The sequence below is a fragment of the Stenella coeruleoalba genome (assembly GCF_951394435.1).
Source record: "Stenella coeruleoalba genome assembly, chromosome: 15".
Classification (NCBI taxonomy): Eukaryota; Metazoa; Chordata; class Mammalia; order Artiodactyla; family Delphinidae; genus Stenella; species Stenella coeruleoalba.
The window spans coordinates 48,178,562-48,321,884 of NC_137161.1; the positions used below are offsets into that span (position 1 = coordinate 48,178,562).

The 143,323-nt window shown below is 51.8% G+C and overlaps 1 protein-coding gene across 1 annotated transcript; it reads right to left on the minus strand.

Annotated features, from left to right (window-relative positions):
* Positions 1-42,938: 42,938 nt before the first annotated feature.
* BANF2 (BANF family member 2) lies at positions 42,939-120,299 on the minus strand (the record flags this gene model as incomplete). Its single annotated transcript, XM_079945441.1, has 3 exons — positions 42,939-42,987; positions 111,927-112,099; positions 120,174-120,299. The coding sequence occupies 3 exons, from the start codon at positions 120,297-120,299 to the stop codon at positions 42,939-42,941; spliced, it is 348 nt and encodes a 115-aa protein (XP_079801567.1).
* Between the last annotated feature and the right edge of the window lie 23,024 nt (positions 120,300-143,323).

The following is a 143,323-nucleotide window of genomic DNA, read 5'->3' on the forward strand; positions in this document are numbered from 1 at the left end:
ACTGAGGGAGGGAGGAGTGAGGGGTGTGATCAAGGCTCTGAGCCCTCCCCCAGTCTCCTGCCAGGGTCTCCCCCCCAGGGCTGGATCCAACAGGAAGAGGGGACTAGAGCCCCAGGCAATGCAAGACCCAGGGTTCAGCTTTCCAGGGTGCGGGGCAGGGTGGGTCCTGAGCCTGCAGGACCGTGGGGCCACCCGTGGATGGAGGGGTTTTCTGGAGAAGCCAGAGAGGGTGCCCAGACCCCGGACTGACCCGAGGGAGGAACCCTCCCAGTTCTCGCCCGGGACGTGGTGCCCAGGTGCCCACCGCAAGGGGGGCAGGCAAGGGCTACAGAACTTTCTCCTCACCCCGTCACCACTGCCTGATGCCAGCAGACACGGGACAAAAGTTTGTCGCGTGTGAAGGAAGCGGGAGGTGAGACCGAGGTCTGAATGAAGTTCCACACCAGAGCAGACCCTGCGCAAGCCCAGGTGCAGGTAGTGCACAGGCAGGGACGAGAGAGGAGACAGGAAGGGGGAGGTGATGGTGCGATAGTGGGTGGTTACCTGCGACGGCACCTGGGACTCCATCCTCCCGGGACCATTTGAAGAACCGGGTAGGAGGCACCCCAGAACTGTCCCACCGGGAAGGGGAAGCTGAGGGATGTACCGGCCAGCTCCTAACCCTCGTGGGTGGAGGTGGCTCTGGGCGGCATAAGATACCCCGCGCCCCGCGCCCGGCTGTCTGAGTGCCTTCAGCTGGAGGAGCGAAGCCCTGCTGGCGCTCGAGGCGGGAGCCGGGCCTCGGGAGCTGCCCGCGAAGCGCAGGTGAGTTCGGAGGAGGGCGGGGCGCGGCCGCCACAGCCGCTCCGGGTCCACGGAGGAGACGCGGTCCTTCCGGTGGAGACCAGTCTACCGAGCGTCTGCTGTGTGCCCCGGGGCGGCCGGGGAGGCCCATCTACCGAGCACCTGCTGTGTGCACCAGGGCGGGCGGGCAAGGCACCCGCTGAGCGCCGCGCCCGGCCTGGAGGTGCTGCCGTGGACGCGCGCCCAATAAAGCCTTGGGGTCCTGCGGTGGGGGGAGTCGAGGGGACAGTGGAGGAGACGGGTTTTAAGGATTGAGATAGCCTCTGCGGGGGCCTGGGAGGGTTTCTGGTTTAGCAGAAGCACAGGCTTCCGAGCTTGGAGGGAGTGGAGCGGGGCGGGGATGGGGTCAGCCGGGAGGACGGCGGGTGCCCGCCCGACGGGTCGGCTGTGTCCACAGACCGCGGGGCCTCCGCAGGTCTTCGTTCTCATCGCCGGGGTCCCATTCAGCTGGGCTAGAGGGTGTGGGACGGCTGGTGGCTGGGACGCGATTAGGGGAGGACTCGGTGGAGCCCTTCGGCTGGACCTCAGCCCGAAGACCGTGTGGGAGCCCTGCCCGTGCCCCGGGCACTCGGCCAGCGTGTCCCCGGTGCTCGCCGCGCCCGGTGCCTGGCGGAGGAGGGGTGGCGGGTCCTCCCCGCACAGAGCGGCCTTTGTGCCACCGGCCCCACACAGGCTCTCTTTGTGGCCGGTGCCGGCGCAGGTTTTCCGTGAGCGGGGGATGCGGTGGTCGCAGGGCCCTGCGGGGAGCGCTGGGGGGATGGCAGGCCGGGCTGGGGGCTCCCAGGGTGTGTGTGGGGTCCCTGGAGGAGGTTCCCTCGGGTAGCCAGGGATGCCGAAGAGTGGGTGGCTGCCACCTCCAAGGGGCCCACACAGTCCCAGGGCAGGAGGCCCTCCTGACCGCCCCTTACTAATTAAAGCAGCTCCACGCACCTGCCCCCCACTCCCGCTGTGTGCCTTCCACACCCACACCCGGAATGTTTCTCACGCTGGCCCTGGGGAGACTCCTGGTTAGCTGATGGTCCGTGTGGGTCTCCCTCTCAGCCTCCCAAGGCCATGCTCAGCTCCTCCTGGACGGTTTTTCCTGGCCGCCTCTCTGGCTGTTTCTCAGATGGTCTCGCCAGGCAGGGCCTCACAGGCGTGCAGTGCGTGCGATCACACAGGCCCTGTACTCACGAGGGCCTCACGCTTGGCTGAAGGCTCTGCTGTCACCATCTTGAAATTCTTAATGATTTTTGAACAAGGGCCCTACCTTTTGCTTTTGCGCTGAGCCCCACAAATGCTGTCACTGTTCCTGTCTTGGGGCTCAGGAGGGGTAGGAGTGCACTGAGTCATGGGCGGGGAGGGTGCTCAGCTCACCTCCCCTCTCAGAAGTTCTTCCTGCTCTGGGACTCAGGGTGGGACTAGAGGACACGGCTGTGAACAGTCGGGGCTACACGGCAGCCTCATAAGCACTTTGCAAGTGGCCATTTACTCTAAGAATTAGCTTTAAAAATAATTGCTTCATTAATTATACATGCTTATCGTGAAAACGTTAAACAATACAGAAAAAGACGAAGAAGAAAGCAGAGGGAAAATTTTAATTCCGTCATGGAGAAGTGACCATTATTAGCATTTTGGTGAACATTTTTACAGTGCTCTGTGTGTGTGTACATTTATATACTGTCTTAGCTCAAACTGCTGTAATAAAAATAGCACAGACTGTGGCTTAAACAATAAATGTCTATTTCTCACAGTTGTGGAGGCTAGAAAGTCCAAGATCAGAGTGCTGGCAGATTTGGTGTCTGGTGAGGACCCACTTCCTGGCTGTATATCCCACCTTCTCACTGTTTCTCTTCACGTGGCAGAGAGTGAGCTCCATATAAGGGCTCTAACCCCATGCTGCGTGCCCCACCCTCATGACCTCATCTAAACCCAATTACCTCCCAAAGGCCCCACCTCCTTATACTACCACATTGGGGGCTATGGCTTCAAAATATGAATTTGGGGGGACACAAACATGCAGGACATAATATAAAGAGTTATATATATTTATATTCATATCCATTTATATGTATATCCATAGACATTTACCTACATATAATTTTATATAAATAAGATCATTTATATATATATTTATTATTATTTTTTTACATTAAGATTTCAGCTGTTAAAGTCTAGGACATATAGATCTACCTCATTCATTTTTAACAGCTGCATAGAATTTCACTGCATTTCTAAACCACCGTGAATAACTTAACCAGCACTCTACCTGGACAACACACATGTCAGCTGTTGCCAAACTTTCACTCTTAAAACGGGCAATGATGAACTTCCCTGAGGATACATCCTGCAGGGGGTGGGTCTGGGTTTCCTAGTCTATTGTATAGACAGAGGGACCTGGAGCATTATTCAAAAACCCTACCAGTGGGCAAATTAGAAGGGGCATATTTCAACCTCTGGAGTTTAAGCAGTTGTTCGCAAACCTGACTGTCTTTAGCATGTGTTGAATAACCCAATCCAAATGGCCAGGGGCCAGGCCACCTGGCTGTCCACCCACCCCACTGGCTCCAGCGACTTGTTTCTTTAAATCAGTTCCTGGCAGGCCTGTGTGTGCTTTTCTTGACCTCTGGTGTCCCCTGTGAGAAGCAACAGTGACAGTTTTCTGCTCTAAGGAGAACCCACTTGGAGGGCGCCTCACGCCATGGCGCTGGGATCGCCATCAGCACCACTCCTGTCTCGCAGCACCTCATGTACAGCTAGCGCTCAAAAAGCATCTTGGGACTGGGTGAAAAGTGTTCTCACATCCTCTTTTCTTTATCCGCTCCCACAACATTTTATTACAGAAATTTCATACATACAGAAAAGTGGAGTGAATCGTGAAAAAAGTTGAGTGAACACTCAAATACCTACCACCTGGATGACATTTTGCTCTATTTGCTTCATTATATGTCCATCCAACTCTCTACCCATCAATCCAGCTTATTTTTTCATACCTTTTAAGGAGAGTTGCAAACTATGGCACACGTCACCCCTAAACAGTTCAGCACATATATCATTAAGTACAGTTGAATAATTACTTTATAGTTCATTTTTCTCAGGTGAAATTTACATGCAATGAAATGTTCAAATCTTAAGTGTACCATTTGCCGAGTTTTGACAAATGCATTGTCCTGTGTGAATCAGAGCCCTGTCCAGGTTCAGACCATTGCCATCACCCAGATGGTTCCCTCAAGCCCCTTCCCCGTCCAGTCCATCCATCCCCGCTCTACCCCAGAGGCAGCCATGGTTTTCATCTTTATTTCATCATCGATTAGTTTTGCCTGTTCTAGACCTTCTTAGAAATGGACTCCTACCTCACATGCTCTTTGGAGGCTGGCTTCTTTCACATTCCGTAACGGTTCTGAAATCCATCCATGTCGTTGTGTGTGTTCATCCCTCCCACTCTTTTACGTCACTTAACACACTTTCGAAGGCCCTTGTTTTCAGTTCCCATTTGACTTGATTTGTCCAGGGACCCACTGCCAGCTGGAGGATGGTCAAGATTTGTCTCCATGCCTCCAGGCAGGAACGTGCCCCAAGGGTTATGGATGGAAAACTGCCCAGACCCCACTGCCCTCTGGTTCCCTCTGCCTCCAGCCCCGCCCGCACGGCAGGATTTCGTTCTTATTTTATTTTATTTTATAAATTTATTTATTTATTTTTGGCTGCGTTGGGTCTTTGTCGTTGGGTCTTCGTTGCTGCGCGTGGGCTTTCTCTAGTTGCGGCCAGCGGGGGCTACTCTTCATCGCGGTGCGCAGGCCTCTTATTGTGGTGGCTTATCTTGTTGCAGAGCGTGGGCTCTAGGTGCATGGGCTTCAGTAGCTGCAGCACGCGGGCTTCAGTAGCTGTGGCTCCCGGGCTCTAGAGCGCACGCTCAGTAGCTGTGGTGCACGGTCTCAGTTGCTCCGCGGCATGTGGGATTTTTCCGGACCAGGGCTCGAACCCATGTCTCCTGCATTGGCAGGCGGATCCTTTTTTTTTTTTTTTGTGGTACGCTCGCCTCTCACCGCTGCGGCCTCTCCCGTTGCGGAGCACAGGCTCCGGACGCCCAGTCCCAGCAGCCATGGCTCACGGGCCCAGCCGCTTCGCAGCACGCGGGATCCCCCCAGACTGGGGCACAAACCCGCGTCCCCTGCATCGGCAGGCGGACTCTCAACCACTGCGCCACCAGGGAAGCCCCTGCAGGCGGATTCTTAACCACTGCACCACCAGGGAAGTCCACGACAGGATTTCTTCATGGATGTGGTGCCTCTGCACCCTCCCCTCTAATTCTGCCTCCAGTCCACCGCAGGCCGGCCCTCGCTTCCACTCCCCAGACCTCCCTGCAGCATCCACCACGGTCAGCCCCGGCCTTCTGGAGACTTGCTCCTCTGTTGCCCTGTTGCCCACCCACTGTGGACTTTCCTCCTGCCTCCCTGGCTGCTCTGACTCCGTTTCCTTGGACGCCCCTCCTTCTCTGGATGACCTGCAAATATGGAGAGTCTTCAAGGCCAAGTTCTGGACCATTGTCCCTGCTCTCAGAACTCTCCCCAGGTGGCTGCATCCAGAACCATGGCTGCAAATACCATCCACATGCTGGTAGGTCCCCAGCAGGGCTGTCCTTAAGCCCCAGACTTGCACAACCTCCACTTGGGGCTCAAACAGGCAGCCTCAATTTAACACACCAGAAGCAGATCCCACGGTTCCCCTCGCTGATCTGATATCGCTCCATCCCCCTTGCTGGCTCAGTGGCTCCACTAACTACACAGTTGCTGCAGCCTGGAGCCTGGGGGGGGGCGTCCCTGATTTCTCCCATGTCTTCAACTCCTACATCCAGCTCACGGCCAATCCCCGCAGAGCCTCTCTCCAAATTAAAGCTTAAATCTGCCCCTGTCTCTTCATCCCCATTCCAACAGCCCTAGTCCACGGAACACCTTATAGTACACCTTATTTCTAGTTCACCTGAAATTCAAATGTAACTGGGTGTCCTGCGATTTTATTTGGTACGTCTGGCCGCCCTGCCTGCAAGGGGCCAAAGCTGGCCAGGGCCTCCTGCTTGGTCTCACCTCACCCTGCCAAGGAGGTCCCTGTGCCTGCTGCCTGGCCCGTGTGGGCTCCAAGTGAACAGGGAGAGCCCCCTGCCTCCACTGAGGAGGGTGGGTCAAATCCCAACCACCCCACCCGAGATGTCTGCATGGCTCCATCAGAGCCAGATTTTGGTCCTCTCATCCCAGGCTGCTTGCTGTCCATGATGCTTGCCCCGGGGTTCTGATTTGAAGGATGGAGGGAATTGATATTTGTGAGGTCCCAGCAGAGGGCCTGGCTCACCCAGTGCCCAATAAATGAAAGCACCCCCTCATCCTGCTCGTGCCTGTGTGGACACAACAAAGGCCCAGGCAGGTGAGGAAACAATTCTTGGTGGGAATGGCCCCTGCTCCCCTTTAAATCATGCGTCGTGGTAAGGAGCCCTGTTTCAGGGCAGTTCTGGGAGTCGCGAGCACGAAGTTTGGCCTTGGGGCTGGCCGAGCAACGTGGGGGTGTGGATACTTCTGTGCAGACTCACCGCACCCACACAGGACAAAGTCCAGACCTGGTGCCAGGCCCGTGGCCGGCCAGCCTGGCTTATCTGCGCAGGCTCTCTCCTCCCCCTCGTCTCTGGTCTGCCGGCGAACTCCTGGCAAGTGTGGAAGCAGAAAGAGCTGGCCACTTAGGATCGGACAGAACATCCTTTTACTAGAGGTCTGCTCTTGGGGAAGATGTCACTTACTCTCCGGGCCTTTACTTTTCCATCAGCTGAATGGGGCTAAGGAATTCTTCCCGCTTCCCTGGCAGAGCAAACGGGACCTACTACGCATCTGAGAGCTCAGGAAGAGGGTGCCCTCTGTCCATGGGGGTCGTCCTCCTTGGAGACCCAGCTCCCTGACACCCCAGGAAGGTTTCTAGCTGCTCCCTTGGCCTTGGGGCTGGTTCCTGGTCTCCTGTTTCTGTAGCACCTTCTATACTCTTCAGCATTGTGCTGCTTGGTGCCTCTGGATTCTGAGAGCTCCTCGATCTGCAGGTGCTGTGGTTTCCCCGCTCAGGGCCTGGCACACAGATGGTGCTCGATAAGTGCTTGGTAAGCAAACAGAGACCATGGAATTCGACTGCCTTTGTGATATCAAGAATACAGAGGGGGCCCCTCCATCTCCTACCTCGTGCCTATTCTAAAGCAAAACCTTAATTCCTGTCCTGGAAGCAGGGCCCTCCTTTGGCCAACCCTAAGTCTCCTTGGGAAGACAAGGCTCTGTATTCTAATTAGCCTTTGTCATGCTATGGGAGAACAGCACTGATTTAAAGCCAGGCCCTTTATTTGTGTTATTTAAGCTCCACAATAACCCTATGGAGTGAGTACTTGTCACTATCATCCCCATTTTACAAATGGAGAAACTGGGGCCCAGAGAGATTAAGTAACTTGCCCAAAGTCACAGAGCCAGCAAGCAGGGATTTGAACCCAGCCAATGTGTTGGTGGACCACAGGCCCTTGAACCTCTGGGGGTTCTGAGGGCTCTAACTGGATAAGGAAGAAAGCCTAGAGGGACCTGGTGCCGGGTGTTGTGTGAGTGTGAGCGTGCAGGCAGAGGCCACTGCAGGGGGACTGGGCGCCGCAGAGGGAGGACCTGGGGATGTGAAGACAGGAGCCCGGGAGAGGCCAGCCCCCCTGGGGGGCGGGGCTGGGGTGGGAGCCGACGCTGGGGAGGCGGGGCCTGGTGAGCAGGCCTCCCCCCCAGCCCCGCCCTCCTCGAGCCCCGCCCTTCCCCGAGCCCTGACGGAGTCCGCGTCCCCTCGAGAGGCTGATGGGCAGCGGCTTGCGGGGTGGGCTGGGCCGGCTCGGGCGTGGACCGGAAGGCTGGCTCCTCTACGTGGCGGCCCTGGGGCAGGCTTCGCGCTCGCGGCCACCAAGCCCGGGGCGGCAGGGCCTCCGTCGCAGCCCGACCGCGTCTCCCTCCGGGTTTACTCCAGCTCGGACTGTACTTTTTAAAAAGCTGGACTGAAGCGTTGCCAGCTTCAGTGAGCGCTGCAGCTGGCGCCCTCAGGGACGCCCGCCACCCCCGAGAGGGTGTTCCCCCGGCGATGGGTTTCCCCTCCCTTCCCGACACGTGAACGGCCCAGCCCGCAAGCCTGAGTCGTCTGAGGGCGATGGGCATCCCTGCGGCTGCTGGGGCTGCTAGGGACGGGGAGTGGGGGTGGGCAGCCAGGTCAGCCTCCAGCGAGGGCGTGGGGCTGGGTGTGTTCTGGTGACAGCCGTATCCCCAGCACCTTGCACTGTGTACCTCTTAGGTGCACACTGAGTATTTAAGCTACATGACATAACCTGCAAACAGGTTCGGGAATCGGTTTGAACCCCAGCCCCACTACTTACCAGCTCAGGAAAGGGCTCTAAGCATCAGTTTACCATCTCTGAAATGGGGGTAATACGTGTATTTACCTTCTGAAGGGCGTTTTGAAGATTAGATCTAATATTTGTTGAGCATTTACTTTGTGTCAGGCATCATTTTTAGGGCTTTGCCTGTTTTCACTCACCGAAATCCCCATAACTTACGGAGGCACGAAAGTTATTGTTCCCATTCTGTGAGTGAGGAAATGGACACTCAGAAAGGTTGGTTAAGTAACTTTCCCAAGGTCACACAGCTGGTAAGAGGCAGAGCGGGGCGTCAGGCTGAGACTCAGGCAGTTGGCTCAGAGCTGCCTCTGAAATGTGCAGGGGTCAGCACGGTGCCCGGCATACGGTGGGTGTCCAGTGAAAGGGAGCCATGGGCGTTTAATTAATACATGAGGGATGGAGTGGAATGTCCTCCTGGGCCTTTCTGAAAGAAGTGAAATGATGGGATTTCGTACCATTCATTCATTTGTGCAATCCGTATTCAACAGTTCTCCTGCAAACCTTGCCCAGGTGCAGGGAGAGTGGGTGCTAGGGAAGAAATGTGTCAGGGCTCATCAGGCTCCCTGAAGCCTGTTTGGGGGCAAGGAGTGGAGAGCTATTCATGTGAATTCAAGGGACAAAGTGTTCCCTGGAGGGACCTGGACTGCGGCCTCGTGGACCAGAGGTTGCCAGGCACCCGGGCCTGTGGTCACTTCTCTGCCAGCCTGCTCGCATTTCCCTGCAGACTGACTATGTCCTAGAGGCTCTGCCCGTCTGCTCCTCCAGATACAGTGGGCAACAGACTCTAGATTGCCATAGTAGTAACCTAGGCCCCAATTTTCCACATTCTCACCACTCCAGAATCAGCATCCCCTGACTATGGTTGGGTCTGAGTGTAAACCCTACCCCTCCCCACTCCCGCCAAGGGCTGGGGTCATCTGGTTTCAAACCTGGTTGCCTGCTGCTTCGTCCTCAGCAAGGAGGCGGGACACTTCCAAAAGAGAGTCCCTAGGAAAGCACCCCAGCCTTGCCTACTGTGAGCAGACTAAATCAAGCAGCCCTTTCAGGTGACTCTTTCTACACTATTTTTATTTGGCCATCTTACCTCCCTTTCCCCTCTCCCTTTAATAAGCTCTGAGAGTTGCAATAAGAAGCCACAAGGATGCTCCAATTTACATTTCCAATCTTGTCATTGCCAGTTGCCGTCACAAGCCAGCCTTTCTGGGCAGATGCGTCCAACCTGCCAGTGGATCCTGCCAGCCTCCTTACTGCCCCCAAGCTTCTGCTCACACTTTCCAGAAAACCCTCCTCTTCAGCTCTGACTTAGGCCTTAAAACCCAGCTCAAGTTGCCCCGAGGACTTTCCACATGATTCCGTCTTGGACTGGTTACACTGAGTGTAGCCTGTTCAAGATGAGTGTAATCTTGAGTTCAAGATGAGTGTACAATCTTCTGAGTGTTGCCTGTGTTGTCTCTTCCGTCCATTTGATCATCTCCTATATTACCGTCAGGAAAAATTAGTGACAGACTTGCAAATGGACAAGAAAAATAAAAAGATCCCTGATGTCCTGTCTAGGGCATCCTTCCAGGCCATCTCTGCCTCTCACACTCTTTGAGCTGTTTTACAACTCTGTAAGTCACGGAAAACCCCACAATAATGCTAGTGATTTATGTTCATAGAAATGCAAATTAATTTGGTCCCGTGGAATTCAATCGATTATCACCCTGTGGGACAGACTTCCTCTGCACCCATTTGTTTTTTTTTTTTTTTTGCAGTACGCAGGCCTCTCACTGTTGTGGCCTCTCCCGTTGCGGAGCACAGGCTCCAGACGCGCAGGTTCAGTGGCCGTGGCTCACGGCCCAGCCGCTCCGCGGCATGTGGGATCTTCCCGGACCGGGGCACGAACCCGTGTCCCCTGCATCGGCAGGCGGACTCTCAACCACTGCGCCACCAGGGAAGCCCCTCTGCACCCATTTGTGAGGTGATTTTGGCATTCTGACTACCTCTATGTGTGTGGTCCTTGGAAATTCTCCTCTGAACCACTTGGAACACCTTAATTGGGTCCCTCATTAATGAATGAGTTAAACAGAACCTTTATATTTTGATGAGAGTCATAATTTTACCTTTTTACTCCTCAAATTATTCTTTGACATTATTTAACTCTTGAAGTAAGAAAGAATGGTTTGAGGACTTTCCTGGTGGCACAGTGGTTAAGAATCCGCCTGCTAATGCAGGGGACACGGGTTCAATCCCTGGTCCGGGAAGATCCCACATGCCACGGAGCAACTAAGCCCGAGCGCCACAACTGCTGAGCCTGTGCTCTAGAGCCCATGAGTCACAACTACTGAGCCTGTGCACCATAACTACTGAAGCCCGCAAGCCTAGAGCCTGTGCTCCGCAACAAGAGAAGCCACCACCACGAGAAGCCTGCACAAAGGCCGCATGCAGCAGGGAAGACACGATACAGCCAAAAAAAAAAAAAAAAAGTAAGAATGGTTTGGCTTACTATCAGTCAGTGTTTCGGGGGAACAAGCCACAAAAATCAACTGTAGCTAAACTTGAAGCAAGAAACAAATCTATTGAGATTCTTGGGCAGCCTGCAGGATCTACAAAGAGCACGAAGTTGTGGGCTTGGCAAGTGGACTGGAGCCATGGGTGGTTTGGTGGCAGGGCTGCAGCCAAAGGCATGGGATGGGCTGGCTTGGCAACCACGGCTGGACACTGGCACTGCTGGATGTCGCTGCTGATAGCCTCTGGCTTCTGCCTGGGCCACCAGCTGCTGCTGCTGCCCCGAAACGAACGCTAACTGGTTCCTGCATGTTTTCACCTCTTGCTCCACATTTGGAGTCCTGGGCAGGGTTGTCCCATTGTCTGGGCCAAGGCCTATGTCCTTCCCCAGCCTCTGGACTAGGAGGTGGGGCCTCCCATCCACCAAGGTCCACACAGTGGGTGCACCCCCCCATAAGAAAAGGGCTGCCCAAAATGACAGCTGTCTTCCAGTCTCTTCTTGAGACTAAATTGTGAGGTCTGTAAGTGCTCTCACCACAAAGTACACACGTTCCTTTTTTAAACAGTTGGGGGACCACGCAGGGGCCCAGTGGAGCCATTAGAAGGCGGCTGGGAGACTATGGAATTGGAGCATGTCCCAGCTAGACGGGTCACAGAAGCCACCTCGCACAGGCCCCTCTGGCCCCTCCTGAGGTCACTGGGCTGCCTGAGACAGAGGTTCCGTGTGACCGTGGAGATCTCAGCCTCAAGCTTTGGGATTGTCTGTCAAATGTTCATGAACTGGGGCACACCTGCTGCCCCCCACCCCAAACCTGGTCATTGTCACCGGTGGGAGGGGACAGCCGTTGGCTAATTTAAAACAGCATCCTGAGTCGCCTTTGGCCCCATGGCCGCAGACTTCTCTTCCGCGGTGTGTTTTGCTGACGTGGCTGCTGCGGGCAGCCGGGAGGCACGATTTTCTGAGGATCCACTTGTGAACCTGAACCCTGCCCTTGAGAACTCTCTGCACATCGCGGCTGTGAGGAGATGTGAGAGCAAGGCCGAGGGAGGCCTTCCTGCGGGCTCGCCAGCATCCCCGGGGGGCCCCAGCTTTGTCCAGGAACCAGCGGCTGTGGCTGCACCGTGTCCCCCTTTGGGGGAAAGCGGGTCCCTGTCTTCTCTTCGCTGGGGCTCCGTTCTGCCGCTCCCGTTTCTTCCTCTTCTGTTTTTTCATCCTGATTTCTAGAAGGGAAGAAACACACCTGGGACTCAGGGGTGCACGTGCGGCCACTGGGCTTCCTCGACCCCCCTGCTTGGGGAGATGGTGCCCACACACGGCCGTCGGCTCCAGGCCTAGACTGGGGTAGTCTCCAGCGGGCTCGGGGGGTCCTGGGAGACAAGGAGCCCTTGGGGTTCAGCGGAGGTGCCCCTGATGGGCGAGGGAAAGTGTCTGGGTCCATTAGTGTCAAGGCAGCTTTCTCCTCTCCATCCAGGCACCCTCCCAACTCCAGAGGGACCCAGCCCCCCGGCAGCCCTCCCCCACTCCTGTCTTCAGTCAGACCTGGTTCAAATCACCCCTCTGCCACTTCCTATGTGACCTCGGGCAACTCCCTCCCGTCTCTGAGCCTTAGTTACTCCATCTGTAGAATGGGGACGATCCCAGAACCCACCTCATGGTGCATGGTTGTGAGGATTAGCTGAGTTTATGCCTAGAACCACCAAAACTCTACTCTATTTGGATACACTGTGAATTTCTCCTCTCCCCAAGTGATTCTCGGAACAAGAGGCTGTTTATTTTCAAGGAAGACTGCACACATTCTTTCTTGTAGTGGAAGGCTCTCAGTTATTATTTTTTGAACCACCATGTGCTGTTTGGGTGAGATTCATTGCCTGAAACATTTATGCCCATTTACTGAGGTCATCTGAGGAGCTGCTTAAAAGGAGGCGAGGAAGTTTAATCCAGATTTGGAACCGATTCTGTGGCGTCATAGTTTGCAGTGTGAGTGTGAACAGATCTTTTGAGGACACTTAAGAACTCATAGTCAGTGGTTACAGGATGAGGATCCGGCACAGACACCTCTGGATGAATGGGACCACCAGCTGCCCTAATGTTATGTAAATAGGTGCTGGAGGCTTGGGATAAAAATGCCAGTGAAAGCGTCCTACAGATTCCAAAAATGCTGCATCGCTGAGAACCAAGAGGGGAGGGAAGATGTGCTTAGCAAACTCAGATGACTCAAAAGGTGCCTTTGATGATGGCAGAGACCCTGAGCCCACAGATGCGTTGGAAGGGGTGGCAAGAAACTGAGTCACGGACTGAGGGTGAGAGGAATCTTCTAAAGTAACATCGTTACATGTAACCTGTGATCGTGGGCATGGATGGCAAGTAAGTTACTTGTTATAAATAGATGATTAAATATTTCATCTATTTAAAAAGAAAGATTATATATTCAATTATGTCACACATCCTTTGGATCTTTTGAGTGGGGAAATAGGGACTCATCATACTTTGGGGTTTGTTATTTGGGTGCTATTGGTGCCCCTTCACCCCACACATTCCCTTTCCAGAAAGCTCCCCTCTGTCTCTTGTGACTTTTTGCCCAGGGCTTCCTCTGGCTGCCTGCACTGGGGGAGGCTGCAAGTGCCAGGGAATTTATACCCCAGCCGTGACTGATGGACTGGGGTATAAATTCCCCAGCTCCCTCGTCCCATGATTCCCGGGGAGAGTAAGTGCCCGGCGCCCCAGTGATAACGTGCTTGATAACACACCCTTTATTGGCTGACTTCCAATCTCTGACTCACTTTCCCTATCTTCTCCTGGTGCCTCCAGGATTCCCTCCAAATAAAGCAGGTTGACTAGATACTTGTCTCAGGGTCTGTTTCTGGGGAAATTCAACACACGGCAAGCACATATGATGAAGGAGAGCAGTTGTTATTTATCACACATCATTATTTAGATAAATATCAAGAAAACGCAGTTCCTGCTTTGTGCCCTCCTTCCCCAGAGCTGGGGGAGACAGGAGAGCTGTCTGTCTTAGGTCTGATCAGGAAGGGGGAGGTCTGACTATATACTTATCTCAAAGTAATCTCAAAGTGATTCATTCTCTCTCTTTCTCTCTGTCTCTCCCTCAATTATACGCTTGAGCAGCTAAGCCAGAAATCGGTCCATCCAGAGCAATTAAAAGCTTCCTTTGCCAAACCTTGGGGATTTCTCTCTGACCAATGAGAAGAACACCGCAGCTGGAAAACAGCCAAAACCAAGAACAGGGCGATTGTGTCCTGTTCAGATGAGCTAGACCACCATTAAAATTTGTTTTTAAAAGATCCTTTTATTTTCCAATATGGGGTGGGGGGAGGGATGTCATACAAATGACCAGAAATTTCTCATTAGTTTTCCAGCCCGTCTGTCCCCAAATGGAATTTATTTGTGAAAACCTGTATTGGGCCCATGAGCCATGGTATTATTATACTTATTATAATATATATGAAATTTATATAATTATATTTATAAACATTATATTCATACTTATATTTATAATGAATCATACAGTAATAGCAGCAGGAATCATTTCACTCGTAGTTACAATGTGCTGGTCACCATGCTAAGAATGTCACGTGTTTTATCTCAGCTGACTCTAATGATACTATGAAGCCAACACTGTTATTGCCATTTATTGACGCAGCAACTCAGGCTCAGAGAGGTTGAGTAACTTGCCTGAGACCACACAGCCAGGAAGTAGCAGAGTGGAGTTACAAACCCAGGCAGTCCAGCTTCAAAGCCTGGGTTCTTCACCATGAAAAAAGCAACCTGGTTTTCACACCGGAAGGAGAGAAGGGACCAGCTGGCTTGGCTGACTTCATTGCCAAGGCCAGGCTCACTCTGACTTGCCTTCCCCAGGGAGCTGAAACAAGGTGAGGTTTGATTCTCATGCCATTCCTCCCTGCTGCTCTCTATCAATGAAAAGTCAGAGAGTTTTGTAAACCAGCTTTCCCCAGGTCCCAGCTGCCTGTGGCTGCAGAATGAGTCCCTAGGAGACAACTCTGTGTCCACAAACAAGCCGGTTCACGCTGGAGCCCATGCTGTGCCAGGAACAGCAGAGCGATTGCTCATCTAGAAAGACAGGGTGACTGCGGAAAACACACGCACTAGCCATGCACTATCTTAGGTGGTCCACTTTCAAGAGGGCATCCCAGGAGACTCTGGGGTGCCCGTGGAACAGGGAGTGGATGAGGGACAAGGAAAGCCTCCGAGGGACGTCTCGGGATGCTACAGGGAATAGAGTGGTCCCAGTGTCACTGGTCATCATACACTGTGTGACTTTGGCCACATCACCTCTCTGCTCTGTTTCCTCCTCGGTGAAACGGGTGAATGGTTCAGAGGAGCCCCGAGACCCCTCTTACTCTCTGTGAGCATCAGTTCCCACGGGCAGCTGGGACCCCACTCTTTGCTCCATGCGCTTCTGCTCTCTCCACGTCCTTGTGCCAGTTTGCGTGGTTATGCGTCCACCTGAGGGTCCAGCTGGACCACTGCAGATTTGTGAGGTCAGTGGAAATTCTTTGTGTTTGGATTTGCAGAGGTTTGGCACAGTGGTTCCCAACCAGAGGTGATTTTGCCCCTTGCCACCCTCCCCCAGGACATTTGGGAATATATTTGGTTGTCACAGTGAAAGGGAGGATGCTCCTGGCATCAGGTGGGCAGAAGCCAGGGATGTCGCTAAACATCCTACAGTGCACAGGATGGCCTCCCACAGGAAAGAATGATCTGGTCCATAGTGTCAGTGGGGCGAGGTTGAGGAGTCCTGGACCAGAGGAGGCTGGATGGCCCATGGGCTGCGGGCACCATGGACTGTGAACGCGTTGGTTTTCCCTCTTTTTCAAATTCCTTTCTGCCAACAACCAGCAGGAGGCCACCAAATAAGTCTGGCTACGACAAGTCATAGTTATTCCTTTTAGAAAATAAGTAATACACGCAGGTGGTAAGAAATCCTACAAAATGGTTCAAAACAGCACAGGATGAAGAATAATCATCTCACACGTCTGTGTATCCTGGTCTCCCAGTTCCCCTGCCCCACAGGTAACAACTGCTCACCTGTTTCTTGTGTTATGCTCATCCTTCCAGGCCAGAGTTTCTCAATCTCAGCCCTAGTGGCATTTCAGACCAAACGATTCTCTGTTGTGGGTACAGTCCTGTGCATTGTAGGACACGTAGCAGCATCCTGGCCTCTACCCCCTAGATGCCAAAAATATCTCCAGACATTAACAAATGTTCCCAGGGACCCTAATTGAGGACCGCTGTTCTGGAAATAGCCTTTGCAAATTCTCACATATATTGATAAGTATTCCTGAAAACACGCCTTTTTCTTTTGGTGCTGGGCGCATACTAGATGCTCCCTGGATATTTACCAAAAGACTGGATGCCTGAGAATAAAGCAACTTAAATAATAAATCAAATCCTATCTTAAATGGCAGGTTACATGTATCCTATCACAAGTACAGGATATGAAACAATTTTTTCCTGATTTTCACTTATCGGTTTTGCTCTAAGGAGGACCATCTCGTGAGGCTCCCTAAACTCTATTTATCTCACTGCTAAAGGCTGGGATTTGGGGGATGAGTCCCGGATGCCTTAGCAGCCCGTTCTCAGAAGCAGCTGGGCTGCCCTCAATAACGAGGACGACTTACTACCTGTACGTGAGGGCCGCCTTCCGCTCCTCCGACTGACAGGCTGGGGAGGCCCCGGGGAGGTGCCTCGTCTACCCCAGGGGCCCCTCCCACCCATCTGTCCTGCTTTGCCAACATTTGGCTTTCGTGACAAGGTGTGGCCTTGGTTCCGAAAAGAGTGCCCTTTCTAAGCAGGTGGGGGCATCAGTCCAGCTTGGGCACTCAGCCCAAAGTCCATTTTGTGTAATTCTGGGCAGCCTGCCCAGTCTCTTCGTGGAGTGCAGCTGGGCCCGGGATGGTCTCTGGATTTTCCATGTTTCCTGGAGTGGAGTAGGTGGGGGTCTGGGAGCTGGCAGGTGACCTGTGCCCACGACCACTGGGACCTGCTCAGGGGGGGTACCCTGCCAAGGGCCTGCTTATCACTTACTCTGGGCCCCAGATGGCGGAATAAAGCCAGCCTTCCCAGGGAATGCTCGGTGGGGAAGGGGAACGGGCAGGACATTGTGCTCCACCCCAGGAACAAGGGAGATGACAGTCAAGAGCCTTGGCGAGAGGCGCGGCATGGCTGTGTTGGCTGGGAGTTCAGCTGAGGCTGGGCCGAGTGTCTCTCTCTGTGGTGGTTTTGGGTTAATCAGACTTATTATATGGTGATCCAGGGCTTCAAAGACACATGTCTCCAGAGACAGAAACCTTCGGAAGCTGCATGGCCCTGTCCAACCGTGAGGTCCAACCCCGAGGATGAGGTCACCTGCCGTGGTTGATGCCAGGCTCCACTAGTTGAGTCACGAAGGCCACCAGGTTCAGGGTGGAGGGACACAGGCCTCACCTCTCGATGGCAGTATGTCAAGGTCCCATCGTGGAAGAGCACATGGGATGGGAGATGATGTGTGGCCATTTTTAGAAAATGCCGTCTGCCACAGGGCTGTAACGGGTTCCAACCCCAGAGGAAAGGGTGAGAGCAGGACGCTCCACGTGTAACCAGGCACCCTCAGCTCCTGAGCTCCCGCGAGGATTCCATTTTAAGCTTCTCTCAACAGCTAGTTCAAGGCCAAGGACCTGCGTGTGTTCTCCACCCAAGTCCCTGCTTTCCTCACCTTCTCCTGTGCCTGCCCACGTTCTGCCGAGGGGAGGGTTGGGACAGGCAGGGCGGGGAATGTTCCGGTGAGTTCCCTGGGTCTGTGCTTTTAGGCCATCCCAGAATCTCCTCCGCCCACTCTGGGACCCGCCCTCTTTTCCCCCTCCTCCCTTCCTCGCCATCATGTCTGTTCTCAGCATCGCCCCAGGTTCCTCCTTGAAGGGTGGTTGGTACCCACATGCAGACTCTCAGTGACTTGGAATCCGCAACGACTCTGAGATTGCGCTCACGTGGTCATCAGCGGCCCCCTCATCGCCACAGACTTTCGGTCCTTGTCTTGTTTGCTTGGCCTGCCTTCCTTCCAGAACTCTTTCTCTGGCACCCCTTCCCCTCTCTTCTCTTACCTCTCAGAGGGGCTCCTTCTTTCCAGGTGCATCCTTGGTTCTCGTCCGTCATTCACCCTCATGACTTCGTCTGCCCTCTATTAGCACTGACTGCAGAGTCTATTCCCTTGTTCTCTATTCATCTCATGAGCTCTGAATCTCACAATTCCAACTGCCCACTAGATATCCCGACCTAGCTGATCGTAACCATCTCAGATCCACTCGATCAAAGCTAACCTCAGTGACTACTTCCCATCTTGACCTACCCCTTCCCAAGGAGATGCTGAGCATCACCACGAAATCTATCAAGACCAACCTCAGCATATCAGCAATGCAGCCTTCTTCTGCTGCTACATATATATATATATATATATATATATATTTTTTTTTTTTTTTGCGGTACGCGGGCCTCTCACTGTTGTGGCCTCTCCCATTGAGGAGCACAGGCTCTGGACGCACAGGCTCAGCGGCCATGGCTCATGGGCTCAGCCGCTCTGTGGCATGTGGGATCTTCCCAGACCGGGGCACGAACCCACATCCCCTGCATCGGCAGGCAGACTCTCAACCACCGCGCCACTAGGGAAGCCCCTGCTGCTACATTTTAATTGTATGGAGTTCAAACAAGTCTATTGCCAGAATTTCTTAAACGCATTCATTCATCCATTCATTCTTGTAGTTAGAAAATATTTATTGAGCATGTACTATACTCCAGGCACTGTTTTAGTGGCTGGAGATACAGCAGTAAGCCAAACAAAGTCCTTACATTCTGTGAGGGAGAGAAAGACAATTATGTTTGCCAATAAACAGGCAAACACAGAGCATGACCAATGGTGGTCAGGGCTGTGAGACAATAAGGCTGGGTGCGGAGTTGGGAGAAGAGACAGGTGGTCATTTTATGTCAGGTGGACAGGGAGAGGCTTACTGATCAGGTGACACTTGAGTAGACAGCCAGGTGGCTATCGGGTCTTTCTTCTCCATCCGCATGGCCACAGCCCCTCATCCTCTCCCCTGGAACCATGGCTACCACCTTCCCAAAGGGCAATGACCTGTGCCTCTGCTCTCGTTCTTTCCTCCCATCCCCTTTCAGTGGCGTTCTGTCTCCCACAGAACCAAGGGCCTTCTCAACTGGGCTGTAACCCTGTTTTCTAGCTAAGTCTTACCGTGGTCGGCAGAATTCTACGATGGCCCCATGATTTCCACTCCCTATTTTTAATCCACGCCCACCCCCCCCGGCCCCATATAATCCCCTCCCCCAGTGTGGACAAACTGAGGGATGTTGCCCCTGATTAGGTTACCTCATACAAGATTAGATTCTCTCTTGGCCAATTTATGGAGTGAGAAGGCCATGGGGAGGGGGCCGGGGGCAGCCTCTGGGAACTGCGGAGGCCTCTAGGAGCCCACGGCAGCCTCCAGCCCACAGGCAGTAGGAGTTGCAAGGCAGGGAATTCTGCCAATCCCCTGGATGACCTGGGAGGAAGATTTCCTGCCTTGAAGCCTCAGGGCTGGGGTCGGGGGGTGTCACAGCCCCAGCTGAGAACCCAGTTCGTGAGAGGAAAACCCCGCAGAGCTGTGCTCGCTCCCGACTCACGGAAACTGTGAGATAATTAGCGTGTGTTGCTTGTTACACAGCAATGGAAAACCAGCACACTCGCCATTCATACGTTGTACAATTCTTCTGGCCACCCCTGCTCCCAAACAAGGCTGCTTTTTCACGCCCTGCTAGGAACACAAGTTCTCTGAGCCTGCATTTTCTCTCTGGTTAAATCCTGTCTGTCCTTCAAAACCCCATTCTAACGCACCCTCTTCCCCTCCACACCCGCAGTCCCATAGCCCTTGGTGCTCACCCCACCGCCCCGCACTCGCGCCATTGGCTGGTATTCGTCTGCGCGCCACTCCGCCATCTTCCATGTCAGCGTGTAGCTCAGGGCCCGGCTTCCAGCCCATGGAGGGCTCCTCACTTGGGGGTGTTTGTGGGGAGTCCTGGCTGGGGTTCAGGCCTCGAATTGCTTGGTGAATGTTGCCCTGGAGCTGGAGCTCTCATCAGATTCTCACAGAGGCTTGAGGTCCTGAGAAGATGCAGATGGACTGAGGCAAGTTGTCTTGAATTTAAGCCACTGGGTTATCACCCACTAAGGGAATTTCCATTTGAAGCCTGGGTGCTAACTGCGGCTTTGCTAGAGGAATGTGAGGCTTCCAGGGCGTTCTGCAGGAGAGCTGCTGTTCTGACACGTGTCAGAGCACAGTCGTGTAGGCAACTCCAGGCTCCGGCCAGACGGGGATGGAGGTGGTCCAGCCTGGGGAAGGAGAAAGGAAGCAGGGGCACAGCAGGGGTGCAGGGAGGCTTCCCTTGCAGACCAAGTGGGCAGGGGGTGGGGCGCCCAGGAGGCTGGCTTATTCTGAGCTGAAGGAGTGACTGGTTTCTCCTTTTAATTGTGCCAGGTGCTGGATCACCGCTCCCACTGCCGGCTCCCCTGGGCTCTCAAGGGCTGCCTTGGCAGTGCCAGGGTATTTTTAGCCTCCAGGAAGTGGAACAAAGCACCCAGAGAGGCAGTGCTGCGCTCTTGGCTGGGGCCACGCTCAGTAGCTTTCTGAGAAAGCGCAGGATGCCCTCTCCAGCCGCAGGGGACGCAGGGGGTGTGGGTGCAGCTCCCTCGCCTCCCTCCGAGGCCGTCTCCCTCAGGGGTTTGCAGAGGGAATCCTCACCAGCTGGAGGGGCCGGGGGTGGGTTGGTGGGTGGGGTGGCTGGGAAGATGGGTGGGCCCCTGCCCCCAGCTAGAAATACCTATCCCTGTACGGGGGGAGGCGTGGGGGAGAGCAGCCTGATACCACTTCCGAGGACGCAGTGATGGACTGTCAAGGTCAGCCTTGAGCACTGATATGCCAAATATTTGCTTGGATCGCTGACCTGGCCGACCTGGCGCCCTCATGTGCTGCCCGCTTGTTCCTGGGCCCCGCCCCAACCAGACACCCCGCCCCTTGTCCCTGGAGGGGTTGGCGCTGTTTCCTGAAGAGGTCTCTCCAGGCAGGTGTGGCTGGCACAGTCCCCTCATGGGGGGCCTGGGCTGCGGGCAAAGACGGACAGGCTGGGGGCTGGGGCCAGGCGTCCCCACGGACCCTTTGTCTGAAGTGGCTACATCAGCGAAGCTGGATTGAAGTGGCCAAGGTTCAGTGCAGCTGCCCACCTAGAACCAACCAACACACGGCCAGGCCACCCAGGCCTTCGCCCCACCCATCCAAGCCTGGGAAGGAGAGCGGCCTCCCCTCCCAGAGCAGATGGAGGAGGCCAAGAGGGGGTTGGCCAGGGCCTAGAAAGAAGGAAAAAACTAATCTGTCTGTCTGTCTCTCTCTCTCTCTCTCTCACACACACACACACACACACACACACACACACACACACTCCCCACCCCGAGTGTCCACACCTGGGGGTCAGCCACCGTGCTACACAGGCACCACCCCCCGAATCCTGGTGACCCTGCAGTTACTTTCGCTCCGTTTTACTGACATGGAAACCAGGACTCAGAAAGATGAAGCAACTTGTCTGAGTGCACACAGCCAGGTGTCAGATCCGGGGTGGTGGAGAGACCACCTGCTGCTGCTGCCGAGAAGGGGAGGGAGAGTGAGAAGGTCTTGCAGCTGTTCTCCGAGATTCTAGAACAGGGTGGGGGAAGGGCAGGTAGGGGGCAGGGCCATGTGCCTGCCTGGACCACTTACTTCCCAAGATGGAGATGGGGATAATTAAACTTCTGACCTCACTGGAAGCCAAATTCAGACTAAACACTACGGCGTGATCTCAGCCCCGCTCTCTGCCTTTGCCTGTGCTGCCCCCTCAGGCTGCAGACTCGCTTCTGCTTACTTATTCTTCCAGGCCCAGCTAAAAGGCCACCTCCTCTGCGATGACTTAGCTAATCCCCGCCTCTCGGGAACTGAGTTCCTTTCTCTCTGAGTCTCTGGTCTCTCCCTTTCTTTCCCGTACTGCACTCATCATGTTCTGATTAGTGTGTTATCCTCTTTGGCTGTGTATCTGTCCATCTTACTCATTAGATTGGAAGAGAAAGTGTTTGTTTTGGCCTAAGGGCAGTGGTGCCCTGCTAAGCCAGCTCTCTGATTTGTAGTGCTTGCCAATTCTCAGGGTGTAAATACTCCCACCGTGGCCAATTTCAAGCAATGGTGGTTTAACAAGGGGCTCACAAAATTCCGGAGTATTTAACAGTTGGCTGTCGTGCACCAGCGTTCACGGGCTCTAGCTCACCACTGCTAAGGCTTAAGGTTTGCACTTAGCAGGGGCACATCAGGCTGGTGCCGCAGAACCCTTGCTTGGATGGACTGTTCTGTTCCACATGTTTGTTTCCGTCTGGAGCCCCTACTTTGTTCCTAGAAGAATTTAGAAAGGACATCCGGGAACATGGTGACAGTCCTTCTCTCCTCCTTGTATCTGTGCCCCTTTGTGATGTGACCTTGCAGCTTCTCCCATGAACAGCTAGGGCCAGTTTCTCCATCCTCAATTCAGGCCCGGCCTTGGGACTTGACTTAGCCATTGGAATCTGGTCAAAGTGACTTTATGACCTTGAGTACTCCTGCTCTTGTCTTGGGATCCTGCCAGCTACCAGGTATAAAGCCCAGGCTTCCCTGCTGAGGATGAGGCCACACAGAGCAGGGGCACACCACCTTGGCCAAGCCCTCCTAGATCAGCCAGGCCCGGCAAACCCTGCCACTGGCCAAAGATGTAGGAGTGAGCCCAGCTGGGGCCAAAGTTGAGCCCACCCCATATTGCTAACCTGCAGAATCATGAGCTAAATAAATGGTTGTTGTTTTAAACCACCGAGTTTGGGGGTGGTTTGTTATGCAGCAAAAGCTCACTGATATAATACCATCCTTGATATCTTACCATCCTTCAGAAGTAGCTTAGCTTCCAACTGGACTGTCCATCTCTGAGTGAGGTAGAAATGGCCTCCTGCTCTCTGCAGCTCGTTAGCCATGAACTCAGGTATCAGCACTGCTGACCCCACAGCTCCTGAGTTCTGGCAGACTATTGATCCTCCTAGAGGGACCTGGAAGATGTGGACCCCTGGGTCCCAGATGGAACGATTGGACGAGAGGCCTGGATTCTGTGGCCTTGGACCTGAGCTTTCTTCCCGTTTGCCTTTGTCTCAGGCAGCCACGGGGCCGGGAGCTGCCCTCTTCCTATTGAGCAGTGAAGGTTTAATTGTCTTTTTTTGGGGAAACGTCCCACTAGGAATGGGAGAACTCACAAATTCCTCTTTTCTGCCCTGTAGAATAATTTTGGGGGTGGAGTGGGTGGGGAAAAAAGATCCTAATGTGTTTGGAGTGGAGAGGAGGGAGAGAGCTGTGCCTTAAACCATACTTCATAAATTCCTACTTTCTGTTCAAGAGTGAAATCTTGTCTGTAACCTGTGAAGGAGTTTGTGAAAAACCCAACCCACCCAACCCATTCTGCCCTCTAGGTTTGAACCACTGAAACTCTAGCAGCAAAGGGGCATTCCAAAGGAGAGAGGAAGCAGACCATGAAGCGGGTTTGCAGCTGCATGTGTGGTCCACGGTTCTCCTCCAGCCAGCTGTGTGACCTTGGGCAAGTCAACCAACGCCTCTGGGCCTGCCTAGGGTAAGGGAGACTGGAACGCTCCACAGCCCCTTCTTATCGGCTTAAAGGGAAAAGCCAGGGAGGGCCAGAGAGGCTTCCGAGAGTTGACTGTCCATTCTACCAGCGGGACAGCGTACTGACCACGTTCTGTTTGCACACAATGTTCTCACTGTGATGACATGGAGGCGGTGGTGGCATCACACTCTGGTGCCTCCCCCAGTTTGTATTTGGCCTTGGGATGCTGTCAGAATGTACACCCCTTCCCTGCCCACCTCGGCTCAGTGCCAGGAGCCTTGATCCTGACTTGACAGGTGGGGAAATGTCAGTAGTGGGGGGTTAACTAGCAGCTACTCCATCACGGAGTCTCTCATTGATAAGCTGTGTGACCCTGGGCAGGTTATTCCACCTCTCTGATCCTTCATTTTTTCCTCTAAAGTATGATGTCACGTGAAACATTTACAATGTTGAATCACAATAAATACTGAATGAAAACAGAGGTGGTGCTGATGCAGGCTTTGTTACACAGAACATATGCAGAAGTGAACATTTTTCTATCTACTTAACAGAAAACTATGTTGACCCCAAGGTCTAGTTTGGGGGTCACACCAAGCAGTCACACCACATGTGCTCAGATCTTCTGGGAGGTTCCCCTTTTTCAGTTTCAGGACTTTGACTTTGCTCAGTTATTTGTGAACATGTGGGACTCACTTTTAAATTTTTTTTTTTTGATTATAATAATTTTTTCCCTGGGTTTTATGGGGACACACTTGGTGTGTATTAGAGGTTGTTAAAAGAATGAAATGATACAGCCCACCTAGAGCATGAAGCTTAGCGCCTAGACTCCTAATTGCTTCACCAACAGCAACTGCTGCTCTTATCCGCCCCCCCACCCCCGCACCGTCCCGCCCCCAATGCTGCCGGCGCTCCGCTAAGGAGGAGTCAGATGCCCAGCTCTGGCCGGCAGGGCCGCTCAGGAGCCACCGTGCAGGAAGGTCAAGGGTTGGGATCCAGCGCGCTGGCTCCCCAGACCCTGGGTCAAGGGACCTGAAGTGCCCACAAGGTCATTCTCCCACTCTCCCTCCGGATGGTGCAGGGTGACAGCGGCTTCTCCCGCAAAACTCACCCTCCACCGCAGGGTGGATCAGAGGAGCCCCGAAGGTGTCAGCAGAGGCCACCTCCTGCCTTCAGGCAGGCACAGCAACCCTTCTCCGCCCCACCGTACAGCTGAGGTATCAGCTACAGCCATCCGGACCCCCCTCACCCTTCCCTGCTCCGCGGCGCTGCGGGGCTCGACCCCATGGACCACATTTCCCAGGGTCCCTTGCACGCCGGCTTCCTGTAGGTGCAGCCAATGGGAAGCGGGGAGGGAGGGGGTGCCGGGGGGGAGTGGAGAAGCGGGTGGGGCTCCTTCCCATTCCCCTACTCTGAGTGGTGTCTCCAGAGCGGGCTGTGTTTCCTTCGTGGTTCCAGCTCCTGAGAGCACCCTCTCTTCTTCTGTCCCTCCAGCCCTAGGGAAGCAGCAATTTCTTGCCGCTTCTAATTTAGGTTGCTTCGCTGCCCTTATTAGGGTTTCAGTTACCCCTTCCTTACATTAATTCACGATTAATCACTTGGCCTGGGCTCTATTTTCCGGTTGGGACCCTGGCCGCTGCAACTACCCGGGTAGACATCTTGCAGACAGCGGCCCCGGCCCACCCCTGGAGTCTGGGGATGCTACCCTAGAAGAAGGGGTTGTGTGGGATCGTCTAGCTGGGCATGTCCCCTTGGCCTTACCAACTTCTAACCCTGTAGGGAGGAACGTGGCCCAGAAGAGCCAGGGTTGGGGCTCTCACCAGGGTCAAAGGACAGCACTGCTCTGGGCACCCTGAGTTACCCCCTTCCCTCTGGGCCCAGTCCCTACTCCTTGGACCGTCGGGGGCTCATCCCCTTTTCCAAGGGATGCCAAGTTCAGGTCAATTCAAGCTAATGTCCAGTCTTCACCCATCTTACAATGTAATGGGCAAGGTCTTTCTCTAAAGAAGAAAAAGCTCTGAATTCCGTCCCTGCGGGGCACCCTCTTTGGAAGGTTACCTCGCTGCAGAGGGGAATCTTTGCCCGCCCTGAGCAGGTCCCCTGCCTTGGTGCTCAAAAGGCACAGGCTTGCCCATAAGCCCATGTCCTCACACCTGCAGGTACAGTGCCTGCCACCCCCTTCCTGTTCTAGACCTCTTGGAGGCCCTCAGCTCCCAGCGGGCCCCTCCCATCCCTGGCCCTTTGCTGCGCCACTGTCATCCAGGATACATGCCGGCAGATGTTTCTGGCAAGCCGCGGGGCTGCGGTTAACCTGAAGGGGCCAGGAGTGGGTGAATGCACCGCTTGGCTTGGGGGGGTCCGTCCCCCAGCCTCCCCTGGGCCACCTGGGCTCTCTGGTGAGTGAGCTACATGTATATTTATAGTGGCAGTGACTGTGGTGGGTGCACTTCAGCCTCTGAATTAAATTTCTCTCCAGCTGCTCGTAAGATCAGGAGCTCAATCTGCAGCACGAGCTACAAGGCCCTGATGCAGCAGGTGAGGGACGCACTGAGCTGGGTCTAGAGCTGAGAGGCCCCTTCGTTACAGATGAGGAAACAGAGGCCCACAGACAGGCAGGCGCTTGGCTCAAGCCTTCTGATGGCAAGGGCCTTTCTTTTTCATATTCTTTTCCATTATATTTTATTACAGGATATTGAATATAGCTCCCTGTGCTGTACAGTAGGACCTTGTTGTTTATCTATTCTGTATATAATAGTTTGCATCTACTAACCCCAAACTCCCACTCCATCCCTCTCCCACCCCCGGCAACCACTAGTCTGTTCTCTATTGTCTGTGAGTCTGTTTCTGTTTCTAAGTTCATTTGTGTCATATTTTAGATTCCACATATAAGTGATATCATATGGCACTTGTCTTTCTCTTTCTGACTTGCTTCATTTAGTATGAGAGTCTCTAGGTCCATCCATGTAGCTGCAAATGACATTATTTCATTCTTTTTTTGTGGCTGAGTAATATTCCTTGTATATATGTACCACATCTTTATCCATTCATCTGTCGATGGTCATTTAGATTGTTTCCTTGTCTTGGCTGTTGTAAATGGTGCTGCTATGAACATAAGGGTGCAGGTATCTTTTCGAATTAGAGTTTTCTCTGGATATATGCCCAGGAGTGGGATTGCTGGATCATACGGCAACTCTATTTTTAGGTTTTTGAGGAATCTTCGTACTGTTCTCCATACTGTTTTCTGCACTAATTTACATTCCTGCCAACAGTGAAGGAGGATTCCCTTTTCTCCACACCCTCTCCAGCATTTGTTATTTTATTTTTTGTATGATCAATATATTTACTGAGGAAGATATCGCAAAAGGTTTCTGAGAATATGAAGTACTTAAAATGTTAATAACCATAAAAATACAAATTAAAACAAAAATGATAAATCACTATATGTCTTAGAATGGTAAACCTTAATAAGCTGAAAAAAAATTTTTTTATTGAGGAGAAGAGGGAATACTGACACTAGCATGGATTGCAGGTGGGAGTATAGGCTGGTCATCTGGAGAGCCATCTAGTATCATTTTCTAAGATAGCCTGTGACTCAGCATTTTGGATTTTAAGTATACAGCATTTGTTATTTGTACACATTTTAATGATGGCCATTTTGACCGTAAGGTGATATCTCATTGCAGTTTTGATTTGCATTTCTCCAATAATTAGTGATGTTGAGCATTTTTTCATGTGCCTGTTGGCCATCTGTATGTCTTCTTTGGAGAAATGTCTATTTAGGTCTTCTGCCCATTTTTTGAATGGGTTGTTTGTTTGTTGTTGTTGAGTTGTATGAGCTGTTTGTATATTTTGGAAATTAAGCCCTTGTCAGTCGCATCATTTGCAAATAATTTCTCCCAGTCCATAGGTTGTCTTTTTGTTTTGTTTATGGTTTCCTTTTCAAAAGCTTATAAGTTTGATTAGGTCCCATTTGTTTATTTTTGCTTCTATTTCTATTGCCTTGGGAAGACTGACCTAAGAAAACATTGGTATGATTTATGTCAGAGAATGTTGTACCTGTGTTCTCTTCTAGGCGTTTTATGGTGTCTTGTCTTACATTTAAGCTGTGTTCTCTTCTAGGCGTTTTATGGTGTCTTGTCTTACATTTGTCTTTAAGCCATTTTGAGTTTCTTTTTGTGCATGGTGTGAGAGCGTGTTCTAACTTCATTGACTCGCACGCGGCTGTCCAGCTTTCCCAGCACCACTCGCGGAAGAGACTCCACGGGCCTTTCTGTGAGCCCAGCAGGTCTGGCCTCGTGGCTTCCCCTGGGCACATGTGGACTCTGCCAGCTGCACCCACTCCTGAGAGTGGTGGCTGGCTCATCGGGGTGTGGGTCCCCAGGGAGCTCATGGGCCGCCCTTCTGGGTGCTCAAGGGGACGTGCTGGGCCTCCAGCTGCTGTCACAGGGGAGTTGCTCTCTGGAGCTCACACCTGAGATGGCACCTGTGGCTGGTGCTCTGGGGCTGAAAGGCGAAGGCCTCCCTGCTCCTGGGAGGTGTCACTGGGAGCTTCTCCGAGGAGGCCAGATACTACCTTGGGAGATGCTATGACAGGAAAATTTTGCCAAGTCCCATTTTAAAAGTGAAGCAGAATGAGCCTGTGTGTGTGTGTGTGTGATGTGTGTGTGTGTGCCTGCCCGTGTACATGGGTGTGATGTGTGCATGTGTACAAGAGACTTCTGTTTGGCATGTGTAAATATACACTTGTGTGTTAGTATATACGCATGTGTGGATATGTGTATGGGAATGTGTGTTTATATGTATTTCATGTGTACATGTTAGCAAATATGTGTGCATATGTGTTGTGGCTGGGCCTGCTTATAAGAGCACACATGTGGACTTCCCTGGTGGCGCAGTGGTTAAGAATCCGCCTGCCAATGCAGGGGACATGGGTTTGAGACCTGGTCTGGGAAGATCCCACACGCTGCGGAGCAACGAAGCCCGTGTGCTACATACAGCTACTGAGCCTGCGCTCTACAGCCCGCAGGCCACAACTGTTGAGCCCGCGAGCCACAACTACTGAAGCCCACGCGCCTAAAGCCTGTGCTCCTCAACAAGAGAAGACACCGCGATGGGAAGCCCACGCACCACAACGAAGAGTAGCCCCCGCTCGCCACAACTAGAGAAAGCCTGCGCACAGCAACGAAGACCCAACGCAGCTAAAAAAAAATGAAAAAAAAAAAGCACACGTGTGTTTGTACATCTGTGTGTGTCGTGTGTGTGTTTGTGCATATAAGGGGTGTGTGTGTGTATGTGTGTGTGTGTGTGTGTGTGTGTGTGTGTGTGTGTGTGTGAAGAGCAACCGGTGGCATGGCATGCTTTTGCCTCCTGGTTGTGTCCCCTCCCAGGGGAGGAGGCCAGTGACGAGCCATCTGTGTTGGCCAGTCTTCCCTCCTGTCACCATCTTTGGCCCCAACTTTTTTTCTGCTAAAGGCTTCGTCTGGAGACTTCTACCTTTTTAGTGATGCCTGGAGATGATTTGTCCTTCCCATTAATGATGGTGTGCATGTTCCTCCGGGAAAATTTGGAAAGTACAGAGGAGCACAAAGGTAAAAATGTCCCTGGAGCCCCAACACCCAGAATCCTGGCTGTGGCTTCATGTAACGTTCCTCTCTGGGCTACAGCTGGGACTTGGTGGGATAGAAGAGGAGAGAAACGTGGGCACCATTGTCACCCCTTGATCCCTGACCCCATACTAGTCAAGTGTTTGGAAACTGAAGCCTCCTAGATTGTCTTCTTTTGTTGTTGTTAAGGTCTTCATGGATCACACAGTTCCTGAGGTGACTGGTTTGGCCAGAGCATGAAGACAGACACTCTGACCTGGGTTTAGATCAGGGCTTCACTGACCTCTGTCTTGGTTGGGTCAGTCACTTAAGTCTCAGTTTCCTCATTTCTAAAATGGGGTAAAAATAACTACCTTGGAGGGTAAGTTGCTAGGGTTAGAAATCTTCCCACCCCACCCCGTGCTTCTGGTGTCTTCTGTGGCAGTGGCTACATCTCTGCTGTGGTTCCAGCTCCTGCCAGGTGGCCTGAACTGTGGGCTCTGGTAACCCCAGCTTCTCCCCTCCTGTCCTGACCCTAGTGGTGGCAGCAGTGACTTCCCGCTGTTACTAAGCTCTCTGGTCACCCTGCCATCCCGTTTGGCTCTTCAGAAAGTCCAAGCTGCAAAACAAACCTCCTGTATTAAATTCTCTTGGTTGAAAGACCTTGTGTGGTTTTTGTGGGTTTTGTGCTGGGACCCAACAGATAGAGACACGACATGCAGGGCAGTGTCTGGAGCATAGAGGACACTCACCATGTGGCACTCAGGTCTGTGGCTCTGCCCCTGTTGGCTGGTGACAACCTTACCAGCTAACCCACTCTCCACTTGAAGAGGTCAGGAGCCCCGCCTTCTCCCTGCTAGTGATCAAAGCCCTAACTAGGCATGTTCAGCTTTTTCAATAGATGGTCCGGTGGTAAGGGGATGGACTCTGCAGTAAGGCAGCCCTGGGTTTGAATCTCAGATCTACCATTACTAGCTGGGTGGCTTTGAGATCTCATCAACTCAGTTGCATATCTGAAGCCAGGGGAATAAGGCTAGTAAGTCACACAGATGGTGTCGGCACAGTGCTTGATGGAGAGGAAGCTACCATGTTTGTTAGGTATTATGATCAGTATCACCACCACAGTCCCTTCTTTCAAGAGCTTGGGATCTTTTCACTTGGATTTGGGTCAATGGCCATAAAAATGGCTCATCCCTGCTCCTCCTCCACGTCTCTTGGTATGAAGAGCTCAAAGGTTGCTGGGAAAGGGTGGGCAGATTTGCCTAGGGGCCGAGAATCATTGTGGGAAGAAAAAGATAAAGACCCGGAACCTTTCCTTTTGATGTCGGCCTCAAAGTGTCTTGAGTGGTTTGGGGTGGTCACTAAAAGGATGGGGACCTCACCGTGATGGAGGCTGTGCCTGGTGGGGTCTGGAGCACAGAGCCAAGGCCTAGACGGTCACAGAGGGAGGGCCGGCTTGGCACACGTGCAGCTGAGGGCAGATGCACATAAGGGAAGAGCTGCAACCCTGGACACTAATCTGCTTCTCCTGGAGACAGTTGGCAGCCGTTCTTGGAATTCACCCTGCCCCTTCTCTCCTCCTCCCTGGCTCGCATGTTTGCTTCTACCTGCAATGCCTTTCCATTTCTTGTCCATCCAGCAAACTTCACACCCTTCAAGATCCAGCTGAGCCATCACCTGCGGGGGCCTTGGTGACATCCCGGGGCGGAATGAAAGACACCATTCTCTATGTTCAGGGCTTGCACATTCTCCTGTTCTTTGCTTAGCACACTCTCTTCTGTGTCCTCCTAGTAGCTTCTGTGCCCTTTACCATGGTACTTAGCCCATCGCTCTCTGGGCCTGCATCCTAGTTTGTCCATGCTTCTGTTACGACACCGATCACATGCCTACAGTAATAGTAACAGCAATAATGACAGTTGGTAACTGTTGGGCGCCTTATGTAGTGCCAGGCACCGTGCCAAGCCCCTTGCTGGCAGAACCTCACTGAACCCTCCCCCACTTCCCTCTGAGGTCCGCATCTCACAGATGGGGAGATAGACCCCTGTTCAAGCCCACCTAGCTACCTGGTTCTGGAGTCTGTGCTCTTAACAGCCATGGTTTTGCTTGTGACCACCCCCCCCCCCCCAGGGGAAAGAGCCAGGCTTATCCCCACCTTCGTGTACCCACGAGCTGGCAGGATGCCTGGAACCAAGTGGGCAGCTAACGAACGCCAGAAGATATAAAATCACATTCCATTGTGCTGATGTACCAAGATGTATTAAACCGTTTCCCTTTTGCCGCGGTGACTGCTTCCGGACATCTCTCCTCGGTCTGCCTTATTTTCTTTGGGTCGGATCCTGGGAGCGGGAAGTCTGGGCCCGAGGATGTGGCGCTTCCTCGCGCCGCCACGTCATCCTCCCCGTCCTGCCGCCGCCAGCGCGGGGCCGGCTAGGTTCTGGGAGGCCCGCAGGCCCTTCTCACCTGGACTGGGCTCTAGCGCCGTGCCCGCCGCGGGCCTCCGACCCCGACCTCGGCCCGCGAGGCCGCTTCTAGCTGCGGCCCCTCCCTCCCGGCCGCGCGGGCAGCGGGATCCCTTCTCGGGGAGGGGACCAGACCCCCGGCATCCCCGTCCGACCGCTCCTCAGCTCCGGCTTCCTTATTTGGAGGGACGCGAGGTGGGAAGAGAGGAGGGTGGAGGGAGGCAGCTCCGGGAGAAAAATGTAGGGCTCAGGGGGGCGGGGAGACGGGGCAGGGGTGGCCCTGAGGGTGGGGGGGTGTGGATAAGCCTTCAGTCCCCCTTCCCATCTCTGCGGGGCTGGGGCGCAGCAGCTCCCGGGTGCGGACCTTCCCGCCGCATCCTCGGCTTACAGAGGGAGAGGCAAACTCTGCCCTAGCCTGGGGATGCAGCTCTTCCGGCCTGAGCAGCGAGGGCTGGGTGGGGTGGGGGTGAGGAGGGCTGGCAGGGGGAGGCTGGGCCCCTCACCCTCCCAGCTGGACCCCTTCCTGCCTTCTCCCCTCCCCTTTCATCTCCTTCCACATCTTCTTCTGGCATTTCCGCTCCACCTGCAAATCGAAGGCCAGAGGCACCTCCTGGGCCACAGCCGCCCAGGTGAGACCAGAGACATTTAGGTAAGCGCAAGAGACACCCAGTTTAACTCACACGCCTAGTTAAGCGTGTCCTAACCAGCTGAGACCAATCTCATTGCCTGTGTGTTTTCGGGTTGCCAGATAAAATCCAGGATGCCCAGTTAAGTCTGAATTTCAGATGGGCAATGCATAATATTTTTAGTACAGACTTACCCCATGCAATAGTTAATGTAAGTGTGCCCCCAATATTGCATGGGACACACTTATACACTAAAAAATTATTCATTGTTCACCTGAAATTCAAATTGAACTAGGCGTCTAGTTTTTGACTGAACTAGGTTTTTATCTGCTGAATCTGGCAACCCTCGTGTTTTTTCCTTTTCCTGAATTTTAACCCTCAGAATTCTGCCCACTTCCCCCACCCCAAACAGCCTCTTTTTTCACCTTCTCTGGAGGTTCGGCTTCTCCTAGACCCAGGCGCTTTCTAGTTTCCCTCCTCCCCTGGTTTTTATTTACTTTAGCAAAGTCACACTGGGTCTCAATTTCAAAGACTTTGATGTTATTACCAGAGACTCGGGTTGAGGCAGCCTAAGCTTTAGGAGGGTTTCTTCAGGACACTGGGAGGAAATTAAACCTCGGAAAATATGCTTGACATTTTTTTTTCCTTCTATAAAGAACGTCTGAGGGTCGGGCTCCTTTATGGTCACGGGAGCATGAACAGTGGAGTTGAGGCCAAAACCCTTATTTCTCAAGCCTCCACCAGCTGCAGCCCCAGCCAATGAGTGATTTATCTCCAGCTGCACTGGCGGCTTTCTCAGGGTTTCCATCCTCAGCTGAAGTCGTTCAGGGAGGCCCCAAACTTGCAGGCTCACAGGGATCTGAGAAATCAGCTAGACCGGGGCTTCCCAAACAGTTCTGTGCACATGAATTTCCTAGGGGGGCTTTCACCAGACCCAGCACCCAGGCTCGTTAACTCAGGATCTCTGGAGGTGGACCCACACATCATGATTTAGAAAAAACTCCCAGAGAATTCTATTTTGGGACCCAGTGAACCGGAGCAGTGCTTCTCTGGCTGGCGGGAGCTGATGTGTAAATACCCCAGCTCCTCTTCCCTCAGTTGGGGTAAGTCTGAGGCACCTGCCCCTCTGCTGTTGGTCACCTCCTTCCTGAGTGGCCCAGTTGCCCACAGCAGTAGCTGGCTCTGTAAAACGCCCTTTACTGGCTTCTTCACTTCCAGGTGCTTTTGGTCGCCACCAACAGAAACGAGGCTCTGCCTTCCGTTTCTCTTCAGTTCTCTGATCTGCCCTCTTTTGTAGGTCAACTGCATTCTCGGCTGGCTTCCCTCGTTTTCCGAGCCTGCACCCTCTAGATTGCCTCTGCATTCCCGGATTTCCATCTTCAAGATATGGGGAGGGGGAAGGGTAAGCTGTGACAAAGCGAGAGAGAGGCATGGACATATATACACTACCAAACGTAAGGTAGATAGCTAGTGGGAAGCAGCCGCATAGCACAGGGAGATCAGCTCGGTGCTTTGTGACCGCCTGGAGGGGTGGGATAGGGAGGGTGGGAGGGAGGGAGACGCAAGAGGGAAGTGATATGGGAACATATGTATAACTGATTCACTTTGTTATAAAGCAGAAATTAACACACCATTGTAAAGCAATTATACTCCAATAAAGATGTAAAAAAAGCAAACAAACAGATAACTAGATCACCTCTGCACTGCTCTGCACAGCATTCCCTGGGAATTCTTTTGCTAAGTGACTTCAGTGTGGGTTATTTGTACCAGCTGCTACGCAACGGGGCTGGGACTTGCTGAAATTGGCTTTTACCCCAGGGTGGGGTCAGACACACTATCTGCGTGGCTGCCATGCGGTTGGGGGGCGGGGGCTGGGGGAAGGGGATGTTTGGGAGCAATCACAAGGCTGAAAGGAGGGTGACATGCACAGGAAGGGGTGGGGTGTGATGGCCGGGCAGAGGGTGTGTAGGAGCCCCAAGCCTCCTAAGTTGATGGTCAGACAAGGTTTACAGCTCTGAGGCTCTCAAACTGTTGTATCAGCTCCTGGAAAAGTTATTCTTTCCACCGTGGGAGGAGTTGTCTGTTGGCTTGGCTGTGTCTACGGGAGGGTCCTTCAGAACAGATCCTGGGACAAGGACTCGTGTGCCTGTGATTTATTAAGGAAATTCTCCCAGGAGGAACTTCGAAGGGAGTGAAGAAAGCAGGTCAGGATAGGGGGAAGGCCAAGCCAGGGGTGATCTCAGGCAAAGTCCCAAGGGAGGGCGGTGTCAGCCTGGTCCTTGGGAGCTCTGGAGTGTGAGGGCTACTCAGGGTGATCTTGATTCAAAGCAAGAGGGCAGGACTTCCATACTCCTCTTCCCATTACTCCTTCACCAAGAATGACAGGCGTGGGGCGAGTGTGGCAGCAGAAGGCAAAGTTCTAGGTGTTTCAGGCTCGCTGTCTCCAGGCAAGGAAGCTCCAGTTGCCTGAGCGTAGCCCTCCAAAGGCGAGCCCCAGGTGCCCTCTTGGGAAAGCAAAAGCACTTTCGAGCTGGAAGGGGTCAGGGACACACAGTGCTAAGAGGAGACCTGAGGGGATGGGTGGAGCCCCGGCATTGCCCACTCCAGGCCGAGGTGGCCCAGTCAGCCGGGTCCACACGTCAGCTCTCACCCATAAACCGGGGTCTCAAGCTCTGACCCGCAGGCCCAGCTCTCAGGTGCATTTTGTTTAGCCCACACTGCGCTGACCTGCCAGTGCCTTAAAGCTCCCGGATTAGGTGCCACCATTTAACTCTCAGGCGATTTTTACACAAAAATCCAGATCTCTAGGTCAGATTTGTTAACGGAGGCCCACACTCCACGTGCCACAATTGGTGGATGGCACAGAGTCTGCCCATCCTGAGCAATTTTACCTGGTGGCCCTGATGCCACAGCCCCCACTGCTCTCTATTGTGCCCCAAACACACGCACTATAATTTTTCTTAATAGGAGAGTGAAGAGGAAAGATATTGTACTCACATCTCTAAAGTGGAGGAAAATACACGGCCAAAGGATGGTTAATGTGGACACAAGATGTGTCTGCGTCTGAAGACTACAGCCCAAGATGCCATTAGGAAGCCCCCATCATGGTGTCCGCTGGGCCCACGGGGCACGTGAGTTTGCCCCTCCTGCCATGAGCTTTGTGCTCCCACCAGACTCTTCCTTTTCCACCAAGATCCAGCTGCTCGGCTGCCCCTCCCCCCGAGCTCACTGTGTTAAAAGCAGCTGTTTTTCCCCTTCCAGTGCTCCAAGTGCTGATTTCATTTCTTTCCCGACAGAAGTTTGGAGCCAGGAGGGAAATGGTTTGGCAGGAAATCAACAAGCAATGGGAGGAAGAAGACAGCATGGGGAAAGCAGATGCCGGGCAGAGGTCTGGGCTGAGGGGTCTGAGCGGGGAGACTGGACCAGGCTCGGAAGACCCCCAGTGGCAGGAAGCCCCCGGAGTCCCGGTGGGACGGTGGTCTCTGTGGAATCTGCTTGGTGTCCTCAGAGTTGCTCTCAACAACTTCAGCTGGGGTGGATCCCCGAGAGTTCTTTTTCCCCATAACTTTTTTCTCCAGTGTAGCTGGACAGAGGGTAAGACAAGCCGCGGGGAGAAGCAGGGGGACCCCGGGGGGCCCACGGCAGACGGGGGACGTTTGAGCACGTGTGTTGTACGTCAGCAGTGCTGGGTGGGCGAGGAGACTTGAGGGGTGATGAGATGCACAGGATGACCAGAGGCTAGAAAGCTGTAGTCTCTGTAGGCAGTCGAGGCTCAGGACCAGTGGCCCCTGGGAAGGGTGGCCCAGGCCTGGAGGAGCCCAGTCCCACTCCCCAGGGCCTCACATTGTCCCCTCACCACCACCCCAGCCCCAGCCGACCCCTAGTTCTTCTTCCCGAAGTCGCCCTCCCCTCCCAACCCAGCTAAGCCAACGTCTTTGACTGAGTTCTGGAAACATTCCTTTCCCCTTAACTATGCCATAAAAGGGCTGAAAATTTCCAAAAGGAACACTTAGCTGAGATGTAGAGGGGAAACCTGGGCACAGAGAAGCGGGTGAGGTTACAGAGTGCAGACCTCTGAGTCCAACTTGACCACATCTGGTGGGAGGGCGGCATGGTGAGCCTGGTGCAGGCAGGAGCTGCCTGTTCCTTGGAATTCCTTGACTCAGCCCAGCCGGTGTGGAGGCCAGTGGACACAGGCCAACGGCTGGACGGAGATGTGGCTGGTGGGGGAGGCGGGGCGCTGCTTCCAGCCTGGTGGGCCTCAGTGTTTCTCAGAGGCTGCTGGGCCCAGGTCCTCGGCTGGGAAGGGGCTCTCCACACCCCACTTCACCCTGGGCTGAGCCAGGCCCCTCTCAGCAGCACCTCCACCTCCTTGAGTCTTGTCCCGGCCCTGTCTCCTTTCATGAGGAAGGCCCCAATTTCCTTCTCAATTCTTCTGGAGGTTACTGGCTCTCGGCTCAGGACAGCCCACCGCCCCTCTCCACACACGCCCAACCTCTCTCTGCCTGTCCAGTTTGACCAAAGCACATTCATTGGGTTCCAGGCTGGCTCCACCCTGGAGCTGCCGTGGTGCACCGGGCCCTCCAGTGGGTCTGCACAGACTTGCTAAGGCTTCCCATTTCCAAGCCTGCATCACTTTTGGGGTCCCCTTGGAGTTTGGTTTCTTTCCTTTTTTTTTTTAAAGTCTGACAAGTTTTAAAAAATATTTATTTTTTTATTTGGCTGCGCTGGGTCTTAGTTGCAGTACACGGGATCTAGTTCCCTGACCAGGAATCGAACCTGGGCCCCCTGCACTGGGAGCACGGGATCTTAACCACTGGACCACCAGCGAAGACCTGGAGTTTGTTTTCCGACTTGAAGGACAGAACTCATTCAAGAGGAAGACATGGCTGATCTACCCAAGTGTAAAGGCTTTAAAAATGTGTTATTTTTCAAAATAGGTAATACATCTGCTTATTAATATAATCACACATGAAACATAAGTGGCTTTCAGCCCTCTATCCCTTCCCCCTCTCTGGAGGGAACCGCTACCTGTGCATCTTCCAGAGATAGTCCATGCAAGCATATATATATGTATATTTTATGCAAGGTATGTATAAATGTATAACATATACATGTATATAATATATACATGTATATATTATGTGCAAGGCATGAGCACGCATACACACACAGAGTCAGCCCTCCATATCTGCAGGTTCCACGTCTATGGATTCAACCAATCATGGATCAAAAATATTCCAAAAAAAAAATTCCAGAAAGTTCCAAAAAGCAAAACTTGAATTTGCTGTGTGGGCCAACATTATAAGTAATCTAGAGGTGATTTAAGGTATACAGGAGGATGTGGGTGGATCATATGCAAATACTGCACCCTTTTATATAAGGGACTCGAGCATCTGCAGATTTGGGTGTACCCTGGAGGTGGAGGGTGGGGCCTGGACCCAATCCCGCTGTGGACACCGAGGAGCAGTGACTGTATATAAATTCATTTAGTGTATTTTGGAGATAGGTTGATCTGCGCATAGAAAGTGCTTCTTCATTTAAAAAAATGGCCGCTTGGTATCCCTTGTCGGATTGTACATTTGTTTAACCAATTCTTTATTGCCAGGCACTTGGGTTGCTCCCAATCTCTCTGTCTCACTAAGCCGCAGTGAGCGTCTTTATCTTCTTAACTAGACTGCTTGGCATGAGTGCCTGTGTGTCTGTGGGATGAATCCTGGCAGTGGAATCACTTGGCCTAAAGATATGTGCATTTTTAATTTTTATAAATATTGTCAAAACGCCCTCTAGAGCGACTGTACTGATTTTTTAACTCCCATCAACAATATTTGAGAGCATCTATTTCTCTACATCCTCACCAACACAGAATGCTGTCAAATTTTTTGATATTTGCCAGTCCAGGAACTAAAAGTAATTGGTATGTAATAGTCATTATAATCCTTGCTTCTTTATACAAGTATGGTTAAGCATCTTCTCATGTGTTTAAAAGAGCTTTATATCCATTTTTATGAGCTCTGCTCTATCCTTTGCCATCTGTTTTTATTGGGTTGTTGGTCTTTTTCTTATCGATGTCTAGAAGTGCTTTATATATTAAGGAAATTAACCTTTGCCAACCCTCGTGTTGTAAATACTCTTTGTACTTTGTTGTTTGTCTTTGGACATTTGAATTAAATTTTTTAAATGTAATTAAATTTATTACTTTAAAAAATGCCTTCCAGGTTTTGTGTTATGCTAAGAAAAATCCCACTCTGAGATTATTTTTAAAAATTATTCCATTTTTCCTGATGCTTATAGGGTTTCAGTTTTAATGTTTAACTTTCTGATCCATCTGGAATTTATTTACTTATTGAAGTGTAGTTATACAATATTATGTTAGTGTCAGGTGTACAACATAGTGATTTGACAATCAGATACATTATGAAATGATCACAATAATTCTATTAACCATCTGTCACCATACAAAATTAGTATTATTTACTATATTCTCTTAGCTGTATATTACATCCCTGTGAATTATTTTATAATTGGAAGTTTGTGTCTCTTAATCCCCTTCAGCTATTTCACTCAACCTCTGATCCCCTCCCCTCTGGGGACCACTGGTTTGTTCTCTGTACCTATGAGTCTATTTCTGCTTTGTTTGTTTATTAGATTCCACATATAATGAAAATACTGTGTACAGTGTTTGTCCTTCTCTGTCTGACTTATTTCACTTAGTACAATACCCTCTAGGTCTGTCCATGTTGTTACAAGTGGCAAAATTTCATTCTTTTATTTATTTTTAAAATTTCATTCTTTTTAATGGCTGGGTAATATTCCATTGTGTGTGTGTGTGTGTGTGTGTGTGTGTGTGTGTGTATAAACCATATCTTCTTCATCCATTCATATATTGATGGGCACTTAGGTTGCTTCCTTATTTCGGCTATTGTAAATAATGCTGCAATGAACATAGCAGTGCATATATCAAATATTTCAAATCAGTATTTTGTTTTCTTTAATAGCCAGCAGTGGAATTGCTGGATCATAGGGTAATTCTATTTTTGACTTTTTGAGGAACCTCCGTATGTTTTCTACAGTGGCTACACCAACGACGCACGAGGGTTCCCTTTTCTCCACATCGTCACCAGCATTTGTTATTTCTGGTCTTTTTGACGCTTGCCGTTCTGACAGGTGCGAGGTGACATCTCACTGCGGTTTTGATTTGCATTTCTCTGATGATTAGTGATGTTGAGCATCTTTTCACATGTCTATTTTGGGGTGAGGAGTAAGCTGGGGTCCAGCTTTATTTTTCCTAGATGACCGCCCAGTTGTCCAATGAATCAGGATCTTGTGAAGGATCCCTCTTTTCTCCATGGATATAAATTATGAAACCGCTTTCTTTGGCATGTATTTAGCGGGGAGGCTGAGGGGAGGCGGGCGGCGGGTGCTGCCTTAGTCTCAGCCCCATTTTCCTGAGTAGCTCTCCTCAGGATCCCAACTTGCAAATTCCACTCAGGGAGGCAGAAACCCTGCAGCTCGCGAGGCTTCTCTCCTCTCCTTGGAGGGCGGCTTCTCAGCCCCACCTTCCCCGCCCTCCCCACAGGGTCACTGTGTGCTCCTTCCACGTGCCCCTGCGCTTCTCCCTCCGCAGCCACAGCGGCTGGAGGGGCCCCAGGGATGCGGTCTCCTCCATTGCACGGTACATCCGGTGCTGGCCAGGCCCGGTCCCGCGGAGCCCGTCTGAGCCCACTCTGGGGGCTACCACGTCCACGTCTGCTCTGTGCTCATCCTCTGCTCTGAGACTTGAGACGCTTCCCCTCTCTTCATCTTCAGAGCATACCCCTTGGTGGACCCTCACCTGCCCGGTTTAGGGAGGAAGGTGATGAGGTTTGGAGAGACTGAGCCACTTCAGAATCTGAACCTGAATCTGAATACCTAGGGTGGTGTCGTCAGAAATCTGCCCACCCTGGGCCTCACAGGTGCTCCAGACAGCCCTGAGAGCCTGGGATCAAGCTCAAGACCTGTGTCCAGCATCCCCAGTTCTCCACACCGCGTTAGAGCTCAGGATTCCCCACCACAGGCGCTGCCCAGCCAGCCAGGACTCCCTGGGGGCCCACTGCACCAGCAAAACGCTCTCTTCAGATGCCCACCAGGGCCAACTCACTGCTGGGCAACTGTGGACAGTAATGAGTTTTATTCCTCATTATCTCCAGTTTTACCGTAAACGCAACGTGGTGGCCAGTCCACACTCTGGGTGCGTGGTGAACCGACCGGCACCTGCAGGTGGAGGGAGGGGCGTCACCGGGTCCAATAGACCCAAGTCACCAGCCATCCCCCTGCCCCTCCTGCAGCCACAGTGCTGGGAGCTCCCATGATCACACTCACTCTTTAAAGGCCACCTGGCTAATTTTCTTTTTCCAAATCTGAGCTTATTCAAAGAAAAATGACTTGGGCTTGGCCTGTGAAAAAGGTCAGGTCATTACACTGTTGGAAATGTCTACATGCTTGAGAAGAACTGGGAAGTTTCTGAACATGTAGCTTCCTCAGTCCCTTCACTGTGAGGTGTTTCACCTGTTTTGTGGAGTCAGAGTGTTTTTAAAAGGGCACATGGAAGCAGGAGCATTTTAACTTGTTATGTTACTCGCAGAGGGGATAGGTCAGCTGGCCACCACAGTCCAGGGGAGGGATTCGTTTTTGACTAAAATATGAAAACTTCCAACATTCATTCTGAAATCTGCCAACACTCATTTTTTTTCCTTTCATAGGCAATCGCTTAAAAGTATTTTTATTTTATGTTAATTTTCCCAACTTTTCATTTGAAAAATTTTAAACCACAGAAAACTGCAAGAATAACAACTGTTAAACTCACCAACAATCAACATTTTGCCACATTTGCTTTATCTCTCTATAGAAACCTAGACATTGGGCCCCCCGCAAAATCAGTAATATTTCCTCCCTCCCTCCCTCCCTCCTTCCCTCCTTCCCTCCTTCCCTCCCTTCCTCCCTTCCTTCCTTCCTTCCCTCCCTCCCACCGTGCCTCCCTCCTTCCTTCCTTTCTTTCTGCTGGACTATTTGAGACTACGTTACAGATGTCCTGACATTTTGCTCAGAGATGCCTGCATATCTATTCTAAGATGGTGAACATTCTCCTTCGTAAGCACAAAACCATTATCACACCCAGTGAATTTTACATGGATACACATCCGGTCTCTCTCTATGGTCTATATGCAGATTTTGCCAGTTATCCTAATCCTGGCCTCTCCCTTTTGATCTAGGACCCAACCAAGGCCCATTGCCACCCCCGCTGTTGGGTCTCCTCAACCTCCTCTCATCTGGAACCTTCTCCCACCTGCCTTGTCTTTCGAGACACTGATATTTTCAAGTGTTCAGGTTGTTCGTTTGGCAGAATTCTCCCCAATTTGGATTTGACAGATTGCTCCTTATGAAGAGATTCAGGTTACGATTTTTTATTTTGACAGGATCGATCTTAATTTTTATTTTACTTTGGAATAGCTGATGTGCTCACATGAAATAAAATCCAGAAGATATGGAAGAATCCACAGTCAGCAATCTCCCTCCTTCCCCGTCCCTTCCTGGAGGCAAACCACGTTCCAGATTTCCGTGTCTCCTCAGAGATAACACAGGGCAATGTCTGATGATGACTCCCACACCTCTACCTGGGCAGTTCAGCAGGTGTCTGTCTGTCTGTCTGCTGTGTTACTCACTTGCCTAGAAACCTCGGAAGGCTCTCTAAGATGCTTACGTGGCCCGCATGAGCTGGTGCCCTGGCCCTGCCCCTCTCTGCTCACCTCGTTCCACTCTCTTGCCCGGAGGGGCCCTGTCACAATGGCCTCCCTTCCAAGTGAGATAGGCTGGGACCTGGGACCCTCTACCTGAGTGCTTGCATCCGGAAAAACGTCTCCTCCAGTAACAGATACAAAGAACCTATAAGGGACAAGGCTATAAGGAACTATAAGTTTCTTAAACTATATAAGAAACTGTAAGGGACCGCACATGTGCAGTCTGGGCAATTATCAGCAATAAGATACAAAAAGGCCACAAAGCAGCTGCCACTTCTGAGGTTCCGGGAGCAAAGGCAGGGTCCTGGGGGCGCCGCCTGCACACGGCACCACGCGGTGGGGGGCACCTAAGCCACGCCTCCGGCCTGACCCACCAAGCCGCCCACACCCTCACCCCATGTAAGGAACCAGCCCCCCGTCCTCGGGGATGAGCAAGGGCACCTGTTACTTGTTTCTCTCCCTCGTGGTGCAGCACGAGTCCCAGTAGAGCTTGCCTGAACTTCTGGTCTGGCCTCTTACCAATTTCTAGCCGAGTCGGTCACACAAGGAGACTCCCCTGCCTGCCACAGGCCCTGGGACGTTCCCAGTGTTCCCCCTCGGGGACACTGCTGGTCCTCTTCACCTACCCGCTTCTCGTCACCCTGCATGGCCCATCCACCAGCCCTTCCTCCAGGCAGCCACCCCCAGTCCCGGGCAGGGTTACGTCCCAGTAAGGGCCCCTCGGGACACCTGTTCCGTCTTTGCTCCAAGAGGGAGGAACCAGCTGTAACTCCGGCCACCAGGAGCAGCACGTGCTGTAACAGGCTTTCAGGAAACGTTTGTGTGGAGTGGCTGTGCTGCGAGTCCTTCATGTCATGGCAGGAGGCATCTGAGCCAGGGCTGGGGGCCAAGTGGAGGGACCTCCAGGGCTGGGTGCTTGGGAAGTTTCTCTAGGATGCTTCAGCAGCAACAGGCCCTACCCAGGGCCCTGATAAAGAAGCCACGTGTCCCAGCGGTGGGCAGTGGTCGGCCATGGGACCAGCGGAGGTGGGCCCGCGGGTCACCGGCCCCTGTTCCGCTGGGCCTCAGGCTTGGCATTGGCCTTGGACCTGGCATTGGATCAGGAACCAGGGACCTCACCAAACAGGGAGGAAGACCTGGGGTCCTGGGGTCAAGAGAGGCCGGGGGCTTGGGCTCCACTGAGTGTTCCGGAGGATCATTAGACAGATACGAAGGCTCAGGAGGTGTCACGCGGGGTTCCAGCTCCGCACGGCTGGGAGCCATGGCAGACGGCGTGGGCCGGCCTCTCACAGAAGGGCAAGCAAGGCCCAGCCAGGTAATGAAAGTCTCCCTCCAACGCCTGGAGCCCACTGAGGCCCCAGGAGGCCTAGGATGTGACCTTTGACCCCGAGTGTCCCTAGGAAAGGTTAAAGGAGGAGCTGAACTACCTCTGCAGATAAATGGGGTTCACACGTTCAGCCTGAGGCCAGAGGGAAGGTGAAGTTTACCAACAGCACCCCAACTCTCCCCGCCCACTCCTCATTTAAACAGGAGCAGGATGGAAGCTGGCAAACCTCGGGCGCACGACTCCTTGGGGAAATAGGTTCACAGAGAAAGGAAAATCCCAGCGGGGTAATAGCGCACGGAAGTCGTTTTTTTTGTTTTGCTTTTTTAGGTTTCTGTGCGACTTTCAATTTTTTCCTACAATAATGCCAGCTGTTTTATAGTTTTACAATAAAAACCACAAGGCTTTTCAAAGATTCTGTACACACTCCCTGAGAGTACTGGTTCTAACCCTTGATCGCACATTGGAATCTCTTAGGGAGCTTTAAAAATACTGATGCCGGGTCCCACCCCAAAGTGATTCAGATGTAATTATTTGGGGCTGTGGCCTGCCCAGGTGGTTATAATGTACAGCCAAGTTGAGAGCCACTGCCCTGAAAGGAGTATACACTGGAGAGGTCAAATGAAACACATATTTATCAAGCATCCATACCCAGGGAGTCCATGTTCAGTCGTGTGAGCTGTGCACTGAGTAACTCCAGGGGCACCATATACACAGCCTATAGTGTGAATGGGGCCTCCCTGGAGTTATGCAAGGTGGCAGCCTTGCAGATATGGCTCTGTAATGTATATATTCATAGATACATAATTTAAACACTGATTGCATTTATTAACTACAACCCTCCAGGGGGAGGGCAAAGTGACTTCCACTAAAATGTACAGAGCATTTTCTAGAAGACTTAGTTTGTGTCATCTGGGGCTTTAAAATCTGAAGGCCAGGATACTAGTAAAAAATCAAGAGCCAAGGGGATCACATCAGTCTGGGACCATGGGTGGCACTGCACTCAGAAGACTGAAAGGACAGGCCCGAAAGGGCTGGGACCGTGCAGAAGCACAAGCGCAGGCAGGAAGTCGCCAGCAGACAGTCCATCAAGGTGTGGCCGGTGGGAGCACTGCTGGGGCGAGGGGCAGCGGTCACGTGACGGTCTTCAGCCTTTGCTGTGAAGGTTTTTGGCTCCGCCCGTTGGGATGACCACGATTCTTGGCCACTTCCTCACACTCAGAGATGAGATCTAATTCCCTGCTCTTAAGTTTGCGCTGGGCTTTGACTTCTTTGGGTAAATAGAACACAGTGCGAGTGATGATATGCAAGTACCAAGGCTGCAGAGACCTGTAGCTTCTGCCTTTGCTTCCTGAATTGTTCCTTCTCGGAACCTAATCACCATTCTGTGAGGAAGCTCATGCCGCTGATTGGAGAGACACACCACACACACACACACACACACACACACACACACACACACCACACACACACACCCCACACACAAACATATACTGCACACATACACTACACACATAGATACACACACACACACACACCACACAAACATATACCGCACATATACACAACACACACACATACCATACACCACACACACACACACACACACACCCCCCACATGCACACATACCATACACCATACACACACCACACACACCACACACACACACCCCCCACACACAAACATATACCGCACATATACACTACACACACAGATACATACACCACACACACACCACACACACACACACACACACACACCCCACACAAACATACACCATACAGACACACCACACACACACACACACACACACACACACACACACAGAGGGACGGAGGCTTCTGGTCAGCAGCTCCCCTGAGCTCCCAGCCAGAACCACCTAGTCAATCCACAAAATCGTGAGAAATAATACATTTTTACTGTTTTGAGTCACCACATTTTGGTTTTGTTGTGACACAGAATTGGGTGGTGGAAGCAGGGCCGTTTCTGCTCTGCAGGTGGGAGCGAGCCAGCCTCTGGAGGGATACAGGGTTTGACTGGCTCTGGGGCCTTGGAGGGATAGAGATAAGGGCAGATAAAAAGCAAGGTTTTTATATTTTATTTATTTTTATTATTTACTTATTTGGCTGCACTGCACAGCATGTGGGATCTTAGTTCCCTGACCACGGATTGAACCCATGCTCCCTGGGGGATCGAACCCATGCTCCCTGCAGTGGGAGCATGGAATCTTAACCACTGGACCACCAGGGATGTCCCTCCCCCCTCAAAAAAAAAGGCAAGGTTTCTAAAAGTATATTTATATTTATAAGAGCAATTTATTATGTGGCAACAGCTCAGATATGTCAGAAAAGCTGAAAACGACAGCAGCTGCATCTCATCTGCCGTACTTGCCCACCTGTCCCAGTCCCCAGAGACAGCATCTTTTGGAAGTTCCAGTTTATGTTTTTCCTCTAGACTCCAAATCACAAACTTATACCTCCCTTCCTCAATTACCATCGTTAGACAATAGCTATTCACCTCACCATAGTTAAGACGAGGATTCAGCTCCCTACTCCCAATGTGTCAACTTTCGATGACTATTCTTGTTTCTATAGGAGCACCTCCTATTCCAACACCAGTTGCCGATGTAGCTCTCTATTCCCAGCTTTGTAGGATGAGGAGATTGGCACCCCCTCCCGTTCTTCTGCTCTTCTCCTCCCTCCTGTAGCCCATATTTGGGCTCTGCTTGGACCACTCCAGAGCTCCGCATCGTTTAACTGAGGGTGCAGTGACTTCCTGGAGGAACGTCCATGAATTCCTCAAAATTAGGTGCAGAATGGTGTGTGAGTTCGTTCCATTTCCCTGGGGAGAGTTCAGAACTTCCATCAAATTCTTGAAGGGATAAGACCCAAAGGTGGAGTATTGGGCCCTACGCTGGTTGTCTCCCATCTGCCCCCAGACCCACCCTCACCTCCCCCCCCCCGCCGTGCCCTAGGGGCTGACACAGAGCATCAGTAGTTCTCATGCACTTGACATCTGTCTGGGTTCAGCGGGAGCCCAGGCAGGAGTCAGAGGGGCGGGGAGAGCAAGGAGGTCACAGCTCCTTCTCAGCAGGGCCATCTTGGGCTGGCTGTGTCTCGCCAAAGGATGCTGCTCCACACGTGCACTGTCTCCTGGGGCGTCCCGCATAGGGGTGATAGCAGCCTGGTTGGTCCCAGCCCCTGGTCACTGCTTTGTCCCTCTGGTCCCACCCCACCCCACCCACGCTCATGTACGTTGTCCCTTTGGAACACACCTTGAATTTTCCTAATCTGACGGTGGCATCTGTTTCCTGTTGGGACTCTGTCGTTGATGTTTCCTTGGACACAAACCCTGAGTCTGTGGTCGTGTGCTCTTGGCAAAGGGAGAAGTTGAACTGCGACGCTGTCTTCACGGGGGTCTGAGCTGACCCTGTGGGAGATCTGAATCTGGGAGGCCTTTATTCTTATCTCAAACCCAGGCAAGGGGCCAGGCCTTTACCCCACCCCCAAACGACCAGCCATTAGATGCCGGGAGCGGGTGCAACCTTAGGCCAAGTGGATGCCTTCAGGGGAGGGCAATGCCCGGGAAGGGCCTGCCGGCAATGGGTACCAGCCTTCCCTGGGGCAATGAGAGCCTATTGTCCAAGGGGGATGGGTGAGCACACGTTGGAGCCCACTGCACACCTGACCCTGGTCTGGCCTTCTACACTGAGGCTTTTGTTCCCCGTTGCTAGCCCTGTCTGGCATATAGTAGGTACTCAGTAAATGCTTGTTGAATGAGAGAGTTGAGTAACAAGCTTCTTTGATATTTTAAAATTCATAACCGCAGAGCTTCTGTGTACCACTATTGTTTTTCTTCTTAACTATTTGTTTTGAAATACTTCCACAGAAAACTTATAAAAACAGGGCCAAAAAGTCATCAGATTTCCTAATTATTAACATTTTGCATTGTCCTCTCTCCATATGTATAAAACATATATATATAGTATATATGTCTAATATACACATGCACATATAACTCTCATGCTGTTATTAATTTCTTTTCTTTTTTGTTATTTATTTATTTAAATTTTATTATTTATTTACTTATTTTTGGCTGCGTTGGATCTTCGTTGCTGCAGGGGTAGCAGGGGCTACTCTTCTTGCGGTGCGCGGGCTTCTCATTGCGGTTGCTTCTCTTGTTGCGGAGCACGGGCTCTAGGCACGTGGGCTTCAGTAGCTGTGGCACGTGCGTCTAGAGCACAGGCTCAGTAGTTGTGGCGCACAGGCTTAGCTGCTCTGCGGCATGTGGGATCTTCCCGGACCAGGGATCAAACCCATGTCCCCTGCATTGGCTGGCAGATTCTTAACCACTGCGCCACCAGGGAAGTCCCGCTGTTATTAATTTCTGAAACACTTGAAAATGTTGGAGAGTCCTGCTGCTTTACTCATAAATACTTCAGTGTGTATCTCCCAAGCACAAGGGCATCTTCCTACACATGCTCAGTACAGTTTATCAAATTCACGAGCTATGGCATGGACTCAGAGCTATGATCTACTGCGTGATCCAAGGACGCGTCCCCCAAGCTGTGCCTAGAATGTCCTTTATAGAAACCCCCCCATCCTTGAGTTAGGGTCCAATCCCAGATCACACTGCCTTCAGCCTGTATGTTTCTCTAGAGCCCTATGTCCTTTATGATGCTTTTGAGGACCACAGACCGATTGTTCTGGGGAGCGGCCTCCTGCTTGGGTCTGTTTCCTCGGGGATGAGATTTGGTTGTGCCTTTTGCCGGGAAGCTGATCATTCCTCAGCCCCGGACGTAGCAGGTTCAAAGTTCACGGCACCTCTCATCCCACAGGGAGGAGTGCCCATTCCCAGTTTCTACTCTAAGTCAAGGTCCAAGGGTTAAAGAATTCATCGAGGTCACACACTTACAGAGTGACTGAGCTGAGGTGACATCGATGCCTTTAGCCGCAGCTCAGAATCTTCCCCATCACAGGCGATGAAACGAGTGACAGTGACAAACACGTTTTTCCCTCGGACTTGGCTGGCCTTCGTCACCCAGCCTTGGTTGTGTTCACTGGGTAATGGCTGGGGAGGCGTCCAGAAGATGCTGGAGGCCCGAGAGGCTAAACTGATTTTCTTAAGAAAGCACTTAGAGCTACTCTCAGAGGGGAAGCCTCCTGGAGAAGGGAGGTAGGAGAGAGCGAGTGGGGAGGAGGGGACGAGGCAGGCAGAGGGCTGCGGAGCCTGCAGGGGAGAGCAGAGAGCTCCCTATGCTGCCGGGCTCTGGGGAGAAAGAATGGTGGCGCCCCGGGTTTTGAATATTCCCTCTCTTCCCCCCTCCCCACCCCTTCTTCTCCTGTGTTTGCCTCTTCCAGATACTTTAGAAAAACACTTTCAAGGCTTTGGGAGAGGACCGTGTTTCATGTGAATTCAACCCTGTTCGCCTGGCCCCGAGGAGGCCGGGTTGTACTCTGGTTACACGCGAATGGAGGTGGTTCCGTTTGGGTCACCGTAAGGGCTGTTTCTACGCAGTAAACATGGGTAAAATGTGTTGTCCTGAGGGGTTTCCAAGGGCTTCTGCAGACCCAGCATCGTCGGGGTTGTTGAGTTGAAGACGACTACAGAAAGCCTTCTCTATTCCTTCTGATTATTTCACGGGTGTGAGTTTTCTGTCCCCAAACAGGCTGGACACCCCAAGGCCAAGCCCTGGGCAGGGAGGGGCCTTTGGCCTCCTGCATCCTGCCTGCCAGAGTCTCTCACCTCTTTGGGCCTCAGCTCCACCTGTTAAGTGGGGCTATAAATACCGACTCTCAGATGGGATGTGTATGACGATTAAAGGGGACAATGCGTCATAGTGTAAGGGACACATGGGTCTTTGGTGACTTTTCATGTCCACCCTCATTTAGGATGACACCAGGCTAGATGGAGCACAAGAGGGCTGAGGGGTGGCCCACCAGCCTGACCAGGGCCCAGGCGTCTCATGCGCAAAGCACATTCTTGGCTTTCCCTGTCCTGCCTTCCCTTTGTCACTGTGGGGACAGGTGACCAAGAGGGGCTTGAGGCCTTGGAGGGTCCATGAAGGATGCTGGGCCTCGTGCAGGGAGGCCTTGGAGAAGCCCCGTCCCCAAATTCTCCCCTACAGAGGCCACTGGAGAGCGCCTCATTCTTTGTCTGGAAGATGGAACGGTTTTCAGGAATTGGCCATTAACTTTTCTCATTTCTCTGGGAGGATAACTCCTCAGAGCAAACTAACAAGTCACTGCAAATCCCCAGCTGTAACCTCGGAGCCTAGGGTACCACGGCCCTTGGCCATGTGTCCCTCGTGTGAAAGCGAGCTGGCTGTGCAGCTTGGGGCTGCCCCTCCCTGTCCCCCCATTCCGGCCGGGCTCCCCCTGCACCCGGGCTGCCCGCACCTGCTCCTGCTTCCCTGTCTGGATCAGGTCAGCCCCTGCGCAGAAGCCTTCACGGCTCCCCGTTGCCCAGTGGATGAAGTCCTCAGCTCTGCTTTCAAGTCCGGCTGCTTTGCCTTTTCCGATCAGATCTTCAACCATTCTTCTCCATGTGTCCCGCCTCTGGCTGGGACGGGTCTCCCATGCGCCCTGGGCTTTCCCAGCCCTGGGTCTTTCCCCAGACTGCCCCTCCTGCCTGGGAGGTCTTCACACATATCTTCCCACCCCCCAAACCCCAAACGCCATCGTCTTCAGGAGGTACCACCCCTCATCCCACCCCAACCCGACACGGTCTCCCCTGCAGCTTGTTCTCGGCATTGACAACACCCACCTTGTTTTTACCCTTTGGAAACCATCAGTGGGGACCGGAGCCAATGCGCACTAGCTTAGGTTCAGTAAAGTCATGTTGGCGTTTGAAATCCACCACTGGGGAAGGATTCATGCCAGGAAACTCAACAAACACTGCAAATCTGCCCCCTCCCCGAGAGCTGGCTTAGCAGCAGCCCATTGGATGTACATCTTCCTTATTCCCTTCCCTAGACTGTGAGCCTCACAGGAGAAGGTGGAGCCGCTCTGCACGTCCATCTACCCTCCCATCAGCACCTCATGACACGCATCACCCTCGGTAGGAGCTTCAGTTTGGTCAAGTGGATCAACTCACGCAAGGCGAGGATCTACTGAATGGGACGTGGGGTGGGCAAGGGACAGGGGTCAGGAGAGGAGAGAGCCTTCAGAACAGTACTAAACATTGAGCCTCCAAAAATCATCTTGTTATACCTCAAGATGTCGTAGACCAAACGGCCCCACCATCTTCTGGCCTCTTATTTTACCTCCCTTGTTTGAAAAATCATAAGAGTTATAATTTTGCCATCTGTGACAAAGATGGGTATAAATCCTCTGCTGTCCTTCCCGTTGAAACGCAGAGCCTCTGTCCCTTCTCTGTGAATTAGGTGAGGCTCTGTGGCCACTCGACCAGCAGAAAATGGCAGCAGTGCTGCTGTCCTAGTTTCCAGGCCCAGGGCTTATGTGTCTGGGAGCTTCCATCTCCTGTCTGGGAGCCCTGACCTGCCATGAGAGACGTTTGACCACCCTGAGCTCATCATGCTAAAGGGGCCACAGGTGAGCGTGCCGGCAATAGTCCCAGCAGAGACCAGCCTTCCAGCTGTCCCCCCCAAAGTACCAAAACACGAGTGAAGCGCCTTCAAACCAGCAACCCACCAGCGGGTCACTGAGTGACCACCATAGATGCCACGAGGAGCAGAAGAACTGCCCAGCCTAGCCCTGCCTGAATGCTTCACCCACGACATCATCAGAGAGCATGGAATGGTGTGCTGCTTGGGGTCGCCAAGCTTTGGAGTCTTTTGTTATGCAGCAGTATGCACTCACTTACTACATTTTAGACACTGTGCTGGGAGTTTTACTTGCTTTATCCTGGTCAACCTTCACACCACCTCCGTGGAGCAAGCCTTATTATAATCTCCTTTTTACAGAGGAGGGAGCTGAGGCATAGAGAGGTCGAGAAAATATCCCAAGGTCACATCAGTAGAGGCCTAGACCTCAGCAAGGGAGGGGGACACTGCCTTGGACTCTGTACTCTAGTGGGCTCTGCTCTGGCCCTTCCCTGCTCTGCCCCTCGCCAGGGGGTAAGGAGGCTAGGGGCTGGGGGACATGCCTACCCAGAGCCTGTGAGGCCTCCAGGACCAAGCCTCGTGTATCTGGGACCCTAGATCTCTTGCCCCAGTGGCACGAGGCCTCTTCCCAGGGCCCGTGCGGGTCTCCTCCCTGCCCCTCACCACATCCCCAAAGGCAACCCAGGACTGGAGCAGGTGCAGGGGTGGCCGAGGGGCAGCTCTTTGTGGAAGGGTTGGTGGAACTTGGACTCGGGGCTGGGAGGTCGTGTGCACGTGTAGGAGGCCTTTGCAGGGCAAGACAGAGTGGTTGCGGGCAGGCCAGGGGCCAGGCCTTGGCCTGGGTCATCTCTCCCCACCTGGCCACGTCCTGCAGTGGATCTCCATGGAGGCCTAGAAGGCTGAATTCAAACCTGACCTCCTGGCCCTTTAGGAAGAATACAGTCAATGTAGGGACATGGAGCATATTTTACTGAATGGCTCATTGGCTTGAGTTATAACATTTAGATATTCAGACACATGGGACGTGGGCCTCCGTTTGGCCCCCGTGACTCAGGCCTGTGAGTGCAAGGGACAGACCAGCAGGCACAGCTGACAGTGGCCGAGCCAGGGCCCGGGCCCAGGGCTGACTGAAGCCAGGAGAGCCACACGACCTCCCTCTGAGCTTATCGCCCAGAGAAGAGTACAGGTGGGGATGGACATGCTAAGAGAGAAGCAAAATGGTCATGCTTTCAGGAGCGCGGCTAATAGCATGGGACCATCTCAAACTCATTCCCAGCTTGGACTAAATGCAGGTGGTGCCGAGCCAGGCAAACTGCGAGGATGCTGGATTTAGGGAATCCAGTTGCTGGAGGAGCAGGTGGTGGGAACTTCTAGGAGAGAAAGGAAGTGTCTTCAGGGCCCCGCCCTGACCCCGTAACCAGAGCTAATGATGAGGCCGAGACTAGTGGACAGCCAGCCCTGTTTGTGGGCGCAGCTCTGGGGCCTCCTCCAGCCTGGGCATCCTTCCCCCACTGGGCCAGCTGCAGCTTCAATTCCACATGTAGGGGGTCTGTTTGCCCTGTTGCCAGCTAAAAAGGGGCCTGGATGGCTGGGGCCCAGGCCAGAGGGGTGGGCAGGGCTGGGGTGCTGGTCAGGAGGCCTGTGTTTCTTGGCCAAAGGAAAAATTCAAGAAATATGTGGTTATGATTTAAAGAAAAATCAAAGGGAGACAGGAGCTCGGGACGTGGGAAATTCTTTCCAGAGTCAGCTTTGGGGAGAGGGGGTATGCATTTAGAGCCCCAGCTTTTTCCAGCCTTCTGGGGAGCCACGTGGCAGTGACGCTTGTCCTCTCTGTGGCCAGAGGTGGACTTCAGATCGTGTCCTCCTCTCTCAGTAGGACATTCTGAGCGCATGAGGTAAAGCGCGTGGAGCGGGGTTGCCAGGGCACTGGCTCCACCAGGGACCTCCTGGGAGGAGCCTCTGTCCTTGCTGATGCGGCCTCTTCCTCGCAGAGTGGAGAGGGGGCCGTTCTCGAGAGGCTCCGAGTTTATTCTTCTTGATTTTCTGGTCACTGGGATGCAGTGGCTGAGGCCCCTCTTAATTCAGGTGCCCGGGCCTGAATGAGCACATGTAGACCCATCCCACGTGGCTGAGCTGCAGAGACCCTAATTCATGCCCCCGAGGGGGAAGGGGCAGAGACTAGACCAGACGGCGGGGAGACAGCTGTTGGCGGCATCTAAGAACAGCTGGAGTGAATCTCCTTCCTCCGGTTTCTCAGCCACGGTGAGAAGCCTCCACTGGACCCAAACCAGCAAAGGCAGGGCCAGGCGTCCAGGGAGGAGCCACCAGGCGGCAGGCCCTGTTCCCTGCCGGGCGGGGGATGGTGGCTGTGGTGTCCCTGGCAGACGGCACTCGGCTTCCGTTCGGGTCGGTGGGCCAACAGAGGAGGACCCTCACCCTCTTGCGACGTGCAGGGACTCTGAGGGGGTTGCCACTCCCTTTTCCTGTGGGGGCTATGGAGCCCACCCAGAGAATGTGGCCTGCGAATTCCAGCCCTGGCCTCCTGGGGGCCTGGAGTCGTCTCCCAGGCAGCTCCCCAAGAGCCACGGGGTCACGTGACTTGGAGGAGGCTGGGATGAGGGTGTCTAGTCCAGGAGACACCACCTCGCCGTAGCTGGGGAGGCTGGTTTAGGTTTGAGACGCACAGACATAGGTCAAAGCTTTTGCTCTGCTACTCATCACCTTCAAAAGCATCTTCCCCTCTCCCTTTATTTTTCGGCCAACATTCATGGAGGGTGTATTAGTTTCCTGGGGCTGCTATAGCAAATTGTCAGAAAACTACACACATACACACACACACACACACACACACACACACACACGTGTATATTTTTTATTGTAGTAAAATATACATAACATAAAGTTTATCGTTTTCCTGGTTATTTTTCCGATTTTAAGTGGCATTAAGTACACTCGTTGTTGTGCAACCATCAGAGATGGACCAGGAAGGCTCATTCTCAGGCCCCTGGGCCTCAGGGCATCATTCACGGGTGGGGGGGAGAATCTTGTAGGAGGTGCCTTCACCTCACCTTCCTCCTTTCACGTTTCCTTACGGAGCTCTGAGGAACAGGACCCCAGAGGGGGAGACGGGAAGGACTGAGAACCCGGCGAGCCCAAAGTAACAGCCCAGAGCCGGCATGACCTAGTGACCTCGAAGAGGATGACCACCCAGCTGCCCCCACTGCAGGCTCTACCCTGTCATGTTGCCACGACACCCACCCATGTTCTCCTTTCCCTCTAGACCAGTGGTTCTCAGAGTCTGGCCCCTGGGCCAGCAGGACTTGTTAGAAATGCTAAATCTTAGCCTTCACTCTGGATCCCGTGGACCGGAGACGAGAGGTGGGACACAACACCCGTGTTTTAACAAGCCCTCCGGGTGACTCTGATCTACACTAAAACGAGATCACTAAAATGCTCTGGGTCTTCAGAGAAATCCTGTTTTGAAAGAACTTACTACCCCCTCTACAAAGCTACCATTTATTTACCAAAAGTTCCATGCATCAGTAAAACAAGGAATCTGACAGACCCAGCAAGATCCTGTGAGTCTGACTGCAAGTGAGCTGCCTAATGGTCCTTCTACACTTGGATTTGCTTGGCCTGCACATATTTAAAAAAATTCGTTGCCATCATTAAAGAAATAGAAGAATTCACATAGAAATCCGTATTTCAATATTTCTTGAAAAAAATTGGTGTGTCTGGCACTCCGGGTGCTCCATGTTGCCACGTGAGAGTGGATCGGGGCAAAGCATGGGCTCCCTAGTCAGCCACAGTCCCCACTCCTCCTGAAGGTCAGGAGGGAGCCCCACCTGACTAGTTCCCTCATTTAGTCACTGCACTGGCTGCTGCAGGGATCTTGAGTTTTGAGACCCTCTACGTGAATGGAAGTCACAAACTGTAGCCCACTGTGATGGTTAATTGGATGTGTCACCTTGGCTAGGCCATGGAGGTTGCAAAGCAAATGAGCAGTCTTATAATATTATTACTAATTCATAAATAATAAGAACAACAATGATGTTATTAACAATAACAATATTTGTTGGGTGTTTATTATACGCCAGACACCATGCTAAAGGCTTTCTTCTAATTAAATATCATTCACCCGATACAAGTATTGTTACTCCAGCTTTCTTTTGATTTCCATTTGCATGGAATATCTTTTTCCATCCCTTCACTTTCAGTCTGTATGTGTCCCTAGGTCTGAAGTTGGTCTCTTATAGACAGGTCTTGTTTTTGTATCCATTCAGCCAGCCTATGTCTTTTGGTTGGGGCATTTAATCCATTTACATTCAAGGTTATTATCGATATGTATATCCCTATGACCATTTTCTTAATTGTTTTGGGTTTGTTTTTGTGAGTCTTTTTCTTCCTTTGTGTTTTCCGCCTAGAGAAGTTTCTTTAGCAGTTGTTGTAAAGCTGGTTTGGTGGTGCTGAATTCTCTTAGCTTTTGCTTGTCCGAAAATCTTTTGATTTCTCCCTCAAATTTGAATGAGATCCTTGCCGGGTAGAGTACTCTTGGTTGTCGGTTTTTCTCTTTCATCACTTTAAGTATATCCTGCCACTCCCTTCTGGCTTGCAGAATTTCTGCTGAGAAATCAGCTGATAACCTTATGGGGATTCCTTTGTACGTTATTTCTTGTTTTTCCCTTGCTGCTTTCAATAGTTTTGCTTTGAATTTAATTTTTGTTAGTTTGATTAATATGCGTCTTGGTGTGTTTCTCTTAGGGTTCATCCTGTATGGGATGTGTCCTGGACTTGGGTGACTAGACATTTCACCAAAGAAGACATACAGATGCCCAAGAAGCACATGAAAAGATGCTCAACATCACTAATTATTAGAGAAATGCAAATCAAAACTACAATGAGGTATCACCTCATACTGTTCAGAATGGCCATTATCAAAAAAGCTAGAAACAATAAATGCCGGTAAAAAAGGAACACTTCTGAACTGTTGGTGGGAATGTAAATTGATACAACTACTATGGAGAACAGTATGGAGGTTCCTTAAAAAACTAAAACTAGAACTACCCTATGACCCAGCAATCCCATTACTGGGCATATACCGTGAGAAAACTATAATTCAAAAAGAGACATGTACCACAATGTTCATTACAGCACTATTTACAGTAGCCAGGTCATGGAAGCAAACTAAATGTCCATTGACAGATGAATGGGTAAAGAAGATGTGGCACATATATACAATGGGATATTACTCAGCCATAAAAAGAAACGAAACTGAGTTATTTGCAGTGAGGTGGATGGACCTAGAGTCTGTCATACAGAGTGAAGTAAGTCAGAAAGAGAAAAACAAATACCATATGCTAACACATATATATGGAATCTAAAAAAAAAAGGTACTGATGAACTTAGTTGCAGGGCAGGAATAAAGACGTAGACATAGATAATGGACCTGAGGACACAGAGCAGGAAGGGGAAGCTGGGGCAAAGTGAGAGTAGCATCGACTTATATACACTACCAAATGTAAAATAATTAGCTACTGGGAAGCAGCAGCATAGCACAGGGAGATCAGCTCGGTGCTTTGCGATGACCTAGATACGTGGGATAGGGAGGGTGGGAGGGAGGTTCAAGAGGGAGGGGATATGGGGATATATGTATGCATATGACTGATTCACTTTGTTTTACAACAGAAACTAACACAGTATTGTGAAGCAATTATACTCCAATAAAGATCTATTAAAAAAATGTCATTCAATCTTTGAAATAGGCTTATAGGACAGGTACTACCAACGTCACATCTTTGACTGACGGAACAGTCACAGTGAAAAGTAACTTGTTCAAGTTCACCTAGCTCATGAGTGTCAAGAACAAGGTTTGAACCAGGAGTCAGATTTCAAAGCTCATGAGTATAACCACTATACCATACTGCTATGCCAGAGCATGAGCTTCACCTTGAGTTTCCAAATAATATTATGTGGTAGAATCCCCTGGGGTAAAGAAATCAGAGGCCCTGGATTGTAATTCAGGTAGTCCTTGGATCACAGTTTGCCACATCCAGTTGCACAGGTCGTGCACTGTACAACTGTACTCAGTGCACCAACCTCCAAAGTGCTGCAGGCAATGGAGAGGGAGATGCTGATGCTTCCCATCATCCCTAGAGGTAGAGAGAAGTGGTGGTATATTTATACAATGAAGCACTCTACAGCAATGAAAAGGAACAAATAATACCTGCAACAATATGGCTGAATCTCAAAAACTTGTTATTGTATTGAGAAAAAAAAGCCAGGCACCCAAGAGTATATCTTATACAACTGCATTCATAGCGGAGAAACCTGGTAGACACAGTGTTAGCCTAGTGATCAAGGTTTACATCACCAGTATTAGGACATATTGGCATCACGAACCCTTTGATATTATGACACAAGATCATTTTAACGGAATTCTTGCCAAAAAATGCATAATCTCACTCCAACTATGAGACAACATTGAACAAACCAAAGTTGAAGGACATTCTACAAAATAACTGACCAGTACTCTTAAGTGTCAAGGTCCTTGGAGACCAGGAAACACGGAGTATCTGTCCCAGACTAGAGGAGACTAAGAAGAAACAACCACTGAATGAAATGTGGGATCGTGGATAAAATTCTGCACCAGAAGGACATTATTGGAGGAAAGGTGAAATTTAGTACTGTCTGCAGCTCAGTTACCAGATGTTAACTTGAATCACCGATGCTAATTTTCTGTCCTTAACAACCATGCTGGGTGATGTGAGGCGCTAACATGGGAAGAGGCGGAATGAGGAACATACGGGAACTCTGTATTATTTTTTGCAACTTTCCTCTAAGTCTAAAATTAGTTCAAAATTCAAAGCTAAAAACCAAAACAGCCCAATAATCTAGGCAGTGAGCTGTCCGTGCCGTTGACCCAGCTCCTCCCACAGGCCACTCTGGAAGCAGGGACGCAGACAGTCTGGAAAAATCCGTGGGTGACCAGACATAACAATGCAGCTCTGCAGCAAGAGGAAACCCTGGGTTCACTGAATGCTTTTGCAGAAACACCAAAATGTAGCCGACGAGGACAGTTTTATTTTATTAAAAAAATTTTTATTGGAGTATAGTTGATTTACAATGTTGTGTTAGTTTCTGCCGTACAGCAAAGTGAATCAGTTATACATATACCTATATCCACTCCTTTTTAGATTCTTTTCCCATATGGGCCATTACAGAGTACTGAGGAGCGTTCCCTGTGCTGTACAGCAGGTCCTTATTAGTTTTCTATTTCATACATAGAGGACAGTTTTAGGCTCTCACTTCTCTGTCAGATGACGGCTGCTCTCGAGCTATGCACGCGCCTGGTGAGGAAGCCTTTCTGCCAGTTGCCGGCCTGCTGTGCCCTGGGGTGCAGGCGTTGGGGGGTGCTCTGACCCCACCCAGCAAGGGGGTCGTCTCTCTGTGGAGAGGAGACAGGGCGAGGGCAGCCCGCTGGCCCCCTGCACAGGGACCAGGGCAGGACGTGGCCTCCTTCCTTCCTGTGACCCCCCTGACTCTGGGGCTACACCGTCACGCATTTGGCACCTGTCCCTTCTGGTTTCCAGTGAGTGCTGTGCCCACGGAGGCTCGTGAGCGTCTCCCCTAACCTGGCTGACTGGACCTGGCTCGGTGGGCTGGGCCTCTGCTAGGGATCTGGGCCCCTCATGGGGAAGGTGTTTAAACTGATCCTCCAGGGCAGACGCATGGGCCCCTTTCTGCTTTCAACCCCCTGGAGTGTCTAGAAGGATATATTTGAATCTCGGGGATCCCCTTGAGCCGTGGGAATCCCAGATGATCGGCTCCTTCGCTGAGAAATCGCTCCGAACTTCTCTGTGGATTCTCACCTCCCCCTCCCATCTTAATCACACGTTTCTCTCTTGATTCTAGAACTTTCTGGTGCTGCTCTTGGACTGTTTGGGGATTTGGTCTCTCCCTTAGGTTGGGTTCTCCAGGATCAGACCCCGAAACAAACGTTTCGAGGGCAAATCGTTTATTTGGGAGGTGATCCCAGGACAGAGCGGTAGGGATGTGTGTGGGGAGACAGAGAGGGAGGGAGGTGATGAAGGGGGTGGGGTTGGTCAGTGACCACGGTGGGCAGCTGAGCTCAGGCATGCTGCGGCATCTGGGACGAGTCCACGGAGCTATACCACCACCCCCAGCCCAGGGGGCGAGGGCGCGGGGTATTTGCTCGACTGTACACTGTTGAACAACATTTGTACGCTTCTGATGGCCACGCCTGAGTGTGGGTGGAACGGGCTTAGCCAGAGACATCGCTCAACTCAGCTGGGCTGGTGTTGGCAGCTGGGTGTGGCTAGAGCTCCCAGGGGTGGCACAGCTTGAGGACGCTGACAGCACCTACACGTCCCGAGGGAGGAACAGACCACATTTGAGATCAGGAATAGAAATCAAGATTCCCAAGCTCCCTCAGGAGAAGGTTAGAGAAGCAGAGCCAGATCCATCCTACTGTCCAGGGGCGTCCCAGCGCGTCCGGGTACCGCTGAGAACCTGGGGCCCCAGGGAGGATCTGGGGCGTCCGGAGGCCGTCTTGGCCCCTGAGCTGTCGGGTGGCTCAGCGTCCTCACTGCTTGGAGCTGCCCTTTCTCTTTCCATCCTGTGAATAGCACCAAACCATTTTGAAAACAGATTCCTTAAAATATTTCTGTTAAAAGAAACAAAAGCACCACCTCCTTACTGGTTGTTTTTTTAAGAGCAGTCAACCCGTGAGCAGCAGCCCCTTTCGGCTTCGGGGCCTGATGCTTGCAGGGGCCGCCAACCTCACCCACCCAGGGGCCTGCTTGCTCATCCCCCAAATATGCCAGACACGAGACGGCATTTCTGTAGATTTTTGTTTTCAGATAGAAAAGGTGTTGTTGCAGAAATGAGAGCACAGATCGCCACCAGAATCCTTCACTGTCTAGGGCTGTCCTCTGGGGTCCCGCTGAGCCACTAGGATGGCTCTGAATAATGGAATCTTCTGGGATGGTGGCAGGGTTTAATCTGTGCTGTCCATGATGGCAGCCACATGTGGCTACTGAACATTTGACATGTGCTCAGTGCAACCAAGGAACAGAATTTTTTAATTTCATTTTAATCGAAATAGTTTACATTTAAATAGCTACATGTAGCCTCATGTGGTTACAAAATTGGACGGTGCAGATCTTGAGCAAAGGAAATCCTGAAGCCTGTTGGTCTCCCCGGCCGCATAGGCAGAGTCAAATGTGTGCACACACGTGCAGGGCTGGAGCCCAGAAAGCAAGCGTCTCCTTCCCAGCTCATGTCTTCTCGAAGAGCCAATTCAAGTTGAAGAAGTTATCATGTCCTGCCCTTTGCCTGGAGTAATGACCTTGACCTCAATCAACTAGCATCTCCGAGCCCACCCGTGTCAGGAGTCTGCTCTCCATGACTCCCTGCTAAGGAGCTGGGGTCGCACTATTTACCCCCATTGTCTTGGAGGGGGAAACTGAGGCTCGGCAAACTCCACTGCTCTGCCTGAAATTCACAGCAAAAAAGTGGTCAAGTCAGGGTTTGAACTCTAGTCCACGGAGGCCCGTGATCCCTGGGCATTTGGGTTTTTCCCTAGAAGGAGGTGGTGTTGCCCTGAACTTTCCAGCACACTCTTTCTCAGATCTCCTGGCAGGCACTCACTGGGGAGGGTCCAGCAGACGCCCTGGGGTTGAGCTGGTCAGCGCAGGAAGCTCTCTGCTCCCTGGGGCCTCACAGTCGTGGACTCCTGACCACTGGCGGCATCTCTGCCCTGACACCCCCCTGCCCCCCACCCATGAACCTCATGGTAAAGATACCAAAGAAAAACAAGAACTGGAGCTCTGCAGTCAGAGGGACAGCATGTGTTTTCCATTTTCGTCTTTCTCTTCCCTGATTCTCTAGACATGGATTAACTATAAAAATGAACTTCCTCTTCTCAATACACTGTAATGACCTATATGGGAAAAGAATCTAAAAAAGAGTGGATGTACGTATAACTGATTCACTTTGCGGTACACCTGAAACTAACACAACATTGTAAATCAACTAGACTCCACTAAAAATTTAAGGAAAAAATAAAAAAGAGAACCTCCTGACTGAAGGGCTGGTAGACACTGTGAAGCGTTGTCCAAAGGAGAGGTTAGTCCTCAGAGAATTTCTGTAAAGCCATTTCTTATTTTAAATAAACCCAAACCCCCCAAAACTCTCGATGATAAAATTCACACACGTTCCTTACAGAAAACTTGGAAAACAGACAAATACAGAGAAATAATATGCATTGTCGCTCTGCTCCAAGAATCTTCACTAAGCATTTGTTACGTCCCTTTTCAGCTCTTTCTTTCCTTGCATGATTTGTTTTGTTTGTTGTAGTTGTGGCTGCAGATTTTAGGGGGAATTAGAGATTATGATTCAGTAAAGATTAAGGAGGATTTGGATCCTACCTGAAATCAAAGGAATAATTTAGATCACTGCTTTTCAAAACTTCTGGGGTGAAGGACCAGTTTTTAAACATTCCAACCCATCACCCGCCCCTGACCACAGGTGGACCTCCCTCTCGGGACCAGAAGCAGCACGTGCCACGTGAGCTCGCCAGCGTGTTTGCCATCACCGGCCCCCCCCCCCCCCCCCCCCGGCTACTCAGAGCCCTCCGCACTATGCCTGGATGCCACAGCAATGCCAAACTGCTCTTAAAGTTTCTAAACTCCGGCTCTCAACATCCACACGTAATTCTTCATAGTAGCTCTGGTCTAGAGCTGGGGTCTGCAAACTACGACCCTTGGGCCAAGTCTTGTCCACCACTTCATTTGTGCTCAGGGTGATTTTGACTTTTGAAGTGGTTGGGGGAAAATTTTTTTTTTTAATTTCATGACATCTAAAAATTCTATGAAATTCAAATTTCAGGGTCCATAAATAAAGTTTACACAGCCGTGCCCCCCATTTCTGCATCATCTGTGGCTGCTTTTGTGGGACCACTCTGCAGACTGAGTAGTTAAGACAGAGACCCATTGGCCTGTGAGACCTAAAATATTCACAATCTGGCTTTTGACAGAAGAAGGTTGGTGATCCCTGCTCTAGATCAATGATTCCTGAGTTTGCTGCCTCTCAGAATCACCGGGAGGTTTAAAAAAATACACACAGTTTGCCAGGCCTTCCCCGGCTCTGTGGACTCGGGGTCTCCGGGGTGGAGCCTGGGACTGTAGTTTTGGAAGGCGCCCAACCCCCAGGTGGTTCTGATTCATGGATCTGGACACTCCAGCCAGGTGTGCCCTGGAGATGTGCTTCTCGAGCCCCCAGGCTGAGTCACTGGGACGGTCCAGCAGCTTGACTCAGAGTCTCCTTCGGGACAAACCTCTTCTGTCCTGAGCTGCCTGAGTTGTGGGCTCTGCAACAATGTTATGGCAGGTCCAGCCCTTCCCAGGACACAGCTTGGATTCACACGTCCTGGCGGGGCCTGGCCTGGAGCCCCTCCTGCCATGGTGCAGCCCTCTGCACCAGGGCCCTCGGCTGTCCTGATGTCCCCTTAGCTTCTCCTGGTCTTGGGAGACTAGAATTCTTGGCCTACCTCAGGGGCGGCAGAGCCCCACAGCCTTGCATCCTCTGTGCTGGGCACCCGGCCTGCCTCCTCTGGGCTCCCGCCTCTCACTCTCTGGTTTATGTTTCTGGCACCAGAACTGGAGGCCCGAGCCAACTGCACTCATGGCCTGAGCCAGTTCTGTGGGGGAGTTGAGAGGCGTGAGCTGGAAGGGAGACTGACCACGAAGCAGGCCTCTCTCCTGCCGGCTCTTCTCTCTCCCCAAACGTCCTCATGACCATCTTTATACAGTCATCCCTTGACATCTGAGGGACATTGGTTCCAGGACCCCTGTGGATACCTAAATCCGCAGATGCTCAAGTCCCTTATATAAAATGGTGTAGGACAGCTGGCCTCTGTATCCACGGGTTCCACATCCGCGGACCCACCAGCCTTGAATTCCACGGTTGGCTGAATCTCGGAAGCAGAGCCTGCGGATGTGGAAACCCGCCTATATTTCCTGCTCTTTCTGGTTGTAGCCTCAGCTCTGCCCTCTCACTCTCTCCTTCTTGCCCCTCCTCTTCTCTCTGTCTTTCCCTCTTCCCCCGAAATATGCTTTTTCTCACTCCCTGGTTCCTCCCCTCCTGCCTCGAGTTTTCTAGCCAGACCCACTGCTTCCAGGCAGAGCTGAGCCTCTCTGCCTTGGAGGGCTGGTGCCTCCTCCAGAACGAGATGATGTTGGATCCGCTCTTTGCTGGCAGTGGCTCAGGCCTTCAGGCTGGACATGTTCACGGAGTTTATTCTGGGGAAATGTATTCAGGCCCTGCCCTCAGGGAGTTCACAATTTATGGGCAAGTTGGACAAGCCACAGGCAATTTTAACAGTGTCCTAAAGGGTGATCCGGGGATCAGGATGGGGCACTGGGTAGGACAGCGCTCAGCAAGACATTGCAGAGTCAAGGAGAGTGTCTGAAGGAGCTCACAAGCTCTGCACGGTGGGAACTGGAGCTGGATTAGGTTCGGAGTGGAGAGCATCCCAGGAAGAGGGATGGCATGTATTCACAGAAGTCCCTGGTCATGCCCCAACTGAACCCTATGGAAGGATCTCAGGTGAGGGAGGGCCATGATCTGATGTGCACTTCAGACACCTCACCAGCATCTAGAGAGAAAGGGGTGCTTTAAAAGCAGGAAAGCCACTGGAGAAGAACTCTAGTGCAGAGAGGCACGGCCTGGTCTAGGGCAGAAGGGTTGGAGAGGCTGGGAGGGCTTGGAGAAGCATTTAGGGCTTGGGGACTGGATGTGAGTCATGAGGGACAGGCAGGAGAGAAGGGTGACATTCAGGTTTCCTGCACAGCTATCTGAATGGATGGTGTATGAGTCAGCCGCTTCTGTGATGATGCTGCATAACAAACAACCCCACAATCTCAGTGGTTTACATCAACAACCTTTTAACTTCATACTCATGAGACAGTAGTTTGGCTGCAGTTGGTTAATCTTTAGTGGGTTTGGCTGGGCTTGGTTGGGCTGAGCTTCTGGTTGGGTTCAGGACGCTCCACTTGACTTCATTGTGGATCCCAACCCAAACAGCCAACTCTTATCATGGAAAGTCACAGGAATGCAACCATGCAAGCATCTTTAAAAATCTCCATGAGTATAACATTAAGTTCAAAGGCAAATTCAAGGCCACCAGGAGAGACAGGAGATAAGGCTTCTGAGGACTGAGGGCTGAGGCTGATTTTCTCGAGAAAACCTAGTTCCTGCTCTTCCTGGGCCAAAAAAAGGTCACTCTTGTGATACATTTCTCAAGTCCTTAAAAGGATGCCAGGGAACAGAGGTGTGGTGACCAGAAATGGGCACAAATTGATGTCTACAGAAGTCTTTGTCCATCTAACAAATATAAATTGCACATCCACTCTGTGGCAGACTCACCTTTCCCCCTGTGGTGTACACATGCCTGCTGGAATCAAGACCTTACTGTAAAGCGTCTGTTGCCCTAGGATGGAATATAGACTTTTGGTGTCCTAAGATTTAGTTGTACCATCAAATTGTAACTTCAATTAGAATTTAACAATCAGTTATGTAAACTTTATAAACTTGAAATTGCAGTTGACTGTAACAGAGATCTAAAAAATAATGACTTAAATCCCCAAGCATTTGTTCTTTCACTTAATAAGAAGTTTAGAAGTAGGTGAGCCAGGGCAGAACCCAAGCTTGTTACGTATTTCTGCTCCATTGTCTGTAGTAAGTAGCTTCTGCCCTCAGAGTGTCTTCGTGGTCCAATACGGCTGCTGGAGCTCCAGCCATTGTATGAACTGTAGTCTGGAAGAAAGACAAAAGGCAAAAGAGGTAGTTCTCTTAATTGAGACAGGTGTCTTTGAAGCAGGTTTCCTGGAAGCCCCACCAACACCCACGCTTACATCTCACTTAGTCACACGTCCACACCTGGTTACAAGAGAGATTGGGAAATGTGAGTTTATCTGGATACATTCTTTCCCTGAATATAATCAATGTTTTGTTATTGTGCCAGAAAGTGAGAACAGATATTGAATGGCAACCAGCACTTTCTACCACACTCTCCAAATGTTATTTATGTTTGTTTTTTCCAAAACAGAGAAGCAGTGTAGCAGAGTGGGAAAAGGCCCTGGCTTGGTCTCAAGGCCAATCCCTCTACTTACTGGCTATGCCATCTGGGCAAAGTCACATAATCTCTCAGAGCCTTTGACTCCCTCATCTGCAAAATGGACTGTTGATCGTATTTCCCTTCCAGAAGTATCAGGAGAGACCCAGTGGGATCGAGAACTCTATGAATTATAACACACTATATAAAAATCAATAATACTGGTAGTAAAATTCAAAGTAGACCAAATACATCTTTGGACCAGAAGGGAACACCTGTTGGTTAGCTTCTCCCTGGACAGAAGTGATTCCCCTCTGTTCTCTGTGCTGCCCCTGCCCCAGCGGGCTGTGGGAGTGGGCGGGATTCAGGGTGTGGACGGGGCTGGGGCCCTGTAGATGCAGACAGTCCTCATACCCTGGGGACAGTAGGTATCTTAGGAGAGTGTCTACCTGTGGATGGTGCCCCTTGATTCTGTGGTTCTCAGTGGTTCCATCTGACCATTGCTGTTTGGCAGAGGATAACCTCAAACCTACTGGCTTCAAATAATGACTCATTCCCTCTCATGCTTCTACGGATGGACCGGGCTCAGCAGGGCGCTTTCACTTTCGTCTTGTCAATGTCAACGGGGACTGCAGGCATCTGAAGGCTTGACTGGGCTGGACTCCCCAGAGGGTTGCCCCACGCGGGTGGCAGCTGACGATTAGCTGTCTCCTTGACAGCACCCCGCACCACGTGGTTTCTCTGTGTGGCTTGGGCATCTCACAGCATGGCAGCCGGCTTCTGAGTGGGAACCGTCATAAGAGCAAACATTCTTGGGTGAAGAAAGCAGTGAGCTAGACCAGAAGTGGCATGCATCACTCCCGCCAGGTTCAGGGGGCAGAGGAACACACTGCCCCTCCCTGTGGGGGAGCTGTGTGTATGGTAGGAAGGGTGGGGACTGATGGCAGTGTCTCAGAAACCAGGCACCACAGAGACCTTGGCTGTACGTTGAAATTGCTCAGGTGGTAAAGTGCTGCGACCCGAGTGCACACCCAGACACTGCTGGGTCTGGGAGTCTGCAGTGTGGGTATCACGATACAGAAAAGCTCCCGAGATGATGTTAATATGCAATCAATGTTGAGAACCATTGGCTTAATCCAACCCTGAAAAAAACCCAAAAGACCCTCAGGGAGGCAAAGACCCCAAGGCTTTGTCCACAAGGACTGGCATGCTCCTAATCAGACTTCAGGAGGCTCTGCTCGCCACACTGGTTTGGTTCCCATGAGACTTTCTCCTCATATGGCGGGAGACAGAGGAGCAGCACGAAAGCCACGGTGGGAAGAGTTGTTATTTACTGGGGAGGGGCGTGGGGTGGGCAGTAGAGTTTATAAAACTACCTGGAAGCCTCCTTGATCCAGATTTTTGATCTGAAACCAATAGTTTGACCAGTTTTTTCCACTGCATTTGCCAGGAGTTAACTTGTGTCAGAAAGTGGTGCAAGTTCTAATGAAAATGTCAGAAATCCTGTTTATAGAGCATTTTTGGTCAATCAGCCTACCAATAGTTAATATCTTTCCCCCAAATGGGCAGTACCTAACCGTTCATTCCAACACATTCAAATGAATGAATTCCAACACGTTCATTTCAGGATGGAGGGGCAGGGAGCTTGCTCATGAATATTCATGGTTCTGCCCACTGGCCTCACACATTAGAAAATACTATTTATTCCTAAGGCTAATGAGCTCTTAAATTTCTTTTGTGCGGGAGAAAAAGGTTTTATTTTTCTGCATAATTTATTTTGGTGCCTGTCCAGTTTTTGGAAGGGATCTCTCCTTTAAGACCCCGGGTGCATTTCAAGAGCAGAGTGGAGTTTTAAATGAGCCCCGCACAGAGAAGCCCGTCAGCCTAGAGATGACATTGATGAAGGCAGCGCCGGGAGACAGGTAGGCAGTAGGATGAGAAGTCCGCTGTGAGCCCAGTTCCCAGGGAGATCGGTGTCTACTGGGAGCCAAATAATCACCCCCCACACCCCGTGAAACGCGTAAACCCTTGCCATGGAAGACAGCCATGGAAATTGAATGTGGACAATACATAATTGGAATTTGAGACTCTTATGCGTTGAAGGGACCTTATAGGACATCTTGTCCAATGACCTGTGAGATGTTGGAACGCCCGTTACACAGCACGGAAGAGGGGGGTTGTCCTTTCTCTCTCTCTCTCTCTCTCTCTCTCTCTCTCTCTCGTCCAGTTCTGCCATTACACAGCGTTCCTTACATCCACCCACACATCCTCTCTCCACCTTCCACCCTGCTCTGTGAACCACCTGACGCCCCACGTCCAAGGGGCTGGAATTCTGCAAGTGCCATTTCCCAGGCTCTCTTACCAGCAGCTTCTGCTGAGCTTCCTCCAAGGGGAGGCGTGGACAGATACTGAAAAGCGGCCAAAGAGGAGGCTAATCTTATTCTTTCTGTTGCATACTGAGCCTCCAGCAGAAGCAGCAATAACGCAGGTTCCTGCTCAGGCGGCTCCAGGGGCCCTGGGTTATCCCATTCTCCCTGTTGTTCCAGCCCCAAAGGTGATCATGGCTTCCCGCAGGTATTATTCTCTGGGTGTCCTGATCTCTCCCTGTTTGCACCTTCCAATATCTTTGTAACAAATTCCCTGTATTAAATCTCTCCTGTTGGAAATACCTAAAGAGGTTCCTGATTCTCTGTCTGGACACTGAGTATTGAGATCGGAAGAGGACAATATAGCCAAGCTCAAATATTTGTTGTCACCGGGAAGAGGCAGAAATCTTTGTATAGTTCCAGTACCTGCACTAATACAGTTTTCTCTTCACCACACCCTCCAGCAGATGCCTCTTCTCCCGTGATGCAGCATCCAGGTCTGTCTTCATCCTGGCCACTCTCCTCTGAGTACACTCCATTTGGTTACTGCTTATCAAGGGATGTCACAGGTGGTGCCCGATCCCCAGCTATGCCAGTCCAGGACAAGGAGCACAGGACTTTCACTTCCCTCTGTCTCAGCATCTTCCTTTGTGGGGCGAACCTGTGATCCTGTTGGAGACCGGCAGCCGACACACGGAATTATCCCTACACCTTCGTCACTGTGTTCTTGATAAGTCCTCACTTTTCCATCCAACACTTGTGTGCTTACTTTTGTTTTCTTAGTTTTTGTTTGGTTCTGGTTTTGGCGCAGCTACAGGCAGTTGCGCTAACTCCCACTGAACCTCACTCACCCCGCTAAACAGTCCATCGTTCTGTAAGGTTCATGGACGTTCCTTATTCTCTTGTGCAGCACACTTGCTACGCCTCCTGGTGTCCTGTCTTCTGTAAACATTCCAGGCGTGGCTTCTGTGTTATCGTCTCAGGCACTGATTTAAAACTACTGAATAGAACCCGACGCTGCGTAATTGCCCACTCAACAATCATTGCCTGTTCTGTTCATCTTGCTCACAAAACCCTGATCTGGGCTGGTGGGGGCAGTGAGCCCAACTTCAGGAGGCATAACTGTCCTGCTTCCCTTTGTCAGATTCTGTTTCAACTCCCCCTGGGGCAGCTGGAGGCAGGTGGGGGAGGCGTGTGACCCAAGTCTGGCCAAGGGGAAGTCTACCAGGGGAGTTGGGGAAAGATCTTCCCTCCCTGATAAAGGGGGAAATCTGTCTCACTTTGGGGACCCCCAACATTCCCTGAGATTAGAACTGGAGGGAAAGCAGTTTTGCGGGTACAATATTTACAGGAAACACTGGTAGGCGGTCAGGGAATTGAGACAGGGAAGGGAAGGTGTCTAACAAAGGGTGTATTATAGGCACTACTATGGGTGACCGGAGCTTGATCATGTAGGGAAAGTCTTGGAAAAGGTGTAAACCATTTGCTTTGGAGTCATCCCTCAGAGGGACCAGGGAACTAGGGTATTTATATACCAACTCCTTCTCAATCATTGGTTGGGGGTGGCTTTGGGGGATATGAAGTTTTTGTCACTTCTGATCTGATGCTCATGGGTATAGTAGCCTTCTGTGGTTTTCGGAAAAAGTCTTCAGGTAAAGGCAGTTGGAAACTGCCTGGAGTTCACTAAAGTACTAAAGTGGAGGGAGACTGGAACAACTTGAATACCATCTGCTGTTGTCCCTCCCCCACTTGTGTGTGGTTATGATGTCTGGAGCTGCAGCAGCCATCTTGTGACCATAAGGTGATAAGCAAGGGGGTGATAAACCAACACTCTGAGGTTGGTGGTGCAGGAATGCTGGGAAAATCTATGATCTTTCCTGATGTCAGTGGGCTGCTACACCAAAACTGTCACATCCACAGGATTCTTATTTTATGAAATAATTGTTTCACTATTTCTTAGGCCACCATTACTTGCGTGTCCTGATATCTGCGGTTAAAACAATTCCACCTGGAACAGCACCAAGGAATGAATGGTTGAGAAGTTCAAAGGCAGAGCTGGCCTGTGCAAGTCACCAGAAACCACCCTCTTGCATTCGAATCCTTGTCTCAGGGTTTGCTTTGAGGGGACACAAAATAAAACACAATCCAAATAACACCTTTAAATAAATGTCTGTTAATAAACAGATGAATGGGTGACTGAATGGATACACAGATGGGTGTAACTTCAGTCTCTCCATGTTAAGTAATTGATGACATCCCTATCCCTTGTGGCTAATGGATATCTATTTGGGGTTTTCCTGGATTCTCTCTTTTTGACCTCTGATTGCACATTAGAAGGTTACTTGGCACTAATTGTTGACTTCTCAGATCTTCTGTTTGCAGCTCTGCAATTGTTTAAAGATCCCTAATAAAGTATTGACCAATTGACTAGATAGTTGATAAATTCCAACTTAGCTCTGAGCAGTCCTGGAAATTAAAGGACACTGTTTTCCTCCAGTGCCCATTAGTAGAAGCTGGGGCAAGGGGCACAGGGGAATGCAGAACAGCTTGGCTTTTGTCAGGAAAAGAAATCCTTCCAGGTGAAACTGTGAGTAATGAGTCAAATCCATTTCACCTGCTTTCACTAAGCAAGGTCTTTTTAAAACTTGCATGTCCTCCAAACGGCATGGAGCCTAAATAATAAGATGTTTGCAAGATTTGTTTTTTAGAAACTTGGGGTCAGCTGCGTCTAGTTCTAGCTGAGCTGGTTAAGACTGGAGAGGACCACCGCCGTCCAACCAGGCATGCATGAGTGTCCCGCTAAGTGACCTTTTGACATTGAACGGCTGAAAACTCCACCCTCAGAATGTGCATAAGCCTGTAGCTTAGTTACGCCCGTGGAGAATGACAATTACTGCACCTTTTCCCAATCGCCTTTCCCCACGCTCCCCATGCCTCAGCCCACCCTGCTTCCTTATTCATTATCCCATAAATACCCCAAGCCCCTTCCCTTCAGGAAGGCAGAGTTGAGATTTGTTCTCCTGTCTCCTCGCTGGGCTGCCTTGTGGACAAACATTCTCTTTGCTGCGAACCTCAGCATTTCAGCGTTTTGGCTTTGCTGTGCGTCGGTCAAGACGAACCTGGTTCGGTAACACAAGTAGGCACAGCTAAAAAATGTTTCCCTCTCGTCCAAAACCTTTTGGTTGTAAGTGACAGAAATCCAACTCAAATTAAGCAAAAAAGGGACTATGTTTGTTCTAGTAACCACACGGTCCAAAGACAGTATGGTTTCAGGTACAGCTGGATCCAGTGGCTCTGGTGATGTGGGCCGTCTCTCATATCTCAACTTGACTCTATTTATCCTCATTCTGCACACAAGCTCATGGCAGGTGGAATCCCAGGCATCCCCAACTCCAGGGCTACCTTCTCAGTTTACAATTCTGATTGGCAAGCCTCCTATCCAGTCTCTCCTAGGGTCCCATATTAACCTCAGGGAGGATTCTGATTGGACTGGCCTGAGCTAATCAGAATGTCCAGGAGGATGAAATATTCTGATTGGCTACCCTGGGTCACATGCCCACTGCAGTGGCTGAGGAGGGGGTGGGGTGAAGGGATTAGCAGCCCCACCAGGACCAGGTGATGAGAGGGAGCTCCCAGAGTAACCATCAGATGGGGGCTAGGCGAGCATGCTGGACAGCAACTGCGATGACTGCTACTGGCCACTTCAGCTTCCTGATCCTCACTGACTCTGATAGTGCAACATGGGATTTACCAGGTGCTCCCCATGGCTGCCCACAGGGCTTAATCCTCTCATCCCCTTCCTGGTGTCAGGGTGGGGTCGGGGGCACACACATTCTCATGCCAACCTAAGGATAAGTGTGTCCCCGACACAAGGATTTGGGTATAGGTAGTTAATTTGAGAGATGACCCCAGGACACATGGGGAGGAAGGGAATTAATGGGACAGAAGAGAAGAGAACAAATGAAGGGTGTGTTCATGACAGAAGGAAATAGGGCTCAAGCACCCTTGGGGACCTTCTGAGAGACTGTATAAAATTTCACACACCAAACGATTCCACAGAGGTGTCCACTGAGGGGCGAAGACGCCGTGGTCCTTTCCGTCATTCCTCGTTACTTGGGGGCTGCACCTGCGGGCGGTCTCTCCCCGCCTCTTCTGGCTGCATGTGCTGGGGCAGGGCAGGGGGAGCCGTGGGTGCTGGAGGGAGGAAGCCTTGTCCACCAAGGCCATGAGTGACTCTCTGACGGCCCGGGGGTGTGGGCTGATGCCACAGTCTGTTACATCTTTGACCACTGTAACGGCCACGGGGCTGGTATTACTCCATTTACCAGCCAAGTCCACTGAGGCCCAAACAATTTCAAAGTTTTGATACCAGATGTGCAGTAACAGTGGCCAATCTGCTTTTTTTTGTTGTTGTTGTTCTGTACGCGGGCCTCTCCCGTTGCGGAGCACAGGCTCCGGACGCGTAGGCTCAGCGGCCGTGGCTCACGGGCCCAGCTGCTCCGCAGCATGTGGGATCTTCCCGGACCGGGGCACGAACCCGTGTCCCCCGCATCGGCAGGCAGACTCTCAACCACTGCGCCACCAGGGAAGCCCCCAATCCGCTTTTTAAATAAAATAACCTCGTTGACAGAGTTCGGGGTTGTACAAGTTTCTTCCAAAAGTTCGACCTGCATCCTGTTTCGAGTTTGTTACTGCAGTTGCTTACTAGTTGGCATTAATAAAGACCCTGTCTGTTATTATCTGATACTCATAACCGTTTAGAATCTCAGGAAATAGACCCACGGGTGAGAAATACCAGAGCTTGATGTTTCAGAATGTTGATGTGGGCTCGAGATCAGCCTCAGCCCAGCAGGGACCACAAGATAGTGGTCCACAACGCTTGCAAAACATTTCCTGCCAAGGAGGGAAACCACCGCTTATCATGGGGCCACTTCATGCCCCACTATGAACAAGGACCCGGCAGGCAGCGCTCCATGGGAGTGGCTTTCAATGCTTCAAACATCACGAATTTGATGTTTTGATGGGTGTGAAAGCCCCCAGAACGTCGATTCTCACCAATCAAGGACTAGCTGGGGCCTGGGCTCTGTCACTTAGCTCTCAAGAGGCCAGGCTAGGAAACTTGGTAGAAAGGGCCTCGGGGAATTCTTTGGTTTAGACGTGAAGATGAGACAACGGGATAAACGTAACTTGCCATTCTGCTGCAGAGTAAAATGAAGAAACTGGCTGATAAGCAGCTCCCTTGGACTTCCCTGGTGGCGCAGTGGTTAAGAATCCGCCTGCCAATGCAGGGGACACGAGTTTGAGCCCTGGTCCAGCAAGATCCCACAGGCTGTGGAGCAACTAAGCCTGTGTACCACAACTACTGAACTTACACTCTAGAGCCCACGAGCCACAACTACTGAGCCCACCTGCCACAGCTACTGAAGCCCACGCGCCTAGAGCCCGTGTTCTGCAACAAAAGAAGCCACTGCAATGAGAAGCCCGTGCACCACAATGAAGAGGAGCCCCCGCTCGCCGCAACTAGAGAAAGCCTGCATGCAGCAACAAAGACCCAACACAGCCAAATAAATTAATTAATTAAAAAAAAATAAGCAACTCCCTTGAGTTTAGCTGTGCAGTCTTGAGAAAGTCACTTGACCTCTCTGGGTCTAGCTATTCACATATAAAATGCAGGAGTTTAGTTAATCAAGTGGTCAATACAAGGCACTGGGGCTGCCACCGCCCCCTCCCTGCCCATGGCATAGGATGCTATTCAATTATGACCCTTTACCTCTGAGCTGAGTGTTGGCCTCAGAATCCTTCTCAACACAAGTGTGCCAGGAGCCACTACTGAGAATCAGAGTCAGTAGGTGGGCTGAAGCCCATCTGCCATCCCTGGACTGAATGGCTAAGTTCCTTCTAATTTTAACCTGTTGGATTCTGTGAACATGTAAACCACGAGCTGGCAAACTGCCCGCAGGCCAAATCAGCCTGTTGGTTGTTTGCGTAATTAGTTTTCTAGAACCCAGCCAGGCCCACTTATTTACATATTGTCTGTGGCTGCTTTTGTGCTACAGAGGAGCTACAAAGTTGGCTGGTTGTGATAGACTCTAGGGCCTGTGAAGTCTAAAAGAGTTCCCATCGGTCCTTTGCAAAAAAAGGTTCGCCACCTTCCGATTTAAACCCACCTCCTTCCCTCCAGTCTTTTCTTCCAGATCATGAGTGAAACTCGTCATTGTCCCTGAAGGTGTTTGTGGCTGAGCGTGCTCCAGGTGCCTGGGGGCTTCGGCATCCCTAAATTGGAAGGAGAGAAGGAGAGAAGCCAGAGGGAAGATACAGGGGATGGAAACCTCCCAGGGGGCAGGGGGGTTGGGGCGGGTGGTGCATGGAGGTCGGGGGGAGCTGGGTTTAGTGAAAGAAAAGATAAAGGTGCATCCAGACACGAGAGCAGAGGTGTCCCCTTTGTGCTGTCGCTGAAGGGCCACCCTTGTCAGCTTGGCCGGCGTCCAGGTGGAGTCACCTTCTGAGGCGCTGGGCTCTGAGAATCCTGGGGTGGCCGGCTGCCCACTGGCTTCCATGAGTAGTTTGGCATGAAAAGTGCAGCTTGGGCCCTTGTATTTCTTGAAGGAAACAACCACCTTTCCTGGTCTGTGGACAGCCCCCATCGCCTCCCTGGCCGTTGGCAGGAGTATTAATGGCGTCCCTGATGGCCGCCGGGGAGCAGGGACCTCGCTGGTGCTCCTACAGCTACACAGGACGGGCTGCATGTCCACTTTCAGTCCGTGGGGTCTGAGTCCATCACCGAGGCAAGTCTTCCTAATTCTCGGTGGGTGAAGTAAACTCTACAGCCTCATCTCTTCCCGCCCCCCACCGCTCCCCACCCCGGGCTGTTGGGATCCCCTTGCCAGCACCTGTGTGCTTTGCTGCTAATGCGCATACCTGCGGCTTCAGGCGCCTGCCCTTGGGCACTGCTTAGAGCCTGGAGGGCCTGGGGGTCTAAGTCTCCGTGCTGGGCAGCTCCCCTCCCTTTGGGTGTAATTCCTGCCCAGCCCCCTGCGGGTCTGCTGAGGCTGGGCCTGGGTCACGCTCTCAAACACACAGGCCAGGCCAGCACCAAGCCCTCAGGGACTGGGTTAATGAATACACAACCACCCACTTTTAGATTCCACAGTTTATTACACACATAGACAGTGAGAAGAGAAGCCAAAGGTGTCAGCCTCCCAGGCCCTTGTCCCACACACCAGAAAAGGAGGACATCAACACCAGAGGCCGGCTGACCACGATGCGCCTTGCTGAGCTGCAGAGCCAGGACCCCAGGAGGACTGGCCTCAGGACAGCCTCCTCCCTGCCCCCGCCCTCTCCTGCTCTGAGGATCAAGGTGTTCCCTAGGCTCAGGGTTAGATTCCTGCTGCTGCTCTCACAAATTATCGCAGGCTTAATACAAATTTATTACCGCACAGCTCCGGAGGCCAGAAGTTTGCCGTGCGTTCCTCTGGGCTAAAATCGAGGTGTTGCAGGGCCGCACTCCCTCTAAAGTCTCAGGGGGAGGATCCTTCTCCTGGCCTTTTCCCACATCTGGAGGCCACCTGCGTTCCCCCGGCCCGCGGCCCCGTGGCAATCGGGCCACTGCAACCTGTTTTCATAGTGGAATCTTTCTCCTTCTCACAAGGACCCTTGTATCACGTTGGGCCACCCGGATAATCCAGGATGTCTTCCCATCTCAGAATCTTCATCCAATCCCACCTGAGAAGTGCTTTTTGCTGTAGAAGGTGGCATGTCCACAGGTTCCACGGATTGGGGTGTGGACATCTCTGGGGGCGTTATCCTGCCTTCCCACCACGTTCAGATCAGCTGTGGTTCAAGCCTCTGCCTCCATGGCGCTTGGATACGTGCGAGGTCGTCAGGGTGCCTCAAGGAAGATCCCACACACCCAGATGACGTCGAGCTGACGTCCATCCCTGCCAGTTCCTCCCCTTCCCCGTCCTACTCCTCGCGCCTGGCCAGTTTTCCCTGGGAATGCTTCCCTATTAAATCACTTGTCCCACATCTTTGGCACAGGGGAAGCTGCCCTCAGACAGCGGGTCTCTCCGTGGGTGGAAAGGAGTACTTAGCAGGGTCACAGAACTGGTGTCCTTTTGCTCCTGTGTAGCATTATAACTAGGGGATCCCCTTATATTAAGATCAGTTAACAAAGGTGAAGGCTGAAGTTCCCCAGGGTTTATGTAAGTCCAACCCCAAGAGAGGGAAGGCGGGGTGGGTGTGTCCTAGATGGCGTGCATCTCCGGAAGGTTCAGCAAGGCCTTCAGCAAGCCCTGGTGCTAACATGGCCCGCAAGAGGTCCCCAAGTGCCCCAGGAATGGGCTGGGGGCAGCCCTCGGGAGGCAGTGACTCTGTGGGCTTCAGAGCCCACATCTGGGGCCCCCTCAGTTGTGCGGAGGTCTCGAGGCCTCTGCAGAAGGGCATGGCCAATGGACGTAGGGTTTGAACTTAGTTCAGGTGTCCTGGGGGACCTCTTGGGAGGATTTTAAGCAAGGGGAGTGACACAGCCTGGCTGACATTTATGGGACAATCACTGGAGCTGCCAAGTGGAGAAGGGACGGTGGTGGGGCAGAGAGGAGGCAGGGAGGCCGGCGGGGAGGCCGGCGGGGAGGCTGTGCCTTGTCTGGGGAAGATGCTGGTGGCTGACTCAGCCCACTCCAGGCCCCAGGGACACCCGGGAGCGAGGGCGGAGGACACCTGGGCTCACTCACTGCCTCATGGCAGCAAAGTCGGCCGCCTCCTCTAATCTGTCTTCTCAAATCCCGTGGGGTCTGCACTTACTGCCCCGCCAACCCCCTCCCCTGTCCTCTGCCTTCCACCGGCCCCTCGCCTCCCCAGGCCCCTCCATGTCCCTGGTCCCTGCCCCTTTGCTCCCAGCTCTGCCGTGAGAAGACACTTACTCCGTGTCCTGAGGGTCCCCCACTCCCTGCCCCTGCCTTGAGAAGTGCAGGTCCTAGGGCCCCATTGCAGGCCTGCCGGGGGCCCGGAAGCCTGTGCTCTAACAAGTCTGCCAGGTGATCCTGATGCTTGAGAACCACTGGGGCCGCACACTGGGCTCACCTGGGGGATTCGGAAAGCCCAGCCAGCCCAGACCCACCGAATCAGGATCCCCGGGGATGACCCGGCTTCAGTGCCTTGTTAAGCAACTCAGGTGCTTCCACCATGTAGCGGAGACAGAGGGCTGCTGTGTGTTGTGCTGTGTGTGTGCATGTGTGTGTGAGCGTGCGTGTGTGTTGTGTGTATGGTGCACATGCAATTCAGTCAACAGACATTCGCCGAGCCCCGCCAGTGTTAGGTGGTCGCCGAGGATGGAGAGCTGGGGTCTAGCAGGGGTGACAGCAGGTAAAGGGGGGGCTTGCGGGGGTGTGTTCCCTTGCGAGTGGAGGCGAGAAGGGATGGGGTGGGTAGGAAAAGGAGACCAGGACAGGTTCCTTAAAGAAGTGGGGAGTGACCACTTTTGTGAGGTCAGCACCCTCAGGCCCGGGCCCTCTATCAGCCTGGCCCCGGGATGGGCGGTGGGCCCAGTAAATGCCTGGAAGACCCCAAACCGCGAAGCCAGACGTCACACAATCACACTGCCCTGGACCCTTGCAGCTTGGGGACCTGGAAAGCGGGTGGGGGCAGGGCTGAGAGGCAGTTAGGATCCTGCGGGGGAGGAGGCAGAGGGAGGGGCGGGGCCGACAGCCAGCTGGGGCCTGCGGGGGTTTTAGGCTGTAGCCGCTCACATGTCCCGGCTGTCGGGACCCTCGGGGTTTCTGGAGGCGGAGTACAGGGCAGTCCCTTGGTCTGAGTCATGCACAACTGGACAAACGTGAGTAAACGGAACCCTGGAGCAGGCAGAGTGCAGCCCGGGTTCCTCCTCCAGTGATGTCTGTGCACAGGGAAGGTGCGGGGGGCAGAAAGCCTTGGGTGTCCGGAACTGGAGACTGATTTCACGGAAGCCCAGCTGCCCGTGTGTTCTTGGGAAAGGAAGCGCCTTGAGGTGGAATTCTTGTCTTGGGTTTTGGCAACATCAGGATGAACTGGGTGGTTTGCTTTCTCTTGTGATGTGCTCGGAGCAGAGGTAAGAGGCCCCTCCTGGCCTCCAGGTCGGATATCGTGTCAGCAGGGCGGTGGCCTGGGCGGGGAGCGCCTGAACCGAGGCCCCTGCCGTGGATGGTGATGGGAGCCTTTGCTGGGTTCCTCGAAAGCGGAGCTGAGCTTGGACTTGGCGCAGGTGGCTTATCTGGATCCCATACACAGAAGGTCACTCAGCGTATGATTCCGTTTATATGAAACATCCAGGGGCTGGGGGCAGGGTGAATAGGGGACAAATGCTTAATGGGTACGGGGTTTCTATTTGGGGTGATGAAAGTGTTTTGGAATCAGAGGTGGTGGTTACACAACATTGTGAAAATACTAAATGCTCCTGAATTGTTTGCTTTAAAATGGTTAATTTTGCCTCAATTAAAAAAAAAATTTAAAAAAGAGAGAACACACAGGTAGATGCTAGTACCCCAGCCAGGGAACATGCCAGCCAGGTGTGGTGTGACGTGCCCAGGAGCTGTCAATATTCCCGTCCCCGTAACTGGAGCCGTCGTGGTCCCCACGCCTTGTTCTTGGCCCCGGGACCATTCCCATGTGCCCTGTGGGGCCCCAGGAAGACACCTCTAGCTGGTGTCTGCTCACCTGCTCAGTCTTAGGTGACAAAATGTCCTCTGGCCCCTTTTCAGATGGAAGAATTGACTCATTTTAACAGCTGATATGCCCAGTGCAGTGTAATCACCCAAGCTCTGCGTGTGGCGGTCCCGCCCAGCTCAGGTGGGCACTGCCAGCAGTGGGCGAGCGGGTAGGGGCAGCTCTTTCGCTATTTCTCAGACCTGAGCTCCCACCCTCCTCACCACTCACCCGGCTGTTCCCGGAGCTTCCACGTGGAAAGTCCAGAGGGGAGAGGTGAAGGCCAGGGAAGGGCCGGGTCCCGACGGGAGCTGAAGTGGCTCTGGTCCCAGCCTCTCTCACCCTCACGGTGGGCCAACGGCCACAGCCTCCTGCCTTCAGATTCCCAGGCGTGAGGCGAGGCGGCTGCATCCCCACTCATTCCCGGGGGGCAGGCCTCCCCCCCACTGGCCACTTTCTTCAGAGGACTCTCCGCCCCTCTGGCCTCTTGAGATTCAGCCCTTCGTGACCTTGCGGTGGTTGGGAGACAGAGGATCGTGCGCCTGGTGTCTGTGCATCTGGTCCGGGGCATCTTACCACCTATTTGGTCGGCCTTGGCTTTTGGGCCTCAGTCAAAACGAAGATGGAAAGAGTCCCTTTAAAAAAATCCTGTTACATTATTATGTTTCAGTTTGTATTAGTCTCCTGGGGCTGCCGTGACAAACTACCACAAACCAGTGACTTCAAACATTGGAAGCTTAAAAATAGAGTTGCCGTATGACCCAGCAATCCCACTCCTGGGCATAGATCCAGACAAAACTCTGATTCAAGAAGATACCTGCACCCCTGTGTTCTCAGCAGCACTATTCACAATAGCCAAGACATGGAAGCAGCCTAACTGTCCATCAACAGATGAATGGATGAAGGAGATGTGAGATAAATAAATAAATAAATACACACACACACACACACACACACACACACACACACACACACACACATATACACACAATGGAATACTACTCAGCCATAAAAAAGAATGAAATAATGCTATTTGCAGCAACATGGATGGGCCTAGAGATTATCATACTAAGTGAAGTAAGTCAGGCAGAGAAAGACAAATATCATATGATATCACTTACATGTGGAATCTAAAAATGACACAAATGAACTTATCTACAAAACAGACTCACAGCCAGAGAAAACAGGCTTGTGGTTGCAAACGGGGAGAGGGAGTGGGGAAGGGAAGGATTAGTAGTTTGGGATTAGCAGATGCAAACTCTTGTATATAAGATGGATAAACAACAAGGTCCTGCTGTAGAGCACAGGGAACAATATTCAACATCCTGGGATAAACCATAATGGAAAAGAATATGACAGAGACCATATATATGTATAACTGAGTCACCTTGTTGAACAGCAGAAATTTACACAACACTGTAAATCAACTATACTTGAATAAAATATAATTTTTAAAAATCGGAAGTTTATCATCTCACAGATGCTCAGACTAGAAGCCCAAAACCAAGGTGTTGCCGGGCCTCGCTCCCTCTGGAGGCTCTGGGGAGAAGCCCCCTTGCTTCATACGGCTTTGGGCAGCTCCCTGCGCTCCTTGACTGGTGGCTGCATGACTCCATCCTTGCCTCGTCCTCGTGTGGCCCTTCCTGTGTGTCGTCCTCTTCTGTCTAATCTCCCTCTGCCTCACTCTTATGGGGTCACCTGCCGTTGGATTTAGGACCCACCCGGTTAATCCAGGATGATCTCGTGTTAAGAGCCTTAAGTTAATTTCCTCTGCAAAGATTTTTTTTTGCCAAATAAGGTGATGGTCATAGGTTCCTGGGATTAGTCATGTTGAATGGAGCCGCCATTCAACATAGAATTTCTTATTTATTTTATTTTAGTCCCAATTCCCTATTCCTGTATTGCTTCCCCACCACACAGAACGGGAGAGGTTTAAAAACATGACCACAAACTCTGACATTCCTCCCATGAAGGGGCGGGGTCTATGTCCTTCTCCCTGAATCTGCGTGGGCTCGTGTCTGCTTCTACCAGTGGAGTGTGACCGAAGGGATGCTCTGTGACTTCCCGCAGCCTCCTCCTGGTTGGCTGGACCTCTGAGCCTCTGTATGGCAAGTCCAGCTGCCCCGAGACCACCATGCTAGAGGGGATCCCTGTGGACGCTCTGGTTGACGGCCTCAGCTGAGCCCCCGTCAAAATGCTAGATGTGTCAGCGAGAGCCTTGAGCTACAGACCTGCCCAGCTTTCTGCACACGCTGCCTGGTGCCCTCAGTCGATGCTGCCTGGAGCTGCTCCTGCTGTGTGCCCAGCACTGTGTTAGGTAACAGGCCACCAGAGGAAGGCCTGTCCCTGCTTTTAAGAAGTTTCTTGGGGGAGGAAGAAGCTCAAACAGAAGAGTGTTCACACAATGTGCTTAGTGCAGCCAAGGAAACAAGCCAAGGGCATTGGACGGACAGTCAAGAGGGCGGGAGCAGGGTGGGTCGGGGAGCCTGTGAGGGGCGGGGCTCAGAGGCCCTGGAAACAGGTGGAGAGGCGTGTCGCAGGGCAGGAGGAGGGCCACAGGGGGCGAGCTGCCAGGGAGGCCAAGGCCAGGGGACACCCTGGTGTCCCCCGAGTCATCCCTTGATCCACCACTGACCGTGGCTGCGGCGTGGACGCTTCCCATGCACGCAGGTGGGTTCCCCCCGCAAGCACACGCTGCGGCTCTCCGTCCTCCTGCCCTGGAGAAGTGTCAGTGGGGGCACAGCTCATGCCCCAGCTTTTGTCCTTTGCAGCGGTCACCCCAGGGCACATCCTGCACGTTGCTCGGAGGGGAGCAGGGGGAGTGGAGCCCCAGGTGCCCGAGAACACGTGCTCTTTCCTTGTCCCCACAATCTCCCTTCTGCCTCCTGGGCCTCCTCCCACGTGAACTACCTGCCCCCAGTTCCGATCCCGGGCTCTGCCTTGGCTACCCCGGTGGGGTAGAGCGTTTAAGTGAAACAGGTCAAGATTGTCCAAGCGGCGGGATGAGGGTGGTGAGCTGCGTTCTGGGGAGTGGCCCTTGGATCTGCAATGACGAGGTGACCTCCTGGGCACCAGTTAGGCGGAGTGGGGGGCAGGGGTTCCCGAGGTCCGGGGTAGGGGGAGGAGAATGCAGGCGGGAGGCGGTGGCTCTGAGAAGCTTAGAGAAGGAGGGAGGACAGGGTGCCTTCACTGTGTCCCCCCCACTTCCTACTGCACTCTGCCCCCCTCCATGGAGGTCTCTGGTACCCTTTGGGGGATGGCATTGCTTTGGAACAGTTTTTCTGGAATTTTCCATGATGAACGTTCTAGCACCCCAGGGGCTGCATCCCTGGAGGGGGGTCTGGGCCCCTCTCTCAGTGATACGGACCCTCAGTTCACACGCCCAGCTCTGTGCGTGGAACTATTGTCTGCTTCTCGAGGCCGCCGCTGATACGCCCCCAGTGTCCCCAGCAGTGAGGTAAGGGCAGCTGACGGTGGAAAAAGAGTCACAGACAAAACACAGCCATCTGTCCAAGGTCAGCCAGGAAGCCGGCGGCAGCCTCGGGTCTGGGACGCAGAAACCAGATCTCCTGGCCCAGCCGCAGCCTGAGAAGCTGAGCCCACACACTTGCAGAGGGTCAGGGGAGGAAAAGGGAGTCCTCGTTCCTTTCCGTCCGCGGGGAAATGCCCGTGGTGCTGGCAGCGTCTGTGGGGCCACCTGCAAGGAGCAGGGCAGCTGCTCCTTCACGAGAGGTGCGGGCGTCTGCCGGCCAACCCGGGCCACCGTCCAGGGCGGACCCTGCCAGCCTGTGTCCTGAGTCGCAGGCCGCGCGTGCACTCGCCAGTGGGCTGACAGGGCTGGCTCGCTAGCCCCCCAGCCCCCCAGGGCCCAAGATCAAGTCCGGGGCCTGGGGTTTGGAAGGAATAGAGAAAAGTGTCTCCCCGAGGTTAGGAAAATAACATTTTATACTTTCGAGTGTGTGAGGAAACAAGAAGCAGAGCTACATTAAGGCACAGAATGTAAAATTGTGAAATAAAAACGACAAGAGGAGATTTTAAGGAAAGCTCTCCTAAGATGCTGAGCTCCCAGGCCTCTGGGGTATGACAAGCTCTCCTCTGCACCAGGAGACTTTAGCAGAAGTGTAAGAAGCACCCATCTAGTCCAGGGTGTGCTGGTAAATATTCAACAACCAGCTCTCAAAAAAAAGCCTGATTTGCAGCAGTTTGCCAGCATCCATGGTGTACATGGTCCCTCGATGGCCCATTTCATCCCACCCATGTGACGTCACTGCCCATGGAGCCGGGGTGGCGGGGGAGATGTGCATGGTCTGTTGTCACAGTCGGGTGTGAGCGGCGCTAGCAGACACCACTCCCCATTCCAGCCAAGTCCCTCGTTTCACAGCAAGAAGGACGGAGGCCCAGAGAGGAATGACCATCAGGGTCACACGGGAAGTTAGTGGCAAAGCTGGACTCCTAACCATATGCTCTACCGTTTATTCCATGCTATCACTCATTATTTGTTTTATTTGCCTTACCCTGGAATAAGCGAGGCTTGTTCTGTGTGTGTGTGTGTGTGTGTGTTGGCCATCCCCTCTGTCAGGGACACAGCTCCTCACCTGCCCAAAGCTGGCATGTTTTCATCCTTCAGGTCTCAGTGCAGAGGGGCTTCCTGACCCGTCCCCGCCGACACACAGCCCCTCTCATTTTCTTCAATGCACTTAGTGTCTAAAATCATCTTGTTGTGATCTCCTCCCAAAGAGCAGTGTCCATGTGCTCACTGTGAGGCCAGCTCCTAGAACGGGCCTGGAATCTATTCCTTTAGCTGCTGTATATTTATTGAGCAGCTACTATCTTCCAGGCACCACTCTGGCACCTGGCTTTCAGACAGGAGCTGGTCCTTCTGCTCTAGCAAGTGGCGCATGTAGAGGTTCTTTCTTGGCTGTGTCTGGAGTTTTGCACCCAGGGAATCCCTAATAGGACTAGAAAAGTGGATAGCTCTAGGCTACCCCTTCCCCTTTTCCAGCCCTTATTTTTATGTTTTTACTTTTCACTTTGTTTACTTCTTTATCGGCATATAACTCATAGAGGGTGAAATGCAGGAATTGTAAGTGGGCAGACATTCCAGGTGAGCCCTGCTGTACGGCCCAGATCGAGAGGCGGGGCAGCCCTGGCTCCCAGCAGCATCCCTCACTCCCCCTTCAAGTCAGTCACCCCCGCATTAGCCACACTCTGACCTGTCTGTCGCCATCCTTGACCTTCACATAAATGGAATCGTACAGGACGTGCTTCCTTTGCTCAGTGAGACGTCTGACGTTCGTCCCTGTTGCTGTGTGTCGTGTAGTTGATTGTTTTTCTTGCTGTGTCGTGTTCCATCCTGTGAACACACGTGCATCTTCCATGCATCCTGCTGATGGGGGGCTGGGCTGGTTCCAGTCTGGGGCCACCGTGAACAGTGCTGCCTGACTGTCCCCACGCATGCACGGGTGCTCACGTGCAGCAACATGGGCGCCGCCCCACCAGCAGGGCCTCCAGGCTGCACTTTCAGGAAGTCCTCTTCCGCCTCCCTCCACCCCCTTCCCCATCCCGAAAGAGAAGGTTTTGGGGCAGCAGGAGGTGGGACTCCCTTACGCTGCATGTGCTCCCACAGATGGGTGGTCGCCCCGATACCAGAGTGCTTGCCTGTCTGGTGAGCCCAGATGCTCCCCCAGTTGGACAAAGCGAGACAGGTTTTCTTACCCTGTGAATCTCCAAGGGACCCCTAGGCCCTCTTACTCTCAGGGGATCGTTTTGCAGGACAAGTGGTCTGAAGAATCCATGCTGGGAAAGTCTGTGTAGGAAGGAAGATTTAGGACGAAGTATCCTTGGAATATTCATTTTTGTTTTGGGCACTGGGGCCTGTTTTCTCCAAATTGGGCCCCACCTCTCCCTCTCCCTCTCCTTCTCCCCCCCACCCCCCGTACAGGTCTCCCGGGCGTTCCAGGAGCTCCAGCGCACACAGACCCTTACCCAAATGGGGGAGGGGCTTGGTCCCCTGTGGAGCTCAGTGGGGTCTTTGCACCCGCTGGTCCCACTGGCTTCCCCCAGCCCGTGTCTCAGAGTCCAGCCCCCACCTTCTCAGGCCTTGGCCTCTCAGTGGGGACTCCCCCACCCCCCTAAAATAGCAACCCCCCACTTCTGATCCACTTTCCTGATGTTCCCCCCACTTAGCCCTCGCCACTAGTTACCACACTGCCTCTGTCACTATTTAACTTCTCTGTCATCTGTCCCCCCTCCTTCCTGGCTAGAGTGCCAGCCCTGGGAGGGCAGGGGTTTTTATGTCTTGTTCTGCTGTGTCTCCAGAGCCTGGGACACTGCCTGGCACCCGGCAGGTGCTCAGCAAATCTGGCCAGAATGAATAAAGCAGCGTCTGCCTTGTCCTTGTTAGAACCCTTTCTTCTGGTTGTTGTTTCTGCCTGGAGGAGGCGAAGGTGGCAGGTCTGATTCCGAGGGGGCCACACATGGGCCACACTGGCCGTATCAAGACAGACTGGGGACTGTTTGCTCTGAGTCAGTGCTGGGCGGGCAGATCCGGGATCCTGAAACCCATCTTGGGACACACGCCGTGCTTAGTGTATTCAGACTAGAAAACAGCCTTCTTTTTGTTTTTAGTGCTGTTGCATTAATATATATGGTGTGTGTGTGTATGTTTTATAATATATGCATTATAAAATATACAAAGTGAAGTTTCTTTCTCACCTCGACCCGCTGTATTCCACTTCTCCCCACCAGCACCCGCTGATTTCAGTGTTTATCTTTCCAGAGGTGTTTCACGCAGGGAAGAGCATTTTTTCCCGTTTCTCACAAGCAGTCTTCGGCCTGCTCCGCTTCTACTTAACAGTTTGGCATCGTGGAGGTACTTCCAGCTCAGAGCTTGACATTCTCCCCATGACAAGGCATCGAATATTCCATTAGGTGGAGAGAGCATAGGAATTAATCCTCCCACTCCCTGGATGCAAAGGTCGGTTTTAGTTGTTACCTGTTACAAGCAATGACATCATGTGTGGACTTCGGGCTGAGGGAGAGAGAGAGAGAGAGAAAGCCACCCATATGGCTTCAGAATTTATTTAACAAATATTTATTGGTGCACATTTCTTTTTTTTTTTTTTTTTTTTTTTTTTTTTTTGCGGTACGCGGGCCTCTCACTGTTGTGGCCTCTCCCGTTGCGGAGCACAGGCTCCAGACGCGCAGACTCAGCGGCCATGGCTCACAGGCCCAGCCGCTCCGCGGCATGTGGGATCTTCCCGGACCGGGGCATGAACCCGTGTCCGCTGCATCGGCAGGCGGACTCTCAACCACTGCGCCACCAGGGAAGCCCTATTGGTGCATATTTTAAGTGCCAGGCCTCTTGTTAAACTCTACAAAGCCCTTGGAGCCAGCCTCACAATGAATCTCAACATCCTGCCATTTTTCTTCCCCGAGAAATTCCTCCCAGGGAGGGTGGGCGCAGAGGAGGGTGCAGAGCTTTGAACCGCAGCCTCTGCCCGGCGGCATTCTAGGCGCCACTTGACCACAGGCTCAGGGGTGACTGACAAACACACATCTGGGCCGCGGAGGGTTGTGAGTTTGTCGGATATATTTAGAGTGAGCCCTTCAGTGCTGCCCAGGCTGGAGAGTAAACAGCTGCTTGCAGGGCCTTTAAAGCGCGCGTACAGAGAGGCTGGACTTGCAGAGCTGGGGAAGGCTGTACTCGAGCTTCTCTGAAATGACAGGCTGTTGGCCCAATATTTTCCCACATGCAGAGGCCTTTTGGAGGTCTGTGTGGCGGCTCTTGCGCAAGGATGGGTCACAGCCGGCTCCGCAGGAATCTGCCCAGCCGGGCCCAGAAGCCGTCACTGGGAAGACTGGGCTGAGGGTGGGGATGAAATCTCCCAGATGCAGACGGTACTGCCTGCCAGCAGAGGATTTGGGGATTTGGAGGAGATTCCTGGAAGCACAAATAGGGGAGTGGGAAGGAGTAGGGATGGGAAGGAGGTGGGAAGAGTGTAAATAGGCAGTGCTGGGGCCCAGGGAACCTGCCTGGACCATACTTCAGAGTTGCCCACCCCAGGGCAAGGATGCTGGGGCTTTATTCCAACATCCTGTCACTGGTTGAAGACTCCTTGGGAGGAAGTGAGGCCCCACCTTCACTGCTGGAGGCTGGGTAGAGAAGCTGCTGGGTGGTCCCCAAGGGATTTTTACGCAAAACCTCCTAATTGATTAGTGTCTGCAAATGACCCCCACATTTTCTAAATGCAACAAGAGCCAATCAACACGCTGAAGCCCTGAGATGCAGCGTGCGGACTCCAGATCGCTGGGGGGAGGGTGAGACCCGGCTGCCCTCCCTCCAAGGGGCTGCCTCCCAGATGTCCAGGAGGGGAGGCCTCCCAACAGCACGAGGGGTCTGCAGAGCCGGAGAGCTCAGAGCAGCAGCCGGTGCTTCTGCCTGGCTCCACCCACAGATAAAAAATCCTAATGAATCCATCTCATCCAGATCTATATACTTGAAACTTAGGGGAATGGAACAAAATTGGAGCATTCTTTGAATTGAACTCAAATACCCTTTTGCGCGAGAATCTGATGCAGGGTAGTAACAAGAATGGCCTTGAGAGCCGTGCGGGCATGAGGGGGACTGGCTGTGTACAGGTGGAGGTTCACAGCCCACCAATAGCAGCCCCCTCCGAGGCCTCCCCTCCCCCACCTCCCCGCTGGGGAAATGATGCTCTGGGCGCCACCATCCCTGCATCATTCTTCACCTTTGACCTAGTTAAAAATTCCACTAAGTGAAGGCTGACAATTTAGACCTCTCAGTTACTTACACCCCCTTTTAAATGAGTTTTCCAGGTTAAAACGGTATTGCTTTTGACTGAACTCTTTTAGGCAAAATGATAGGTTGTTTGGGATTTGTTTCAAAGTAACACAGGAGGTGGAGAATGGGTCGGGGGAGATGCAACAAGATCGGTCACAAATTCATCACAATTCAAGTTGGGTCACGATGCTCATGTACGATTTTTGCGCATTTTCCATAGTGACATTTTGTGGGAAAATTTACAAAGGTATTACTTTTGTCAGTGAACTAGGGAATTAAATGTGACCATCCCAGACGAGAGCAGAGCCCAGTGACTGAAGGACCCAGTGCCAGAGGAGGCTCTGCAGACAGACGGTCAGCTAAGGCCTCTCCCTGCATGTTTCATTCTAGAACCTAAAGTAGCATTAGCTGCCGTTTTGGAAGTAGCTCTAAGTTGCAGAAGAGAACTTAGGTGTCTGTCCTGGATTGTAAGCAAGTGTTCTTGAGTGACTGTTGGTGAATCTTAGCCTCAGAGAAAAATCTGATGTGTTCCTAGAATCGCATGGGAAGCATGATGTACTCCGAGACTGGGGTGCTGGAGCCGCTCTCGTCAGCTCTGGAGGGCGGATCGTGTGCATCTTTTCCCAACTCTGTTTTCAGCAACATCAGGCTGGAAGCTTGAAATCGGCTACAGTGGGAGGATTTACAACATGGAAGTTGGCAAATGCTACCGACTGGGACTTTTCCTCTACCCTTCTAGGTCATTCTGGCTGGACTACGAATCAAATTAACTTGAGACAAATTAACAGGAGAAAAATCAAGCAAAAGTTTAATGATGGGGCTTCCCTGGTGGCGCAGTGGTTGAGAGTCCGCCTGCCAATGCAGGGGACACGGGTTCGTGCCCTGGTCCGGGAAGATCCCACATGCCGCGGAGTGACTGGGCCCGTGAGCCATGGCCGCTGAGCCTGCGTGTCCGGAGCCTGTGCTCCACAGCGGGAGAGGCCACAACAGTGAGAGGCCCGCGTACTGCCAAAAAAAAAAAAAAGTTTAATGATGTGTATACATGAGAGAGACTTGGGAAAACTGAGTAACTCACCAAAATGGCCAGAGCGCTCACCTTAAATACCATCCTCAGCTAAAGGCAAAAGAGGATGTTGAAGGTGGGGCGAGTCAGTTCGGAGAGGTTCCCAGGAGAGGCACAGTGAACAGGGGTATGGGCGTTACGTGGATTTAAGTCGGTGTCTCCTCCATTGATAAGAGTTTCTAGACGTTTGGTCATCCTCCTACGCCTGGTACAGTTAGGGAGATACCCTTACAAATGGAGATTTTTGTTTCTTACAAAAGGGTAACTCCTACTTGGTTTTCAGTTTTTCCTATGCCTGCTGTTTCTTAGAAAATAACCAGCTAAAAATAATATACCAGAGAGACACATTTTGGGGTGGCGAATTTGGGCCACTGCTGTAGGGTCTCTGTCTTGGGATGGCCTCAAGAACATGGACCTTCCATCTTAAATGTCTGTGGATGCACTCTGGAAACAGATTGCTCTCAACACGCCTCAGAGCTTAGGCAGAGGGAAGGGGAACAGCAGCAGATGGCTTTCATTAAAACCTGATTGTTCAAATGTGCCCAGTGCAGGGGTAGCCCATGGGAGATACCTAGTCCATGTCAACACACGTCTGCTGAGCAGTACTGGGGAAGCGGGCAGGTTCTGGGGTGAGGTGGTGTATTGGAAAAGGATGATGAGTAGTTTCATCTGGAGTGCTGTGCTGTGGATTCTGAGCCTAAGATATTTTTGAGCACCTGGAGCCTGCTATTCCTGAAGCCAAACCCCAAGAACTCTCAGGTGCGTAATCCAGTGAATTTGTTGTGTTGCTGTTCAACCCAGTTGGGATTGGATTTATGTTCCTGCCGCAAATAGTCCTGGTGATATGCTGTGTTGACACTCCCAGGGGACCCAACCACACGTAGGCAGCCCTCACCCCCACCTAGTGAAGTCATAAAGGTGGCTCATTTCCAGTTAGACTGCTGACTAGGTGGTTGGCCAATTTTGACTGGTCCCTACAGGAAACACATATGTGGCTGGGTTTCCAGATATGTTTTTTAGGGGTGGAGGAGGCTTGCCACGCTCCACACTGCATGCTGGGAGGCATGGATGCGGCGACCACCAACTCTGCCCAAAGGTGCCAGGTGGGTGAGCTGGGGACGCCTGTGCCCCCTGTCCCCCACTGCAGCGGACAGCTTGGGGTGGAGCGTGAACAAGACTTGAGAAACTGCTGGGCGTTTGCTACTGGGGTCCCAACCCCAGAGAAAACCTAGGGAGCAGCCCAGGAGATGGGGTGTTTGGGGAGCTGAGCAGGGGCCGTAAACAAATGTGCAAAACAACTAGATTTCAAGTGACTTCCCGGCTGGGAGGGAGGACAGTTGTTTGCTTGTCCCCAGCAGGCCTGTTTTCTCTCTGAGGCTTCCTGTGCCAGCTTTGTTAGCCCTCGGGGCTGCAGAACCACAGTTCAACGGGCTTTGGAGAGGGGATGGGGCCCTGAGCCCAGGAGAGGCCCCGGAGGTAGACTGCTGGGCTAAGTGAACCCCGGGCGGCAGGGATGGTTCTGTGCTCCATCGCGGGGCTTAGGCGAGTCGGCTCACTGCGTCCTTCTCATTGAAGTGGGATGACGTTGCTTCATTCCCGCTGCTACCAGCCTTACCTGCAGCTCTGTGCCTGCTCACCTGGACCCCTCCATCACCTACTCAACTGGTCTCCTCGCCTCCACTCAGACCCTCACAGCTCTCTTCCACAAAGCGGCAGACTTGGTCTTTCATCCACAGAGATCAAGTCATGCCAGGCCCTCATCAAACTCTCAGATCACTTTGGAAAACCCGTTGGCAGAATTTAGACCCAGCAGTTCCACGCCTGAATCTCCACCCAACAGAGAGGGGCACCCACGACCCCTGAACACTTAGCCAAGAACATTCACAGCCGCTTCCTTCATAATAGCCCAAGTGTCCAACCATAGGAGAAGAGATAAACATTTTATGGTAAATTTACACAAAAGCACAAATACTACACAGCAGTGAAAAAGTATGACCTGCTTCTACATGTGGCGAAACAGGTGAATCTCCCAGATGGAACGTTGAGTGGGAGAAACCAGACATCAATGAGTACGTGGCCATACGGTTCCGTTCACATGAAGGTCAAAACCAGGCAGAGCAAATCTTTGGTGATATAAAGGGGAGGGGCATGAGGGAGACCTGTAGGGCTCTAGCATGTTCTCTGTCCTGCACTGGTGGTAGTTTCCGGGTGTATGCATATGTAAAATTTATCGACCCCTACACTTAAAATTGGTGCAATTTACTGTGTGTCAGTTACACAGATACGACACAAAAGAAAGAAAAACCCCTCCACTGGGTCCCCACAGCCCTGAGAGTAAAACACTTGTCTCTCTAAGAAATGTGTGGTCTGCCCTGCCCAGTCCCTCTGCTCCAGCCATGCTGGCCCTCTTTTTGTGAACTCCATCCATCAGGGCTTTGGCGCGGCTGTTCCCTCCTCCTGTGATGCTGTTCCCTCCTCCTTTGATGCTGTTTCCCTCCTCCTTTGATGCTGTTTCCCTCTTCCTGCGATGCTGTTCGCCCCGCTTCCCTCGTCTCTCACAGGTGTGTGCACCTGTGCAGAGGTAGGGCGGAAGGGGGGTGTGCACTGGGGCTGCTCACACCTATGCGGGCCCTTCAGCAGCAGGAAGAGCACAGTGTAGGGAGAGAAGCAGGGTGGGCTCTAGGCCAGTGACCTCCATGTGAGCTCTTGTCTGGGGCTCACAGATGTTAGGAGACAGTCTGCTGCCCGCTGTCCTGTTGAATTGGTCGTCCTGTTTACTCTCTTGTTTGCTCTTCATGAGCTGGTGCTGTGCAGACAGGGGTGGATTGCCGGCACCCAGCACAGTGTCTGGCCGACGAGAGGTTCTCAAGGCACACGTGCTGCCTGTATCAAGGAAAGCTGCCCCTGACCCTCTGGCCTCTGGAGAGGCTGTGAGGAACGCGGGTGGCCACAGGGGGCTGAGCTGACCCGGCTGAAGAGTGCCATTGGCCTTGGAGCCCAACAGCCCTGTAGGCAGGTGAGAGCGGCCCTGTCTCAGCTCTGCTTCAAAGGGCTCAGGCCCTCCTCCCTTGCCCGCCCCCCAGCATCTACTGGCCTACACTGGGCTCCGGCTAGACTGGAGTCCCAGGAGCAAGAAGGGCGTCCCAGTCCATGTGGCCGGCCTCGCTTAGCTACTCTGGGGTGGGACAGGTCGGGGAGGTGGGGCAGCTTGGAGGGCTCTCCCCTCAAAGGGGAGCGTTCAGGGGCCTAGGGGCACCCTCTCCACTCCCCACGCCTCCTCATGGCTCGTCAAGTCCAAGAGGACAGTCAGGAGGGGGGACAGCTGCCTTTTGCTCTTGACTCATTTAAATGTAACAGATACATAGAAACGTGCGTGTGTGGGAATTCCCTGGTGGCCTAGTGGTTAGGATTCTCGGCTTTCACTGCCGAGGACCTGGGTTCAATCCCTGGTCAGGGAACTGAGATCCCACAAGCCGTGCGGCGCGACCAAAAAAATAAATAAAATGTGCACGGGCATAAGTGTACAGCTTGCCATGTTTTTACAGATGGAAAAGGCCCAGATCAAGAACCACTATAACACCAGCCCCAGAGCCCCACGCTCCCTCCAGCCTGTACCCTGTGAGGCAGCTGCTGGGGGTGGACAGCAGAGCCTTACACGCATGGAATCACCCAGCATGTGCGCCGTGTCCAGCTGCTTTTGTTCGATGTGATGTTCTGTGTATATAGTTATAGATTGTTTATCTCGTCGCCGCAGGCTGTTCCACTGGATGGCATTCATTTATCCATTTATTTATTCGTTATGATGATTATTGGTTATCATTGATTCAGTTTATCCATTTCACCGTTGATGGACATTTGGGTGGTTTCCAGTTTGGGGGACTGTGATTCATGCTGCTGTGAACCTTCGTTTGCTTCTCCCTTCAGCGTGCATCTGGGAGGGAACTGTGGGATGTGGGGTGAGGGGGTGAAGGGGTAGGTCAGCCTCCGTGAATTCATAGAACAGGGCTTGTTTTCTTGGGGCCAGGAGCAGCCTACGGTTTTCTGAGGCATTTGGTCCTTCTCACGAGGATGCAAGGTGCCCTGCTTGGCTGGGAAATATTCTGATTTTCATTTTAAAGGAAGCTGCTGCCTGCCCCGACACCTTGACCTCCAGAGAAACTGCCAGAGCCCCTCCTAACTGAGCCCCCAGCGCAATACCTGCCCAGAGAGAGGGAGAGACAGAGGCAGAGACAGAGAGACCACCAGCTGCAAAGCAAAAAGGAATGAAACCTGGGGACTGTGAAGTGAAACCCAACAGCTCTGGGGAAAACTCTGTAGCTTCAAACAGGTGACGATTGTGTTTTTCTACCAAACTGTTGTGAAATGTGGCTTCAGTTTGGAAGGTTCATAGGACTCAACTCAGAATGATTCCAGGGGAGTGAGATAAGCCAGGTCCCTGGGCCGACTTCAGAGGCGGCAGGAGCCTTGGCCGGAGGCGGGCGGCCTCCTGGGGATGAACGGGGGCCCTCCCGCCACCTGCCCTTGGCCCCGTTCCTCGGACAGCCGGCCTCCCCGTCCTGTGGGCCTGGTGGGGGCAGAGGGAAGAGACTGGAGTTCTTCTCTGGGACACAATGATAAGACCCCTCCCCTCCTCTCCTCTCTGCCCCAGCCTCACTCAGGGTGGGGCGCCTCCTCTGGGCCAGGCTCTTGGAGGGAGGGACCTTGACTGGAAGGCGAGGCCAGGGCTGGGGCTACAGTGAAGCAAGGAGGCGCTTGCCTAGGGCGCCACGTTTAAGGGGCCACCAAGAGACTCAGGAATCAGGATAAATAACACCTTAACATGATTTAAAAAAAATTCAAAAGTAATACAAAAAAATCCAAGGTGAACAAAGTGTCAAAAGTTTAGCTGAAGGCAGGATCCAGTCCTGCCCTTGCCTGACCCTGCGTTTCCTCACTCTGCTCACGGCCCTGGTGCCCATAAAACCTAATTCATAGACGCAGGCAGCTGGTCTGCAGACTGGAGCTGGGCGAGCTGGCATCTATAACTACTGGGGGAGGCTCACCATCTTTCATGAAGCCTGCTGGGTCCCTGGGAGCAGCAGAGACAAGGGTTCCAGGTGTTATGGACATTGGGATTGGCAGGCAGGAAACAGAGGACAATGAGGGACTCATCTGTGGGTGGCTGGCACACGGGCAGGAGGAGGGATGGCAAGATGGCCAGCAGACCACAAAAAATGCGTGCTCCTCCTTCCCTAGTATAAACTGGTGGCTGGGAAGGAGCTGTCCAGCCAGTAACTACATTTCCCATCAGCCCATGCATCCCAGAAGGGTCACATGACCAGTTCCCACCAATGGGAATGCGAATAGAAGTGATGGGTGTGTCTTCCCCATCCCACCTCTCCCCATCTTCCTGGCTGAACGCAGAGGACTCTGAGGCTGGGGATGAAAGGAGAACTTAGATCCCCACATGTGGAAGGCCACCTCAACTTCAAACACACACACGGGCTTCGTAAGTGAGCCAGAAGAAAACTTGTACTGTGTGGCCCACTGTGACGCAGGGGCTTATTGTTATAGCAGCTAGCTTTGCTCTGACTCACAGAGGAAGTCATCAGGAGTTAGAGAAACCCCAGGAAGGCTGGCCTGAATGGTCTGTCATGCTTGGATGGGGTTTGGGCTGGAGCGGAGCAGAACTCCCAGACTGAGTGTGAGAAGAACAAGTGTGAGAAGACAGCCTTCCAGCTGTCTCGTCCGGACCTCTGAAGCTAGCGGTAAACTTGGCGGGGACACCTGTGGTTGGGTCTGCAAGGCTGCCCACCATGAGGAACTGTCCCCTCTGACTGCCAATCCCTGTGGCCCTGGCCACCACGATGTGGATCATTGCCCTCCCCCAGAACTTTAAAACCTGCAACCGAGGGCTAGGCCCCCTGTTTCTGGGTGCTGTGGACGTGAGGCCCCAGGGCTGGTGGTGACTGTGTGCTCTGCCTTGGGAAGTTGCAGTCTGTGGTTGAAGAGAATAAAGCAGCCAGGCAGAGAGAGAGGCAGAGAGAGGGTAGCGACAAGGTTGGATTAAGGATTCCAGCCACCTGAGACCCAGGCTGGCTCCTGCCCTTCCCCCACTCACTGGCGGTATCTCAGAAACGGCTCCTTCCACCAAACTCCTGCTCTGGGCCCTGCAAGCTCTAAGTGGGTTTCTGCCATGTGCACACCAAGGATTCCAATGAAACCCAATCCACTAAACCCAAATATTTTTGGCGATGGCAAATATAAACACATGAAAAGATACTCAGTATTTTTAGCCAGTGGGGAAATTCAAATTAAGACCACAACGAGGTATCATTATACACCTATCAGAATGGCTAAAATGAAAAATAGTGACAACACCAAATACTGGTGGGGAGGCAGAGAAACTGGATCACTCATGCATGGCCAATGGGATGTGAAGCAGTACAGCCGTGCTGGAAAAGAGTTAGGCAGTTTCTTTAAAAAACTAAACATGCAACTACCATACAAATCAGAAACTGTATGCCTAGGCATTTATTCCAGAAAATGAAGGCTGTGTCCACACAAAAATCTGTATACAAATGTTCATAACAGCTTTGTTTGTAATAGACAAAAGCTGGAATCAGCCCAGCTGTTCTTCAACAGGTGACTGGTTAAAAAACCCTGGAGTAAGGAATGCCATGGAGTTAAAGAATGAACTATGGATACGTGCAACTTGGACGAATCTCGAGGATATTATGTTAAGCAAAACCGAAACAAAACAAAACAAAAAAACAATCCTCTAAAAGTTACACACTGTACGATTCCATGTATATTAATATTTTTGAAATGACAAAAGTTTAGAAATGGACAACAGTGGTGATGGAGTTAAGGAAGGGGTGAAGATGGGAGGGCAGTGGGTGTGGCTATCCAAGGACAGCGAGGGGGATCCTTGAGGTGGTGAAATGTTCTGTATCTTGATTATATCAGTGTCGACATCCTGATTGTGATATTGTACTGCAGTTTTGCAAGATGTTACCATTGGGGGAAACATTGAGAGTAAAAGCGTCTGTATTATTTCTTACCAATGAATTATCTCAAAATTAAAAGTTTAACTTACAAACTAAAAAACTGCCTGAATGCACTGGAGAGTGAACAAAAGCAGACAGAAACCGAAAGGGCTCTGCACTTGGCCGTAAAGGAGTGGCACAGGAAGAGTTTCCCATTCTGTATTTTTCTGGCTTTTATTTAGCCCAAGGGCAGTTCCCAGACTAAACTATGCAGAGCAGCTAAAACTCCAATAGAAAACCTGCAGTCTTCTTGGCTTGTAGAACTGGAAGATAAGAGTCTGGGCAACCACAGCTATTGGAAAGTGAGAGAACCTCAGAAAGGTGAGGCCTAGAGGAGGAAATCCCCCTATCCTGTGTATTGACTCTGTCCAAATCTCCAGCTGACTGTGCACCATGCACACGTGGGGAAGATGTCCAATGGCCCAGCTGGGGCTAAGAGAACTGAATTGAGGTTTGAACTGCTGCCCAAAAGGCAGAATCTGCAGTTTGAGTCTAGCCAAGTTTATTGCTTCATAAAACAAGTAAACAAGCAGACAAACAAGCATCAATACTCTTCAGAGGAATATAACAGAATCCAGAGGCTCTGTAAAATAGCATTGACAATGCCTAGAATACAATCCAAAATTATTTGACATAGGGAAACCTAGGAGTTATCCTTGAGTCTTCCCTCTCCCTTTCTTTCTACAATGAATCCATTCATGAGAGCTGTTAGCCCAACTCAGAAACAAAGTCTCACTCCATCTGCTTCTGGTCATCTCCACCATGACCTCCTTGTTCCCCGCACCAGCTCAGGCCTGGATTATACACAAGGCTCCTCCCTGGAGTCCCTGCTTCCTCCCTTTTTCCTTGCAATTGACTCCCTGCATAGCAGCCAGAACCATCTTTTTAATGTCACTTGCCATTGCTCTTAGGATACAATCCAGCCTCCTCACCATGACCCACATGGCCGTGACTGGCCTGCCACTTTGGTCTTGTCTCCTCCAATCCTGCCCTTCCTCACCACTTTCCACCCTCACGGGCTGGTCTGCTCCTCCAACATCCTCAGCCCCTTTGTGCTTGTTGTTCCCCTGATCCTCCTGTTATCATTCAGGTTTCAGCCCAAATATCACCTCCTCAGATAGATCTTCCCTGACCCCACCACCACCTCAGATAGCCTGACAGTCCCTATCACATTCTCTGGTTTTATTTTTCTGAATCATTGAGTCACTGCCGGAGCGTTTGTTTGCACTATCCATCTTCCCCAGATGGAGCGTTAGCCCCACATAGGATAAGACTTGGCCTATCTTGCTTATTGCTTATCTGCAGTACCTGGAATAGCACCGAATACACAGCAGGTTCTAATACACAGTAGCATAATCTCAGCTATTGTGCGTAATGGCCTCCCCTAACATAGAGACATAGAACAACCACCATTGGATTATGCCCACAGGTTTGGGCAGGGCCCAGCAGGGTGGCTTGTTTCTGTCTCACACTGTCTGGGGCCTCAGCTGGGAAGACTGAGTGGTTGGGGGTGACTCAAAGCACTGGCTGGGGCTGGCGGGTCCACGTCCAACAGGTCTTCCTCACTCCCCGGTCTGGTGCCTAGGCTGGAATGGCTGGAGGCGGGACTCAGCCTGGCCACCTCGGGGTCATCAGATTGTTTATATGGCGGATTAGCCTTTCAGTGAACTAGACCAGAGCTGCACAGCCTCGGAAGTTCCAAAGAAGAGCTTCCACTCTACTCTGTTGGAAAAGTAGTTACTAGGGAATCTACACCCCAATTCTTGATGAGAGGAATCTAAAATAATTTGTGGCCATTAAAAAATCTGCAGGAGTTCTCAGTAAATATTTGTTGGTTGGATGGATGAATGGATGAATCTATATTAAGGTGTCTCTTAAGTGATTGGTCTCAGGTATCAGTTACTGGAGTCGAAGCTCATCCTGAAGAGTCTCTCCAAAGGGTGGCCCTTAGATAAACGTGCTTTTCCTCCAGGCCAGCTGGACCGGAGGGTCCTTCTTGCTGTCTGCTCTGCTGCTTGCTCCCCTGGCTGCAGACACAATCCAGTGAGTGGAGACACTGAATTTTCTAACACCTTGGGTTCCTGCTTAAGCCACTGACAGCAGATGCTGGACCACCTGTGAGCGGTGCAGTGCGTGGGGGCCTTCTCAGGCCAGGCGAGGGGTGTCCCAGCGATCTTGGTAACACAGCCCACGGTGGACGGACAACCAGTGGCTCCTCTGACCCCAGCAAGTGGGTATTGATTATCCGCGGGCATGTGCTGTTCTAGATTCCATCACATGAAGTGAAAAGCTGGCAGAGATTGGCCCCTGCCCATCCACCCTCCCAGGAGCGTTTAAAACTCCAGCCTGAAATCTGATGGAGCGATGGTTAGGCCCTCTGGCAAGGGCATGCAAACCCTCCCAGACTCCCCTCGGGGTGGTCCTGAGTTCTAAGAAGTCTCTGCACAGAGAGGGAAGGGAGGCCGTCTCCCTGCTTCTCCCTCTGGCTCCAGCGCATCCAGTTGCCACTTCCCCCAGCCTGACTCTTCCTCACCACACCCTCCCCTGGAGCAGCCCTTGAAAGGTGAAAGGTCATCACTGCTGCCTTTGCTGCCCAGGGCCTGTGAGCCCATCACACATGGCACCGACCTGAAAGCTGAGAGGCCTCCAGCTTCGGAGGTCGCCCAGGGGCCCTGGGTGAGGCATCATTTCTGCACTCACTGTCCCCCAGCCCCTACCTCCTGTTCACTCCCCAGCGCACCCCAGTCTGCTCTGTCCCCACTGCAGGGTCCTCACTAAGGCTGCATCCTGCTGCCAATGCTCACGGGCACTTTGGGATCATTTTATTGTGGTTGGGATAAAATTTAAAGATGCAAGAATCACACACAAGGTGTTGACAGACCTGGCCCCACCCACCTAGTAGCAAGGCTCCAATTGAGTCCAGACTTCTCTACACACTGGCTGTGTGACTTTAGGCAAACAACTTAACCTCTCTGTGCCTCGTTTTCTCCATAAATAAGCAAACAGTAATTCCAACTTTTGAAGATGCAATGAAAACTGCACACAAGTGTTTAATACTGGGTCTGGCATATAGTGGACTCTCGCCTTTATGGACAATCTAGGGTCTCTCTCCCCATCCCCACATGTACCCTGCTCTCCAGACACACACACCCCCAAAGCTTCAAGGCTCCGTTTTTATTCACGTGTGGCCCAGCCCATCACCTCTCCCTTTGCCTGACCTCCTCTTCCTTTTCTTTCTCACCTTCGTCCCCTTGCTGTCTCCTTAAGACCCCACTCAGGGATCCCACGTTCAGAAAGCTTTCTCCCCTTCCTGCACCCTCTGGGCTGGGTGCCTGGGCTGCCTGGACACATCTTCATTTAGCTCTCCAGGGCCAGCAAACTGCTGGCTGGAAGGCAGATTACAGTCACTGAAGTGCTTTGCTCTTTACTGTATTTTTCAAACTTCTGGCATTTGTTATAACATTAAAAAGTTGGGAGTCTTCCCATGACAACCTGGATTTCTGTAACTCTTGAATACCTGAAGGAGTTAACAATATGGCTGAGTGTCAGTTGCTCCCTTTCAGGGGCGTGGACACTGCAGTTTGCCACACTCCCCACTGCTCCCTATTGTTTGACACCCAGCTGCTTCTCACTGTCTTAGTTCCTCCCAAACCAGGCTCTGAGATGAGAACTTGGATGCAGGTAGTTCATTTGGGAGGGGAATCCAAGCAGCACAGGGAGTGGCTGGAGGAGTGAGGTGGGGAAAAAGGAAGCCAATAAGAGGTATGTCGATGACCGGGTTGCCTGTGGATAAATGGGCTCTGTCCCACTGGGCTGCTCCGGGAAACACTGTAGAACCTGCCTCAGGGTGGTCCCTCAAGGGTGGGGAAGCCAGGGTATTTACCCACCAACTGTTGTGCTCCCCAGTTGCAGGCCACCCTCAGCTTGCAAGCGCTCAAGCAACACAAGTGCTGACAGAAGCAGTGGCCCGCGGCGTGCCTGAGGGGGTGGGTGGTCCACTGCATCTGCCGTGACCCCGAGGCAGGCCGAGGGCATCCAGGCAAGGCATCTCACAGCATCTTTGCACTGTGAGCTGTTTGCAACCTCTGAACCAATAGCATTGCACTTGTCTGGTTCCCTCTCTTCCCCACCTGAATTGTAAGCTTCCCGAGGACAGGGCCTGTGAACTTTAGCTCCTGACTCCAGTGCCCAGCTCTGCACCTGGCACACAGGTACTCAGAGATGTCTCATTAAACATTGCCTGTTGCTTCGGCTTCCCAGTTATCAGAGGGGGCAGTTCCAGGTCTGTGACAGACACGGCACTGTCCGCAGGAGGGGAGTGGTGCCCCAGAGTCACAGACTTGCCGCCCAAACACGTGAGCAGGGACAGCTCACCTCCCAGGGGTTGCCAAGGCCCAGGGGGAAAGACCAATGCACCCGTGTGCCCTTATGGGCCCCTGAGTGAGGCAGCCTGCGAGCAGTGGTGGGGATGCCACCACGGGTTTTGTGAGCCCGTGAGTGAGGGAACCCAGAGGACCACGCCTACTGCACTGGAATTGTGTTCCACTTCACTCAGCAGATATGCGTGGAAGTGCCGGGATGCACCACTTGACATGTTGGTGCTGGGAGCCAGGCATTCAGGGTAAAGGACCATCTCTCTAGAGGAAACAAGCACTAGGAAGAAAATAAACAGGGTGATGTGACAGGGAGTAATGGAGAGGAGAGGACTTTAGGGTAAATGATCAGGGAAGGTCTTTTTGAAGAGGTGACTTTGAGCTCAATGCAAATATCAGCGGGAAAGGCATAGCAGGAGGTGGGAACAGAATGTGCAAAGACCCTGAGGCAGGAGCTTACTGGTCTAACTTAAGGAACAGAAAAGTTTTGATGAGGACACAGGGAGAGAAGTACAAAGTCCCAGAGGGAAACGGGAGCAGGTCACATGGGGTGGGGGGGCAGTCTGGGGGTGTCTGGATGGTTTTTAAGTGCAGTGAAAGGGCACTGCAACTTTAAGGAAGTGTGGCCATAACTAGTTTTTTTTTTAATACATCTTTATTGGAGTATAATTGCTTCACAGCGCTGTGTTAGTTTCTATTGTACAACAAAGTGAATCAGCCATATGCATACATATGTCCCCATATCCCCTCCCTCTTGAGCCTCCCTCCCACCCTCCCTATCCCACCCCTCTAAGTCGTAGCAAAGCACCGAGCTGATCTCCCTGTGCTATGCAGCTGCTTCCCACCAGCTCTCTATTTTACATTTGGTAGTGTATCTATGTCGATGCTACTCTCACTTCTTCCCAGCTTTCCCCCACCACCCCTGTGTCCTCACGTCCATTCTCTACATCTGCATCTTTATTCCTGCCCTGCAACTAGGTTCATCAGTACCATTTTTTTTTTAGATTCCATATATATGCATTAGCATACGGTATTTGTTTTTCTCTTTCTGACTTACTTCACTCTGTATGACAGACTCTAGGTCCAACCACCTCACTACAAATAACTCGATTTTGTTTCTTTGTATGGCTGAGTAATATTCCATTGTATATATGTGCCACATCTTCTTTATCCATTCGTCTGTCAATGGACATTTAGGTTGCTTCCATGTCCTGGCTATTGTAAATAGAGCTGCAATAAACATTGTGGTACATGTCTCCTTTAGAATTATGGTTTTCTCAGGGTATATGCCCAGCAGTGGGATTGCTGGGTCCTAGGGTAGTTCTAATTTTAGTTTTTTAAGGAACCTCCATACTGTTCTCCATAATGGCTGTATCAATTTACATTCCCACCAACAGTGCAGGAGGGTTCCCTTTTCACCACACCCTCTTCAGAATTTATTGTTTCTAGATTTTTTGATAATGCCCTTTCTGACCGGTGTGACTCATTGTAGTTTTGATTTGCATTTCTCTAGTAATTAGTGATGTTGAGCATCTTTTCATGTGCCTCTTGGCCATCTGTATGTTTTCTTTGGTGAAATGTCTATTTAGGTCTTCCACCCATTTTTTAATTGGGTTATTTGTTTTTTTGATATTGAGTTCCATGAGCTGTTTGTATATTTTGGAGATTAATCCTTTGTCCGTTGTTTCACTTGCAAATATTTTCTCCCATCTGAGCGCTGTCTTTTCTTCTTGTTTATGGTTTCTTTTGCTGTGCAAAAGCTTTTAAGTTTAATTAGGTCTCATTTGTTTATTTTTGTTTTTATTTTCATTACTCTAGGAGGTGGGTCAAAAAGGATCTTGCTGTGATTTATGTCATAAAATGTTTTGCCTATATTTTCCTCTAAGAGTTTTATAGTGTCTGGTCTTACATTTAGGTCTTTAAACTTGTTTTTAAATGATCTTCCTGGGCAGAGAATGAGCCACAGGGGGCAGACATGGAAGCAGGAGGCTCAGGGGGGAAGGGATTGTCATCTTCCAGAGAAGAGCAGTACCGGGTGTCGCGGAGCTAAGGAACTGGGCAGGTCATGCGTGCATTTTGAAGTTGGGGTTGACAGCACCAAGTGATGAACTGGACAGGGATGTGAGGAAGGGGAGACCACTCCTTTGGGGTCCAGCAGTGGTGATCGCATCCGGGCTGAGCCGTTGGCAATGCCCCAAAAGGGGCTGTCCCTTGTCACCCTCTCCAGCCTGCCTGGGATGTTAGGACAGCAGCTCACACCCTCTGGAGGAAGGATGCACCCCCACCCCTCACCCCCCACCATCAGACAGACTTTCTTAACCAGGGGTCAGGGTTCCCTGGATGGGCTCTCAGGAATCTCGGGGTTTAGGGAGGGAGAGGGAGTTTGAAACCATTTGTAGGAATCCTGAAATGCCAGCATGAGAAGTACTCATGCTCCTCCCAAGGTCCCAGCCCCTTGAGAAACACTTAAATTACTTTATCCCACATCAAAATGTTTTGTAGTATCTGAGAAAGCTAAATATACATATACCTATGAGCCAGCAATTCTGCTCTGAGGTATATGCCCAAGATAAATGATAATACATTCACCAAAAGACAAGTACAAGAATGTTCTCTGCAGCACTATTTGTCAATAAACAAATTAGTCCAATTGTTTAACAGAATAGTATACAGTCACGAAAAAGAAAGAACTGTGCCTGCAATAGGCATGAATCCTACAAACATAATGGAAAGAGCCAGACACAGAAGTGTGCACATTGCATGCTCCCGTTATATCAAGTTCAGGAACAGGATACGCTACCTCTGCTGCTAGATGTCAGGATAGCCTTGGGGAGGTGGACCTGTCTGAAGGGGCTTTCGGGGCCTCCTGGCTGCTGGTAGTGCCCTGTTCTCCACCTGGGCCGGTATTCCATTCCTGAAAACTCACCAAGATGCTTATTTATGATTTGTGCGCCTTTCTGCGTGTATATTACACGTCAATAAAAAATTTTTAAAAGACCATGTTCCATAACTCGATCACCCATCAAATTCATAAGACTTTAAGTAACTTTACTTTTCCCCAAATTCAAATGGACCCTCACAAGACAGACTTGACATATTGAGAATATTTAAGAGAACATTTTAAGTGTTAATAGTCATTCTGAAGGCAGAATTCCAGAAACGTTCCTGGCTAGGATTGGGTGTCTCCCCCCATAGTGGCTGGATCCCAGGGGTCTGAGTGGGCAAGGGATTCATGGGGCAGATCAGGAGGGAAGCCCTTTGGCCCTTGAGGTGGTCCAGCCTGCTGGTGGAGGTGACCTGGGGGCAGCTCCGGGATTGGGGCCATTTCTGATCCTCCGCCCACCCTGGAAGCCCCAGGAGCCTGGCCAGAAGTAGCCCAAAATGGGAGGCTCCTAGGGACGCCCTGCTGCTTTGACAGCCTGGCTGAGAGGGGAGTCCCAGCTTCCCGCGGGAGCTTCCTCTCCCCGCTCACTGTGCTGTCCCGGTGCCTGTGCCGGAGACCGCCTGCTCTGCAGAGACCAGGGGCTGCCGTCTGTGTCCAGGCTGGGAGCCTGGTCCCTGGAGGCCTGGTGAGGCCCAAGCTCCAGGGCTGGGGGCTGGGTGGGTCCCTGGTGGGCTTGCTCTGTGTGGGCCCCAAGATTTGCGCTCCTTCCCCAAACATGCCTTTGTGCTGTCCAGTCACAGGGGCTAGTCTGTCGGGGGCCACCCCTTCCAGTTTCACTACAGGGCAGACCCAACAGCCCTCAAGCCAGCCGCCTGTCCACCTGGCTCCCGAGCTGAATCAAGAAAGAACACTGACTAGGACTTGAGGGAAGACCAGAGCCTGCACTCCCATCCAGAGGAGGAGGTCGGGGTCCCCAATTTTATAGGGAGACCCTCCGTGCTGGCCGCCAGCTCAATTCAACACTCGGTTATTGAGCGCTTCCCCCATGCCAGGCCCTGGGCCAGGCCCTAAGTGTTCATTTCAGGGGGTTGAAACAATAAACAAAATAAGCAAATTACACAGTATATTACAAGGTGATAAATGCTCTGGGGAAACATAAAAATAAAGCTGGAAGAGGAGATGCTGGGGGTGACGTTTCTAACAGGAGGGCCTTGCTTAGAAAGGGTCTCGAAAGCAGAGCCTTGAAGGGTAGCAGTGAGCTGGGCGGGGACTGGGGAAGGGGCTCCGGGCTCAGGGAACAGCCGTGCAGAGGTCCCTGCCAGCAAGAGGGTGTGATGTGTTTCAGGACCAACAGGGAGGCTGGCCTGGCCGGGCGGTGAGAGCCAGTGAGGCAGAGACAGAGGGATGAGGGAGGGACAGGCCAGACTGTAGGGCATTCTGGGCCACATAAGGAATCTGGTTTTGCCTTGAGTGAAACAGAGTGAGATGTGGTCAGACCCACTCAAAGCCACGTTCAGCAGATTGGGTCGACCTTTGCAGAAAAGCCGTTGCAGTGAGAATCGAAAGCTTTGAAGATGTCTGTTTCCCACTGTCGATCCATTTCTAGGCATCTTCCTAAAGGAAAGATGGGGAATGCGGCAAAGATTTATATTTAAGCCTCCATTCATTCATTCATTCATTCAATAAAACATGGTTACCTGCTCACAGAAACCACCTAAAAGTCCCCAACTAGGGGCACTCTTCAATACATGATTGCACATAAATTGGATGAATTGTTGTATAACCAGGAAATACTATTTTTCAAAGATTTCATAATGAGGGAAAATGTTTAAAACATATAAATGAAGGAAACAGGATAACTGATGTTTGATAGAATCTCCATCTGTTGATTTAAATGGACACATGCACTTACTCTCCCATGATGATCCTGGAAAACGTTTTGCTCAGTGGAAGGAGCCAGTCAGAAGAGCCCGCAGGGTGTACAATTCTATTTTGATGAAATGTCCAGAATGGACAAATCCATAGAGACAGAAGGTAGATTAGTGGTTTCCAGGGGCTGGACTGGGGGGTGGGGGGTGACCGCTAATGGAACTGCTAATGGGGATTCTTTTGGGGGTGATGAACATATCCTGAAATTAAATAGCAGTGGTGGCTGCACAGCTCTGTGAATACACCAGAAGCCCACTGAACTGTACACTTTGGGAAGGTGAATTTTACAATGTGTGAAATATATTTCAATAAAGCTGTTATTAACACATGTATACCTATGCAAGCGAAGAAAGAGTGGAAAGGAGTACAATAAAATATTGGATGGTATTGATCGTCTTTGGGGGAGAGTTATGAATTTCCTTCTATACATTCTCCTATATTTGAGTAATGGTGGGAAATTTTCAAAAAAACAAAGAAAAGGGACATATATGGCATGGGACAGAACCTTCGCGGGGACTTTCTGTGAATCTCACCCCCTCCCAAGAAGGACTCCGTAGCAGTGAATTGAGATGTTTGCCCCAATTTTCCACGCTCCCCTCTGCCAGCAGACAGCACTGCCTGGTCCCCTTGGGCACTGTGTGAAACTATATGACGTGTTCTGGCCAATGATTTGTTCGTGAAAGTGACCCGTCAGCTCTGAGCCAGCCCATGTAATTGCTGGTGTGAGACACCCCCAGGGCTCTCTTTCTGCTGCAGCAGCCTTCAAATGTTCTACAAGGAGCTGCTCCGTCAGCCCGGGTCCTGGAGGGAGGGCCGTCCAGAACCGTCCCCAGCAGACCTGAAATGGGCCTGTGATGTTGCTGAGATACAAGGCTTGATCGTTTCCAGCCACTGAGCTCTTGTTCGTTGTTGCTGTTGTCACAGCACAACATAGCAGGTACTGACCAATGTGCGTAAACAAGGAGGGCTGAGCTGTCGCTGCCACCAGCCTGCAGCTGCCGCCACGATAAAATAATGCTGTGGCTACACGCTGCACTGCTGGAGGGCAGCCCAGCTCCCTTCCACTTTAGATGGCTTTCTGTCTATTTTTGCATTCTCTTTAAAGCAAAGCTGAGAGATAGGAGAATCAGATATTTCCCTCATTTCACAGACAAGTCAAGGGGTTTGGCTGTGGTCTCAGACCCGCTAGTGGCGTCATCCAGGTCTTCTGAATCTCTGCCCAGTGTCCTGGCCACAGCAGACCCTCAGTCTGATCCAAGAAGATCCAGTCACTGGACCAGGCCGAGCAATCCAAGAGCATAGTTTGTGCAGGAAGGTTTGTCCTTAAAATAAACCAGACGGGAACACAATGCATAGTTATGGAGAATCTGGTAGAAATGGATCCAGAAAGACAACTACCCTCTTCCCATTCTCCAAGGTAACCTTGACCTTAGGAAGTTAAGTGGGAACTAGAGAGTAGGGGGAGTGAGTGAAAAAGAAGGTCCCAAAGTCTCCAAGTTGGAGAATTCTAAGTGGAGCTTTCTCTCTGCCTAGAAGGACAGAGTTTGGGATGTGAGACCAGCCGTATGGGAGAATCCAGGGGAAGGACGGGGTGTTGGATGCACAGGATGGCTGTCCCAAGGGCCTCGTCCACCTGTCTCTAGAGCTCTTGTTCTTCGTGTTCCAAAATGGAATGTCTTCTATTGTTTTTTTTTTTTCTGATCACAGAAGTAATACTTACTGATAAAAAGCTCAAGTGATTATCTATCTGATCTCCTATCCATCTATCTATCTATATTATGTACACAAATGAATCCCTCTATAAAACCCACCCATCCTTCCACTGTCCTAGACAACTAACTCCACCCCGTCTGCAACCGTCCGCAGCCTGCCACCTTGTTCCTATTGCACTGGGAAAAGAGAGGCTGTGGGAAGAGAGATTCCATATCTCCTACCTCCCCGCGTCAGGCCCCTGCTCTTCCTCCCCTCCTGTGGTCCTCTGCGGAGGAGCCTGTGTGCTCCCAGCCAAGGCCAGTCCTTCCTCCTGTGTCCTGGATTCCACCGGGCACCTGCTCGAGGACGCAGCAACGCCTCCCTCTCTCTCCCGCATCCCCAGGGCTCCCGTCTCTGGGGTCTTCCGCACAGCGTGCAAAAATTCTCTCCGGCCCTGATTCCCAGTCCTTACCCACCTGACCTGTCGGCAGCATCTGACACAGGTGCCCCCACCCCCATTCTCGGAAACACCGCCTTCCTGCAGCATCAGGAACCTCCAACCTCTGGGGTGATCCCGCCCCATCTCTTAGTAGCTCTCTCTCATCCCTCTGCCTTCTCAGCCCTTGATCCACTCCCGTTTTCTATCGACGCTCACCCCCGTCGGCTCTACCTTCAGGATAGATCTGGTGACCCCCCATCACCTCCCACCTGGGTTCCCGCATAGCTTCCTAACTGGCCCCTTGAGACTCTTCCAAACACAGCAGGGTGATCTTCTCAATTGTGTGTCTGATCACGTGGTTCTCCAGTGGGGTCCCATCTCTGTCCTAGTTAAAGCCAAAGTCCTGTTGATAACCCACAAGGCCCACACGATCTGACCTCATTTTCTGCTGCCCCCGACCTGGCTCGCTCCTCTCCCTGAAGTCAGCAGGCGCACCCCACCTCAGGGCCTTTGCACCGGCTCTTCCCTCTGCCTGGAGTATCTCCTCCCAGGCTTCCCACAGCTCTCAGCTCATCCCTTCCAGGCCTTTACCTGGCCTGGCTTCCCTATTTAAAATCTCCCGTCTCCCTAACAGTCTTGACCCCCTTCCTCTGCTTTCTTTTCTTTCTGTATTTTATTTTTAAGATTTTTTTGATGTGGACCATTTCTAAAGTCTTTATTGAATTTGTTACAATATTGCTTCTGTTTTATGTTTTGGTTTTATTGGCCACGAGGCATGTGGGACCTTAGCTCCCTGACCAGGGATCGAACCTGCACCCCCTGCGTTGGAAGGCAAAGTCTTAACCACTGGACCGCCAGGGAAGTCCCCCTTGCTTTCTTTTCTTCACTCATCCTGAAACTAATTTATAAGGCTGAACCACATAAAATTGTCCATGTTCAACCACTTTTGACCCCTACCATGTCAATTTCATACCACTCAGATTAATATGTATTTTACTCATTCACCTTTGTTTCCCGCCTTCTCCCATTAGAATGCCAGCTTCTGAGGGAAGATAGTCTCATCTGCTGTGTTTTCTCCTGTACCAAGAACCACCTGGCACAGAGTAGGTGCCCAGCAAACATCTGTTGAATGATTCTTTCTCAGTGACCTGTTTGCCCCACTATCTCACGGTCATCTTTGCATGGCCGTTCGAACAGGTCTCCCTCGCTCCTTCCAATGCCTGTCTGTACCTGGTAGATGCCACCTTTGAGTCCCTGAGAGCACTTTGAAATCACCAGATACACTCCCTCTCCCACCCCCGAGGCGGCTCTGCAGGCAGCAGACAGACCCGGATTGAAACCACCAGTCAGTCAGTGTGACCGGCTTACTTAACTTCTTTGCTGTTCAGAGTCCCCACCTGTAAGACAGGGAAAATGCCGCCTTCTCACCCCGGGAGGATTTGGGGAATGCGAGTGAAGTGCTGGTGTAGTGTGTGCTGAATCAACCCCTTGTATTCCTGCTTGTAAAGATTTAGAGCAGCTATCGGTTAAAATTTATATATATTTCCAGAAACACTTGCTTAAAGGTTTGTCTCCAGCTTCCTTTCAGACCTTTCCAGGAATCAGTCACCCCAGACCACCCACAGCTGGTCACACAATGGACACTCCGGTCTCGCCCTGAGATTGTCACAGCTTTGTCCCACCTCCTCCCACCCCAAGACACACTTTTAAAAAAATATTTTGTTCTCCTTCTCCACCCCCATCACAGTCGCTTGGCTTCTGTGTGTGACCCGTGGTGACCCCTCTCCTTACCACCGCCCACCAGGAGGCCATCAGGAGGCTTTCTAAAATAGAGGTCAAGTAGGAGATTCTCAGTTAATACCTGGAGATACTCCACACTCCCAGGCCTCACGTGGCGATTTATGTTAGCTACAGCTGCCCTACAAACTACCCCCAAAACAGTGGCTTAAAACAGTGAGATGTATTTGTACGCGTCTGTGGGTTAGTTGGGTTTTTCTCATCTGGGCCAAGCACTTCTGACCTCAGCTGGACTCACTCATGGGTCTGAGGTCAGCTGATGGGCGGGCTGGTCCAGGAAGGCCTCACCTGCACATCTGGGGGTTGGCTGGCCGTGGGCCGGGGCAGTGGCCACGTGTCTCTTGTCCTCCAGTGAGCGAACCCAGGCTCGTTTGCGTGGTGGTCACAGGGGGTTCACACCTGTCACGGTGTCACCTCTGCCATGTGCCTGTGGCCAAAGCAAGTCACAGGGGCGGTCCAGCTGCAGCAGGAAGGGAGATGGACTCTTGACAGGCGGAGCTGCAGAGTCTTTGTGAAGGGTGTGGGTACCAGGAGGAGAGGAGGGTTGTGGGTATTTTTCACATCACTTGCTACAGCGTCTTTCTTAGGGGTGCGAGCAGGGCCCACTATCCTGGATTATCGGCCCAGATGTGTCCCGGTCCTGCCAACTGCTGAGAGCACTAGGCTTCCTCAAGACAGAGCCTTCTGAAATGGGGCCAGCTAGCTGCTCACATTCAGCCTCTGTCTGGGGGAAACGGTAGGGGTGGGGGAGCCTCGCACTCGGCAGCCCACAGCCCCACCCCTTACCTCTCCTGCAGGGTCCTCAGCTCACTCTCTCTGGGCCAGTTGGGCTTGTCTTTCCCCTCATAGCTCCTTCTCTCCCCTGCTTCCTCCCCTCCCTCTTCTCCATCCTCAGCTCACTCAACCCTGACCTCCCCTTTTAACACCTCCTCCTAGCAGCCTTCCCTGGCCACACTCATCCATACCCACCTCCCCTTTCTTTCAATAACGATACCCAGTCAGTGCTGCACATTTCAAAACTTAGGTTTTTAGAGCTACCACACATGAAGCTCTTACCAGCTGCAGGAATTTTAATCTTCTGGACGCTTGAGTAGATACTGTTATTATCACCATTTTACAGCTGGGAAGCTGGGCTGAGAGGTTGACTTTCCAAAGGTCTTAGAACTAGTGGTGAGGGGTGGATTCTGTTCTCAAAGCCAGGGCTACTCCAGACCCCGCCTGCAGCAGAGCTGTCAGTGTCCTGCCCTGCTGTGTGCCCCGCCGTCACTGCCTGGGTGCACGCGGCTGGCCGACACCTGGCTGTCCGTGCCTGCCCTTCGGGGCCTGAACACCTTCTCAGCGGGGTTCATTTTCACCACGCGGCTGGCTTGGGTGCTGAGTGATTAACTCCCCGGGGGAGTAGTCCTCAACAAAGGACAGAGAAGGTGTGATGGACACCCCAGGGTGGGGTGAATTAACACGTGTCTACACTGACTCCTGAGTCCCCAGCAGGGTTGAGGTCAGCTGCCCACAGTGATGAAGCGTGACCCGCACCTGACACAGAGACCCCTTTACTGGCTGTTTGCCCCCTGGCCACACCCCCTACCCCCACCTGCACCTCTCCCACCACCTCTGGGCTGTTCTGCCCTCCCCTCTCCCATCACTTCTGGGCTGTAAGCTCCTTGAAACCACAGAAACTCATATTTATTTCCCTTGCTTTTCCCACAGTGTCTAACCATGCTCAGAACCTTAGACGCTCCATAAATACTCATTGAAATCATGTATTGAGTCATGGATGCCCCCAAACTACAGATATTGGGCCAAGAGTCAGTGTCGACCCCTCTTCCTCACAGACGTTTCAGCTCCTGAGCTCTCCTGATGACATATACTGGACATGTACCATGAGAGAGAAATCAACCTTGTTTGGCTAAATCACTGAGATTTGGGGGTTTGCTTGTTGTAGCAGCATTCTGTGGCCTATTCTGACTGATACGGTGATCCAACTCGACGAACAAAGAGACGTATCAAAATAAAGAATTCAGGAATGACAAAGCTATGATTTTTAAAATAATGATACAAAAATTAATGATAAGCTCTTAAATATAAAACTAAGTAACTGCAGGGGGTATGCTTATGGGAAGAACACATACGCTATCTAAACCTTCACAAATTAAAAGTAACAATAAAACCAACTAAAAAGTGAGAGGGAAGAAGTAAAAGTGTTAATTTCTTTTTACTTTTATTTCTTTCTTTGGTAGGAGTTTATACCATCTAATATTGAAAAACAAAGTTTAAAATAAACCTAATGATACTAACTTCACTCTTACTGTTTTCTCCACATTATTCTTTAAACTCAGAAGAAATTGATTTAGAAATTACTATATCTAGTGATGAAGAAAAAGATTCAGTGAAGTTCAGCAATTCTTTCAGTTCAGTTCCACTTTTTTCTTCTGTTAAAATAAATATTCACACTGTTGTCTTAGGTTAGGTTCTTCTGGAAGCAGACTCTAAAATTTGAGTATTTCATTGTGTATAGAGGGTGGTCCCAGGAAGCCCTGGTAGGGGAGTGGGAAATCAAGGCAGGGAGGGGAAGGAAGCAAGGCCGGGTGTTACAGAGCCGGGGCCACCCTTTATGGGGAGCTCAGCTTAGCTCCAGTGGAGAGTGGGGAAGACTGCCTCAGAGCTGTCCCACCCACAGGCAGAGGACCCGGGGCATTTGGCCATCAACTTCCACCCATGATTAACGGCTACCCTGGGTGTTAACTCCCAGGCCTTTCTTCCCTGCCCTGTGCGTGGGCTGACCCCACTCCTGCAGCCAGAGAACCCCTCAGGCCGAGGGGATTCAGCTGCTTTTGAGTGAAGTAACGGACTCTCTTAGAACAGTGAATGCCGCCAGGATATGGGCTGGACACCAACAACACCTGCTACGTTTCTTAAGTTTAAGAAGCCTGTATCATGGATTCATCCCAACTGAATTATACGAAGTAAAAGAAGACAATGTACCTCAGAGAGCGACATGTTGTGTGATTCCATTTATACAGTTTTCTGGAAAAGTCCAAAGTCTAAGGACAGAAAACAGACCCTTGGTTGCCAAGGGCTGGGGAGGAGTGAGAGATGACTACAGGGGGGCTCCAGGGAACTCGCTGGGGTGACGAAGATGCTGTTTATCTCCATGATGGTGGCGGTTACAGGACAATGCATTTGTCAAGTTCATAGAACTATGCACCTAAAAAGGGCAAGTTTTACCATATGTAAATTATACCTCAAAAATCTGTCTGCGATGCTCTTAAGAATGTTTGCATACTATTTGCTATTTCAAGAAAGTTTAATTCTCCCTTGAGGATGTAGGCACTTGGTTCTAAAACTAGAACAAGGCAGAAGTGATGTTGTGTGAATCAGAGTCTAGGTCATGAAAGACTGCAGCTTCCTGCTCTCTTATTCCCTCCTGGGTCACCTGCTCAGGGGGCAGCTAGATGCCAGGTCCTTACAGCCCGAGGGAGGCCCACTCAGAGACCAGCTGTGGCCTTGGGCCACCAGCCACGTGAGGAGCCTTCTTGGAAGTGGGTCCCCTAGCCCCCACCAACCTGCTCCCCGGCCCACAGTTTGTAACCTCACAGGGGACCCTGAGACAGACCCACCCAGCTAAGCATCTCTCAGTTCCTGTCCCTCAGAAACTGAGCGAGACAAAATGATTGTGTGCGTGAAGCAGCTACGTTTTGGGTTCATTTGTTATGCAATAGATAACTGCTACGCTGACTTAAAATTTAATCCCCATTTTTAAATAAAATTATCCATTCCTTTAGATAAATTTATGCTAAAGAGACAGTTGGCATGATATTGGTGAATAAGGTGAATGATGGCCGTTTCTGGGTGGTAGAATCCGGGGGTCATTTTTCTTGTGTTTGTCCTTCTTTACATTCTTGAACTACTTTTTATAACAAATGTGTGTCAATAAAGTGGAAAAGAAAAATAACGACTTGGAGCCCAGAGCCAGTGCAGAGGTATCATTTCCTAGCGGCAGTGCGGGGGGAGGGTCTACAGGAAGCTGGAGCCCCTCACACTCAGTGGCACCACAGCAGCAAATGAGCCACTTCTGAAACTCGGCTTCGTTCTTGTGCATCAGAAGGAACTGTCCCAGCAGGACGTAGGCCTGCGTGGAGGAACACGGGAAAAGCAGGATGTAGGCCTGCGTGGAGGAACACGGGAAACGTACTCAGCTGTGCTTCTCCTCCCCTGGCAAATCAATGGAGGGGGCACAGGTCAGATTCAAGGGAGAAGGGCTGTCCCTGAAACCCTGACCCTGGCGAAGCAGATTCGGACACTGGCCTGGGTGAGATGTGAGGTCAAGTTGAATGTCCATCTCTACAGGTGGCTTTGGGGGCCGTGTAGCCTGGAAGGAATGTGGACATGTCCTTGAGATCTTGTTAAAAAGGCAGGATCTGACTCAGTAAGTCTGGGGTGAGGCCTGAAACTCTGCATTTCTAATGCTGGTCCCGGAACAATATTTGGAGTAGGGAGAGCCTCGTGTACCTCTGATGCTCCCTTCAGGCCTCGGATCTAATATTTCTCTCTTTGAAACACACACAGGAATTAGAGGTGCCCCCCACCCTGCCACTTTCTCAATGGTTCAAGCACAGGGTTTCTAACCCTTGACACTGTTGCATTTGGGATAATTCTGTGTTCAGGTGCATTGCTGGGAGTTTAGCAGCATCCCTGGCCTGTACCCACTAGATGCCAGCAGTATACCCCCTACCTTGAATTGTGACAATCATGACCATCTCCAGACATAGCCAGGTGTCCCCCAGGGGACAGAATCTCCCACAGCTGAGAACCACTGCACCTGGGACTGGCACGTGAAGGGCACCTTAGTATCAGTTTGTTTTTGCAAACCCGCCTTGTGACTCCAGGCAACTCACTTAACCTGAAGTGAGAACCTGCAGATCCTGGGGTTCAGTTTCTGCATCTTCTGAAGGCCCTTCTTCTGCCACGCCCCACCCTGCAAATTGGATTAAGTGAATTCAGTGTGAGACCAGTGGAGAAATGCAAATTCCTTTTTTGTCCTGGAAGACTGCAGCCCTGTGGGAGGAGCAGACAAGGTATCAAGCACACTGAACCTTGCCCCTTTTCCCCTTCTGAAGGGTCTCTGTGGATGAAAAACACATGTAAAGATTAAGTGCCCACAAGTCAAAGTTGTATGGTGTTCTCTGGTTTTCTGAGTCCTGGTCCCACAGCTTTTCATTCCTCTCGTGCTGTTTCATCACTGACAGTCATGAGGGGCAAGGGCCACAAGGAGAAAGAGACATCCAAGGCCACAGACTGGCCGGGACATGAACGGGGAAGGCCACGTTCAGTGCCCGGCTCTCTGGCCTGGAATGAATGGGAACCAGTGTCCAGGCCTTGAGTCCTGGGCCCCCTCCAGGAAAACCCACTGGCGTCTATGTATTTCACTTACATAAAACCAAGCAAACTTCATCTTAACCAAAATGAACGCATTTTTAAAAAGACAAATTAAATAAAAGCTGAATTCCAGTCATAAAATATACCCAAGCATTGGAGTTTGGGGTTTTAAAAAAAATTTTAGTCCAGATCCAGTTGTTGAAAAGAGACAAAAGCTAGGATTTCATGGTCATTTTAAATTGCTACTTTAATCATCTTTTTGAAAAAGCGGTGTAATTGGTTAGAATGAGCTCATTTTACTTTTGTCAGCATCCTCGTCTTTTCAGGGGTGATTTTACTGAGTTTTTTTTTTTAATTAATTAATTTGTTTATTTTTGGCTGCGCTGGGTCTTCGTTGCTGCACGCGGGCTTTCTCTAGTTGTAGCGAGTGGGGGCTACTCTTCGTTGCAGTGCGCGGGGTTCTCATTGCAGTGGCTTATCTCGTTGTGGGGCATGGGCTGTAGGCACGCAAGCTTCAGTAGTTGTGGAATGTGGGCTCAGTAGTTGTGGCTCGCGGGCTCTAGAGTGCGGGCTCAGTAGTTGTGGCGTTTGGGCGCATTTGCTCCGCGACATGTGGGATCATCCCGGACCAGGGCTCGAACCCATCTCCCCTGCATTGGCAGGCAGATTCTTAACCACTGCGCCACCAGGGAAGTCCCTGAGATGTTTCTTAATTCAACGTTTTAAAAAGTGAACATTTACTGAATGTTGATTGAGCCCGTTGCTGCAGTAGGTATGGGAGGTGCAGAGCTTTGTCCCAGGAGAGAGAACATGGATGATAATAGTAGTAAGTGATGCTTTTGAGCACCATGGGCAGGCTCAGACCCCTGATACGTTTTCCTGCTTTGGATCCTGACATGCGCCCCGTCCATTCTCTAGATGGGTCATGGAGAACCCTGGAGGTAAGACTCCTGTCCTTGGCCCCATTCCAGCACACCCCACCCATCTGTGGCCTGGCCTGGCACCTCCACCATCCTGAGAGCTGGCGTCGGCTGCTCTGGTAACCAGAGCTTCCATGTCCCTCCACGCCCAGCAGCCAGGATGCCAGGGACCTCGTGGCTCGCAGGACCAGAGGCAAACTTTCCAGGAAAGCCACAGGCAAGAGGGCCTCATCTTTTGGCCTCCAGACCCAAGCGGCAACTTGATGTTCCCTTCTGCCCTTTCTCTTTGGAAGTCGACCTGCTTCTCCCTGCTCCCCAGGGAAGCAGGAGTCGTAGGCTCCCATCATGGCCCTGATGGAAGGAAGCCCTCTGGGTTTCTCTGCAGGCTGTAGGGAGCGAGCCCCTAACCTGGGGGAAGAGGAGCCACCCCCTGCCTCCTTGGACCAAAGCTCAGAAAAACCTGGCTGCAGGGAGAGTGATGCAGATACCCTGACAGACGTCCCCACCTCCCGCCACCCAGGCCAGGGATGCTCATTCCTTCCCGAGGCAGCCTTTGCCTGTGTGGCAGGATGGCAGCTCGAGGGAAGACTTCCGTCAACGCCACATCCCAATCGTGAGCAGGTCTGGACCAGCCTCCAGTGTGCCGTGCCTGTTCCTTGCGAAACAGTAGCGATATTTGAGTCTGAGGTCCCTGGTGAGTGACCTATGCCGTCACACAGGCCCTGAGCTCAGAGCCCCACTTGGTTTGCTGGTGTGCGGCCACCACCTTGAAATTCCTGATTAATTTCAACAAGGGGCCGCCCATCTTCATCTTGCACTGGGCCCGCAGATTAGGTCCTGGTCCACGCTCATTAAAAATTTCAGGGACTTCCCTGGCGGTCCAGTGGTTACGACTTCGTGCTTCCACTGCAGGCTGCGCAGGTTTGATCCCTGGTCAGGGAACTAAGATCCCCCATGGAGCGGCCAAAAAAAATTTTTCATCTCCACTATGACACCTGGCCTTTCAAACAGAGACACGTAGTCTCGGCCCCTCACTGTCAAGCTCCCCCCCTGCCAGTTCCCAGCCCCTCAGCGCCCGTGGCGAATGGACTTTACAGCACCACCAGGCTTTGTTGTGTGATGAACAACTTTCTTTTTCTCCGACTGGACGCTGACTCCTCAGTCTTCAGGGCCACTGAGTGCCAAAGACAACCTCGCAAGTGCAGCCTCTGTCAGTGTTTCCAGTGTAAAACTCCTTGTCTGAAGCATGAATGTCCAACCCACTGTGCTTTCTTCCCCCTGCCCATCTCCCTAGGACACACTTACACAAAAACATCGTTTAACTGAAACTCAAATTTAATTTGAGCGTGCTGTATTTTACCTGGCAACCCTGCATAGGATAACCCCAAGCTTCTGTGACTGACTCCTTGTAGGGTCCGGGCGTCAGGCAGGGCTGGGGGTGCGGGGGGCGTCCCTTGCCCTACTGCCCACCCCAGAGCCTGTCTGCCAGATTCAGATTTTGTCTCTCTCACCTTGAGTGACTTTGAGTGACGCACTTGGCTGCTTCGTGCCTGTTTTCTCATCGGTGAAATAGAGACGAAATAGTATACTTTATGGGATCTTTTGGTAATTAAATGAAATAACTGTATGTAGTGCACTCGGATCAGTGCCTGACATGGAGCAAGCATCAGGTGCTGGTTCTATTAGGTGACAGAGGCTTGGGGAGCAGGTGGGCATCCCGGACATTTGCTGCTCCCTCATCTTCCAAGTATGTTTCAGAAGGAAGATTTAGGCATGGTTATGACTTCGTAGGGTGTTCAAAGGGTACTGAGGCAAACCAGATTCTGTGGGATGTGAAACTTACTTCCACGCTGTTGGAGTCACCCCATAGGGCACTGCCCATGACTCTGAATGTACTGAGTGCCTGGAAATTCACCCCCCTCCATTGGGTTTTCCTAGGGAGAGGAGGAGTACAAGAAACCCAGAACAATCCTTTCTTCAGAGAAGATACGGGAGGACACCAAAGGGAGCTGTGCCTCTAACAGAACGCGTGGAAAAAACAATCAATAGTTTGAATGTGACAGCAAGGGGTCCGCTGGGTACTCAGCGTTTAGAAACAGCGACGTGTCCGGCCAGGGTGGGTGGGCAGAAGGAGGGCTTGCTTCCGGAGGGGGCGGGCCATGAGTGGGCCCATGAAGGAGACAAAAGTTCATTTTAAGAGGGGCCTTGGGTCCGCGGGAGGGTGGTCCCCATGTGCTTGTAGTTCATGAACAGTCTGGTGGAGCATGGGGGTGAGGGTGGGGGGACAGAATAATATAAGGCGGAGCTAGACCTGGCGCGGACACCTTGAGCACGATGTATCTTCCCTCTTCTGGTCATTCCTTTCACCTTTGCAGACATTTCGCCGTTAAATCTAGACCAATGCTGTCCAGTAGAAATCTAATGTGGGCCAGCACACGTGTCATTTTTAATTGTCTAGAAGCCACGGCAAAAGGGGGAAAGAACAGGTGAAATGAACTCTAATAATTTTAATTTTTTCCCATATTTCTAAATTATTATCATTCCAACATGTAATCAATTAAAAAATTATTGATGAGGTGCTTTCCATTTTTTGTTTGTTTGGCACTGAGTCTTTAACGCGGCCATGTGTATTTTATATTTATAGCACAACTCAATTCAGACAGTACGCAGCAGGTACAAGTGGCCCACGGCCGCCGTGCTGGACGGCCAAGGTGTAGATCGTCAGGCCGAAGCCGTCAGCCCCAGGGGAGGGCAGGCACGAAAAAACCCAGAGAAAACGCAGCCACATTCTTGACTTTTGAGACTTGGGTGAATCCGTAGTTTTGAAAGTCAGGACTGCAACTGAGTCAGAGAACTGTTCAAGCCACAGACAAAGCTCTGGGAAAGTGCAGAGAGAGATAGGGGCAACCCCGCCAAGCACGTCATGCCTCTGTAGAAGAAGAAATGCAAGTCTGACTTGGGTGGGGCAGGCATCGAGGAGAAATTACTGGACTTAGAGGCTGGTGGGAGCTTGAGAAGGTGTCTCCATGCCTGCCCCTGTCCAGGGCCACAGTCCTAGAGGGATGATCGACACACCCAGATGCACCCTGGGCTCCCAGGGCGGGGCTGGTGTCCCATCTCCTGGTTCCAGCATCTGGTGTCTCGGGAGCGGTGTGCGGGGCCCAGGCAGGCAGGGCTGAGGGCAGCCTCACACATCTGCATCCCAGCAGGTCCTCGGAAAGGCCAGCACCCATGAAACAGGCCAAGGAAGGCACCATGAGCAGGCGTGGAGCCTGAGGGGATCTCTGCTCACAGCCAAGAAACCCCAGGGACCCCCAGCCTGGGGAGGGGCCTGCCATGTCCAGGTCTCCTGCAGGCAGGGTGTGAAAACCCAGGAGCTCAGAGGATTGTGGGGCAGAGAAGTGATCTGTAGGACATCACCGTGGTGGATACCTGTCATCACTCGTTTGTCCAAACCCACAGGATGCGCTGCACCAAGTGTGAGCCCTAATGTCAACTTTGGGCCCCGGGGAGATAAGGTGTCAGTGTAGGTTCTCCCGTAAGAAACCTACCATTGTGCTGGTAACGCGGAGGCTGTGTACGGGGCAGGGGCATAGGGAACCTCGCAGCACTTTCTTCTCAGTTTTGCTGTAAACCTAAAACTGCTCTAAAAAATAAAGCCTATGGAAAGCACTACAGGAACCTGCGTTTCTTTTGCTACATCTGAGGCGCCGCCCTGCCGGGATCTACCTGCCTCTTACTGCTGGCCCCGCCCACGGCCCCGCCCCCCCCGAAGCGCCTGCTCATCTTGTCGGTGCGACACTGGGGTCTCCTCCTGGATCCTCGTATAGGCCCAGCCAGGCTCCAGCACTCGGTTCAGGAGCTCATCACCAAATCTCAGTGTAAAGCCCCCCCCCCGCGCCGCCAGGGTGGCCTCCTGGCCCTGATATTCTTGGGTGGTTTGTGACCATATAATCCATGGCTGTTCTTGTCCTCACTCAGGACCCTGATCAAGGCACTCACTTTCCAGAGCCTCTGTCTCCTCGTTTGTCAAGTGGAGACAGCGACCTCTCATCTCATTCGCAGGTGGGTGAGGGGCTCAAAGCAGAGGAAGAAGGTGAACCCCTGGCATCAGTGCCTGGAATTAGTGGCCCTTGGAATGAGTAGAGCCTAAAAGGAGAGGGCTGGTCACAGCTAGCTAGGAGGTGGGAAACACAGAGGAGCAGATCTCCAGGGACCTGGCCAGTTCCTCCTTCCCTATAGCCCTGACTCTATGTAGCAAGTTCTCGGATGCCTGAAAATTTCCCATTATTCATTCATTCCTTTATCTTTAATATGCCTCTCATCCTCCTAGAATCACTTGAAACAAGTTGGAAAAAGCAAAACTATAGGGACAGAAAACAAATCAGTAGTTGCCAGGGGCTGAAGGTGGGAAATGTGACGGGTAAGGGGAACATTTTGGCACGATGGGGTTGTTCTAGGCCTTGATTGTGGTAGTGGCTACATGACTACGTGCATTTGTCAAAACTTGCAGAACTGTGTACTAAAAAAAGGTGAAATTTACTGTATGTAGATTAAAATATTTTTTGAACGATGAGTATGGCTGAACAACAACACCACCTCAGAACTATGGAGACATTAAACCAATGGTGGTAGAAGCCAGAATGGCGGTGACTTCTGGGAGTGGGGGGTGGAGTTGACTGGCAAGAGACACAGGGGAAGCTTTTGGAATTCTCGAGGATCCTGACCACCAGATCCGGGTGGTGGGTCTATGCATGTATATCTGTGTAAAAACTCACTGAGTTGAACCCGTCACATCAGTGTGGGTATGTTACACCACAATAGAAAAGTAAAAGGGACGATCATTTCTTCTAAAAAATAATTTTTAATTTAAAATGTCTTCCCTGATCAGACTTGCCTGCTCTGCTCTCTGCTTGGGAATGGTCCTCTCTGCTTTATCTGGGAGGAAAGAAGCAAATCTACCTCAATCTGTCTTCCTGACAATCCCACCTATTGGGTATCAGATTGTGGTAGATTCGGGTGATATTCAGAATGTTTAACAAGTGGTGCAGGGCAGCGTGTCCATCAGAGAACCACAGGCCCAGTCGTCCAGCTGCCCCCTGGACACAGCCATGCGCTGGGCCGGTGCAAACCAATCTCACCGTCAGCTGCGCACTCAGCGGTTCCCCGCCTCCCTGGGCGTCTCTGCAGCCTCTTCCCGCCCAGCGGTGAGGGCTGACTTTAAGGCCAAAGGGAACGAGATACAGTGCCTCTGCCGGAGGCGCCTCTCTCGACCGAGTGTGCAATGCTCCTGTGAATTCCCACCCGCTCGCTTTCTCCGGGCTCTCTTTGGGAATATCTCCCATCCTCTCCTAAGGTTCCTGCAGCCTCATATAATAGCACCATAGAAACAGTTGCCTAGAAGAGATCGTTCCGATTCCATTGGCCATCATTGAGGCTGTTCTCGGACTGCTAGTGACATCTTAGAATAACTCACTTCCTCGTACTCTGGTGTAGACACCAGGCTGCCATGACTCCACCTGCCATGGCCTGATAGGACAAGAGACCCTCATGTCTCTTCATGGGGGTGGGGAGTGCACCCAAATCATCCATCCTGACAGCTCGGCCCCAGACTCGGGCGGCCGGCTCGCTGCTGTCGACCCCTGGGTGTTTGAACACCAAGTGAGTCACGCACAGCCCAGCTGCTCTGAGCCACAGTGATTCGATTTGCCCATTATCTGTGGACCCTGGCGGCTGCCCAAGCATGCGGGGTCAGTAGCCTCCAACCAAGCATGTGGCGCCCGGCCAAGTGGCAGCTTTGCTCTCCGACAGCCACTGGCAGGGACACGTGGCACTGGCTGCCATCTGGCAGGATTAGGGGAATACAGGTTGAAAGAGAAGTTGGAGAAACGAGAAAGGAGGAATTACCTTGTTGAAACCTTTGGTGCACAGATTGATTGCAAGCTCACGGCTGACCCCATCTACCCAGGCAACATTCTTTTCTCCAATGGGTTCAGAAAGGAAGGTTCTCAGCCTGGGAGACATGTGGTCCATATTCTGCAACAGCCATGGGGAGGGAGGTGGTTAGGGAACTCCCTCGGCCTTCCCGGGGCGGGCGCTGGGGCCAACAGACAGTGAGTATCCTGCCACCGCCCAACGTTTATTGGGGACTTTTAGATGCCAGGTGCAACGCCCTGCTTTGAAACCTTTACATACGCATCCCCACCTGCACGGGTTAGGTGGGGACGTTAGTGATGGTCTCAGATAAGCCCAAAAACTCCCCATGAAAAGGGTGGGATTGATGCTAAGAGCTCTGATGGGTTCCTTGCCAACCTTCCCACCCTAAATGCTTAAAGAAACAGCCTGCTTCTCTTAGCCAGTGAATCTACCTTCTCCAGCGTTTTTTTCATATTTTTATTTTAGCTTTTATCTCATTCTGTAATAGCTGGTTGTTTGGTTGCAATAACAGAAAACTCTAACTGGCTCAAATATTAAAGAAGACATGATATAAGTCAGGAGCCCAAGAGCGAGGGTGGGTCTGGTACCATCAGGGTTGCAGATCCTTTTCTCTGGTTCTTTCAACTTTTCTTCCCTGTGTTGGTTTCGGTGGGGGCTGGTTCCCCTCATGGTGATGAAATGGCTGCTCCAGCACTCATGCCGCGCCCCCCCCCCAAATCTCAACCCCAAAAGAAGAAGTTTCTAAAGAGAGAGAAACTGTTTCAGAGGAGTTCCAAGCAGAGCCTCATCCAGCCGTATGTCCAGTCCTGGATCTGGGAGTGGAGTCAGCTTTCTCTAAGCTGTACAAGCTGTGAGTTCAAGTACAGTTACCTGCACAAAATCAGGATGATTATCCAGAGAAGGGCAGGTGGGTGTGAAGGCAGTAACCATAACGTCCCACTATGGTCTACCCCTTTGATGAACTAACACTGGTACAATCTCCTTCCCTTATGTAGCCATCAGAAATACCCACAGGTGGCTGAAATGGACTCACCCCTCCCCCAAAGGGCGGAGCTCTATGATTCATCCAGTTACTGGATTCAGACTTGAGTTCACATTTTCTGTGAGATGCATCGTACTCCCCATCATGTCTGGAAGTAGCTACTCAAGGGATGGTAACCTATGAACTAAATTCTGCAGTTCATCATCATCAACATAGCCAGCAACGATGGGAAAAACCAGGATATCTGCAGTAAGAATTTGCAGAAGGGAAATTCTCCATTTGGAGAAGGAGAAGGTGGGAAACACACTCAGTTGCCATTGGTCGATAGCACATACGGTATTGAGGAAATATTGGGGAGTCCTTGCCCTTGTGGTGAAGCCAGCTCCTCCAGCAGACAAGGTGCTGCCCCCAGTTCTGGGTTTGGGTGGGTCCCCATCCACCGCCTTGTTAACATCTGAGGGGCTTGGTGTTGATGCCTCCCAAGAAGATTCACTGTTGTAGCACCCCACTTCCTGTGGGCACAAGCTCAGGGATCTCCCTGAGGGATGGGCGATCTCAGGCCACTACTTGGCCAGTTTCCTTGGCATCTCAGCCCCCTTCAGAATTTACTGGGTTTCTTCTGTTCAAGTCCATGGGCTGGTGGTTGAGTGGAGATCTTCACAGGTCTGTATCCTTGATCTGTGCCCTGCCTGCTGCCCTGCTCCTCGGACTGGGGACATCTAACTACATCTCCGAGGTGGGGAGGTGCCCCAGGTCTGCCCCTTGCCCCACCTCATCCCAGCTGCATCTTCACAGTAAGGCAATTGTCCCCTTTATCAAGCGTGACATCCTTCAGACAAGAGGCTCGGGAGACACCTGGGAACTGGGGCAATGTTCTTCCGGGGCCCTAATCCTTTCTCTTGTTAAGTCACCTGACTGGTCGCCTGTGTTCTAAATTCAGCCCGAAAAGTCAGCTTTTCCAACCCAGCAGGACTTGCTCAAGCCACAGGCAGAAACGCTGTCTCTTAGCAAAGCTGTACTTTCACCCCTCTCACCCCGCCAATGGGCCACCTTCCCCCTGGATGTGAGTCTCCTAGGGCCTTAATGAGGACGCAGAGGTGCACAGTGTCCCGAATATCCCATCAGATCTCCAGAAGTCGAGTCTCCATACACGTAAGGGTCTGTGTCCCCGGGTGAAGCGGGCCCACCAGAACCAGCCATTTCCCTACACGAGGGTCACTGTCCTCGTCGTTTGTGTGAAGACACCCTCACTCCTCTCTGCCTGTCCGCGCTGGAGGTTTGCTCCTTAGTTTATGATGCAAGCAACAGGAAATCCGGTTCCAGCTGGCTTACACTTAACGGAGGTTTACTAGCATGTGCCACCTAAATGTCCCGAGGTGCGTCACATGTGGTCGATCAAGGCTCCCGCTTGATTTCCCTGTGACTCTCGACTCTGCCTCCCTTTGTTCATTGGCTCAACCCTCAGCTCCACTCCTATTTGGAAATAATCGGGCTGCAGCAGGGCCTGCAAGCCACGCCCCCTCCCCCAAAGGAAAACACTGCTTTTCCTCCAGAAGCTGTGAATGTGTGTCTTCTCCAGTCAAATCCTCATACGCCAGGCCTAAGACATTGACTACGGCCTGATACATGTGTCTTCCCTCTGGTTCAGAAAGCAGGTTAGTGACCTGCAAAGCACACAGGCTGCAGGGGCGGGGATGGGACACAAAATCAGGGTAGTCGCCGTGTTCCTGGGGGCACTTACCTGGGGAAGTGACCACCATACGGGCTGAGGGTAGGAGAGCAACCCAGCACCCTCCACATACTCCCCAGTAGGTTGTGAGGCCCCCAAGGGCCGCAGCGCCTCCCAAACGGCCTTTGCTCCGCACCCCAGCCCCAGTGCTGAGTACTGCGCTGGCACACGGGAAACACTTGACCTCAACCACAGAAACATCTGTGGCTTTCACAGCACTGGTCCCCCAACCCGTCCCCATGCTCCCAACTCTCCTCCAGACCTTCCTTGTAAGCCTTCCTGCCCCAGGGAACGTTTTGGATGAAACTAAACTCTCCAAGGAGTGATGAATCGAAATGCACTGATTTTCGGGGCCAGGGGGCTCCTAAGGAAAGTGGTCTCGGTGTGTCAACTGATTCTTGTCCAGAAGCCACCGACTCTGCGAGTCTCAAATCCATGGATGTGTGAGCTGCGAATACAACATTACGTGGAGAACACAGATCTCTCTCTTCAGCAGTTCAATATGAACATCTCTCAATCTGTGAAAACGCGATACTGCGTGAATCTGCAGCACCCATCGCCTCGTGGGACGGTGAGTCGGGGCTGGCGGCCCAGCTCGGGGCCTGGCGGTAAGAGATCAGGATTTCTGAGTGGGAGGAAGAGGCCGAGAGAGTGCTGGCCGGGTCACCAACTTTGCCCAGGGAAAATTCCACTCCCTATCCGCACTGGCCATCTGTTAAGTTAAACATCTCTGCCTATTCAAAGAATAAATGGAAAGCACAACATTGTTATCAAAGCACCAGCAGCATCAAAGACAGCCAGTCGTTAGCAACACCTTGTGTGTTTGCTTTTCTCACACAGCTGGATCCTTGAGACATTCTGGAGCATAGACAGCGATGTTTACCCTCCTCACGGACCACCGAGGAAAGGTCTTTGCATTCGTTAGGGTGCCTTTGCGACAGTGGTCCTCAACTGGGGGCCAATTGTCACCCCCTCCAAATATGGGGCCATGTGTCTGGAGACACGATGTCACAACTGGGGGGGGCGGGAGTGCCACCGGCGTCTGATGGGCAGAGGTCAGGGTTGCTGCCACGCATCGTGTAATGCACACAGCAGCCCTTCCACAGCAAAGAATTATCCTGTCCAACACATCCAGAGAGTCAAGGCTGAGGAACCCTGGGTTCCAAGGAATGGAGAGCCCTGACTCAGACACTCTTAAACAATAAATACATTTCTAATCTCACATAATCAGCAATCATTGGTGAGGTGGACCCAGGATTTTGTCAGTCAGTGGCTCTGTTTTTCAAGTACTGGTCTAGCTGCCCCCAAGGTCCCGAGATGCCTATGGAATTTGCTCGGGTCACATCCTGACATGAGAACTTCACAGGGAAGGAGAGGTCATTTCTGCTTTGGCAGCAGAACCTCTACAGCAGAACTTCCCTTCCTTCTACTGGCCAAAACCAGGCCACATGCCCAGCCTTACACAAGTCACTGGCCAGGGGAGTAAGACCACGGGGTGGGGGGTGGGGGGAGTGTATGAAGTCATCCTCCCGAGCACATGGCTGCTTGGAGAATGCTGGGGTCTCCAGGAAGTAGGAAGGGAGGAGGTGGGTGCCGGGTAGACGAATGACCTTGTCTGCTCCATCTTCTAAACCCTGGACTAATATTCGGTCCGTTGCAACTAGCACTTCTCAAAGATTAATGTACGCACCAACCACACAGGGGGTCTTGTTGAAAAATGCTGGTTCAGGGACTTCCCTGGTGGTGCAGTGGTTAAGAATCCGCCTGCCAATGCAAGGGACACGGGTTCGAGCCCTGGTCTGGGAAGATCCCACATGCCTCAGAGCAGCTAAGCCCGTGCGCCACAACTACTGAGCCTGCACTCTAGAGCCCGCGAGCCACAACTACTGAGCCCATGTGCCCCAAGTACTGAAGCCTGCGCACCTAGAGCCCGTGCTCCACAACGAGAGAAGCCCCCACTCGTGCAGCAACGAAGATTCAACATAACGAAAAATAATTAAATAAATAAAATTTAAAAAATAAATAAAATTCCCACTGTGATAGCGGAACTGTCTTTCTAAAAAATAAAAAACAAGGAAAGAAAGAAAAAGAAAAATGCAGGTTCAAATGCAGCAGGTCTGGAGTGGACCTGAGACGCTGCATTTCTAACGAGTTCCTGGAAGATGATGATGCTCCCAGCCTGTGGATCGCACTTTGAGTGGCAAGGCATTACGTGATGCCACTTGTTCTTTTCATGTTATTTTATATTTCATCGTGGTAAAATACACGTAGCGTAAAATTTACCACCTTAACCATTTTTAAGTGTACAGTAGTGTTAAGTATATTCACATTATTGTGCGACCGATTTCCAGAAGTCTCTCATCTTGCAAAACTGAAACTCTTAACTCCATTAAACAAGTCCTCATTCCACACCTCACCCTGCTCCACCCTCCTCTCCTGGCAACCACCATTCTGCTTTCTCTATGAACGTCTCTATGAACGTGACTGCTCTAGGGACCTCATATAAGTGGAATCATACAGTATTTGTCCTTTTGCGACTGGCTTTTTTCACTTAGGGTAATGTCCTTCAGGTTCAACCATGCTGTATCATGGGTTAGAATTTCTTCCTTTTTAAGGAAGCTCACCTTGTACATATATATCACATCTTGTTAATCCGTTCATCCATTGATGGGCACTTGGGTTGTTTCCACCTTCTGGCTATTGTGAATAATGCTGCTATGAATATGGGTGTAAAAACATCTCTTCGAGACCATGCTTTTAGTTCTTTTGGGTATGTACCCAGAAGTGGGATTGCTGGATCACATGGTAATTCTATGTCTACTCTTTTGAAGAACCACCATACTGTGTCCCATAGTGGCTGTACCAATGCCACTTATTCTTAAACTTGACAGCACATTAGACTCACGTGGGGAAATTTACAAATTACTGATGTTCAGGTCCCTCCTCCAGAGTTTGCTTTAATTAATGTGGAGTATGCCCTGAACACTGGAATTTAAAAAAAACTCCCCAGGTGATTCCAATATGCTGCGAAGTTTGAGAACCATTGCTGCCTTGTCATTTGCTTCTTTCTCATAAAATTATGAGCTGGTTTTCTAGGATGATGGGGTTCCAGCTAAGTGGGACTTTACAGTGGAGTCTCCACCGTCTGTGTTGCCAGATGGCATAAGCTCACCAACCCTCAGGCACTGTCTACACTCCCACCCCGATCACCGGGCACATCATACCCTCATTCGACATCAACAGGAAGATTTAACTATGACCCTGACGGCTTTGAGTTCAGACAACTTCAGAGCAGGCAGACCTCAATAATGGTCTATCCCCCTGTTTTTAAAATTATAAAAAAAGGGATCTTTACTTCAAAGGAAATTTTACCTGGAATCCCTTTATATAAAGTAGATCAAAGCAGAATTACTCTGTTGACTTGGGAACGAGGTGAGAACACCAACCCCTGCCCCAAACACGGAGCTGTCGGGTGGTCCCCGGTGCTTCCCCGGCCCCTCTCTGATGTAGCCTAAACCCCTCATGTCACACATGAGAACACGGAAGCCCCAAAGTTTATGTGACCTGCTCAAGACCATGCAGCTAGCAACCATGCAGAAGGGCACCCCCTTCTGAGTCAGTGACATTTCCCAGTGCGGGGTGGCTTCAGGATGGGGGGGCTGCAGTAGGGTCAGATTAAGCGCTTGCTCGAGGGCCATATGACAAAGTGACTGCAAATGCTTTAACGTAGTGTCGTCCCGCCAAAGACTCCTGTGTTACAGGGTGTTCTTCTCAATTACATCGTTTTCAACCTCAAAGTAGTGTTTGGGGAAGACACATGGCAGGAAATGACCTCGGTCAAGTCTGGGTTTAGATGCTTAGAGGAGTCACCTGTTTAAATAAAGAATACAAGTCAAGGGAATCTGATCACGATTCTCAAAGGAATGACCTTCTAGTTGCAAATGTTTGACGACATTTAAAGATCATTTAAAAAATCGACACAATCGGTCTTTGTGAGGAAGTGCTAACAAATTTATCTGCCCCGTTAGATAAATGGGGTGAGGGTGCAGGACTCTGATACCAGACAAATGGGCATGTGGGGCTTGGGATGCCGTTTCCAGCGGGGACATAATATGTGAATTCGAAAGGTGATGCCGTTCAACACCCATTAGCGGAAAGCAAAGTCATTATTCTCTGAAAACCGTGGGAGATGACACGAAATGTAACCCCAGTGAGGAAGACACCAAAGTGGACCGTACAGGAATATAATTAGAATACTATTGTTTTCCTGAAATGGAAACAGAAACGTAATATATTTCTAAATATACCATTTTATATAATATGTGACTTTAAATGTGTGTAATTAAATTATAAGATCAAATAGTCTATGTAGACTATTTCATCTATATCCCTGAGAGTTTATATATTCAAAGAGCCAAAAAACATTTTGAGCAAATGAAAGATTATCTTATTTTCGTGTTTGCTTTCTATTCAGGCATTTACGGTATCGCCTTCCCCAGGAACTACGGTATATTTAATATTAGACTTTGTGTTTTTCCCTCACCCTTTATTGGGGTAGTAACAGGGGGTAAAGGGGAGCATTCTGCTGCTTACATCTTGTTCTATAAAATGTCCCACAAGATACATCTTTTGGAATTTAATGTGAAGAAAAAAGTATACCTTCCAAAATTGGCATATTTCTACCTTTATGACAGAAAGGACTTGCAAACATCCTTTTTCCCTTTTTACTAGGAATCTTTGAGCTCAATTTGACAACCGTATAGAGAAACTAGCGTGGATTAAAACCTCCCTCCCTTCCTAGTTACCATGTTTGCTTCTTTATCTCAATGTCTTCATTTTCTCTTTCTCCCTTTATTTTAAAACTTAAATTCATGTGTTCAAAGTCCTCACACCCTCGATTAAAAAGTTGCCCAATGCCTGAAAGCTCTGGAGAACATAAATAGCTCCTAAACTAAGCAGATTTATGGGAAAATTCAGGATCCTTCCCTGTGTCCTCAAAACACGGCAGCTGTGTAGCAGCAAGAGAGGGAGGGTGAGAGTGACCTCAGGACGGCCTCCGCAGAGGCCCTGGGCCTCCAGTGAGAGGATGGATGGACGTTTGCACTCAAGTGCACTCAACTCAGTTCTGACAGACTTGGACCAGGAGGGAGTGAGGATACTACCCACTTCTCACCCATCAGGATCCAAGGATACCTTGTCTGTCAAATACCACCCCAGGTTCTTGGTAACTCTGCCCCACTCCTCAGAGCAAGTCTTCTCCCTTCAGATGACCGGGTCTGGCCCTCCCGTCTCGGAAGGGTGGTGATGTTCCTGTGGTGTTGAGGTCTGACTCCTTCCCCTTTAATCCACGGAGGGTCCAAGGAGCCACTGTAAGTTCGCCTCCCTTTTAGGATGGAAGTTCACGGGCTGAAGACCAGGGCTCCATTTTGTTCAGTCAATTCAAGAATTACTCTTCAGGCCACACCATACTCACCACAACGGCCTGGGGCTGGCTGGCGTGGGACCTCCCCCTCACTTTCTCAGGCCACATCCTGGCGCACCCAGGAATGCCTCTCTATGAGGAGTGCTTGGCTGGGGGGACCCAAGCCTGCCGGTGGCCATCCGTGCTACCCCCGGGGCGAGGGGCAAACATCACGGGGAAAAGCAGGTCTGAGAGATGGCAGGCCCAGCAACACAGATGGGCCCAAGAAGTGCCCAAGCTAGGGAGTCAGAAATAAGAGGGTGGGATTATCTGCCCCTTCGCTTACTAGCTAGGAGAGCTCAAGAGGATTCCTGAACCGAAGACTTAGTCTCCTCATCTGTAAAGTGGGCATAATGAGTGTCACCGGGATGACTGTTCAGATCAAACAAGAATGTCGACTCCTAGTGCGCAGTCGGGAATAGAGTAAGCCCCACTCCAGTGAGCTGACTCACTGGGGTTGTGTTTAATTATTCTTCTTCAAGCCGACTCTCTGTGGGTATCGGACCAAGTTGGTGTCTGTTGTTTCTAAGCACTATCATCTTCTAGAACGTGAGCTTGCTGCGTCCTTCACATGCCACGGGAAGACGCTTTGGCATCCAGCTCTGTAGGAGACGTCAGCTGTCTACCCCTGCTCAGTGCCTGCTCCTTCTGCTTCTGGGACCATCACCTCCACTCCCTTTACTGACCTCTCTTCCCCAAACCTCAGTCTTTGTCATCCCAACACCCTGGCTCCACGGGGCAACCGTACGCAGGCCTGGCCAATGAAACTAGCGGATCACTTTGGTCTCAGTGATTGGTTCAGAAATGGGTGCATTCCCTAGCCCAGGCCAAGTCTAGGATGTCTTTCTCTGCGAGGATTACTCAGCTTGGTAGAATGTGAGACCAGAACTGCTGTAACCATGTTTGCCATCACCTGCTCCCAAGAGCCTGCCTAAGAAGGAAAACAACATATAAGAAAGCCAGATCTGGGATAAGGAAAGAGAGAGGTTCCCCAGTAATCATTTGCAGGCCTGGATCTAGCCACGCCTGAAGGCATCTACCCCTAGACTTTTCAATTACGTCAGGCAATATTTTCTACTTCTGTTTAATCAGTTTAAGTTGAGATTGTGCTATTTGTAACGAAGAGTCCTAACTAATACACCCGCAATGTTCATTCCTTCACTCACTCATTCAACATTTGAGGTGGTGCACCTACTATATGCTGGGTACTGTTCTAGGCACAAAAGCATCTTCACTCTGCCCAGAGACCCGGGGCAGGATCAGTCCCATGGCTTAGGCATCAGGGATGGAAAAATCGATTTTCAATGACCATTAATGTTCATCATTCAAAAATAAAGGTAATATTTGCCTTCCTTGCCCTTAGTTCCAGTTCTACAATGGCAAACAAGATCTTTGGTGGCTGTCTTACACGTGGCCTTTTAATGATAGCTCTTTCTCTAGATGGGTCTACAAGTGATGAAAACCCAAATAAATTAAATGATTCTGCAGATCTTTACTGACCACCATCTATAGGCAAGGCATTGAGTCGTCTATGAACCTGTAGGACAAGTCCTTCTGTGGGTGCCTTGCCCAGAGAAAACTTAACAAGGTGAACTCAGCTTTGCGGGAGGACGTGCCTAGAGTCAAGGGGTCCCCTCTTCAGGGAACTAGAAAGGAGAGGGAGGGTTGGCGTCACGGATTCCAGACTCCACTCAAAGCGCAATCTGGGTGTGAAGGCCTCGGCTAGGCCCCTACTGGGTGTGCTGGTTGGGCGCAGGAGACCTGAGTCTGATCCCAGCTCTGCCCACGACCAGGAGTGTGACCTTGGGCGAGAAGCTTTTGTTTCATATTTATAAAATCAGAACGTTAGGTTCACGGGAACTCATCATTCTGGTCCCTCCCAATGTCATGTGCCTTTGTTAATTTATAATCTGTAGATGGTGGAGACTTCACACACATCCCCAATCCCTATTCTGCCATTTTCAAATCCAAAATCCAAAAAGCTCTGGAAACCAGAAGATTTTTTTTTTTTGAAACTTCTTTGGCAGCAAAACCTAGTCTGAACTGACATGAGGCTATTTCTAGTCTTTATTATCCCACTTAGTGTGAATATTTATACATTTTACCACAGGCATATTAATGGCTTTGTTTACAGGGTGCCAAGCCAGACTCTCCTGGGAACGGTCTCGGATGCACAGAATAGGCACCACACTGCTTTTCTAAAATCCAAAAAAATCTGAGTCCCCCAAAACTTGTGGCCCCCGCGGTTCTGAGTAAGGCTTTATAGACCTGAGCCACCTGCAACGGTCCCCTGAAGAAGCCACAGCTTCTCCAGCTGTCACCTCTCCTGTCTCATGATTCTCAGTCTCCTAACCCCCTTTCCCTAAATATAATTGCCCTGTCTCTAAAATCCTGTCTCTGCTGGATAGCCTTTGTCTGGGAGGTGGTTCTAGCTGGGACTGTTCCTGGCTGCATTTTTCTTTCATGAAAGTATTTCCTCTTCTTTGGGGCCCTGTTCTCTGCAAAGGATCCAGGGCTGATCTAATAAAATACGTCATCTAAGGAACGGATGAGTGTATTAGCTACCCTCCATGGACATCTGCTTTTGTAACAGATATTTTTTCCCTCACTTTTTATTTTCAATTGTGGTAAAAATATATATAATATAAAATTTACCATCTTAGCCATTTTAAAAGTGTACAGTTCAGTAGTGTTAAGTATATTCACATTGCTGTGTGACCCATTCCCAGAACTTTTTCATACTGGAGTTAAACAACAGCTCCCCTGGCCCCTGGCAACCACCATGCTACTTTCTGTCTCTACGAATGTGACTCCTCTAGGGACCTCATATAAGTGGAATCGTACAGTATTTGTCTATTTGCGACTGGCTTATTTCACTTAGCATACTGTCCTTAAGGTTCATCTATATTGCATCATGTGTTAGAATTTTAAGGCTGAATAATAATATCGCATTTTATGCACAGACCACATTTTATCCTTATTCACCCATCAATGGACATTTGGGTTGCTTCCACCTTTTTTTTTTTAAATAATATTCTTTTTTCTTTAAACCCCACGTTTGTCTATTTATTTTTGGCTGTGTTGGGTCTTCGTTTCTGTGCGAGGGCTTTCTCTAGTTGTGGCAAGCGGGGGCCACTCTTCATCGCGGTGCGCGGGCCTCTCACTATCGCAGCCTCTCTTGTTGCGGAGCACAGGCTCCAGACGCGCAGGCTCAGTAGTTGTGGCTCACGGGCCTAGTTGCTCCGTGGCATGTGGGATCCTCCCAGACCAGGGCTCGAACCCGTGTCCCCTGCATTAGCAGGCAGATTCTCAACCACTGCGCCACCAGGGAAGCCCTGCTTCCACCTTTTAGCTATTGTGGCTAATTCTGCTATGAACATGGGTGTGCTGTAACAGATCAATTTTATTAACCTCTTGATTTACACCCCCTTTTGGGTAGAGCTTTAGATTCCTCCTCTCTCTGCCATTATAGCCCCAGAGACAAGGAGAAGGAGCTTCTCCAGAAGAAAGAAAGAAGAAGAGAGAATCTACCTTTTCTGCCGCAGATTCTAGAAAGAGGAAGGAGAAAGCTCACCCCATTACCCACAAGAGAGAACAGGTTGTTTGGGACGCAGGTAATAGGGGCAGGGAGCTCCTCTCTGGGACAAAAATCCCACAGTGGGCAGACACGTGAGATTCCAGAGGGAAAGTTCTGGCACCCTGGCCAGGCCCTGGGAATGGTGCATGAGACCCAGTGGCCTGCTTCACTGCGCTTATCAAGAGATGACAAGAACAGGCTGCTTCCAAGGTGTTTGGGTCAGTGGTGCAGCGGCCGTGAGCAACTGCTGGATACATGAGCCTGAGCACCAGGCAGAAGATGCTTTGAGGGCTGATGGATGAGCCAGAGTCTGGCATCCGGATGAAGTGGTCCCAGGAATGGGGACCTTACAACCAGGGCAATGGCCGAGCCATAGACTCCAGCATCGGGTGCCAAAATACCCCTACAAGACCAGAAGGGGCTGATGACCCCCAGAGCAGCCACTGCCTCAGGGGCCAGGCCATCATCCTGCAGGCACCACGAGTTCTCAAAGCCCTGCCCCCCGCCCCCTCCTTAAAGACGCATAAGCATCGCTGCCCAGCCCCACAGCCACAGAACTCCTTAGGGAGGCTGGGGAGGGGGAGAGCGGTTGCTAAGGAGACCATCTCCCAAAAGACACTCTTTAAATCGGCCTGGATAGCTGACTGCTCACACTGAAAGGACACAGCGTGAAACTGAAGACAGAGCGCGTACTAGGTGCGGTTGGCGCACGCCCAGATCCCCTGGACCAGCCAGAGCACCTATGGCCCAGCTGCTAAAAGTGCGGCCACCCACACTCCCACACTCAGCGGCGGCTCTCCCGACCCTGCAGTGGAAGCGGCCACTCCTGGAGACGCCTGTGACCCTGACACCGAGTACAAAGCCCGGTCCCCTCATCTGGGACGGGACCCGCTTTCTGGCACCGTTGCTGCTCCCGGGATCCTGTGAGATCCAGCGGGAGGGGCCCCCAGCGGCAACAGCTTTGCTCGCTCCTCCCCCTCCTGCTCCCCTCCCCCTCTCCGGGCCACGTGCACCTGCATCCTGGTCTGAGGTCTGCTTCCCGGAACTGACCGGCTAGCCTATGTTTGCCTGGACCCCACTGCGTAAGAACAGAGAAGTGCACTTTCTTTGCACATGTGGGTGCAGCGCGAGTGCATTTGTGACCGACTCCACTGCACGGTTAACGATGCTTTACGGTAACAGCGATTCAATTGAGGGGGCGGTTACAGGCCCTGGGGTGAAGCTCCCGGAGGCCCAGTCCGGGGTCGGGTGACCCTTCTCCGCTCCTCTTGGCCTGCAGGGCCTGCTGGATGGTCGCTGGGCTGATTTCTAACCCAAACCTCCTGTGAGGGTTTGTTCTTCCAGACTAGGGTGGCCAGGTTTAGGAAATGAAAATACAAGATGCCCAGTTAAATTTGTATTTCAGATAAATAACTAGTTAATGTAAGTCTGACCCAAATATTTTCACAAGGCATACTTATTCTAAAGAAGTTATTTGCAGTTTATCTGAAATTCAGTTTCTGCTGGGCAGCCTGCATTTCCCCCGGCAGCTCTCTCCCCACCTCTGACTCAGCAGAAGCCCCTAGGTCCGCCCACACTGTGGACCCTGGGCTGCCCGGTGAGCTGCAGGGCCAGATATTCTTCCTGTTGAGATTTCTCTCCTGGCTTGGCCCCTTTCAGGCCAGCTCCTCTGCCTCCCTCTCTGGATATGAAAGCTACAGACCCACGGAGCTAGAGAGGGGAAACAGCCTGATAATACACGGCCGGGGAGATAATTGCTGAAGGACAGCGCATCACTCACAAGTCGCCTCGGAGGCCAACACTAGTTTGGATTCAGCGTGTCCTGCTCCTCTGGATGGACCATCTTTGCCGGCTGGGCTCACCCTGGGGCAAGAACAGAACGTCCACTGCGGGGAAGTGAGGGAAACGCAATCAAGGGCCTCACGTTTGCAGGACACCGACCGCCTCTCCCTGTCCGTGGCTGTGGTCACACTTAATTCTCAGAATTAACTAGGCAGCAGTGGGGAATTGTTCCCATTCTGAGTGACGGGGAAGCCGAGGCCCAGAGAGGCGGAGAGGGTCACGCAGCCAGTAGAGGGCAGGGATGGATGTGAGCTGAGGTCTGCGTGGCTCCTGCCTCTCCCAGATCAGAATTCGAAAAATCAGAACAACGAGGGCAGTTTTCTCAGAGGCTGTCCCTGCCCGCCCACGTTCCTTCGGGCGGGGCTCGCAGTTCCCACCGCAAGGACCTGCAGGTGGATAAACACCTGCAGGTGGATAAACACCCAGTCCCTGCACAGCTCGGGTGGGGACCCACAGGTGGATGGCCCCAGGCGGCGACCTGCTCTGAGCACTGCTGCCGTCCCTTCCCTGCCGCCCTTCCCCCGCCCCCCTGGTGTGACCCGGATCCCCTTGCAAATTACTTCTTGTGCTCAAATCAGTTTCTCAGGGTCGGTGACTGGGAAATCCAGCCCGAGAGAGCAGTTAGCGCTGGTCCAGCTTCCAGGGTCATGGGAAGCTCTTCTTGTGCATCATCTCATTTAATCTCCCCGGCAGTGCGAGGAAGCGGGGTCTACGATGGCCCCCTTTACAGATATGACACATTAACTGGCCTGGGGCATCACCAGGCCTCAAATCCGACTGTGCTCAGACTAACATCTGGTTCCCAAACACTGAGTCATCAAGAAAGTCTTCTGCTGGATTTCTGGACAATCACGTTCTCTCCTTCCAGCTCTGGACTGAATTCCTCTGCTCTGGTGCAGATACGAGCAAGGGCTGCAGCTGGCGGCCATTGTACAGGAGGAAACTTGCCATCATGCCACATTTTAAGCCATATATTCAGTCCATTCTAAGACATGCAAGGCCCGTACGTGTGTGTCTTCTACTTGCTCTTTGGCAAGATTCCAAGATTCTAGTCCAAGTTCTAGGCCAAGACTCCACTTTCCTTTATCCCTTTGCTCTCACACTTGTGTGCCTGCCCTCGTCTGGGTCCTCAGCACAGCAGGTCCAGTACCTTCTAAGGGTTGTGAGAGTAGGCGTCTATGCACCTGTGAGTCTCAGCTCAGAAAGCAGCTCTGAGTGACTTGCCCCATCTTCCCAAATGCAAAGTCCTACTTAAGACTCAGAGTCTTGTTAGCTCTGGCTTCAGAGAGGAGGTCTCACCCAGAGTTCTGTTCTCTTTCTGATTTGTCCGCTTTCAAAAGCCAGGTTCTCGAGGCCATAAAGAAAGGTTTCCCCAAAGATTGCCATTGGTTTCACTCATTACGTTATCATCTGAGCAGAACACGAACTATGTGTTTTGCAAAGAGGCCCCTTGCAGAGACGATACAAAGGAGTTTCAGTTATTTCTGGAGACCTTTGGGCGTTCTGTGGCCATCATGAGATAAGCCTGCCCGTTTGTAAACACGCTTCTGGACCCAGAGCATAACTACATTCCTTCCGGGGAAGAGATTCTGCATTCCCTGGCGCTGGCAGGGCTGTGATCTGCCCCTACTGAGCATCAGTCTCCACCCTGGATTGTTAGGGAAGAGTTTAGGCTGGAAGGGATCTCAGTTTCAATGGCCTTTGTTGAGAACACACCATTTTGAGCCTCTGTTCAAAGTTCAGATTAGGGGTTACAAACGCAAAAGCCAGAGGATTCAGGCAAGTGAGCAAAATTAATCCATGAGGAAAAACAGTGCAAGGGCAATGGTTAGTGTGGACTAGCATTTGGGATTCATCAAGGAGGCCACAGGTGGTGCGGATGTGGCCGTCTGGGGGCCCACACCCCACCTTAATGAGGTAGCCCCTCTCAGGGGTGTGGGTCCCAGGTGGCCAGATCTTGTGAGTTATTTCGAGAGACACCAACATTTTTTATTTTTTAACTTTTTTAAAAAATTAATTTATTCATTTGGTCGTGCCAGGTGTTAGTTGCAGCAGGTGGGCTCCTTAGTTGCAGCAGGTGGGCTCCTTAGTTGCGGCAGGTGGGCTCCTTAGTTGCAGTTCACCAGCTCCTTAGTTGTGGCACATGTGCTCCTTAGTTGTGTCATGCGAACTCTTAGTTGTGGTGTGCATGTGGGATCTAGTTCCCTGACCAGGGATCGAACCTGGGCTCTCCTGCATTGGGAGTGCAGAGTCTTAACCACTACACCACCAGGGAAGCCCCACAGAAGTTTTGATTTTTATATGCAAGTTCCCAATTTTTAAATGTTGGGCAAAAATTCAAATACCTGAAACACAGTGTGGACCCAACAAAACCAAGCCACGCCACCAGTTTGCCTCTCCTGCTATAGACTCTCCTTCCAGAAAAACGCCCCACCTGCACATATAAATAAAATTTGACATCTGTTTTTGGGGGTTGTGGACCAGCGCCCCAGATTAGGAACCTCTGCTGCCACTCTCAACTCTTACGAGAGTGGTTCTCATCTTCAACCTCAGACAGGGTTTCCTGGGGATGTGGTTTGACCTTCCCCACGAAGTGTATCTACAAGCAGGTAACCACCGTTCCCGCCTCTGCTCCCATCTCCCACTCAGTGGCCAGACAGTCCCAGCATCTCCTCTTCAGTCCCCACTGGGACTTTCAACTGTCAAAGCACCTACTGGTGAAGGCTTGACTTCCTGTGTGTGCAAACCCGGCCCAAAATGCCAAGGTGTGGACTCCAGTCCCTTCCCTCTGGGTGGCCTTGAGTGCTGATGGCCAAAGTCCACCAAGCCACGCTCGGCGCTGACTCTGCTCTCAAGGGTTAGGTACACACACCCCACTCTGCTCATGACATCTGCTTCTCCGCCTGGCCTTTGGATAGAGTCACCTCGAAGTGACCAGGGACACGTACGCCACACACCCCCTGCCCCATATGGAGAAGCCCTTTACACCTCTCTGGGCTCCGAGCCACTGCTGTCTGCTCACGGATGCAGCTTCTCCCTGAGTGGCAGTGTAGGGGCCGGAGGGAGCCGCGCAGAGGCTCCTTAGCAGCCGGGAAGCCGGCCCTGATCCCACCTCTCCATTCCCCCTGCCACTTCAGGAGCCCTTGCTACAGGCTTATTTGATCCTCCTAACAGAGCCGTGAGGCAGGAATGCGTTGTAGCTCTATTTAACAGATGAAGAAACTGAGGCTTAGAGAGTTTAATAACAGAGCCAAGATGGTGAACTCAGCAAGGAGAAGAGCCTGGGTCCTCCATGTGTAGCTGATACTTGTGAGTCCCACCGACTAACCAACAGCCGCTTTCTCTTTATAAATGTGGGTCTTGGAGTGGCTGAGAAGTGCCCAGACCGGGTCCTCAAACATGATGTTGTTATAGCCGTCATGCACGTCAGCTCGCTGCGGCCCTGACGCACAACCTCTGTCTGGATTTAGAGTGCGTGCTTGGTTCCAGGAACACGACCTTCCTTCTAACCCCTCCTGCCTGACGGGCTTGGCACCCCTGGCTGTTGCTGACTCTTCCATGTCTGTGCAGGCATCGAGCCTCTTCAACCTCACAATGCAGGCACCTTGCCCGTCAGGAGGCCGCGATTTCCTAAGTGCAGACCCACGCGCTTCCTGCACTTTCCATAGTCCCTTCAGGTCTGGGCAGCCCTCTGGGCTCCAGCAGCCCCTCACAGGGCCTTTGTGCGGGAATGTCTAAGAGAACAGAGAACACCCTCCAGAGGAAGGAAAACCACCAGGGCTGGGACAGGGCCCCCTGAGGCACAAGGTGATGCTTCTATGCAGCGTCACATAGGTCACCGTAGCAGCAGGTGGGGTTCAGCCTGAAACTAAAGAGCTGCATGACCTTGTCCAAGTCACTTCCCTTTCTTGGTTGCTTCGTCCATAAAATGAGTGGGGTGGAGTTAGGTTAATAATTTCCCAAAGTGCGCTCAACAGAACAATAGCCTCTAATTTTCCCCCCAGTTCCTGTCAATTCAGTGTCCGCCAGCTTATTCAAGGCCCTGACAAGTCCTGCGCAGAGAGGGAACTGCTGACGTGGCCTAACCCACTGTCTCCTGACCTTCCTGGACCACATGGCCTTTGAAATAACATCAGTTCACATCCCTGGGCCAGGGTTCTGTGGACCATGCCTTGGCTAATTTTCATGTCTCCTCTGGTGCTGAAGTTCTTCTTTAGCTCAGCAGTCCCTCTGAGTCTGTGCTGGGAGACAGGAGGCCCAGATAGCCCCCTGGAACTGATAGGGCCCCTGCCCTCTGCTTCCCCCACCATAATAGAGCACCTGTCTCATGTCGACCGTGCTAGTTTCCTGACGTTCCAGAAGTTCTTTCTCCTGTCCAGTTTTCCACGGAGAATCCCACCTTTCCTGCCCTCGTTCCATGTGACTCAGGGGGGCTGGCCTCACCACCTGGCTCCAAGGGCCTACACAGAACCCAGGCCTGGCCGTGAGGTAACACATCCTCCTGGCCACAGCGATTGCTTCACTGTGGGCAGGGGACCCCACGAGGCCAACCAGAGAGAACTCTGGCACGTTTGCTGGAAAGTGCAAACCAGAGGGGCATCTCTTCCTCACTTTGGAGAGTCTGCCAGCAAGACCCCAGGAGAAAGCAGAGCTGAAGATGGTGACAAATACTTTTCTGGAATCACTGAGGCCCTGGATCCAGCCATTCCTGAAGCCCTTGCATGCTCCCATCAATCCTTTTCCCTTAAAATAGCTTGAGTTTGGTTCTAATCCTGTAACTGAAAGAGCCCCAACCAGTTTTGCCAGGGTCATGGGCAGCATCAAATGTTAAATGGGAGGAGGAAGGGTGAAGTGCAGGGGGTTGCTCAGGACGTGGACTGGGATGGCTGCCCATGGCAGTGTGGGTGCAAGCCCGAGTGCCAGGAGAAGGGACAGATCACACGGACCCCAGCAATAGGGCACAAGGCTCAACCCAGTGGAGGGATGCAGTTGTGGTGGTATTTGGGGCTCTGTGAGGCTGAACCTAAACAGAGGGCCAGTGCTGATGGACTTTGCTCTAAGAGAGCCTTGCGCCAGCACGTGTGGGTGGGGACCTGCAGGCTTGGCGTCTCCTGGGAGCTCGTTAGGAATGCGGGGGCTCAGGCCACATCCCACACTGGATCAGGATCTGCACTTTTTTTTTAATTTGGCCACATGGTGCGGCATGTGGGATCTTAGTTCCCCGACCAGGGATTGAACCCGTGCCCCCTGTGTTGGGAGCGTAGGAACCGCCACTGGGCCACGAGGGAAGTCCCAGGATCTGCATTTTAACAAGACCCCGGGTGGTCTGGTGCACATTCCAGCCTGAGAAACACCTTGTGGTGACTGTGGCCACATCAGCTGGTCCTCCCTGCGTGTACTGCTGCCTCGGCCATCAGCGGTGGACAGTTTCCCCTCCCTTTTTATCTGGGCTGCCCCCTAACTTGCTTGGGCCCAGGAGTGTGCTGGAAGTGGTGCTTCCGTGCCCTGCTTGGCCCTCAAGTGGCCTGGAGGCTCTGCTTCTTCCCGCAGAAGCCAGCTGCCATATAACAAGTCCGACCCTAGGCTAACCCTGTGGGGATGCCGCCTGAGGACCTGTGAGCTCCAGACGAGTGAGGAGGGCCTTCCTTCTTGGGCCGCCTCATCCAGCGCAGCCCCCAGATAAACGCAGCTGAGCACGTGACCCTCGCTGATATCACATGGAGCTGAGCCCTGCCCAAGTATCTCACCCACAGAATCAGGAGAAACAGCTCATCATTGGTGTCTGAAGCCACTGTTTGGAGTCATTTTGTTATTTAGCTGAGGAATAGCTACCGGGCCATCTGCAGGGTGTTCACTCGCTCCAGACTCTGTGCTGAGCACTTGCCACCGGCCAGGCGCTGTTCCAAATGCCGTTCCAGGCACGGGTGGAGGTGCAAGCATAGGCAGCACCCCTGCTCTTGCAGGACTGATGTTCTTGTCCAGGGAGACAGCGATAGACAGGAGACCATGCAACCACAATGCAGTGGCCCGGATGTTTGTGTCCCCCCAGATTCACAGGTGGAAATCCTAACCCCTGGGGTGATGGTGTTAGGACATGGAGCCTTTGGGGGCTGGTTAGGGTGGAGCCCTTGTGAACGGTGTGAGTGCTCACATCAAGGGGACTCCAGAGAGCTCTCTCCCTCTCTTTCCACCACGTGAGGATCAGTGAAAAAGTGGCCGTCTGCCACCCGACCCTGCCGGCACCCTGGTCTCAGACGTCCAGCCTCCAGAACGGGGAGCAATACACCTGTGTTGTTTGGAAGGCACCCAGTCGATGGTATTTAGTTATGACAGCCTGAACTGAGACACACGATGACTTCAGAGGGATAAGGACCGATTTGGAGTGGGGGTGGGGAAGGTCCCTCTGAGGAGACATACTTGACCTGAGGTCCTGATGTTGAGCCAGAGGAAAGGGGGTGCAGCCAAGGGACAGGGGACACGGGCGGCTGGTCTGTGGGATGGGGATGGAGTCACAGAAGCTGGCAGGGCTACAGAGGCACCATCCCTTTCGGCGGCCACTGGCCACACAAGGCTATCTTACTTTAAACTTAAACTTACGTGACGGTTAAGTACAATTGAAAATGCAGTTTGTCAGTCCCACGAGCCACATTTCAAGAGCTCAACAGCCACACGTGGATCATGGCTACCATATGGGGCAGCGCCGATGGGAACGTTTCTGTCAATGCAGAAAGTCCTGTTGGCCGGCGCTGGCTATAGAACAAGTCAGAAGTAAGCCAGGGTTCAAGGTCAGACTGTGTGCTCTGGGGCTTGGTACTTCATTACATCCCTTGAGGTCCTGGTTTTCCCCAGGATTCAGTGAGGCTCTTCCGGCCCAACAGCGGGTCCCTATAATCCCCAGCGAGATGCCAAGTGCACAGAGCGCGGAGCTGGGGTCTTGCCCAGAGCGTGTGTTCAAGGCCTCATTCACAGTAACTGGCAGCAAAGAGGCTGTTTAGTTGCCTTCTTTGCAACCTCATTTAAGCTGCCAATTTGGGGCTCCCTGATGTGAAAAAGAACAGAGCGTGGCTACTATTTCAGGGCAACTCGCAGAAGGGAAATTGCTACAATTAGCTGAAGCTGATTTCGATTAGCATATTTTCTTCCTTGGCGCATAACATCTGTTGGTGTCCTGTCAGAGCGAGACGCACGGGCAGAGAACCAGGAGGGTCCACGGGGAGCCCGATGTCAGCCAGGCCAAAGTCTGGGGGCGGGGCTAAGACAGGGCCTGAGGGACCGGTCAAGTCGTGGGCAGTTTGTGTTAGGAAGAGCAGCGCTTCCTTGCTCAAGCCGGGAGGCCGAAGGTGGAGACGCATGCCCTTCCTGGAGTTAGCGGGACCGCGCTGTTGTTTAGCGTTTGTGACACCTCCGCAAGTTCACCAACCTCTGGGGCGGGTACCTGATCATCCTCATCTGAGAAATGGGGGCGAGGACACCCACCTGATGGGTTAGGGGAGGACACCCACCTGATGGGTTAGGGGAGGACTGCATGAAATAATCTCTGTGAACACTTGGCAGACAGCAGGTGCTCCGTATGTGTTCGCCGAAGCATAATTTGATTGAGAACAGTCTTAGGAAAGGAGGAGAGATGGGTGAAGGGATGTCTGATTCACATCCAGTCTGGTTCCAACCCTGGCACTGTCACTCCTTCCTTCATTCATTCAACAAACATTCATTCTGCGGATTGGCTGTGGCCTTGGACCACACCCTTTTCCAGCCTGGACCCCTGTTTCCTACCTGGGGCCCCGCAGGTCCACAGAGCTTATCTCTGTGGTTCCTTCAGCTCTCCCCTCCTGACAAAGTTTGCAGCTGCCCTGGGAGGCCTGACCCAGTTGGACTCAAACGTGGAAGATTAGCAAGGTGTTGAGAACCGGATCCTGCAATCTGGGATCCAGAGCAGCCTTTAAAGATCGTTTGGTCCATCATCTCCCGACTGATCACAAGGGTCGCGTCCCAGCCCTGCTGGCGGAGGCACCTGGCTTGCCTGGACGCTTCCAAAGGTGCACCCTGGCTGCCTGGCAAAGCAGCTCGTTCTATTTTCAGAGTGCTCTCATGTTGGAGAGCCAGTCTGAACACAGGGTATATATAAATTCTAGGTTAATGCCCCTCTTGAAACACAGTTCTTGGCTTCTGTGTCTATAAGCTTCACCTTCCTGGTGGCAGGAATTAAGAGCAATGGCAGAGGTAGCAGGTCTGACACACAGTAGGTGCTTCACATGTGTTCCCTCCCACCTCTCCAAATGGGGGCTGGCGCAGGGGCCCTCTATCTCTGGACCCTAGACTGTTCGCCTCGGTCAGTGGACCTGGGTGGAACCAGTGTTCTCAGCGGACTTGGAGACCACCGGCACCAGGGACTCGCGTGTGAGGAGTCGGGGTAGGGGTCAGGCATCCAAAGAAGATGAAGGAGTGATGGTGAAGCCTCAGGGTAAAAGGTTTCTCTGCGCACCCATCTCACTTACTGCCTGACACACTCGGGTAAAGCCAGGAGCTGCTCAAAATCGTGGGCCCCAGAACAACACCAGGGTGACGCATGCCATGGGGACCTGCGGGTGCCCCGTCACAGACGGTGAGTGGCCCATCTGGACGCCTGAAGCTGATGGACGGACAGGCTGGAGGAGAGCGCAAGGGGGCTGCAGGGAGGCCAGCCCCGCCTCCTGGTGCCCTTGCGTGGGTCCCCTGCCCATTGGCCGCAGACCACCCTTGGCTGACTGCTGGCGGCCCGGCTGGGAAGAGCCAGCATCCTCTCGAGAGGTGGCTTCTGTCCCTGCCTCACCCCCAGCCCCTTCCTCCGTGTTGCCTGCTCTCTTGGGGTCCTGATCCATCCACCCACTTCCCACCACCGGCTCAAATCTCCCTCACTGTCCGCAAAGGGGAGAAAGAGTCCTGACACACCTGAGGGCCATGGGAGTTGATTTAAAAACCGCCAGAGAAGCAGTGTGTACAGAGAGAGAGGAAGGGTCCTGGTGTGCGTCTCTGGAGGGGCGGTGGTTTCAGCATCCCTCGCACCACCGAGGCCCCACCTGCTCACACGGCTGTGAGTGTGTCCTGGGCCCGAGGACGGCCTACCACCTCCCTGGGATCTGTCATCTGAGAGCCTGACCATCCTCCCCCCCAGCCTCTAGCAAGCACACCGCTGACCTTTGCCCAAGGGAGCAGGGCCAGGTGGCAAAGCAGGCCTTGGAGGTGATTAGAATATCACTTCCTGCAGCCAGTAACCCCACAGGCAGGGGCTGGAAAAGGGGTGCCTGGGTGGCCTGAGCTGGCTTCCCCAGGAAGGGCCCTGGGCTGGTCCTGGTACAGTCCTGGCCCCCAGACTGGATAATCCTGTTCTGAGTATGAGACCCTAAGGGCTCGGCCCGCCCACCACGGGCTGTCTCTGTGTCCACAGCTCTCCGGAAGCCTGAGTACTCACCAACGGTGCCTGGAAGGTCGGCGCCGAAGGTCAGCGTGTCTCAGTTGCCTGGCCCCGCAAGTGCAGGTCAGCCCTGGGGGC